This window comes from Triticum urartu, chromosome 3A (assembly GCF_056163025.1).
Source record: "Triticum urartu cultivar PI428250 chromosome 3A, HENAU_Tu73, whole genome shotgun sequence".
In the NCBI taxonomy this organism is placed as follows: domain Eukaryota; kingdom Viridiplantae; phylum Streptophyta; class Magnoliopsida; order Poales; family Poaceae; genus Triticum; species Triticum urartu.
The window spans coordinates 578457201-578601379 of NC_141875.1; the positions used below are offsets into that span (position 1 = coordinate 578457201).

Below are 144179 nucleotides of genomic sequence, written 5' to 3' on the forward strand. Positions count from 1 at the left end.
CGTGTGGGTGCCCCACAACACGAGACGATAATCGTCACACCGGATACAGTCAATCCGGCCGGGACGAACACAATAGACAAAGCTCATTTGAGCTACGTCGTGATATAGCCCAGTACAGAGGCGCCGCACACCCACTATGCTTCACAGATGAAGTAATGGATCATCAAATCCCCGAGGGTTTCAAACCCGTAAACATTGAGTCATACGATGGCACAACAGATCCTGCGGTATGGATCGAGGATTATCTCCTTCACATCCACATGGCCCGCGGCGATGATCTACACGCCATCAAATACCTCCCACTCAAACTTAAAGGACCAGCTCGACATTGGCTTAACAGCTTGCCAGCAGAATCAATTGGTTGTTGGGAGGACCTTGAAGCCGCATTCCTCGACAATTTCCAGAGCACCTATGTGCGACCACCAGACGCCGATGACCTAAGCCACATAATTCAGCAGCCAGAGGAATTGGACAGGCAATTCTGGACACGGTTCCTAAGCAAGAAAAATCAAATTGTCGACTGTCCGAACGCAGAGGCCCTAGCGGCCTTCAAGCATAATATCCGTGACGAATGGCTTGCCCGGCACCTTGGACAGGAAAAGCCGAAATCTATGGCAGCACTCACGACACTCATGACCCGCTTTTGCGCGGGAGAAGACAACTGGCTGGTTCGTAGCAATAACATGACCAAGAACCCTGGTAATTCGGATACCAAGGACAACAGTGGAAGGTCGCATCGCAACAAGCAAAAGCGCCGCATTAACAGCGACAACACTGAGGATACGGAAGTTAATGCCGGATTCAGAGGCTCTAAATCCAGTCAGCGGAAAAAGCCATTCAAAAGAAATACTCCGGGCCCGTCCAGTTTGGACCGAATACTCGATCGCTTGTGCCAGATACATGGCACCCCCGAAAAGCCAGCCAATCACACCAACAGGAGTTGGGTGTTGAAGCAGGCAGGCAAGTTAAATGCCGACAATAGAGACAAGGGGCTACATAGCGATGACGAGGAGGAGCCCCGGCCGCCGAACAACAGTGGACAGAAGGGTTTTCCCCCACAAGTGCGGACGGTGAACATGATATACGCAACCCACATCCCCAAGAGGGAGCGGAAGCGTGCGCTAAGGGACGTATACGCGATGGAGCCAGTCGCCCCAAAGTTTAACCCATGGTCCTCCTGCCCGATCACTTTTGATCGAAGGGACCACCCCACTAGCATCCGTCATGGCGGATTCGCCGCATTGGTCCTAGACCCAATTATTGACGGATTTCACCTCACTAGAGTCCTTATGGACGGCGGCAGCAGCCTGAACCTGCTTTACCAGGATACAGTGCGGAAAATGGGCATCGATCCCTCGAGGATTAAACCCACTAAAACAACCTTTAAAGGCGTCATACCAGGTGTAGAGGCCAACTTTACAGGCTCAGTCACACTTGAAGTGGTCTTCGGATCTCCGGATAATTTCTGAAGCGAGGAGTTAATCTTTGACATAGTCCCGTTCCGCAGTGGCTATCACGCACTGCTCGGGCAAACCACATTTGCCAAGTTCAATGCGGTACCGCACTACGCATACCTTAAGCTCAAGATGCCAGGCCCTCGAGGAGTCATTACGGTCAATGGAAACACCGAACGCTCTCTCCAAACGGAGGAACATACGGCGGCTCTCGCAACAGAAGTACAAAGTAGCCTCTCAAGGCAATTCTCCAGTCCGGCCATTAAACGTCCGGACACCGTCAAGCGCGCCTGGAGTAACCTACAACAAGACCGCCTGGCACGATCCGAGAAGGCGTAGCAATGCGGCCCCAACCCCGGCCCTCGCGAAATTGTGAAACCAGTGCTGCGCGTACATAACTACGCTCTGGAAATACCATGGGCACAGGGGGAGGGGCACCATCACGGCACGCCCAAAACACGACTTAAATCGCACTAGGGGCTACCGATTTCTTCATTTTCTCTTACTTTCAGGACTCCTTTCTTCGGAAGGCCTAACCGGCAGTACAATTGCCGCACAAACGATGCAAGAACCAGGGAAGCAGAAAGCTACGCCGCATTATGGAACTGCCAGGTGGTCTTTATAACGAGCAATATAAGTTCGCATACCATTCCGCTGCCTGCCCCTGGAAAGGACATGTTAAATAGTCTCGCCTTTTGCTTATTTCACTATTTGTATCGTTCTGCTTTGATCGCAGCTTTTTTAATAAACAATGCATAACTTTCATCTATTATTGCATTAATCTCTTTTATGAATATATGTTCATTAATGACATGTCGCACCCGTACACCTTGGTACGGCCAATACGCCAGGGGCTTATGTGCCCCATAATATGGTGTGAGAAGTCCGAACACTTTCACAAGTGCGGCACCCCGAACTTATAGCATTATATGCATCGGCTCCGAATCATGTCTTGGGTCAATAGTTGGGTTTGCCCGGCTCCTATGTTTTGGTGCCTTACGTTCCGCTATATCGGCTAAGGTAGCACTAGGAGAACTACTGCGATTGTGCCCCATTGAGCTGGGCTAAGCACCTCAGTAGAGAAAGCTAAAACTGTTTGTCATGATGAGGCGAGAGCTGGTCGCTGTTCGAGAGGTTTTCGAGTCCCTAAAGACTTATGCCGCTTAGAGCGAGGAGTCGGCTTTGTCCGGCCTAGGCGTGGATAGCGCCCCGAGCTCGGTCTTCCGAATACTAGGGGCTTCGCCGAAATTTAAAATTATAGAATTCTATGGCTGAGTGAGAGTGTTCAAGCATTATAGTCCGATTGCCTTGTTCGTTGTGCTGAGCGCCTCCCTCGAAGGACCCAAAAATGGGAAAAAGAGCGCTCAGGTTTATCCCTAACACCCCAGCACTAGTGGCTCGGGGGCAGAAGCCGACGACTCGCCATCTCTCAGATTTAATAAACGGCCGCACAAAAGGTAATATTTTAAATTCAAAAAGCGTTGCTTAGCGCACATGAACAAGTTTTCAGCGCACAGGACAAAATGAGCGAGTTTACTCAAAAATTACACCCCTGGAACATTCATCCGCCATAAGGCGGGAACCCTTCAGAACGCCCTCATAATACAACGCGGGCTTGCGACGCTCTTTGCCCGGCGGTGGCCCCTCCTTCAAAAGCTTCTCAGCATCCAGCTTGCCCCACTGCACTTTCGCCCGGGCAAGCGCCCTACGGGCACCCTCGATGCATACAGAGCGCTTGATGACTTCGAGCCTTGGACAGGCCTCCACCAGCCGCCTCACCAGCCCGAAGTAGCTCCCAGGCATGGCCTCCCCAGGCCACAGCTGGACTATGAGGCCCTTCATGGCCTGTTCGGCCACCTTGTGGAGCTCGACCAGCTGCTTCAGCTGGTCACTCAAGGGCACCGGGTGTCCGGCCTCAGCATACTGAGACCAGAACACCTTCTCCGTCGAGCTCCCCTCCTCGGCTTGGTAGAAGGCGGCGGCATCCGACACACTATGGGGCAAATCTGCGAATGCTCCTGGAGAGCTCCGGATCCGGGTAAGTAACAAGTAACTCACTTTCACATGTTTGCTTTGCATAAAGAATGCCTTACCCTCCGCTATTTTCTTCATCGCCTCCACCTCCTGGAGGGCCTTCTGGGCTTCGGCCTTGGCAGACTTGGCATTTTCAATGGCCGCCGCGAGCTCGGACTCTCGCGTCTTCGAGTCAAGCTCCAAACTCTCATGTTTTTTCATGAGAGCCTGGAGCTCTTGCCGCACCTCGCCAACCTGCGCCTCATACTTGTCCTGCTCGGTGCGCTTCGTGGCCGCCTTCTTCTCGGCCTCAGACATCGCTTGCTTAAGGGTCGCCACCTCAGATGTGGCCCCTACAATAGCCACGTTAATCCTGTCATTTTTTGCAATTGCACCTTTTATATATATTTAAAAATAAGGTATCTCTTACCTTCCTTCTCCTCGAGCTGCTGCTCGGCAAGGCCGAGCTCTCGTTCAGACCGCTCGAGGTTCTGCTTCAGCGTGCCCACCTTCGTAGTCAGTGCGACGGATGCTAGCAGCAAAGCCTGCATATGCATATTGACTTACTTTTGTTAGACTCCTACGAATATTATTAGATCCTCTATTCGACTTTTCTTTCCGAACGCCAAACAGAGCATCAGGGGCTACTGTCTATGCGGTAATATTTTTACATATTCTTTACTTACCTCAAAGCCTGTTAAAAGGCTGGCACAAGCTTCAGTCAGTCCGTTCTTGGTGGACTGAACCTTCTGGATCACCGTACTCATCACAATACGGTGCTCCTCGTCGATGGAGGCGCCGTTAAGCACCTCCAGCAGATTGTCCGGCGCCTCCGGTTGGACGGGGGCCACCGGCTCAGTAGGTTTGCTCCTCTTGGAAGGAGGTCGCCTGCCGCAGTTTGGAACCGTTGAAGATTCCGGCGCGGTGTCCGGCTCAAGGCTGGACTTGGATCCCTGGGGGGTTCTATCCCCTTTACTCCTGGAGTCCGGGAGGTCGCCTTGCGGCGCCTCCAGGACCACCTCCTCCTGGCTTGGAACCTGTTGGGACGCCACCTCGACGTCGTCCGTAGGGCGGGGGGAGGTAGCCGTCAGAAGCGAATTTACATCCGACGAGTCCAGGGAACCGCTCGACGACACATCGAGCCGGTCTTTGGGTGGACTGCATAATCATGTTCGACATAAGGAAAAGCTGTGCAATGAAGGAATACTATGAATCACTCTGGTGTTCGAATACTTACGATTTCGCCTGGGGCTTGACCCTGTGCGGCCACACCTCTTCGCCGTCGTCGGCGTTGGTGGAGTAGTCCGGAGGAAGGGTCTTCCCCTTCTTGGACCCTTCGGCCTTCCCAGTTGGGGCGGCCTTCCTTTTCTTCCCTCCCCCCGCTGGAGGGGGAGAGGTCTCTTCTTCCTCCTCCTCGTCTTCACAGGAGGAGTGCGTCTCGGAGTCGTCGGATGATGAATCCGACACCACCAGGCGCCGGGCACTCTTTCGAGTCCCCATGGTCTTCTTCTTGACCTTCTTCTCTGGCACCATATAGGGGGTCGGAGCCAGCAGCTTCGCCAAGCGAGCATCGGCTGGATCTTCGGGCAGAGGGGCCGGACAGTTAACCTGTTCGGCCTTCTTCAGCCAATCCTGTCAAAGGTAAGGGAGCTTAGATCCCGCATAGAGTCAAACTATGAAAAACTAATACCCTGTAAAAGGTAAACACAGCTTACCGCACTAGCGTGACGCTGCGTGCTGAATCCGCGATCCTCGGTAGCGGATGCGGGAGCCTCGGCGCCCTTGAAAAGCGCCTTCCAGGCATCTTCGTACATCGTGTCGAAGAGCCTGCTCAGAGTTCGGTGCTGCGCCGGGTCGAACTCCCACAGGTTGAAAGCCCGTTGTTGACACGGGAGGATCCGGCGGATGAGCATAACCTGGACTACGTTGACAAGTTTGAGCTTCTTGTCCACCAGGGTTTGGATGCATGTTTGCAGTCCGGTCACCTCTCCTTTTTCACCCCACGACAGGCCCGTCTCCTTCCAGGAGGTGAGCTGCGTAGGGGGTCCGGATCGGAACTCGGGGGTTGTGACCCATTCAGGGTCGCGCGGCTCGGTGATGTAAAACCACCCCGATTGCCACCCCTTTAGGGTCTCCACGAAGGAGCCCTCGAGCCATAGGACATTGGGCATTTTGCCCACCATGGCGCCTCCGCACTCCGCCTGGTTGCCGCGCACCACCTTTGGCTTGACATTAAAAGTCTTGAGCCATAGGCCGAAATGGGGACGGATGCAGAGGAAAGCCTCGCACACGACGATAAACGCCGAGATGTTGAGGACAAAGTTCAAAGCTAGATCGTGGAAATCCAGGCCATAGTAGAACATGAGCCCCCGGACAAATGGGTGGAGAGGGAAGCCCAGTCCGCGGAGGAAGTGGGGGAGGAACACCACCCTCTCATGGGGCCTGGGGGTGGGGATGAGCTGCCCCTCTTCGAGAAGCATGTGCGTGATGTCGTTGGACAAGTATCCGGCCTTCCTTAGCTTTTTGATGTGTCCCTCCGTAACGGAGGAGACCATCCACCTGCCTCCCGTTCCGGACATGGCTGGAGAAGGTCGAGGTGGGGAGTGCAGACTTGGGCGCTAGAGCTCGAGTGCGCGGAAATGGATGAGCAAAGGAGGAAGAAGGCGTGGATGAAAAAGGTGGATCCTTATCCCCTTATATGGGCGGACGCGACTATGCGTCCCCACCAGCCTGGTAAAACTCGCTTATCTCCCAAGCGCCGTAATCAATGGCGTGGTTGGGTTACCCACGCCCGTATTGATGAGAATCCCGGAATAAGGGGACACGATCTCTGCTTCGACAAGATGTGCCAAGGAAACCGCCTCGCGAAACACGCTGAGGTGGGGCAGTAAAAACGATTCGAATAAAGGCTTGGCCGTGGTGTGATGTCAAACTACGGAATACGTCAGCAGATTAGATTTGTGTAAATATTATTCTCTCTATGGCAATATGTGGAAACTTATTTTGCAGAGCCGGACACTATCCTTGTGTTCAAAATCTTCTATGAAGTACTTGGAGGAGGAACCAGCCTTGCAATGCCGAAGACAATCTGCGCGCCGGACTCGTCGTCATTGAAGCCTGGTTCAGGGGCTACTGAGGGAGTCCTGGATTAGGGGGTGTCCGGATAGCCGGACTATACCTTTGGCCGGACTCCTGGACTATGAAGATACAAGATTGAAGACTTCGTCCCGTGTCTGGAAGGGACTTTCCTTGGCGTGGAAGGCAAGCTTGGCGATACGGATATGTAGATCTCCTACCATTGTAACCGACTCTGTGTAACCCTAGCCCTCTCCGGTGTCTATATAAACCGGAGGGTTTTAGTTCGTAGGATGAACAACAATCATACCATAGGCTAGCTTCTAGGGTTTAGCCTCCTTGATCCCGTGGTAGATCTACTCTTGTACTACCCATATCATCAATATTAATCAAGCAGGAGTAGGGTTTTACCTCCATCGAGAGGGCTCGAACTTGGGTAAAAATATAGTGTCCCTTGTCTCCCGTTACCATCCGCCTAGACGCACAGTTCGGGACCCCCTACCCGAGATCCGCCGGTTTTGACACCGACATGTACCCAATATTTTCCTTAGGGTATCCTATGAAGACGCACTTCTCTGATTTAGGTTCGAGCTTATCAGGCTGAAGCCTTTTGACTTTAAGAAACGACAGCCTAAGTTTCTTGCCAAACCAAAGTTCATACGGTGTTATCCCAACGGATTTAGATGGTGCCCTATTTAACGTGAATGCGGCTGTCTCTAATGCATAACCCTAAAACGATAGTGGTAAATCGGTAAGAGACATCATAGATCGCACCGTATCTAATAAAGTACGGTTATGACGTCCGGACACACCATTACACTGTGGTGTTCTAGGTGGCGTGAGTTGTGAAACAATTCCACATTTTTTAAAATGAAGGCCAAACTCGTAACTCAAATATCCGCCTCCGCGATCAGATCGTAGAAACTTTATTTTCTTGTTACGATGATTCTCCACTTTGTCGGTGTCAAAACCGCCTGATCTCAGGTAGGGGGTCCCGATCTGTGCGTCTGAGGATGGAAGGTAACAGGAGGCAGGGGACACGATGTTTACCCAGGTTCGGGCCCTCTTAATGGAGGTAATACCCTATTTCCTGCTTGATTGACTTTGATGAATATAGGGGTCACAAGAGTTGATCCACCTCGAGATCGCAATGGCTAAACCCTAGATGTCTAGCCTGTATGATTATGTTAGCCTCGGACTAAACCCTCTAGTTTATATAGACATCGAAGGGTCCCAGGGTTGTATAAAGTTGGTTTATAAAGAAAGGAACTACACATCCGAACGCCAAGCTTGCCATCCACACAAAGGAGAGTCCCATCCGGACACGGGGAAAGGCCTTCCATCTTGTATCTTCACGGCCCACCAGTCCGGCCCATGTCACATAGCCCGGACGCCCGAGGACCCCATAAACCAGGACTCCCTCAGTAGCCCCTGAACCAGGCTTCAATGATGACGTGTTCGGCGTGCAGATTGTCTTGGACACTGCAAGGCGGGTTCCTCCTCCTAATACACCAAAGCAATTTTATGAACAAGTGAACTATATACGGCTCTGCATAACAGCTACAACCCCCCAAACACAAGGGAAAAGTATTTAAACAAAATAAGTCATGTCCACTGACAACTTTTTTGGCGAGACGTTATGTCTCGCCTTATTATTGTTTTGAACCGTTTTGTGGCCTCCCGCTTCGCGTTTCGAGGCGCGGCCTCTACTGACACATCTTGTCAAGGCAGAAATTGTGTCCCCTTATTGCGGGATTCTCATCAATACGAGTTTGGGTGCTCCAACCACGCCATCCGCACGACCCCTTGGGAATAGGCAACTTTTAAGGCTCGTGAGGGGGAGCTTGATATCCATTGCCTTTATAAGAGGATAAGGACCCATATTTTTACCCCACGCCTTCTTCTTCCTCAGCTCTTCCATCCTTGAGCTCCAGCGCCCAAGTCTCGATCTTTTCCATCCCCGCCAAACACTCCAGCCATGTCCGGATCCGGCTCACAGGGCAAGTGGATGGTTTCCTCTGTCACGGAGAGGAACGTCAAGGAACTCCGGGAAGCGGGATACTTGGCCGCGAACATCGCGCATCGGCTCCCTGCCAAAAAGCTGATCATCCCTACTCCGGAGCCCAATCAGAGGGTGGTGTTTATCCCCCACTTTCTCCATGGATTAGGGTTTCCTCTCCACCCTTTCGTCCACGGCCTCCTGTTCTATTATGGGCTAGATTTCCATGATCTAGCCTGAAATTCCTTTCTCCACATTTCGGCGTTCATCGTCGTGTGCGAGGTGTTCCTCCGCATCCCCCCCCACTTTGGCCTATGGCTTAAGGTCTTCAACGAGAAGCCGAAAGTGGTCGACGGGCAACATGCGGAATCCGGCGGTGCCATTGTGAGCAAGCTCCCCAACGTCAACTGGCCCAAGGGGGCCTTTGTGGAGACCGTGAAGGGATGGCAACAGGAGTGGTTCTACATCACGGAACCTCGTGATGCCACATGGGCCGCCACTCCTGAGTTTAAATCTAGATCCCCCATGAGGCTTGCATCGTGGATTAACAAGGGCCTGGATTGGTCCTCATCCGAGGAGGTGATGACGCTGCAGAAGTGCATCAAGGATATGATGGAGAAGAACACCAGCCTTGCTGATGTGATCCAGGTGATGCTTTTTCGCCAGATTCTCCCCTGCCAGCGCCGGTCTCTCCACATGTGGGAGTTCGATCCGGCTGGCCCTCGGACCCTGCAGTGATTCTTCGGCATGATGCATGAAGACATCTGGAAGCTTCTTTTCAAGGCCCAAAAGTCGTGGCCAGAGACGACTGAAGACATCGACCTCGACTGCGCTCATCCGACCACTCTAGTAAGTTTTCTGATTTCCGAACCTAACTTCCACTTGTAAATCCAAGGGGTATGCTGAGCTTTCCATTCTTCCCACAGGGCTCAACAAAGAAGGCGGAGCGGATCCGATGTCCGGCTCCATTACCCGAAGACCCAACCATTCCTCTACTGATGAGGATACTGGTCCTGGCGCCATACCAGGCGCCGGAGAAGAAGGCTAAGAAGAAGGGCAAGGAGGCCAAAAGTGGCCTCCGCCGTAAAGGTACTTCAGACGCAATGTCCGAAGAGATTGAGACTCACTCCTCCCACGAGGGAGATGAAGACGAGGAGGAGGAGGAAGAAAGCAATTCTCCCCCTAAGGGGAGGAAGAAGAAGAGGGCGGCCTCCGCAGATCTAGAGGTGGAGGCGTCCAAAATGGGGAAAATATCCCTTTCATATGGCCCGGATTCGGATACTGAGGCCATCCCCCAGTGGCATCCCAGGGCAAAGCCCCTGGCTGAGTCGTAAGTATTTAAAGATACAATACATATACCTGGCCTTTTACAAATTGCGGGATAACATATTGTTTATGTATTTCAGTCTGGCCCGTGATCTCCCCCAACAATCATCATCGGAGGGGAATTCTTTGGATCCAGGGATGATGGAGAGTGAGACGCCTCCGCAAGCTTCCCCACTAACCGCCACGGACAACACCGAAGTGTTGTCCCGAAGGGCCTCTCCAGGCCACAGAGAGGTGCGGGAGGCCGCCAAGATGGCGCTAGAGGGTAATACCTCAGCTGCCTAAAACATGGGGAGAGTAATCCCCATGGAGACTAACGGAGGGGGCCCTGACCAGTCCGGCTCCCAGCCGAATACCGCTCCTGAGACCCACATGGCTCCGGAACCGAGCGAGCAGCCCCCTTTGAAAGAGGAGGGGGGAGTGTCGACTCCACCGGCGACCTCCATCAATCCGGAGACGCCAGACACTTTGAGGGAAGCACTTCGCCGTGCTTCCATCGTGGATGAACACCGGACCCTGATGGGTATGGTGGTTGAAAAGGTTCAGTCTGCCAAAAGCAGACTGAAAGAAGCCTTCACCAGCCTGTTAACAGGCTTTGAGGTATGTGATGCAATATTCTTAGCAGTTTTGCATATGAAAAAATATGCCTGTATATAGATAGTAGCCCCTGAGACTGTGTTTGGTTCTTGAAAAAGGGCTGAATAGAGGATCAAATGTTCGCCAGAGATAACATATTTGTCTACTTTGATAAACAGGCTTCATTGCTAGCGGCGACCGCCCAAGCCGTCGAAGTATCCTAGCTAAAGCGGAAGCTGAAGCTGGCGGATGATGAGATAGACCGCGTTAATAAGCGGTCCGATGAGGCACAGGGTATGGTTTATTTTGAAAGTTCTAATACGAGCCTAAATTGACATGCAAACTCAGAGTTTAAGCTCATATGCTGCTATATGTATTATTGTAGGTAGTGCGACCGAGGTCGAGACCCTTAAGAGTGCCCTTGCCGAAGCCAAGGAGGAGGTGAGGACAAGAAAAGTGGCCGTAGACAAAGCGGCTGCAGATTTAAAATCCGAGCAAGTCACCCGCCGCCAGTATGAGGAGAGGGTGGCCGAAGTGGAGCAAGAGATCAAAGATGCCACCAGTTAGTGCAAGTCCTTGGAGGATCAGAATAAGGCCCAGGCAGCCGAACTTGCCAAAGCCCTCCAAGAGGCCAAAGAGGCATGGACCGAGTCCTGGGCGGCTCGTGAGGAGATCAAGCAAGCCGAACAAATAGCGGCTGGTAAGTCTTTTCTTTTACAGAGTATATTTGGCGGCCGAAGATATGTTTTACTGAATCGACTATGGAGTGTTCCAGACAATTTTGTGGATCTCCCAAGGAGTGCTGCTGACGCCGCACAACATTTCCGGGCCGAAGAAGGGAACACGACGGAGAAGCTCTTCTGGTCACAGTACCTGGCACCGGAGCGGCCGGCGCTGCTAAACAACCAGATGATGCAGCTGACCGAGCTGCACAGGATGTCTAGTTTGGCCATGATGGACATTGAGGGAGTCCTGGATTAGGGGGTCTCCGGACAGCCGGACTATATGCTTTGGCCGGACTGTTGGACTATGAAGATACAAGATTTAAGACTTTGTCTCGTGTCCGGATGGGACTCTCCTTGGCATGGAAGGCAAGCTTGGCAATACAGATATGTGGATCTACTCCCTTGTAACCGACTCTGTGTAACCCTAGCCCCCCTCCGGTGTCTATATAAACCGGAGGGTTTAGTCCGTAGGACAACAACAATCATACCATAGGCTAGCTTCTAGGGTTTAGCCTCTACGATCTCATGGTAGATCAACTCTTGTAATACTCATATCATCAAGATCAATCAAGCAGGAAGTAGGGTATTATCTCCACCGAGAGGGCCCGAACCTGGGTAAACATTGTGTCGCCCGCCTCCTGTTACCATCCGCCTTAGACGCATAGTTCGGGACCCCCTAACCGAGATCCACCGGTTTTGACACCGACATTGGTGCTTTCATTGAGAGTTCCACTGTGCCGTCACCGCAAGGCTTGATGGCTCCTTCGATCATCGGTAATTAACGATGCGGTCCAGGGTGAGGTTTTCCTTCCCGGACAGATCTTCGTATTCGGCGGCATTGCTCTGCAGGCTAACTCGCTTGGCCATCTGGAGCTGATCGAGAGCTACGCCCCTGGCCACCAGGTCAGGTTTGGGAACTTGAATTACACTCCCGATATCCGCGGAGACTTGATATTCGACGGATTCGAGCCCCTGCCATGTGTGCCGCATGATCATGACGAGCATGATATAGCTCTGCCGTCGGACAGTGTTCGGGAGATCACACCGGCAACTACTCCGGCCTTCAATCCGGAGCAAGTTGCGCCATGCAAGGACGGAGGGATAGACCCCTCCATGGAGGCCATACTCTCAGCGACGATAGAGCTAGATACTGACTTCACCCCTTGCTAGAGCCGTGTTGCCGAACTACTGGATTCTTCCCCGGCCACGGACTCCGAGCCGCCTGCGTCCGTGCCTATCGAACCCGATTGGGCGCCAATCATGGAGTTTACCTCCACGGATATCTTTCAGCACTCGCCTTTCGGCGATGTGATTAATTCATTAAGGTCTCTCTCCTTGTCAGGAGAACCTTGACCGAACTATGTCCGGCTAGAATGGGATGTGGACGACGAAGAAATTCGCTCCCCACCCACCACCCACTTAGTAGCCACCATCGACGATTTAACCGACATGCTTGACTTCGACTCCGAAGACATCGACGGTATGGACGACGATGTAGGAGACAAATTGGAACCACCGCCCACAGGGCGCTGGACCGCCACCTCATCATATGATATATACATGGTGGATACCCCCAAAGAAGGCAATGGTCATAAGAGGCGGAGGATGACCCCTCCAAGAAGCAACCCAAGCGCCAACGTCAGTGGCGCGGCTCTAAGTCCCGCCATATCAAAAGCGGTGATACCGGCACAAGAGACAATGACACTCCGGATAGTGCCGAAGACGATGAGAACCCCCTCCGGCAAGATTCAGAGCGGGAGGATGAACAAGCTATCCCTCCAGAATGGGCAGCAGATGAAGAAGCGGAGGAGGACAATTACACGCCTCTCTCCGAAGACGAGGTGAGCCTCGGCGACGAAGAATTTATCGTGCCTGAGGATCCCGTCGAGCAGGAGCGCTTCAAGCGCCGGCTTATAGCCACAACAAATAGCCTGAAGAAAAAGCAACAACACCTTCAAGCTGATCAAAATTTGCTAGCTGACAGATGGACTGAAGTCCTTGCGGCCGAGGAATACGAACTCGAACGCCCAACCAAAAGTTATCCAAGGCACATGTTGCTACCTCAACTAGAGGAGGAAGCATTGAAACCTACATCACCAGCACATGATGCGGCTGATCGGCCACCTCATGGTCAAGACAGAGAGGCATTTCAGCCCGAAGTCCAGCCCGCACCCCGCCGCCAATCAGACAAAAATACCAAGGCCCAGTGCAACACGTGGAACATGCGAGGTGTATTGGAAAACAAGGCAAAACATGCAAGATCGATCTATGGATCCCGGGGGCGCGCACCAACACATGACGACGATCGTCACGCCGGATACACTACAAGTAAATCCGGCCGAGCCAAACACGGCAGACAAGATTCGTATGAACTGCGTCGTGATATAGCCCGGCACAGAGGCGCCGCACACCCCCTATGCTTCACTGATGAAGTAATGGGTCACGAATTCCCAGAAGGGTTTAAACCCGTAAAAATTGAATCATATGATGGTACTACAGACCCCGCGGTATGGATAGAAGACTTCTTACTCCACATTCACATGGCCCGCGGGGATGACCTACATGCCATCAAGTATCTCCCAGTAAAACTCAAAGGGCCGGCTCGGCATTGGCTCAATAGCTTGCCAGCAAACTCCATCGGAAGCTGGGAGAGCCTGGCAGAGGCATTTCTGGACAATTTCCAGGGCACTTATGTGAGGCCGCCGGACGCTGACGATTTAAGTCATATAACTCAACAACCAGGGGAATCGGCTAGGAAATTCTGGACCCGGTTCCTAACCAAGAAGAACCAAATAGTCGATTGTCCGGATGCAGAGGCCTTAGCGGCATTTAAGCATAATATCCGTGACAAATGGCTCGCCCGACACCTTGGCCAAGAGAAGCCAAAATCCATGGCAGCCCTCACGACACTTATGACCCGCTTTTGTGCGGGCAAAGATAGCTGGTTGGCTCGTAGTACCAATACAGCAAGCAAACCGACATATCAGAAGCCAGGGATAGCAACGGTAAACCACAACATACACACCATTGCCTTAGCAACAGAAACAACGAGCAGCACCATGCAGCCGAACCTCGAGCAGACGTCCAGGCCTCCGGACACCGCCAGGGGACTCCGAACTACTTCGCGGAAGGATAGCCCGGCCCGTCCAGGGCTCAACTAAAACACTCTGGCGAAGGCCAGGACAGGCCGAACTCAGCGGCTCAACCGCCCTCTGGCACATAAATATTTCTTCCATTTCCTTCGCAGGCTCACCTTTGCGCCGACCAGGACGGGCTACACGAAGGCAGCTTGAAACGCGTAAGGGAATCCTTAGACATCCCCCACAGTGACTGTCCGGCTATATGATGGATCCGCACTCAGCCTCCTCCCCCTGGTCTCAGCAGGTTCCACAGTCATATTCCTTTTTTTACTTGTACCCATACGGATAGACGTATTATTCAAATACAACATGTGGATTTATATGACATTTACCTGCTTTTATTTATTATTGACATCATTCTGTCAAGTGGCATCAGTACATAGCAACATGCCTTAAAATATGCCAGGGGCTTCGTTTTACCCATAACACGGCAGTAAAAGTCCGAACACCTTCATGGAAGTTCGGCACCCCGAACTTATAGCATTATATGCGTTAGCTCCGAATCATGTCTTGGGTCAATAGTTGGGTTTGCCCGGCTACCATGTTTTGGTACCTTATGTTCCGCTATATCGGCTAAGGTAGCACTGGGAGAACTACTGCGATTGTGTCTCGGTTCTTCCGAACGAGCACCTCAGTAGAGAAAGCCAAAAACTGACTGTCATGATACGGCGAGAGTTGGTTAGCTGTTCGAGAGGTCATAAAATCTTTAAGGATTTCTCCCGCATAATGCCATAACCAATGCAGCATGCGAGGGATCGGTTCTTTCTCCGATCAGGTGCTTATAGAGCCCCTAGTATGGTCTTCCGAACACCAGGGGCTGCGCCGACCATACTAAAGCTCCTATGGCTAAGTGAGAGTGATAAAGCCCTATAGTCCGATTGGCATGTTCGTTGTGCCGAGCACCTCCTTCGAAGGACCCAAAACTAGGATAAAGAGTTCTCAGGTTTACCCCGAACACCCCCGTACTTCCTTCGTGGGGGTAGAAGCCGATGACTGGCCAACTCTCAGGCTTAACATATAAAACGGCTGCACAGGAGGGTAAACTTTTATATAACAGGCGACAAATAAACGACCATGTTCAAACATTACAAAGGACAACATGATTGGCACTCATGGAAATATAATGTCCTTGCTGCATAGCCCCGCTGCAAGTTAAGATCCCTTCCGGACACTCTCATAATATAATTTGGGCTTGCGGTGCTCCTTCCCCTCTGGCGGTCCTTCGGTCATCAGCTTTTCGGCATCCATCTTCCCCCAGTGCACCTTGGCACAGGCGAAGGCCATTCGTGCACCTTCTATGCAGACCGACCGCTTGATGACGTCAAGTCGAGGGCAAGCGCTCACGAGCCCGAAGTAGCTGCTTGGAATTGGCTCGGCAGGCCATAGCTGGATAACCAAATCTTTCATGGCTAGTCCCGCCACCTTATGCAGTTTGACCGGCTGCTTCAGCTGATCGGTAAAAGGCACCGGATAATTCAGTGCCAAATACTGCGCCTAGAAGAGCTTATCTGCAGTTTCCCTTTCTTCGGCTCGGTAGAATTGAGCGACATCTGATATGCTGCGAGGTAGCTCGGCAAATACCCCTAAGAAATCCGGATTCAAAATTAGAAACATAAGTTCCCCCCCAAATACTTACTCCACAGGGAAACGGCCTTACCGGCAGCGATCTTTCTCGCCTCCTAGATCTCCTGCAGGGTGCTTTCGGTTTCTTCCCGGGCATCGCTCATGGCCTGATGCGCCTTGGTGAGTTCGGCTTCCTCCTCCGTTAAACTCTGCTCCAAGGACTCGCATTTCCGCACGGCCTGTTGTAGCTCATGCTCAGCTTTAATAACCCTGGCCTCGTGCTTCTCACGAAGAGCCTGTTCAGTGGCTGCCTTTTTCTCGGCCTCGGCCACAGCCTTCTTAAGGGCTTCGACTTCGGTCACAATCCCTAGCGCAAGTCATAAAACTCATTTCATACTGAAAATTGATTCGCAATAAACACGAACAAAGACTTGTGCATACCTTGTTTATCCCTCAACTGCATTTTCTATTGGCCAAGTTCTTCTGTGGCCCGCTCCAGACTTTGATTAAGCTCGGAGATCTCCGCAGTATGAGAAGAAGCAGCCGTTACAGACACCTGCTTATAACAGAAGAAAAGATAGATGCCATTCAATGAGTCTTCCTGTGAAAATACAATTCGATCCTCTGTCCGGTTCTTTCTTTCACCGAACAGAGTATCAGGGGCTGCTATCTATACTATGACACTCTTCGATAACTCATAAAACGTACCTCAAAACCTTTTATAAGGCTGATACAGGCTTCACTCAGTCCATTCCCAGTTGACTGAATCTTCTCAATCACCGCACCCATAAGGGCATGGTGTTCATCAACGATGGAGGCATCTTTCAACGCCACCAACAAAGCATCTGACACTTCTGGATAGACAGAGGTCGCCGATGGAACAGGCATGCCCCCTCTCGAAGGAGGCTACCTGCTTGATTCTGGAGCCATATAGGTCTCTGGAATCACATCCGGCTGGGGGCCGAACTCAGGATCGCCCCCGCCGTCAGCTCCTATGGGAATCTTTTCCCCCATGTATCCGGCCCCTGAGGTTTGACCTCCAGGCGCCGCTTTGATGGTTTTCTCCTTTCCTCCTTGGCCGGGGTCCTTCTGGGACGAAGCCTCGGTGTTATGCACCTGTTTGGAGGAAGGGGCCTTTTGGGGCGTCCTGCTCTCCATAACATTTAAGTTCAGCAAGTCCTCAAATGAGGATTGTTTGGTACGAGACCGCGCCGGACTACAAAAAATATGGCTCAGGTTAAAATACTAAGCCACGATGAGTTCGGACGCCTAAAACATACTCAGATTTTATACACTTACGAATTCACCAGGGGCTGGGCCCTGGGTTCCCATGCCAGGCCGCTGTCGGCGGCGGCAGCGGACTCCTCCGAAAGAGGAACCTTTCCCCTTTTGGGCAGCTCGGCCTCCAAGTGTACGGAGGCCGTCCTCTTCTTTCTTCCGCCGCAGGGGATTCATCTTCCTCCCCCTCCTTGTCCTCTTCGGAGGCGGAATGGGCATTGGAGCCTTCAGATATTATGTCCGAAGCGCCGCGGCGATGAAGGCCGCCCCGGGTCTTTTTGGCCTCCTTATGGACCGTCTTCCTCGGCACCCTGTAAGGCGCTGGGACCAACATCTTCGTCATAAGTGGGATGGCCAGTTCTTCGGGCAGCGGGGCCGGACAATGGATCCGCTCTGCCTTCTTCGTCCAGCCCTGGGAGAGTCGTATAAAACACGTTAAGCACTTCCTTTGGGTTACGCGGATAGAAAAGTTTGATAACTCACCGAACTTGCCGGGCGGGACAGTTGGTACCCACGGTCTTCGGCGGAGTCCGGCCACGATTTGCTGGACTTGAAGAGCACCTTCCAGATGTCCTTATGCGAAGAGCCGAAAAGCTCTCGCAAGGTTTGGTGCCTGGCCGGATCAAATTCCCATAAATTACAAGTCCGGTGCTGACAAGGCAAGATCCGGCGAACTAACATCACCGGGACCACATTGACAAGCTCAATGTTCTTGTCTCCCATATCTTCAACGCGCGTTTGGAGCACCGACAGTTCGTCAGATGAAGACTAGTCAAGGCCTTTCTTGACCCAGGATGTAAGCCGCAGGGGGGCGCCGGATTGGAACTCGGGAGAGGCGGCCTACTCTGTGCCGCGCGGCTCAGTAATATAAAACCACTTCTGTTGCCACTCCTTTACAGAATCATTTAAGGTTCCCGTTGGCCATATTACATTGGGCATCTTGCTCACAATGGAGCCCCCACACGCAGCGTGCTCGCCGCCCACCACCTTGGGCTTCACATTAAAAATCTTTATCCATGAACCAAAGTGCGGTGAAATGCGGAGGAAGGCCTCGCACACGACAATGAATGTCGAGATGTTGAGGAAGGGATTAGGGGACATATCGTGAAGATCGATCCCATAATAATACATGATGCCGCGAACGAATGGGTGGAGGGGAAACCCCAGCCCGCGGACAAAGTGAGGAAGGAATACAACCCTCTCGTGGGGTCCCGGAGTAGGGAGGATCTGCCCTGCCGTCGGGAGACGGTGGCTGATTTTCTTGGCCAGGTACCTAGCCTTCCGAAGCTTTTTGATATCCTTCTCTTGGACGGTAGAGGCCATCCATTTGCCTCCTGCTCCAGATTTGGACATTTTCGGAGGACCTTTTGTGGTCAGGGAAGAGGAGCACTCGGGCGTTGGAGCTTGAGCAGAAGGGAATGAATCGGGAAGAAGGCGTGGGTGAAAATAGTAAATCCTTGCCCCTTTATAAGGGCGGAGGAGGCGATGTGCCTCCCCACTCCCCTGGTAAAACCTCTTATTTCCCAAGCGCCATAATTGATGGCGCGTCTGGGTTACCCACATCCGTATTGATGAGAATCCCGTGATAAGGGGACACGATCTCTGCTTCGACAATACGTGCCAAGGAAACCGCCTCGCAATATGCACCGAGGCTGGTTGAGAAAAACGGTTCGAATAATGACCGGGCCATGGTGTGATGTCATGTGTCAGCAGATTAGATTTGTGGAAATATTATTCTCTCTACAGTGGTGTGTGGAATTTGTTTTGCAGAGCCGGACACTATCCTTGTGTTCAAAATCTTCTATGGAGTATTCGGAGGAGGAACCCGCCTTGCAATGCCGAAGACAATCTGCGCGCCGGAGTCGTCGTCATTGAAGCCTGGTTCAGGGGCTACTAAGGGAGTCCGGGATTAGGGGGTCTCCGGACAGCCGGACTATATGCTTTGGCCGGATTGTTGGACTATGAAGATACAAGATTTAAGACTTCGTCCCGTGTCCGAATGGGACTCTCCTTGGCGTGGAAGGCAAGCTTGGCAGTATGGATATGTGGATCTCCTCCCTTGTAACCGACTCTGTGTAACCCTAGCCCCCTCCGGTGTCTTTATAAACCGGAGGGTTTAGTCCGTAGGACAACAACAAACATACCATAGGCTAGCTTCTAGGGTTTAGCCTCTACGATCTCGTGGTTGATCAACTCTTGTAATACTCAAATCATCAAGATCAATCAAGCAGGAAGTAGGGTATTACCTCCATCGAGAGGGCCCGAACCTGGGTAAACATTGTGTCCCCCGCCTCCTGTTACCATCCGCCTTAGACGCACAGTTCGGGACCCCCTACCCGAGATACACCGGTTTTGACACCAACAGGCATCATAGTCCAGCTGTGGCCTACCGAACCCATTCCTAGCAGCTACTTCGGCCTAGTCAAGCGGCTCGGCGATGCCTTGCCCCGAGTTGAGGCTGTGAAGCGCTCGGTGTGCATAGAAGGTGCGCGGATGACCTTTGCCTGTGTCAAGATGCACAGGGCGAAGATGAAGGCCGCCGACATAGCCGTTGAGGGTCCGCCCGAAGGCAAAGGATATCGCAAGCCAGAGCGATACTTCGAAGACGTCCTAGAGGGTGCCTGTTTAATAGAGGGTTAATGCTCGAAGGATATTATGTTTGAATGAATGTATCCGGGCTGCCCAGTGTTGGAGTAATGGGCCACGGGTAGGCTAACCCGAAGCCCAGACCTTTCAAGGCATCGGGGCTTACTGCGCCCCTCGAGACCCCAAGATGAGGAGCCGCCTTCTGGAAGCTGGCTAGAGGAACAACCGACTGCCCGCTTGCGGCCGAGTCCAGGAGGCGAAGTCAAGACCAGCCCACTCCTACCTGCTGGCTTCCAGAGAAGCCGGCCACCGGGAGTCGGCCCGCGGTACCCACAACACCCATGCCCTCATTAATGGGGATGTGACGAGGAGTGGCTACAGTGAAGCCCACTCCCCTCCCTTTCCCGAGGCTGGCGTGGCCACAGTGCGCTGCACCCACGGAGATCTCCGTCTGGCGCAGCACTGTTGCCATGCCATCCCTGACATCAGCACCAGCGGGCGGAGTCCTGCGCCCACGATGGCCTGTCTGTACGACCTAAGGCCGACGGGCCCCACCAGTCAGCGAGAGTCTAGAAGACGGCAAGAGGCGCCACCAGTCGGATCCTGGGAGTCGGCCTGCCCCTCCCACGGGTCCCACGCGCCATTAACCAGACGAGACGGGGAGTGGCTACAGTAATCGCCCGCCAGGCGGCGGGGCTATAGCCACGACCCCATGACCAAGCCTGCGTCATTAGAAGCACGGCTGTCTACAGTAATCAGCAGCCGGCAAGACCCACAAGTGGCGGACACGGCCTGTCGGCCCCGTACCGGAGCAGTCGACGGGACCCAACAGTCGGCGGAGAAGCCGGCGGCCGAAGAGACTGACGGCTGGGCCCTTCGCCCAGCCGGATTACCATTGTACCCCTGGGGGTAGGCCTATATAAACCCCCCAGGGCACTCATGCAAAGGGTTCGAATCCATTAGCACTAGACCAGTTCATATAGGGAGGAGAGAGCTAGCCTTGCCTTCTCCTATCTCCAGAAAACAGCTCAAGGAGCAACCTTGTACTCACTTTGCCTTAGTGATCATGCGGAGACACCGCAGAGCAGGACTAGGGGTGTTATCTCCTAGGAGAGCCCCAAACCTAGGTAAAGTACGCCGGCGTTCGTGTCTACGCCTCATCCCGCTTCCAGGCACCGGCGGCGTTCTACTCGCTCCCACCATGATAAGCCATCCTTTGGCATATGTCGCACCCAACCCCTGACATTTGGCGCCCACCGTGGGGCGAGGTGCACCGTCGTCCGGAGATCTGTTCTGGACGGGAACCCTTTTCACTACTAGAAAAAGGGCTATAGATGGGATTGACACTAATGGCGCACCAGACAAGCGGTGCGCCATTAGTATATACTAATGGCGCACCACCTTCTGATACGCCATTAGAGTTGAAACTACTAATGGCACACCTGGCCCAGGGTGCGCCATTAGTATCAATTTTTTTTTGAACTAGTGCGCCTGTCCAAACATACTAATGGCGCATCCAGACACAGTGCGCCATTACTAGTTGTAACTAGTAATGGCGCACCAGTCGGAAAGTGCGCCACTAATGTTGTTTTTTTATTATATTTTTTATTCCTTTTTTTGCAAAACTACTAATGGCGCACTGTTCCACCGTGCGCCATACTAGTTTAAACTAGTAATGGCGCACTGTTCGTATGTTTTTTTAATTATATTTTTTATTCCTTTTTTTGCAAAACTACTAATGGCGCACCACCAGAAGGTGCGCCATTAGTAACCTGGATTACTAATGGCGCATTTAGAGTTGGTGCGCCATTAGTAAGTGGGCAGCAACAAGATATTTTGGACAGCCTCTCCTACCCACACTCACTTTCTCCCCACTTCATTCTCTCCACCTCCTCCTTGTCTCGGGTGCCTCCTCTTTTTCACCTCATTTCCACCATAGATTCATTCAATTTAAGTGGTTAAATTACCTTGTTTTGATAGGCAAGTAAGGGGGGAAGCTATATTTATGTTGTTCTCCCTATAACAATGTGCACATGCACTTTTTATGGCCTAGCTAGATCTATGTATGTTCGTGGTGTTGCATATGTTTGTGGTGTTGCATATGTGTTTGTGTTTGGAGGTGTACCGGTATTTGAAATGCGATAGTTGCCAATATTTTGCCGGAATGTTGATTCATTTCCGTTTTGGCGAGAATTTTGGCATTAAGCATTCTTTTTGGTCCTATTTTTAGGGAAAGTCATGCCAAATTTTTTCTTGGTTCTAAAATATCGTTTTGCTCTACCCCGCAGGCGACCATGGTCCGCATGATGACCGAAGGCATTGTGAATAGGTTTTTGAGGTCCGCGAAGGCCGAGATGCTTCAAAAGAACGAGACGGAGATAAGATGTCCGTGTCGAAGATGCAAGCTGAAGAGCCTTATTGCGGACCTGGAATCCGGGAAGGTGCGGGACCACCTGCTCTTGCGTGGTTTCATGGATGGCTATCGGTGGCAAGGTGATGAAGATGACTACGAAGTCGTCCATGGGGGCCGGGCAAGAAATGAGGAAGGGCAGCAAGACAACCACCGTGGCTCGGGCGGGCGAGAAGACGAAGAATCCCCAGGAGATGATCACGACGGTGATGTTGTACACAGTCATCATGTAGAAGATGCAGGACATGATGATGAGGAAGATGCCGGAGCAGACGACGGGCATGATCATGAAGATGATGATGCCGACGTTGCAGACGACGCTGGACCATCGATGGGCTGGGTGCATGGCCCTCATATTCAAGAGCTGCTTCTCAAGCAGACGGATAACGCAAGAGCTGCCGCCCGAGAGAAAGCCAAGATGGATCAACTTGAGTTAGACGCGGTTACTCCATTGTATGAAGGATGCAGGCCCGAGGATACCCGCCTGAAAGTAACGCTCATGGCTCTGGAGATGAAGGTAAAACACAAAATGACCGACGCATGCTTCGACGAGAACATGTCATTCTGGCACGAACGTCTTCCCAAGGGGAACAAGTGCCCGGCCAGTTTGGAGGAGGCGAAGAAAATCGTGTGTCCTCTGGATTTACCGCACGTGAAATACCATGTGTGCATGAACAATTGCATCATTTATCGGGACGAGCACGCGGAGTCTACCATATGTCCGGTGTGCGGCGTCACTCAATACAAGAAGAGGAAGAAAGCTCCTCGAAAAGTGGTGTGGTACTTTCCGATCACTCCTCGTCTGCAGCGGTATTTCATGGACCCTAAGGTAGCAAAGCTCCTGCGTTGGCACGCGGATAGGGAGGAGAAGAAGCGAGAAGATGACGCAAATAATCCGGAGATAGATAAAAAAGACAAGATGCTGAGTCACCCTAAGGATGCGAGCCAGTGGCAAGCGTTGAACTTCGAAGACCCAGAATTTGGGAACGATCCAAGGAACATCGTGCTGGGCGCGAGCACCGATGGAGTCAATCCGTTTGGCAGCCAGAGAAGCACACATAGCACCTGGCCTGTGTTTGTGTGGATGTACAACCTTCCCCCCTGGTTGTGCATGAAGAGGAAGTACATTCACATGAGTATGCTAATTGAAGGACCGAAACAACCAGGGAACGACATCAATCTGTATCTGGGGCTGCTGAAAGAGGAGCTTGACATGCTGTGGAAAACGCCAGCCAGTACGTGGGACGCCGCTGAGAAAGAATATTTCCCTATGAGAGCCGTGCTGCTCACGACGGTGCACGACTATCTTGGTTACGGATATGTCGCGGGGCAGGTGGTCCATGGATTTTCTGGATGCGTCAGGTGCATGGATGACACAACGTATCGCCAGCTAGATAGAGATCCCGGGTCTTCGAAAACCGTGTTTATGGGACATCGAAGGTGGCTTCGCGACGATGACCCGTGGAGAAAACGCAAGGATCTGTTCGATGGTGAAACCGAACCCCGAGGACGCCCGCGTACGAGGAGCGGCAAGGAAATAGACGAGCTGTTGAAAAATTGGAAAGACTGCCCACTACCGGGAAAGAAGCAAAAGGCGCCAGAGCCAGGAAAGAAGCAAAAGGCGCCAGAGCCGCTGCTGAAGGTATGGAAAACGAGGTCTGTTTTCTGGGATTTGCCGTACTGGAAGATCCACCGTGTGCCTCACAGCCTTGATGTCATGCATATCACGAAGAACGTGTGCGAGAGTCTGCTTGGTACCCTGCTCAACATGCCAGAGAGGACCAAAGATGGGCCGAAAGCAAGGGCAGACTTGAAATCAATGGGCATCAGGCAGGAGCTTCACGCTATATATGATGATCATGATGATGATGATGATGATGAGGCGAAGCAGGACACGGAAAGTCGTCGCAAAGGAAAAAAGGCCAAGAAGACCGGAAATGACTACCCTCCTGCGTGCTTCACTCTAATTCAGGAGGAGATCGAGCAGTTTTTCACCTGCCTCGTAGGAGTAAAACTTCCTTACAGTTACGCGGGGAAGATAAGCAGATACCTAGACCCAGCGAAGCTGAAGTTCAGCGGGATGAAGTCTCACGACTGTCACGTGCTGATGACGCAGATACTTCCAGTTGCAATCCATGGGATCATGGACGCGCACGTCCGTGAAACCCTATTTGGCCTATGCAACTTTTTCAACGTCATCTCCCGGAAGTCTGTTGGCGTGAGGCAACTCAGAAGGCTACAGGAAGAGATCGTGGTGATACTATGCGAGCTTGAGATGTACTTCCCGCCCGCATTCTTCGACGTTATGGTGCATCTGCTGGTCCATATCGTGGACGATATCATCCAACTCGGGCCGACGTTCCTGCACAGCATGATGCCGTTCGAAAGGATGAATGGTGTCATCAAAGGATACGTTCGCAACATGTCACGTCCAGAGGGAAGCATAGCCAGGGGCTTTCTGACCGAAGAGTGCATCTCCTACTGCACGAATTATCTAGGCATCGAGAACCCCGTTGGTCTGCCCGTCAACAGGCACCTCGGCAGGCTCGCTGGATGGGGTCACCGTGAGGGTCGTCGCGAAATGCATGTCGACTTCGAGGGTCGACTCGCCGACTTTGAAAGAGCAAACCTAGTCGCGCTACAACACATAGACGTGGTCGATCCTTGGGTGGTACAGCACAAAACCTTTATTAAGAAGACGTACAATGACCGAGGCCAACAGAGGACGGACGGAGATATACTCAAAGAGCACAACTCATGTTTCACGCGTTGGTTCAAGCAAAAGCTTCTGTCGTACCCTTTACATGAGGATTCTTCCGTGGAAGAACAACTCATATTTGCCTTGTCATAGGGCGCCGAGCACAACCTGATGACCTATGAGGCGTACGATATCAACGGCTACACATTCTACACCGAGGCCAAGGACATGAAGAGCGATGGTTATCAGAACTCTGGGGTAACGATGGAATCCTACACCGGTAACGACAAGGACAGATACTACGGAAGGATCGAGGAGATCTGGGAGCTGAGCTACGCTGGAGAGAAGGTCCCGATGTTCCGTGTCAGATGGGCCAAGAGCGTCCTAAAAGAAGACCGGTATTTCACCACCATGGTTATACCCGAAGCCAAATCCAAGACCGCGGGCGCAAATGTCACCGCGAAAAATGAGCCATGGGTACTGGCTTCCCAAGTGGACTAATGCTTCTTCATTACCGACCCGTCAAAGCCCAGTCGTGTTGTCGTGAGGAGAGGCAAAACAAAGATCATCGGAATGGATGGAGTAGCCAATGAGCAAGACTTCGACAAGTACGGCGACCCGAGGATCGAACATGACGACGATGATGAAGTAGCAGCATACACCACAAGAAGAAGCAGGACCACCCTACCTAAAGGACGTCCGTTCCACAGAAGAACTCCATTTGCGAAAAAGAAGGGCAAGAAGATTGTGAACAGATAGCTAGCTAAGATCGATTGTATTTAAATCGTAGCCTTCATTTCTCGATTGTATTTCATGGGCACTTTTTGAACTATCATGAATATTTTTAAATTTCATGGACACTCGATCTCGATCCCCCTCCATCTCGATCGCTATCCCACCTCGCCAGATCCGGTCCCCCTCGCCGCCGAGCACCCCCCGGTCCACCGGCCGTCGCCGCCGACCCCTCGCACCCTCGATTCCCCTACTCAACCGCCGCCGCCGACCCCCCGCACCCCGCGCACCCTCCCCCGCTCCACCGGCATTACTGTTTGATGATATTAAAAAAAATATTACTGTCTTATAAAAAAATATTACTGTTACTGTCTTATAGAAAAATATTACTGTTATGATTTAAACAAGTTTAAAAAATTATTACTGCCTTATAAAAAAATACTAATGGAGCACCACGGTGAGGTGCGCCATTAGTATGGATGTACTTATGGCGCACCGAGGGGTGGTGCGCCATTAGTATTGTGCCATTGCTATAAGAAAAAAAAACTACTAATGGCGCACCACGGTGAGGTGCGCCATTAGTATGGATGTACTTATGGCGCACCGAGGGGTGGTGCGCCATTAGTATTGTGCCCGATCCCCCCTTCCCTCTCCCCCTTCGCCCGATCCCCCCTTCCCTCTCCCCCTCGCCAGTTCCCTCTCCCTCCCTCCACCGCGCCGCCGCCGCCGCTGCCCCGACCCACTGCGCCGCAGCCGCCCACGCGCCCCCGCCGCCTCCCTCTCCCCTTCCTCCCCCTCGTCGCCGGCGGCCCGGACGCCGCCCCGTCCACACCGCCCCGTCCACCTCGTCGGGCTCCTCCTCCCGCTCCCATGTACAAGGACACCATGGAGAAGTTAGGAATCAAGCAAAGACAGCTTCAGAACAGCCGGACTGTATTCCATGGCATAGTTCCTGGCCTTTCCTGCTCAGCGATCGGCAAGATCCCGATAGATGTCCTCTTCGGAGACAAAGATCATTTCCGCCGAGAGTCAGTGTGGTTTGAGGTGGTGGATCTCGAGAGCCCATACCATGCGTTACTTGGCCGACCTGCCCTGGCCAAGTTCATGGCCGTCCCCCACTATGCCTACCTCAAGATGAAGATGTCGAGTTCCAAGGGGATCCTGACCATAGCCGGCGACTACAGGAAGTCGTCCGCTTGTGTGGATGAGAGCAGTCGGCTAGCTGAGTCCCTTGTGATCGCAGCTGAGAAGCGGCTCCTTGACCGGGTTGTGGCGATGGCAGGAAAGAAGCCAGAAATGTCGCCTGATCCCAGGGAGTCGGAAGCTGAGGGCTCGTTCAAGCCGGCCAAAGAAACAAAGAAGATACCCTTGGACCCGGAGCACCCAGAGAGGTACGCTGTCGTAGGTACAAACCTCGACAGCAAATAGGAAGGAGAGCTCGTCGATTTCCTCCGTGAGAATCGGGACATCTTCGCATGGTCCCCCAAAGACATGCTAGGAGTTCCGACGGAATTCGCCGAGCACAAGTTACATGCCGTTCCGATGTCAAGCCAGTCAGGCAGGCCTTGCGCCGCCTATCAGAAGAGAAGAGAAGAGTTGTTGGAGAAGAGATAGCCCGGCTTCTAGTAGCCGGCTTCATCATGGAAGTGTTCTTTCCAGAGTGGCTAGCCAACCCAGTCCTGGTGCTGAAGAAGAACAAGCAATGGCGAATGTGTATTGACTACACTAACCTCAACAAAGCATGCCCCAAGGACCCGTTCGCTTTGCCAAGGATCAACCAAGTGATAGACTCCACAGCCGAATGCGAGCTGTTGAGTTTCTTAGATGCATATTCAGGATATGACCAGATCAAGTTGAACCCACTAGACAGACTGAAGACCACCTTCATCATGCTGTTTGGAGCCTTCTGCCACTTGACCATGATGTTCGGCTTAAGGAATGCCGACGCCACCTTTCAACGTTGCATGCAGAAGTGCCTCCTCAAGAAACTTGGTAGAAACGCCCACGTTTACATGGACGATGTGGTGGTGAAGATGGAGAAGCGTGGAACGCTGCTGGAAGACCTCAAGGAGACCTTTGAGAATCTGCACCGGATTCAGATCAAGCTCAACCCAGAGAAATGCATCTTCGGAATACCAACCGGCCAGCTTCTTGGCTTCCTGGTCTCCGAACGCGGCATAGAGTGCAACCTCGTGAAGATCAAGGCCATTGAAAGGATGGAAGTACCCAGCCGACTGTTGGACATGCAGAAGTTTACCGGCTGTTTGGCATCCATCAGCCGATTCATCAGTCGGCTGGGCGAGAAGGCTCTCCCCTTATACCAACTCATGAAGAAGACCACTTTTTTCGAGTGGAACCATAAGGCGGACGAAGCCTTTCTCTAGTTGAAGAAGATGTTGACTACTCCACCTGTTCTGGCGACTCCGACTCCCAAGGAGCCCATGCTCCTATACATCGCCACCACCAGCCGAGTAGTGAGCACAGTTATTGTGGTAGAGCACAAAGAGGAAGGCAAGGCACTACCGAGTGACCGGTGTATTACTTGAGCGAAGTAGTGTCGACCTCCAAGCAAAACTACCCCACTACCAGAAGATGTGCTACGGCGTACACTTTGCCACCAAGAAGTTGAAGCCTTACTTTCAAGAGCATCCAATCACTATGGTCTGCACAGCTCCACTAGCCGAGATCATTGTACGCCGAGATGCTTCAAGCCGAGTGGCCAAATGGGCCATAGAGTTGGCCCCCTACACCATCTACTACCAGCCTCGCACCGCCATCAAGTCGCAAGCATTAGCCGACTTCCTTGTCGACTGGGCCGAGACCCAGTACCTGCCGCCAGCGCCTGACTCCACCCATTGGCGAATGCATTTTGACGGCTCCAAGATGCGCACTGGTTTGGGAGCCGGCATCGTCCTCACCTTTCCCAAAGGCGACAAGCTCAAATATGTGCTGCAAATCCATTTTTCCGCCTCCAACAACGTCGCCGAATACGAGGCGCTCATTCACGGGCTCCGGCTTGCCAAAGAACTCGGCATTCGCCGGATCCTGTGTTATGGCGACTTCGACTTGGTGGTCCAGCAGTCGTCCGATGACTGGGAGTCAACCGGCTTCACGCCTTTCTTCCTCGTCTACAGTTTGACTCCCCACGAGTCACCATGTACACCGAGGAGGAAGCAGAAGAAGAACGCCAAGACGGCGTCAATCTGCTGGAAGAGGGCCGGCTGTTGGCACTCAGCGGTCTAGCATCTACCGGCAGAGCCTGCGCCGATACTACAACAGGAAGGTCAAGCCGAGATCTTTCCAAGAAGGAGACCTTGTGCTCCGGCTGATCCAGCGAACAACCGGCCAGCACAAGCTCTCAGCACCTTGGGAAGGCCCTTTCATCATCATTAAAGTGTTGGGCAACGACTCCTACTACCTGATCGACGCTCAGAAGCCCCAAGCAAGCAAGAGGGACGACTCCGGCAAAGAGATGGAGCGGCCATGGAATGCAAATCTCCTCCGAAGATTTTACAGTTGATGCAGTATGTACCACGCTACCTTTTGTATTAAAGTACCAAGATTTCGCCCCCCCCGAGAAGAACTCGGGGACTACCCTCTTTTATCTATATGATAAGAATTATGCCTACGAGTATGTTGATCTTTGTTGTGCCGCTTGGCACCGGGTTCGACTAGTCGGCCCGGGGACTTGCCGCCTTGCACTATGAAATGCTTCCTGCAGTCGGACAAGTAGTGTGTGGCACCTAAGCCATCTCCTGTCAGAAGCCGCAGCTCGTAGGGCGACTGTCTGGTGGGCAGGAGTAAGGTAGAATGGGCGTCCACATGAAAAATGACTAAGGACTCAAGGCATGAACATAGTTTAGGCTGGCTTCCAGCCTTTTTTACAACCGACTCCTGAGTAGCTGGCTCGCCATCTTCTACTCAACTTGCTAAAGAACTGTAAAACGGCTAAGTACTTGCCTTCCCAATGTAGCCAAGTACTTGATCCAGCAGCAGTCTGCAGAGCGGCTGTTCGGCTGGCAAGACGACAACTAAGGGAAGGCGGTAAAGGAAAAAGTCAAAGGAGCATTAAGCAAGAGGAGATAGAACTCGGATGAATATTTACATAGCAAAGGCGCTTGGCCGAATCTTCCAACAGAAGTTCAAAATACACCCCGCGGGTGGAATTGTGCGGATTAACAAGTTCTTCAAAGACTATTAAGGAGATAAAACCAAAGATAAAGTGGCGGCCTAGGAAGCGGCAGACGGGTTCGGAGGATCATAGGAGTCGGCGGTGCCAGTTGGTGGGGCGGCCGGCTGGTCGGTCTCGGCTTGATCCCCTCTAGTGGTAGCCGGCTCGGCCGGGCGCGGCTCGTTGCTGGAGGTCGAGCTGAGGCTGGCCGTCTGCTCCATCGACTGGCACCTCCCCTTCGCCTCCCTCCTCCCCCTCGCCTTCCTCCTTGCCACTGGAGCCGATCACCTCTGCCGAGTCCTCTCCATCGTCTGGATTCATCCCGAACCACTCCGGCGGTGCCTCTTCACCATTTTCAGCCCGCTCCGGGACGAAGACGCTGGTATCAGTGTACTCGGCGATCGACGCCGCGCGCTGGACGAGGGCGTCTTCCACGACCGCCAGCTCCGCCTGGGCCTCTAGCCGGAACGTGGCTAGCCGGTCCAGATCCAGCCCAGGATACCACACTTTCACAAAATCCAAGGTCCGGCATGCTCCGGCCCGGGCCGAGGAGCCCTTCTAGGCCTCAAGACGGCCAACCGCGACCTCCAGCCAGTCGACAGTCCGACTGGGAGTGCGTGGAGCCTGCATATCTGGCCACAGGGTGGCGATCACCTGGACGCTGACACGCTGAAGCCGGCGCAGCATCCGGTGGGCTGGCCGAAGGCGAGCCTCGATGCTCAGGATCTGCTCGTTAAGAGTTCGGGGGGCATCGGGGGCGATCTCTGCGCCTTCCGCCCTCCACCCTTCATGATCAGGCTCGATGGCCTGGTGGCGGCCTGCGAGTGGCCAGGGAAGAAGTCTGCCAAGACAGAAGAACGAAGAAAGAAGTCAAAAACCAGAAGTCGGCTCGACCAACAGCCGGCGACTCAAAAAAGGAAGACAAGGAGAAACTCACCGTCGACGAGATCCTCGATCTCATGGAAGCCGGAGGCCAGCATCACTTCCTTGTCAGTCCAGGGGGAGCGCTCGCTCGCGAACTCAAAAAGGAGGGCGGTATCTTTCTCTTCCGCCTCCTTCTGGGCCTTCTTGAGCAGCTCCTTCTGCTCTGCTAGTTGCGCGACCAACAGATCACGCTCTACGGCCAGCTTGTTGCACTCCTCCCCCTTGGCATGCAGCGCAGTGTTGGCCTCGCCCAGCTACTAATGTAGGGTGGCGCTGGCCTCTAAAGAAGAAAAAGAAGAAAGGTGTCAGCTGTCTAAAAGGAAGAAGGTCACTGGGAAGATCCGGCCCGACTGCCCAGCAGTCGGCCCGAATCTGGGGACTACAGCCCGCGGGTGCGCCAGTGCGCCCCCGCAGAGAAGGAAGAGAACTCACTCCGGCTGTCCGACAAGTCGGCGGCCAGCTTAGCCAGCTCTTCGACGTTGCGGTTGAAGGCGGTCGCATGAAGATTGTGGTAATCCTGTGACAGAGATTTCAGACAAATGTTAGTACTTGGAACTCGCCGATTGGAGTTCCGAGCCGCCTGCTCAGCAGCCGGCCCGAAACTCGGGGACTACACCCAGTGGGTGCGATGGCGTGCCCCCACAAAGAAAAACAAGAAACCGAAACAAATAAGGAGGAAACATACCCGGATGGTTGCTCGCGATGCCAGATGCACCTTGGTGCAGTTCTAGAGGGCGTCGCCTTCGGCTCGGATCTTGGCCTGGACGTCCAGACCAACCTAGTTTAACGGGCCTGTCCTGCCTACCCGCACCCACCTAGTGGGCGCGGCGCTCGTCGCCTCGGTGTCCGGGATCATGGAACTTGTGGCGCCGGCTTCCAAGGGGGGCGGCGCCGAGGCCACCTTCGCAAGACGGGGGCGCGTTGACACACCGACTTGAATAATCAGGCCCGCCACGACCTCGTCCTCATTCGGCGGCACCGGCGGGTCCGCCGGCTGCCCACCTCGCGCGCTTCCAGATGGCGGTGGTGGCGGCACAATCACGTCCGGCACAAAGGCATAGCCGCCATCCTCCTCCATGGCCGGGTTCTCGCCGCCGGCTTCCCCAGTCTGCCCCATGAACTCCGGAGGCGGTGGCACGGAGCTCAGCGGGGTGACAAAAACCGCCGATTGGCAGTGTGCGGCTTCTTCAGCCTGCTTCCTCACCGCGACGGCGGCTTCGGCGTCCGCCAGCTTCTTCTTGGCGGCAGCCTCCGCCTTCTCGGCCTCCGCCTTCTCCAGGCGGGCATTCTCTTCCTCTGCGCGCTTCTCTTGCGCGTTCCGCTCTGTCGCCTCCCGGAGGTCGGCGGCGGGGTCAATCCGCCGAGTGGTGGCGGACGTCTCCGCCGACCCAATGACGGAGGCGGCAGCGACCCTCTCTAGGGAGAGGGGAGTCCTAGACCAAGGGAAAACAAGTGAAGACTCAGACAAGTTCAACAAAGGAAAAATAAAGGCGAAGGGCTGGAGCACTTACGCGGAGACCAGCGGCGGCTTCTTCACTTCCTTGCAGAAGCTGTTGGCCTTCACGGCCGCCTCATCCCGTTTCGTCGCCGCGGCCGAGCTCTTGGACTTCTTCGGCCGACTGCCGAACATGCTCGACACGACCCTATGTTTCTTCCCGCCGCCTAGACCGTCCGGCGCGGCAGAAGAGCTCGCGCCGGGCTGGCCGGCTCTTGGCTGGTGGCGGGGGGCGACTGCCTCCTCATCATCAGGCCAGTCCTCTAGACTGGCCCCCGAGCCGCGGGCCGCCTGCTCCCTCGGCGTAGTCTTCCAAAGTCGCCGCCCCTAGATCGGGGTCGTCGACATCACTCTCCGCCCGGTCGCCGAGGAACTCACGGGCCGGCCCTGCGGTGCCTGCTGATGGATGGAGGAGGGGATTCTGACCAAAGCCGACTGGTCAGGTCGGACAAGACAAACTCGGAAAGAAAGAAGACAAGTTAAAGAAAGAAGAAAAGAGGCAACTCACTATAGGCGGGGGGTTGGCACGAGAATACGGCTCCTTGCCGAAATGCCAACCTTCCAAAAGCTTGCTGTCCGAGAGGTAGTTCACCATGTAGGCCACCTCCTCGTGAATCATGTCCTTGGTGCACATCCGACTCGGGTCTCGGTGCCCGCTCATCTGGCATATCATGTGGGGGCGACCTTGGAGCGGGAGAACTCGGCGCGCCACGAAGGCGGCCAGCAGATCCGGACCAGTCAGGCCTTCCGACTGCGTCAGCACTCGGAGTCGTGTGACGGCGCCGGCTCCCACGGGCGTCAGCTTCTTGGCCCGATAAGACCAGTTGGGAAGCCTCCTAGCCGGCGGGCCGGCTATGAAAGCCGGCAGATTGACCCAATCGCCCTCCGTGAAGATGCTCTTCACATAGAAGTACGATCGCTATCACATCTTCACTGACTTTATCAGCTTGATGGAGGGGAAAGGATTGTCTGCCCCCGACCTCCGTAGGGTGATGAACACGCCGCACTGAGCCGGCACGCCTGCGGCCTGGGTGCCGAGCTTGGAGAAGAAGAACTCCCCCCACAGCTTGATGGTGGGGAGGACTCCGAGGAAGCCTTCGCACAAGGTGACGAAGGCGGACAGCAGCACCACCGTGTTGGGCATGAGGTGGTGCGGCTGGAGGTCGTAGAACTCAAGAAAGGAACAGAAGAAGCCGCTCGCCGGCAGGCCTAGGCCGCACAGGAAGTGCGAGCGGAAGATGACCCGCTCGCCCTCCTGCGGTGCCGGCGAGATTTCCCCCCTTGGCGCAAAGCGGACCTGCACATAGTCCTTTCCAGGGAGCCGACGCATCTTGCGGAGGAACTTGATGTGATCGTCGTGGACCTCTGATCCATCCCAGGTGCCGGAGTGCACCGAGGGGGGCGCGACGGCGGAAGAAGAGAGCATCGTGAGCGGGTCACCGCAGCGGTCGGTGAAGTTTGGGGGCGGGGCGAAGCAAGGAAGAAGAAGAAGGAGGAGTAGCATGGAGGAAGGGCGCGCGCGCTCTGCCGCTCCCCCTCCTCCCCCTACTTATAGACCCACGGGCTGCGAAGCCGAGGGGGCAGTCATGGGATTAACTGCGCCCACGACCCCACAACCCCCATGATTTATCGCGCGGAGTTACTGCACGTAGTTACCCCGCGGGAACAGCAACCGTCCGCCACGGCCGTAGCGGATCCGCTCGCGTGCCGAGGGGCGGTGGTGGCGGGCCCCGCCTGTAGTCCTGTCCCGTCGCGCGCGTGGGTGGGAAAGTTGGCCCGACCGCGTGTTGCCACGTGACGGGCCCGAAACGGGCGGCGACCTGGAAGCTTAGCTAGCACACCATTTGGATCCCGCCGAGGCGTTCGAAAACTCTGGACAAGTCGAATTGGGCGAGACCGACTCCTAGCAGTCGGCCCGGAAGAAGTCAAAAGAGGTTTTCACCTCAGGCACTCGGAGAGAGAAACTATTGAGGCTTCACGGCTGATCATCCGCGACGCCTCACCAGCTTTGGGGACTACTGTCGGAGTAATGGGCCACGAGTAGGCTAACCCGAAGCCTAGAACCTTTCAAGGCATCGGGGCTGACTGCGCCCCTCGAGACCCCAAGATGAAGAGCCGCCTTCTGGAAGCCAGCTGGAGGAACAGCCGACTGCCTGCTCGCGGCTGAGTCCAGGAGGCGAAGTCAAGACCAGCCGACTCCTACCTACCGGCTTCCAGAGAAGCCAGCCACCGGGAGTCGGCCCGCGGCACCCACAACACCCATGCCCTCATTAAGGGGGACGGGACGGGGAGTGGCTACAGTGAAGCCCACACCCCTCCCTTTCCCGAGGCTGGCGTGGCCACAGTGCGCTGCACCCACGGAGATCTCCGTCTGGCGCAGCACTCTTGCCATGCCATCCCTGACATCAGCACCAGCAGGCGGAGTCCTGCGCCCACGATGGCCTGTCTATATGACCTAAGGCCGACGGGCCCCACCAGTTAGCGAGAGTCCAGAAGATGGCAAGAGGCGCCACCGGTCGGACCCTGTGGGAGTCAGCCCCTGGGAGTCGGCCTGCCCCTCCGACGGGTCCCACGCGCCATTAACCAGAAGAGATGGGGAGTGGCTACAGTAATCGCCTGCCAGGCGGCGGGGCTGTAGCCACGACCCCATGACCAAGCCTGCATCATTAGAAGCACGACTACAGTAATCAGCAGCCGGCAAGACCCACAAGCAGCAGACGCGGCCTATCGGCCCCGTACCGGACCAGTCGGCGGGACCCACCAGTCGTTGGGCCCCAGCAGTCGGCGGAGAAGCCGGCGGCCGAAGAGACTGACGGCTGGCCCTTCGCCCAGCCGGATTACCATTGTACCGCTAGGGGGTAGGCCTAATAAACCCCCCAGGGCACCCATGCAAAGGGTTTGAATCCATTAGCACTAGACCAGTTCATATAGGGAGGAGAGAGCTAGCCTTGCCTTCTCCTATCTCTAGAAACCAGCTCAAGGAGCAACCTTGTACTCACTTTGCCTTAGTGATCATGCAGAGACACCGCAGAGCAGGACTAGGGGTGTTATCTCCTAGGAGAGCCCCAGACCTGGGTAAAGTACACCGACGTTCGTGTCTATGCCTCATCCCGCTTCCAGGCACCGGCAACGTTCTACTTGCTCCCACCACGATAAGCCATCCTTTGGCATATGTCGCACCCAACCCCCGACACCCAGACTTTGTATTATGAAATAAGGCCTTATAATGTATTTGTGTCTTTATCCGAATTACTTTCCTCCTGTGCGGCCGTATTTTATTATTCTGAAACTTTGACAGTCGTCGGCTTCAGCCTGCACGTAGATGGTACGGGGGTGTTCGGAATAACGTGTAATCACTCTTGACCCAACGACTTGATCCATAAGGAGGTGACTTACTAGCGAACCAGGCAATCAGACTATGCGGCTTTAGCACTTTCACTTAGCCATAGGAGTTTGATGATGGGGCTAAGAACTAGCCCCTAGTGCGTGTGCGGCTATCCAAACTGGGGTGCCTTAGGCGCGTGACCGAACCAAAGTCAGTCCCTCGTATAATATAGAAAAAATCGCTAGAGATTTAGTAAGTCGCCAATTGCTGACCAGCTCTCGCCACATCATGACAGTCAGTTTTCGGTTTTCTCTACTGAGGTGTTTGACCGGGCAAACCAGAAACACAATCGCAGTAGTTCTCCCTTTACTACCTTAGCCAAGCAAACGGAACGTAAGATAGTAACCACAGGAGCCGGGCAACTCAACTATTGATTTGGAGTCGATGCATATAATGCAGTATTTGGGAAGCCGAAATCTACTCTGAGAGTCTTTGGACTTTCTATTTTCGAAAATATATTTTCGGCTGAACAAAGCTCCTGGCCATTAAATCATTTCGAGGTGTAAGTGCCCATCTGACGTAAATAGGGGAGACAGGGTAAGAAATAAGCCAATACCGAACTAGGTTGGGCGAGAATGTTTCCATTATAGTCTGATGGGTACGTCAAAACGTGTTTTTACAGAGGATGCCAGAAGCGTCAAGGCTATTTTACATTCCCAGAATTTAAGAACAAGGGAAAAGCTCCATACATGTCTTAAAAAAGGTGGTCTTGAAGGTCCTTTGGATACCCTGCCGCATGTCTGCATCGCTTTTCACCGTTGAGAGAGATTCCTTGAGAGGAACGGCCCACGGCTCCATACGAAACCGGGATCAAAGAGAGTCCTTGTATGTCCGTGGAGTAGCTAGGTTTTAATGCACCCGCGATATTGGAGAAGAAACAGAAAAAATGATCGAATAAAAAGATCAAGGTCACATAGGGTCAAACCGGACTATAGACCTATCCGTATTGTCCCTCTGTTGATGTCCAAGGTATTTTGAGCGCCAAGTGCCAGTTGTTGTTTTTCCATGTTTTTCTACATCGCAGGAAATCAGTATCAGACAGAGTCCAAATGCAACGAAACTTCATGATGATTTTTGATGGACCAAAAGGAAGAAGTTGGGCCCTGGTTGCACCCGGGGGGAGTCACGAGGAGGGGACAACCCACCAGGGCGCGCCAGGAGGACAAGGCGCACCCTGGTGGGTTGTGCCCACCTCGGGTGCCCCCCGGACCGCCTCTTTGCTCTATAAATACCCCCAAAATCCCAGAACCCTAGGGGAGTCGATGAAATATTCATCCAGCTGTCGCAGAGTCCAGAACCACCAGATCCAATCTAGACACCATCTCAGATGGGGTTCACCACCTCCATTGGTGCCTCTCCCATGATGCGTGAGTAGTTCTTTGTAGACCTTCGGGTCCGTAGTTAGTAGCTAGATGGCTTCCTCTCTCTCGCTGAATTCTCAATACAATGGTCTCTTGGGGATCCATATGATGTAACTCTTTTGCGGTGTGTTTGTTGGGATCTGATGAACTTCGAGTTTATGATCAGTTATATCTTTTTATATCCATGAAAGTTATTTGAGTTTCTTCGATCTCTTATTTGCATGATCTCTTATAGCCTCATATTTCTTCTCTGATATTTGGGTTTTGTTTGGCCAACTTGATCTATTTATCTTGCAATGGGAAGAGGTGCCCGGTAGTGGGTTCGATCTTACGGTGCTTGATCCCAGTGACAGAAAGGGAACCAACACGTATATATCGTTGCTACTAAGGATAATATGATGAGATCTATATCTACGCAATAGATAAACAGATCTTTTCTACATCATGTCATCGTTCTTATTGCGTTACTCCATTTTTCCATGAACTTAATACACTAGATGCATGCTGGATAGCGGTCGATGTGGGGAGTAATAGTAGTAGATGCAGGCAGGAGTTGGTCTACTAATCTTGGATGTGATGCCTATGTAATGATCATTGCTTGGGTATTGTCATAATTATTTGAAGTTCTACCAATTGCCCAATAGTAATTTTTTACCCATCGTTTGCTATTTTTCTTGAGAGAAGCCACTAGTGAAACCTACAGCCACCGGGTCTTCTTTCTCATATATTTGCTTCTGATCTACTTTTCCTTTGCATTTTTATTCAGATCTATTAAACAAAAAATACAAAAATTCTTTGTTGCACTTTATTTTATTTTGATCTATTATTTCAATCTACTACAATTTCTGGCATCGTTACCCGAAAGGGATTGACAACCCCTTTTACACATTGGGTTGCGAGGTGTTGTTATTTGTGTGCAAGTGTTGTTTACGTTGTGTTGCTTGGTTCTCCTACTGGTTCGATAACCTTGGTTTCTTCACTGAGGGAAATACCTATTGTCGCTATGCTGCATCATCCCTTCCTCTTTGGGGAAATACCGACGTAGTCCTAGCAGACATGAGTTTTGTGGCGCTATAGTCAGAGAGCGATCAAAAGGATTTTTTGGCACCGTTTCCGGGGAGGATCTTCAACATAACCAGGTTCCTAATCACAAATCTCATCTCCTCGCAATTTACATTATTTTCCATTTGCCTTTCGTTTTCCTCTCCCCGACTTCACAAAAATTTGCCGTTTTATTCGCCCTCTTTTTCGTTCGCCGTTTTCTCGTCAGATCTCATGTTTGCTTGTCTTGCCATGTGTCTTCTATTTGCTTGCATCTTGGCTTGCTAAAAATCAATTGATATGGATCCTGATCCACTTGCTAATCTTTTCAAGAGATCCAATTATGATGTACCCATTGCTAGTGAATTGAGTTCACTAGATTATCTTTATGAAGTTTTGCTTGAAATTCGTGAATCTAAAAATTGTGATGAAGAAATTTATGAAGTGATTCATGATAGCTCCTTGAATGAAAAGCATGATTGCAATAATTTTACTATAAATTCTATTAAGGTCAATTGTGCTAATAATATGCAAAAACCCAAGCTTGGGGATCTTTGTTTTGTTATGTCCGCTACTTATTTTAATGATCATGATTGGGGTGATAATGTTTCTTATGATCTTGAAAATTTATTTAAGCCTCATGATGAATATGTTTGCGATAATATTGAAAGTGGGTTTGGAAGAGTGTCAACTTTAGCTAAAAATAATCCCACATATTTTGAGAGTGTTCAATCTTATGAATTTTTTTGATGAAAGTGGGTTTGGAGAGGTCATGACTTTATTTGATGATCCCACTATTTTGGAAGAGCGTCAACTTTGCATGCATGTGGATCATAAAGAGAAAATTTTACATGATAGTTATATTATTGAATTTGATTATGATCCTACATATAATTATTCTGAGAGGGTAAAATATGGTTGTAGAAAATTTCATGTTATTAAATTTCCTCTCGTTGTGTTGAGATTGTCAATGTTTTATTCCTCTGCTTTGTATATGCTAGATATTTCTTGTCTTGATAATTTGTTTTCGTATAAAATTCCTATGGATAGGAGGTATGTTAGACTTAAATGTGTTTGTCACATGTTTCATGATGCTCTCTTTGTGTTTCAATTATTATCTTTTGTGTGAGCATCGTTGAAATTTTATGCCTAGCTAAGGGCATAAAACTATAGCGCTTATTGGGAGGAAACCCAATGAATAAAATTTATTTTTTCTTTTTTCTTTCTGTTCTTGAGTGTTTACACAATTATGCTACTGGTATGATTGTGTTTTTATGTTTTAATTAGTGTTTGTGCCAAGTAAAGCCTACATGATCTTCTTGGGTGGTAGTTGTTTAATCTTGCTGAAAAAGACAGGAACTTTGTGCTAACAAAAATAATTGTTAAAAATCACCAGAACGTGATAAAATGCCAATTATTTTTGCAGAAGATTAATATAAAAATTACCCAGGTTTTCCTATTTTGGTAGAATTTTTGGAGTTATATAAGTATTTGCTAAAGTTAGATTACTACAGACTGTTCTGTTTTGACAGATTTTGTTTTCTTTGTGTTGTGTGCTTATTTTGATGGCTCTATGGTTTTCGTTGATGAGTTTTTGCCATAGAAAAGTTGGAATATAGTAGATATAATACAAAAACAAAATATGAATTGGTTTGATACAACACTTATAGTAGTAGTTTGCTTTCTTATACTAACGGATCTCACAAAGGTTTTGTTGAGTTTTGTGTGATTGAAGTTTTCAAGTTTTGGGTTATCTTACGATGGATGAAAGAAGGATAGAAGAGACTAAGCTTGGGGATGCCCCGGCATCCCAAGATATTATCCAAGAATAAGCAACCAACTAAGCTTGGGGATGCCCCCGAGTGGCATCCCCTCTTTCTTCTAACAACCATCGGTATTTTACTCGAGGCTATATTTTTATTTCACATGATATGTGTTTGCTTGGAGCGTCTCGTATGCTATGTGTCTTTGCTTGTTTTATTTTGTGTTTTAAGTCATCTATCCTTTCTGGACACACCTATTTGTGAGAGCCAAAATTATATCATGACTTGTTAGAATTGCTCTCTGTGCTTCACTTAAATCTTTTACGAGCTAGGACTTGCTCTAGTGCTTCACTTATATCTTTTTGAGCATGGTGTGCTTTGTTATTTTTGAAGAAATGCTCTCTTGCTTCACTTAGATTTATTTGAGAGTTAGTAATTTTTTTAAGAAATCTCTCTTGCTTCACTTAAATTATTTTGAGAGAAAGAAAAAAATTGTTATGCTCATGATCTTCACTTATATTTGTTTGAGCTTATGAAAAGCATCACATGAAAATTAGTCCCAAAGTGATAGATATCCAAGAAGGATAAAAGGGAAAATGTCATGAAGATCATTGGACAAAATAAACTTGATTCTTAGTAATAGTTTTGAGATATGATGACGTGATATGTGAGTTATGTTGATGAGTAATTGTGCTCTAGTAAGAGTATTGGTGTTAAGGTTTGTGATTCCCTATGCATGCACGAAAGTCAATAATCATGCAAGGAAAATTATATCCTACTTGTGGTGCATTATTCAGTGTTAATTATGCTTAATGCTTGCTTATGAGATTATTCGTTTCTTGGTTGGTCGCTTCTCAATCTTTTTGCTAGCCTTCATTTTGCACTAAGTATGACCTCTACTTGTGCATCCAAAATCCTTTAAACCAGTTTTGCCACATGACTCCACTATATCTACCTATATGCGGTATTCTTTTGCCGTTCTAAGCAAATTTGCATGTGCCATCTCTAATTTTCAAAATAAACTTCTCTTTTGTGTGTTTGTTTCGCTCGCGGAACCGTAACGGGTGGCTAATATTTTCCATGCTGGATGTGTTATTCCCATGAGGAGTGTTTATTCACTTGTCATTGCACGAGAGTAAGGAAAATATTTTAGAGATGCCTAGTCCAGAAATGCAAAAATGAATTTACTTTATGTTGTCAAATAATAAATTTCTTGGAAAGTGTTGGTATGGAGGGCACTCGTGGATACTGCTAGCCATGGAAAGTGAAAGTATGGTGGAAAAAGGAATAAACTTTATTTTCTATGTGGGAACCGCCTATGGCATATCTAGCATGCAAAGTGTTCGTAGCTCTGAGTCATTTTCGTTGGTGGGATGGATACACCTCCCAAAATATGTTATCTCAATTTTTTCGCTTTGAGCTCTGGCACCTATAGAAATCCCTACTTCCCTCTGCGAAGGGTCTTTCTTTTACTTTATGCAATTTTTATTTTTGAATTTGAGTCTCCATCCTCTCTTACAAAATCACCAACTAGGAGGCAATATGATCGTTCTTAAGTATTGGGTGTAGTTAATATTCGAGTGTGTTTCATGACTGGATCAATGATTGAGCATGATGGGCTAGGGATAACTTATTTTAGCGTTGATATTTGGAAAGACATGGTTGCTTGTTGATATGGTTGAGTATCTAAATTATTATGTCAAAACTAGACTATTGCTTTGAATCACATAAAAAGTTCAAATGTCCATGCTATAAAGAACCGAATATGATATGACTTGATGAACAACACTCCACATCAAAAATTCTATTTTTATCACCTACCTACTCGAGGACGAGTAGGAGTTAAGCTTGGGGATGCTGATACGTCTCCAATGTATCTATAATTTTTCATTGTTCCATGCTATTCTGTTATCAATCTTGGATGTTCTATACTCATTTTATAGTCATTTTATATCATTTTTTGGTACTAACCTAGTGACATAGTGCCAAGTGCCAGTTGCTATTTTTCCATGTTTTTTTACATCGCAGGAAATCAATATCAGATGGAGTCCAAATGCAATGAACCTTCACGATGATTTTTTATGGACCAAAAGGAAGAAGTTGGGCCCTGGTTGCACCTCGGGGGAGTCCCGAGGAGGGGACAACCCACCAGGGCGCCGCAGGAGGCCCAGGCGTGCCCTGGTGGGTTGTGCCCACCTCGGGTGCCTCCGGACCGCCTCCTTGCTCTATAAATACCCAAAAAATCCCAGAACCCTAGAGGAGTCAACGAAATATTCATCCAGCCACCGCAGAGTCCAAAACCACCATATCCAATCTAGACACCATCTCGGATGGGGTTCACCACCTCCATTGGTGCCTCTCTGATGATGCGTGAGTAGTTCTTTGTAGACCTTCGGGTCCGTTGTTAGTAGCTGGATGGCTTCCACTCTCTCACTCAATTCTCAATACAATGGTCTCTTGGAGATACATATGATGTAACACATTTGCGGTGTGTTTGTTGGGATCTGATGAACTTCGAGTTTATGATCAGTTACATCTTTTTATATCCTTGAAAGTTATTTGAGTTTCTTTGATCTCTTATATGCATGATCTCTTATAGCCTCGTATTTCTTCTCCGATATTTAGGTTTTGTTTGGCCAACTCGATCTATTTATCTTGCAACGGGAAGAGGTGCCCGGTAGTGGGTTCGATTTTACGGTGCTTGATCCCAGTGACAGGAAGGGAACCGACAAGTATGTATCGTTGCTACTAAGGATAAAAAGACGAGATCTATATCTACGCAATAGATAAACGGATCTTGTCTACATCATGCCATCGCTCTTATTGCATTACTCCGTTTTTCATGAACTTAATACACTAGATGCATGCTGGATGGCGGTCGATGTGTGGAGTAATAGTAGTAGATGCAGGTAGGAGTCGGTCTACTAATCTTGGACGTGATGCCTATGTAATGGTCATTGCCTGGATATTGTCATAATTATTTGAAGTTCTATCAATTGCCCAATAGTAATTTGTTTACCCACCGTTTGCTACTTTTCTCGAGAGAAGCCACTAGTGAAACCTACAGCCCCCGGGTCTTCTTTCTCATATATTTGCTTTCGATCTACTTTTCCTATGCATTTTTATTCAGATCTATTGAACCAAAAATACAAAAATTCTTGGTTGCACTTTATTTTATTTCGATCTATTATTTCAATCTACTACACTTTTCTGGCATCGTTACCCGAAAGGGATTGACAACCCCTTTTACACGTCGTGTTGCGAGGTGTTATTATTTGTGTGCAGCTGTTGTTTACGTAGTGTTGCTTGGTTCTCCTACTGGTTCGATAACCTTGGTTTCTTCACTAAGGGAAATTCCTATCGTCGCTGTGCTGCATCATCCCTTCCTCTTTGGGAAAATACCAACATAGTCCTAGCAGACAGGAGCTTTTCTGGCGCTATAGTCAGAGAGCGATCATCTTCTCCCGCGCAAAAGCGGCTCATGAGTGCGGTAAGAGCTGCCATGGACTTCGATTTTTCTTGGCCGAGGTGTCGGGCGAGCCACTCATCCCGGACGCCATGTTTAAAGGCTGCTAGGGCTTTGGCGTCCGGACAGTCGACAATTCGGTTCTTTTTAATTAAGAACCTGGTCCAGAGCTTCCGAGCTGACTCTCCGGGCTGCTGGACTATGTGGCTAAGGTCATCGGTGTGTGGAGGCCGGACATATGTTCCTTGGAAGTTGTCTCTAAAGGCATCTTCCAAATCTTCCCAGCTACCAATAGAGTTTTTTGGGAGGCTATTTAACAAGTGCCGTGCTGGTCCCTTTAGTTTTAGTGGGAGGTACTAGATGGTGTGGAGATCGTCACCGCGAGCCATGTGGATGTGGAGAAGAAAATCTTCGATCCATACCATGGGATCTGTCGTTCCGTCGTATGATTCAATGTTCATGGGTTTAAACCCTTCTGGGAACTGGTGCTCCATTACCTCATTGGTGAAGCATAATGGGTGTGCGGCGCCGCTGTATCAGGCGATGTCATGACGCAATTCGGATGAAGTTTGTATGTGGTTTTCGGCCTGGGTGAGGTTGAGCTTATTGCGCCAGGCCTGATGGGCATCTTCTCGCGTGGGGGCACATCCCCGTGATCCATAGATTGATCTGGCTTGATGTGATCTATTGCCTAGGTCCTGTCATAAGTCGTAGGTGTATCCTGGAGCCCCTGTATCTTTTCCTCTAAGGCGGGGTGGTGCGGGCTGGTGTTTGGCCTGAGTAGCCGCTCTGTCCCGTCCACATGGTGGCTGGTCTGGTTCATCAGCGCGGTCGTGTCTTGACGGTATTGGCTCAAGGGCCTCGTCGTCAAATTGGGGTAGTAGCCGACGCTTCAGATAACTCTTTGGTGGGCGTTGAAGGCCATACTTGCTACCTCTTGAGCATGTTTTGGTTTTCCCTTGAAGAGGAAAGGGTGATGCAGCAAAGTAGCGTAAGTATTTCCCTCAGTTTTTGAGAACCTAGGTATCAATCCAGTAGGAGACTACACGCAAGTCACCTAGTACCTGCATAAACAATCAAGAACCTTGCAACCAATGCATAATTCTGAGAATATCTAGGCATGATCATGAATATAGGCATCACGTCCGCGTCAAGTAGACCAAAACGATTTTGCAACTACTACTATTACTCCACACATCGATTGCTATCCAGCATGCATCTAGAGTATTAAGTTGATAAGAACAGAGTAACGCATTAGGCAAGATGACATGATGTAGAGGGATAAACTCAAGCAATATGATATAAACCCCATCTTTTTATCCTCGATGGCAACAATACAATATGCGCCTTTCTGCCCCTGCTGTCACTTGGAAAGAACACCACAAGAATGAACCCAAAGCTAAGCACTTCTCCCATTGCAAGAAAGATCAATCTAGTAGGCCAAACTAAACCGATAATTTGAAGAGACTTGCAAAGATAACAAATCATGCATATAATAATTCAGAGAAGAACCAAATATTATTTATAGATAAACTTGATCATAAATCCACAATTCATCGGATCTCGGCAAACACACCGCAAAAGAGTATTACATCGAATATATCTCCAAGAACATCGAGGAGAACTTTGTATTGAGAACCAAAGAGAGAGAAGAAGCCGTCTAGCTAATAACAGTGGACCTGAAGGTCTGTGCTAAACTACTCACATATCATCGGAGAGGCTATGGTGTTGATGTAGAAGCCCTCCGTGATCGATTCCCCCTCCGACAGATCACCGGAAAAGGCCCGAAGATGGGATATCACGAGTACAGAAGGTTGCGGCGGTGGAAAAGTGGTTTCATGGTTCCCCCGGATGTTTTTAGGGTATAAGAGTATATATAGGTGAAAGAAGTACGTCGGTGGAGGTCCGTAGGGCCCATGAGGGTGGGGGGCGCGCCTACCCCCCCGGGCGCGCCCTCCTGCCTCATGGTCGCCTCGCGGAGTTCCAGACTTCAAGTACAAGTCTTCTGGATTGCGTTTGTTCCAAGAAAGATCATCTCGAAGGTTTCATTCCGTTTGGATTCCATTTGGTATTCCTTTTCTGCAAAACACTGAAATAGACAAAAATACAGAAACTGGCACTGGGCCTCCAGTTAATAGGTTAGTCCCAAAAATAATATAAAAGAGCATATTAAAGCCCATTAAACATCCAAAACATGTAATATAATAGCATGGAACAATAAAAAATTATAGATACGTTGGAGACGTATCAAGCATTCCCAAGCTTAATTCTTGCTTGTCCTCGAGTAGGTAAATGATAAAAACAGAATTTTTGATGTGGAATGCTACCTAACATATTTTTTCTCAATGTAATTTCTTTTATTGTGGCATGAATGTTCAGATCCGAAAGATTCAAGACAAAAGTTTAGTATTGACATAAAAATAATAATAGTTCAAGCATACTAACCAAGCAGTTATGTCTTCTCAAAATAACGTAGCCAAAGAAAGCTCATCCCTACAAAATCATATAGTTTGGCTATGCTTCATCTTCGTCACACAAAATGCTCTCATCATGCACAACCCCGATGACAAGCCAAGCAATTGTTTCATACTTTAGTATTCTCAAACTTTTTTAACTTTCATGCAGTATATGAGCGCGAGCCATGGACATAACACTATAGGTGGAATAGAATGGTGGTTGTGGAGAAGACAAAAAAAGGAGATGGTCTCACATCAACTAGGCGTATCAATGGGCTATGGAGATGCCCATCAATAGATATCAATGTGAGTGAGTAGGGATTGCCATGCAACGGATGCACTAGAGCTATAAGTGTATGAAAGCTCAACAAAAGAAACTAAGTGGGTGTGCATCCAACTCGCTTGCTCATGAAGACCTATGGCATTTTGAGGAAGCCCATCATTGGAATATACAAGCCAAGTTCTATAATGAAAAATTCCCACTAGTATATGAAAGTGACAACATAAGAGACTCTCTATCATGAAGATCATGGTGCTATTTTGAAGCACAAGTGTGGAAAAGGATAGTAACATTGTCCCTTCTCTCTTTTTCTCTCATTTTTTTGTGGCTTCTTTGGCCTCTTTTTTTATTTGGGCTTCTCTGGCCTCTTCTATTTTTTTCGCCCGGAGTCTCATCCTGACTTGTGGGGGAATCATAGTCTCCATCATCCTTTCCTCACATGGGACAATGCTCTAATAATGAAGATCATCACACTTTTATTTACGTACAACTCAAGAGTTACAACTCGATAGTTAGAACAAGATATGACTTTATGTGAATGCCTTCGGCGGTATACCGGGATATGCAATGAATCAAGAGTGACATGTATGAAAAATGAATGGTGGCCTTGCCACAAATACGATGTCAACTGCATGATCATACAAAGCAATATGACAATGATGGAGCGTGTCATAATAAACGAAACGGTGGAAAGTTGCATGGCAATATATCTCGGAATGGCTATGGAAATGCCATAATAGGTAGGTATGGTGGCTGTTTTGAGGAAGCTAAGCGATGGGTTCTGTGACGCCCCTGATTCAATCGTACACTAATCATGCATGCAAATGTGTACGATCAAGATCAGGGACACACGGGAAGATATCACAACACAACTCTAAAACATAAATAAGTCATACAAGCATCATAATACAAGCCAGGGGCCTCGAGGGCTCGAATACAAGTGCTCGATCATAGATGAGTCAGCGAAAGCAACAATATCTGAGTACAGACATAAGTTAAACAAGTTTCCCTAAGAAGGCTAGCACAAACGGGGATACAGATCGAACGAGGCGCAGGCCTCCTGCCTGGGATCCTCCTAACTACTCCTGGTCGTCGTCAGCGGGCTGCATGTAGTAGTAGGCACCTCTAGAGTAGTAGGAGTTGTCATCGAAGGTGGCGTCTGGCTCTTGGACTCCATCGTCTGGTCGCAGCAACCGGGTAAAGGAAAGGGGAAAAAGGGGGAACAAGGCAACCGTGAGTACTCATCCAAAGTACTCGCAAGCAAGGAGCTATACTACATATGCATGGGTATATGTGTAAAGGGCCATATTGGTGGACTGAACTGCAGAATGCCAGAATAAGAGGGGGATAGCTAATCCTGTCGAAGACTACGCTTCTGGCAGCCTCCGACTTGTAGCATGTAGAAGAGAGTAGACTGAAGTCCTCCAAGTAGCATCGCATAGCATAATCCTACCCGGCGATCCCCTCCTCGTCGCCCTGTTAGAGAACGATCACCGGGTTGTATCTGGCACTTGGAAGGTTGTGTTTTATTTAGTATCCGGTTCTAGTTGTCATAAGGTCAAGGTACAACTCCAAGTCATCCTGTTACCGAAGATCACGGCTATTCAAATATATTAACTTCCCTGCAGGGGTGCACCACATTACCCGACACGCTCGATCCTATTTGGCCAGACACACTTTCCTGGGTCATGCCCGGCCACAGAAGATCAACACGTCGTAGCCCCACCTAGGCACGACAGAGAGGTCAGCACGCTAGTCTAAACCTAAGCGCACAGGGGTCTAGGCCCATCGCCCATAGCACACCTGCACGTTGCGAACGCGGCCGGAAGCAGACCTAGCAACCTCCAGTATAACGGAAGTCATGTTACGCGGTCCAATCTGGCGCGCGCCGCTCAGTCGCTGATGTCACGAAGTGCTTCGGCTGATACCACGACGCCGGTTGCCCATATCTTGTCCCATGTGGCGGTTAGTGCGTATAAGGCCAACAACCCAGCTCAGATCAAATACCAAGATCTCGTTAAGCGTGTTAAGTATCCGCGAATGCCGAATAGGGCCAGGCCCACCTCTCTCCTAGGTGGTCTCAACCTGCCCTGCCGCTCCGCCACAAAGATCCACTCGCGCGTAATCCTACGAGCCGACCTGTCTTTAGTCACCGCATGTATCATGTATAAGTATATAGTATATACCCGTGATCACCTCCCGAGTGATCACGGCCCGATAGTATAGCATGGAAGATGGACAAGAATGTAGGGCCACAGATGGAATACTAGCATCCTATACTAAGCATGTAGGATAGGATAAAAGGAAAGCAGTAACATGCTATACTACTCTAATGCAAGCAGTGTAGAAGAGAATAGGCGATATCTGGTGATCAAGGGGGGGGGCTTGCCTGGTTGCTCTGGCAAGAGAGAGGGGTCATCAACTCCGTAGTCGTACTGGGTAGCAGCGGCGTCGGTCTCGGTGTCTAGCGAAAGAAGAGGGGGAGAAACAATAAATATTTAAGCAAACAGATGCATAGCGATGCATGACATGACATGTATCGGTGCTAGGGGTGCCCTAACGCGGTAAGAGGTGATACCGGGGAAGGGGGGAACATCCGGGAAAGTATCCCCTGTGTTTCGCGTTTTCGGGCAGAGGAGCCGGAGGGGGCAGTTGCGAGTTGGATATGTTAGGGATGCGCGTCGGATGAACGGGCTACGTACCCGGGTTCGTCTCGTCGTTCTGAGCAACTTTCATGTTGAAAATAATTTAATCCGAGTTACAGATTAAAAGATATGATTTTCTAAAGATTTTATTAATTTCTGGAATTTAATTAATTATTTAATTTAATTCAAAAATGGATTTATGACATCAGCATGAGGTCATGCTGACGTTAGCAGTCAACAGGGTTGACTGGTCAACCTGACCAGTGGGTCCCACTGTCATACTCTATCAGTAATTAACAATAGTTAATTAGGTTAATTAGTCATTAGATTAATTAATCTAAATTGTTAATTTAATCAGAATTAATTATGTTAATCAATTAGTTAATTAATTAATTATCTATTTATTTTTATTATTTATTTATTTATTTTTATTATTTTTGTTTCCTTTTTTTAAAACGTTCTGAGGGGGGCGTGGGCCCTGTTTGGGAGTGGCCCAGAGGGCTAGACGGGGGCGGATCGGGCGCAAGTTAGCGGGCGCGTGGGCATGCGTGTCTACGGGCACAGGCCCGGCTGGCCGGTCGGGGCTGCGAGGGCCGCAGCGGGGCTCCGTCGGCCACCGCAGCGAGTTGCAGCAGCCGCGGGGAAGGGAAACAGCGGCGAGTGCGCACGCCAGCCTGGTCGCGGGGTGGCGCGGCGAATCCACCGATGGACGGCGCCGATGCGGGCTACAGGGGCGACGGAAGCGAGGGAGCAGGGGCGCGACGGGGGCGAGGGCGCAGGGGGGTGACGGAGGCAAGGGCGCCGTCGACGGGGTGAGCGGCGAGCGGAACGGGGCGAGGGCGAGGGGCAGCAGAGCGGAGGGAGGCAGCCAAGCGGGGTCGGGGCGCGGCCACGCACCGGGCGTGGACGGAGGGGGCGCGGCGAATAGAGGAAGGCCCGGGGCGCGGGCGGGCGGCTTGCAGGGCACGCACGAGCGGCGATGGGCGCGCACGGCGCGGGTGTGGGCGCACAAGCACGCCCGCGCTGTGTTGCGGGCATGCGAGGTGAGCAAGCGAGGGAGAGGGAGGGAGCTCACGGTCGGGGAGTAGGGACGGGGCAGTGGGCTCGACGGAGGTCGGGGGGGGGGGGCGACGGGGACGACGGCGTAGAGGAGGCAGGCTGGTGGGGGAGCACTGGCGACGGGCGGCGGGGCGGCGACGAGGGCCTCCTCCCTCGATCCCGATCCAGTTGGGGGAGGGGGGGAGATATTTTTGGGGAGAGTGGGGGTGTGTCGGTGGCTAGTGGGGGGAGGTTATGGCGCGGGGTGGGCCGGCCAGCTGGGTCGGTTCGACCGGGCCGACAGAAGAGGCCAGCTGGGCCGGTTGGCCCAGTTGGGCTAGGGGCACTTTTCCTTTTTTTGTTTTTTCTTTTCTGTTTTCTGTTTTGCATTTTCTTTTCTTTTTATTTTCTATTTTATTTCATTTTAATTCATTTAGGCATTTTATAAAAATGCGTTTGCTTTATTATAATTACCCAAGCATTTAACTGCACACCCTGAACATTTTAGTTTAATATTTTGAAAACTTTTGCCGTTTGACATTAATTTGAATTTGAATTTTGACGCGGTTTCTAATTAACCCGAGATTAACTACAGTGACCGAGGTGACATGGCACCATTAACGTGAGATTACTGTAGCATGATTATCCGGGCGTTACAGGTTCATGGTGCTGGCGAAAGTTGTGCGGCACAAGAGAGGCTAGCAATGGTGGAAGGGTGAGAGTGCGTATAATCCATGGACTCAACATTAGTCATAAAGAACTCACATACTTATTGCAAAAATCTACAAGTCATCAAACCCAAAGCACTACACGCATGCTCCTAGGGGGATAGATTGGTAGGAAAAGACCATCGCTCGTCCCCGACCACAACTCATAAGGAAGGAAATCAAAGAAACACCTCATGCTTCAAATTTGTCACACAACGGTTACCATACGTGCATGCTACGGGACTTGCAAACCCCAACACAAGTATTTCTCAATTTCACAATTACTCAACTAGCATGACTCTAATATCACTATCTTGATATCTCAAAACAATTATCAAGTATCAAACTTCTCATAGTATTTAATGCACTCTATATGAAAGTTTTATTATAGCCATGTTGAATGCCCATCATATTAGGACTAATTTTATAACCAAAGCAAATTACCATGCTGTTCTAAAAGACTCTAAAAATGATATAAGTGAAGCATGAGAGATCAATAATTTCTATAAGATAGAACCACCACCGTGCTCTAAAAAGATATAACCGAAGCACTAGAGCAAAATTATCTAGCTCAAAAGATATAAGTGAAGCACATAGAGTATTCTAATAAATTCCGATTCATGTGTGTCTATCCCAAAAGGTGTGCCTTCTAGGGCATCCCCAAGGTTAGGATTTTGTTTGTCCTTTAATTTTACCTTGGGGTTCCTTGGGCATCCCCAAGCTTAGGCTTGCCACTCCTTATTCCAAAATCCATCAAATCTTTACCCAAAAACTTGAAAACTTCACAACACAAAACTTAAACAGAAAATCTCATGAGCTCCGTTAGTATAAGAAAACAAACCATCACTTTAAGGTACTGTAATGAACTCATTCTTTATTTATATTGGTGTTAAACTACTGTATTCCAACTTCTCTATGGTTCATACCCCCCGATACTAGCCATAGATTCGTTAAAATAAGCAAACAACACACAAAAACAGAATCTGTCAAAAACAGAACAGTCTGTAGTAATATGATTCATACTCATACTTCTGTAACTCTAAAAATTCTGAAATAAAGTGGTAGACGTGATTAATTTCTCTATAAATCATCTGAAAAAAGAATCAACCTAAAATCACTCTCCAATAAAAAAATGGCATCTATTCTCGTGAGCACAAAAGTTTCTGTTTTTTACAGCAAGATTGCAAAGACTTCACCCAAGTCTTCCCAAAGGTTCTACTTGGCACACACAATAATTAAAACATAAAAACACATCTAAAAATAGTCTAGATTATTTATTTATTATTAAACAGGAACAACAATAAAGGAACAAAAATAAAATTGGGTTGCCTCCCAACAAGCGCTATCGTTTAACGGCCCTAGCTAGGCATAAAAACAAGAATAGATCTAGGTATTATCATCTTTGGTATGCAATCCATAAGTGGCTCTCATAATTGATTCATAAGGTAATTTAATTTTGTTTCTAGGAAAGTGTTTCATGCCTTTCCTTAACGGAAGTTGGAATCTAATATTTCCTTCTTTCATGTCAATAAGTGCAGCAATCGTTCTAAGGAAAAGTCTACCAAGAATAATAGGACATGTAGGATTGCAATATATATCAAGAACGATGAAATCTACGGGCACATAATTCCTATTAGAAATAATAAGAACATCATTAATTCTTCACATAGGTTTCTTAATGGTGGAATCCCCAAGATGCAAATTTAAAGAACAATCATCAAATTCACAGAAACCTAACACAACACAAAGGTTCTGGGATTGTGGAAACACTAGCACCCAAGTCACACAAAGCATAGCATTCATAATCTTTAATCTTAATTTTAATAGTGGGTTCCCACTGATCATGAAGTTTTCTAGGAATAGAAACTCCTAGTTCAAGCTTTTCTTCACAAGATTGCATTAAAGCATCAACGATATGTTAAGTAAAGGCCTTATTTTGATCATAAGCATGAGCAGAATTTAACACAGATTGCAACAAGGAAATACAATATATGAAAGAGCAATTATCATAATTAAATTCCTTGAAATCCAAAATCGTGGTGTCGGTGTACTAGAGTAGGGGTACCCTTGTACCCCGAACTTGTGCACGGGCAGTCGCAGCGTCCCGCGGCAAGGCCTGACAGGTCACCGCCAAGATTCCTCGTGGTCCCTCTGAAGACCATTCAAGAACAAAGTACTCAAGACAAGACCCCGGCAAGAGGAGCTTGCCGGGAAGAAGGCAAGACCCCGGCAAGAGGAGCTTGCCGGGAAGGCCATCAGAAGCGTTCCAAGACCCCGGCAAGAGGCGCTTGCCAGGAAGGCCGTCCGAGGCATTCCAAGGAACTTGCCGAGGCGCGCTACACGCCCCGACAAGGCCCGGTGAGCAACAAGCTCCCGGAAGCGACAAGTCGACGGCCGCGGCAAGGCGCTTGCCGCGGCAAGCCCCCACTCCACGCTCGCGCTCCAGCACATCCACCCACGTGTCGCTCCGGGGCCCCTCCCGAGCGCACGTGGCAGGAGGCTGTGCAGCTAGGGGCGTGCGGTGGCACGCAGGCGCTGACAAGACAACCATCGTGGCAAGACGGTGGCGTCCCTAGCGGTCCCTTTCGGTGCTGTCTAGGCGACACAGACGGGCATTTAATGCCCTTGTCCCCTGCCGTCAGGGTTAGGTATGATAACACTGTAGCAGCTAGATGTGCCTACTTCAGCACCTAGCTGTGCCTACCCACGGCTCCCTTTCCATTTTTGCCCTTGGCCCCCGTTGCTCTATGTCGGTCACCCCTTGAGTATAAAAGGAGGCCCGTGTGCAACATAGAGGGGGTCGGCCATCTCGAGAGCCCTCGCGAGGTTCAGCAATTCCACACACTCACGCTCGCTCCCGAGCAAGAAATCAATACCAATCCACAAAGCAGGAGTAGGGTTTTACGCATCCGTGCAGCCCGAACCTGGGTAAATCGCTCGCGTTCTTCGCCTCGATTTACTCCTCGCACGACCAACTGCCCGCTTGCTTCACCTCGATCTGCTCTTTGCGCAACCTCCGCCCTCCGCCAAACCAAAAAGGGACCCGGTCCGCCGGTCCCATAGGTGCCCGTGGATCAGAAACCCCGGCATCTCTGGCGCCCCAGGTAGGGGCGCATCGAAGTTGTGTGAATCAGATCGGGCGTTCTTACGAGCTAGATCTTCATCTTCTTCATCAACATGCCACCGAAGAAGAAGGTTTCGGAAGCAGCTGCTCCGTCCGCGCCGAGCCACCCACCGCCGGAGCAAACGGATGATGGGGCAGGCGCCGGCGGAAGGGCACGCATCGACGAGGGAACTCTTGGTGCTGCCAGGTCCCAGGGCAAGGCTGCGCTGCCCATCGGCGGCGTGGCCGGCTCCCACAACGACCGGGCGCACTCCAAGACCTCGGCGTCCGTGCATGCACCGCGCCCATCTCAGGAGGCGCGGGACCGGCAGCGTCATGGTACTCACGGTACCATGCGCTCGCTGGATCAAGATCGAGCTGGTGGATCCCGGAACGCCCAGGACCACCATGCGCGTCAACAAGCCGGCGCGAGCGAGACGCGGTCGCCTGGACGGGATACTGCTCCTTCTAACGTGGTTAGGAGTCCGAGCGTATCCCGCTCCTCGCACCGTTCGCTACCGCCGCCCGCCACCGCAGCGGAAGCTCTGGCACGAGCTCAGCTGCTCCTAGACTACCCTCCAGCGGCGGACAAGATCGACGGCTGGAGGGCCACTATCTAGAGTCTCATCGGCTTCGCCAATGGCGACACTCCTCGGCAGCCGAGCACGTTGCAGCCGCAGCGAGTCAGCCAGGCGCAAACCGGTGGAGACAAGACTGGTGGGGGTGCAACTACTGTGCACTCCCCACCCCGAAGGCCAAGATCGCCGACCCGCCGGATCCGCCACGACAGCGACTCCACCGCGTCGTCTGATCCGCGAGCTCGTCGCGACCAACGACAAGTTCTTCAAGAACGGCAGCGAGAAGACGCTCGTACACGCATCGAGCGCCGGAGAGAAGCGCGACGTCAGTCAGACCAGCGCGCTGGGCCCTCTGTTTACATGCATGCGCCAGGGGAACCAGGTGACTTACCGTACCCGGTAGGTTGCCCTGCGTTCACTCGTGAGCTGCGGCATGTCCAGTGGCCCAGTACGAAGAACTTCAAGCCCGACGTACCAGACAAGTACGACGGCAAGTTGCATCCGTCCGAGTTCCTGAGGATCTACACCATCGCGGTGCAGGCTGCTGGGGGGCGGGACGACAAGATCCTTGCCAACTACTTCCCGTTGGTACTCAAGCCCAACGTCAGGTCCTGGCTCATGCACTTGCCGGACAACTCCATATCCTCTTGGGCTAAGCTGTGCCATCAGTTTGTTGGCGCCTTCACAGGCGGCCACAAACCTCATGGCCAAGAGAGCGATCTTCATCTGCTCGTCCAGAAGGAAGGAGAGCCCCTGCGCCAGTACATCTAGAGGTTCAGCCGTGTACACCACAACATCCCAAATATCCACCCCGCCGCGGTAATCAGCGCGTTCCATCAGAACGTGCGTAACCGCAGGATGCGGGAGGAGTTGGCGATGTGCAAGATTCGGGATGTCGGCGAGCTTTATGCCTTGGCCGACAGATGTGCACGCGCTGAGGAGGGGAGGAAATTCCCCGGAAAAAGCATTGGAGCAGGAGGATCTGACAGTGAGGATGCCGCCCCGGCAAAGAGAAGCCGGCGGCGCAACAACAGGAAGAAGCAGAACAACGAGGTGCTGGTCGTTGAGCAGTCCGGCAATGAAGGTGACGCCACGAAGGCTACAGCTGGTAGTTCCGGCAAGGAAGTTGCCGCATGCACCAACTGTCAGGCTGTGGCGGCCGCCGACAAGCGGGACGGCTCCGGCAAGCAATACTGTAAGATTCACCGCACCAAGGGCCATGACCTCCAGAGCTGCAAGAAGGTCGAGCAGCTCGTCCAGCAACAGAGGGCTGAGTACGAGCGGCGCGACAGGGAGAGAGCCCAAGGGGGTGCCGAGAAGCCTGGCCAGAAGCGCACCGGCCAGGAAGGACGCCGCGGCAAGGCCAAGCAGCGGCAAGGAGACAGACCTCCCCGCGGTTGCGACAACGACGAAGACGACGGGGAGGATGAAGACATGGATGACGTTGAGACCAGTGAGCAGGAGTTTCAGAAAGCCACAGAGGTCTTGTGCGTTGACGGGGGTGCTTCCCTGCATACCTCGCACCGCCAACTCAAACAGTGGGTGCGGGAAGTCAATGCAGCGGAACCACCCATCGAATCGTGCAAGCTTCTGAAGTGGTCCAGCACGCCTATCGTCTTTGACATTGAGGACCACCCTGATCTCACAACCGCGGTCGGGTGTCTGCCGATGTTGGTTTCACCAACTATCCGCAACCTCAAGGTCACCAAGATGCTAGTAGACGGCCGGGCCGGCTTGAACCTGATCTCCTCCGCTGTGCTCCGAAAACTCCAGATCCCTGACGGTGAGCTCGAAGAGACCGGCACATTCCAAGGAATCAATCCGGGAAGGAGCAAGCCGAAGGGGAAGGTCACGCTGCCGGTAACATTCGGCAGCGAGTTAAACTTCAGGACTGAGAAGGTCACGTTCGACGTTGCCGATATCCCGTTGCCCTACAATGGGATACTTGGCCGTCCAGCACTCGCCAAGTTCATGGCGGCCTCTCACTACGCGTATAACGTGCTGAAGATGCCGGGCCCGATAAGCGTCATCTCTGTCCCTGGCGACAAGAAGGACGCTCTTATCTGTGCCGATGAGATCTACCGGGAAGCGGCAGCCACGGCAGACCGCGATCCACTTGCCGCTGAAGCTCCCGGGACCAAGAAGGCCAAGTCCGGCAAGAGCTCTGGTGCCCACTCCGGCAAGCGCACCTCTTCGGAATGCTGCGCTGCCGTCGACGACGCACCATCGAGCTCCACCGGCAAGAAGACCAAGTCCGGCAAGAGTTCTGGTGCTCACTCCGGCAAGCGAATCTCTTCGGAGTGCTGCGCTGCCGTCGAGGACGCACCATCGAGCTCCACCGGCAAGAAGACCCAGTCCGGCAGAAGCTCTGATGCCCACTCCGGCAAGCGCACCTCCTCGGAGTGCTGCGCTACCGTCGAGGACGCACCATCGAGCTCCACCGGCAAGCACAAGAAGACGATGGCAGCTCCGCCAGAGACGAAGAAGGTGTCCGCCAAGGAGGATGGCACTGGTGGTACCTTCACCATCAGTGCCACGCTTGATCCTAAATAGGAAGGCGTGCTCGTTGCTTTCCTGCGGGCGAATGTCGACGTGTTTGCATGGCAACCGTCTGACATCCCCGGTGTTCCCAGGAAAGTGATTGAGCACCACCTTGCCGTTTGTCCTCACGCGCGGCCCGTCAAGCAGAAAGTCCGGAAGCAGGCGGTGGAGCGCCAAGAATTCATTGTGGAGGAAATCAAGAAACTGGAAGCAGCAGGCCTTGTCAGAGGAGTGCTCCATCCCATGTGGTTGGCCAATCCTGTAGTCGTGCGCAAGGCAAACGGGAAATGGAGGCTTTGCATCGATTTCACCGATGTTAACAAAGCTTGTCCCAAAGACCCATTTCCTTTGCCGCGCATTGACCAGATTGTTGACTCCACAGCGGGATGTGATTTGCTTTCATTTCTGGATGCGTACTTCGGGTATCATCAGATCTTCATGGCAGAGGAGGATGAAGAGAAGACCGCATTTATTACTCCATGTGGCACGTACTGTTTCATACGCATGCCTTTCGGATTAAAGAATGCTGGTTCAACATTTGCAAGAGTAGTCCATATTGCTCTTGAGCCACAAATACACAGAAATGTGGAAGCCTACATGGATGATATAGTGGTCAAGAGCAAGGACGGAGCAACCCTGATCCAAGACTTGGACGAGACTTTTGCAAATCTGCGCAAGATCAGCCTCAAGCTCAACCCAGAGAAGTGTGTGTTTGGAGTTCCCTCCAGCAAGCTTCTCGGGTTCTTCGTGTCTCAGCGAGGGATTGAATCCAATCCCAACAAGATCAAGGCCATTGAGCAGATTGAAGCACCGAAGCGCGTCAAGGATGTACAGAAACTTGCCGGTTGCGTGGCTGCTCTCAGCAGGTTCATCTCTCGGTCTGCTGAGCGCGCCCTGCCATTTTTCAAACTATTGAAAAAAGCAGGTCCAATGAAATGGACTCCGAAAGCGGAGGCTGCGCTGCAAGACCTGAAGAGATACCTGTCCTCCCCTCCAATACTTGTCGCGCCTAAACCACAAGAGAAGTTGCTGTTGTACATAGCGGCAACCAATCAAGTGGTTAGTGCTGCGTTAGTGGCAGAGAGGGAGGCGGATGACGAGCCAGCAACCGCGGCAAACGCATCCAGCGACAAGCAGGGGGCTTCCCCGACAAGCTCTGGTCCTGACAAAGATGAACCCGCGCTGATACACGAGGAGATACGGAAGAAAATGGTACAGCGCCCAGTTTACTTTGTCAGTTCCCTCTTGCAGGGGGCTAGGTCAAGGTACTCTGGTGTGCAGAAACTGCTTTTCGGCCTTCTCATGGCCTCGAGAAAGCTGCGCCATTACTTCCAAGCACATGAGATCACAGTGGTCACTCGCTTTCCGCTGAAGAGGATACTGCAGAATCCAAAAGCGACCGGCAGGATTGTTGAGTGGGCACTGGAACTGTCAAGCTTTGGTCTCAAGTTTGAAAGCACTTCAACTATTCAGAGCAGAGCATTGGTAGAATTCATAGCGGAGTGGACGCCAACTCCGGATGAAGAAATTCCGGAGACGAGCACCCCCGACAAAGAAGCTAACAAAGAGTGGCTGATGTACTTTGATGGTGCCTTCTCGCTGCAAGGCGCCGGCGCTGGTGTGCTGCTTATCGCGCCCATCGGAGAGCACCTCAAGTACATAGTCCAGATGCACTTTCCCAAGGAGCAAGCAACAAACAATACTGCAGAGTATGAGGGATTGCTTGCCGGTCTCCGAATCGCAACAGACCTTGGGATCAAGAAGCTCATTGTCAGGGGTGACTCACAGCTTGTCGTCCGCCAAGTAAACAAGAATTATCAGAGTCCATTAATGGAAGCTTACGTCGACGAAGTGAGAAAGCTAGAAGAGCGCTTTGACGGGCTACAAATGGAGCACGTTCCGAGATCTCAGAACACCATTGCAAATGGCCTGTCGAAGTGCGCCGCACTTAAGTTACCTGTGGAACCAGGGACCTTTGTGCTCAAGCTGACTCAACCGTCCGTAACACCATCAACTGGACGAAGCAAGAAGAGGAAGTTGATTCCTGGTGACTACCTGCCGGCAGAGCTTCCCGAAGCCGCCGCCAAGAAGGTCCCCAAGATCAACACCGAAGGAGCCGAGGAGCAAGATGCTCCGGCAAACCCCAGGGTTTGTTCCGTTGAAGCAGAAGCTCCCGGCGAGTTTGTCGCGGAATATCACGCTCCGGCAGAGACACAGCTTCCCGCCGTAGAAGCGGATATTCCCGCAGCAATCTCCAAGATCAACGCCAAGAGCGCCGGGGAGCCAGATGCTCCGGCAAGCCCTAGGGTTTGTTCCGTTGAAGCTGAAGCTCCCGGCAAGCTTGTCGCGGAACGTCAAGCTCCGGCAGAGACACAGCTTCTCGCCGTAGAAGCGGACGTTCCCGCGGCAGCAGAGTTGCCTTTAGTCCTTGTTGTCGAGCCACAGGCTCCAACATGGGCGCAGCAGATTGTCCGTTTCCTTCAGACAGGAGAACTTCCCGAAGAGCAAGAAGAAGCTGAAAGAGTAGCCCGGCAGTCAAGTATGTACCAGTTCGTCGACAAGACACTGTACAGAAGAAGACTCAACGGTGTGAAATTGAGGTGTATTCCTCGGGAAGATGGACAAAAGCTGTTGGCAGAGATACACGGAGGCATATGTGGCCACCACATTGGCGCGAGAGCACTTGTCGGCAAAGCATTCCGGCAAGGATTCTTCTGGCCAACAGCCCTCCAGGATGCAACTGCACAAGTAACCAAGTGTGAAGCGTGCCAGTTCCATTCCAAACAGATACACCAGCCAGCTAAGCTCTCCAGACGATCCCTTTATCCTGGCCATTTTCGGTCTGGGGGCTCGACATCCTCGGCCCCTTCCCCCGAGCTGTCGGGGGCTTTGAGTACTTGTACGCCGCAATCGACAAGTTCACAAAGTGGCCGGAAGTGGAACCAGTGAGGAAGGTGACCGCACAGTCAGCCGTCAAGTTCTTCAGGTCGATTGTTTGCCGCTTCGGGGTCCCTAACCGGATAATCACCGACAACGGCACACAATTTACGAGCCACACCTTCATGCAGTACGTCCAAGATCTCGGCACCAAGGTCCGCTTCGCTTCTGTTGCTCACCCAAGGAGCAACGGTCAAGCGGAGAGGGCAAACGCCGAGGTGCTGCGCAGGCTCAAGACCAGAAATTTCGACAGGCTGCACAAATGCGGAAGATACTGGATCGAGGAGCTACCGGTGGTTCTTTGGTCGATCAGAACGACGCCAAATCGAGCCACTGGACAGACACCCTTTGCTCTAGTCTATGGAGCAGAGGCAGTTACCCCCACGGAACTCGTATACGGGTCACCTCGAGTGCTCGCTTACGATGAGCTTGAGCAAGAGCGGCTGCGGCAAGATGACGCGCTGCTCCTTGAGGAAGATCGTCTCCTGGCTGCTGTGCAAGCTGCTCGCTACCAGCAAGCTCTGCGCCGCTACCATAGCCGCAGAGTCAGTGCCAGGAGTCTCGAGGAAGGCGACCTTGTTCTTCGGCGCGTTCAGTCGGCCAAGAATTCCAACAAGTTGACGCCGAAGTGGGAAGGCCCTTACCGGGTGAAACGAGTCACAAGGCCTGGCGCTGTCCGCCTTGAGACCGAAGATGGCATCCCAGTGAGCAACTCCTGGAACATCGAGCATCTTCGTAAGTTTTACCCGTAAGGCGCGGTTGTCGGACCCCGTCCGGCAACCACCTTTCTGTACGAGTCTTGCCGCTGTTGCATGTAATCCTCTGTACAGAGCCAGGCGCAGACCCTGAGCACCAGTAAATGAAGCGCTGCATACCCCGGGGGTTTTAGCATGCATGCTAGGTTGAGTCTCGTCCTTGGTTAGGGTCGATAGTCCCTAACAGCGTCTAACCCCTAGCTTAGAGGTCGAGTGTCCGTCCCTTTGCTTTTCCTTCGTTCGCAGGGCTCGCACGTCCTGGCCAGGCCACCTGGAGACGAAAAGGAGAAGAAGGGCGCGCCGGCATCTGGGCCCCGGCAAGAACGCCGGGGGCTGCGAATGCCAAGGTGTCACCACCGGCAAGCCATAGTTGCCGGGGGCTGCAATATCAGATAAGTCTTTTATCCCTCTTCATGCATCCTCCTATGGACTGGGGAATGTGAAACCACGTTCCTTCTCGGAAACTGCCGTGCTCCCCCAACTCTAGGCCCTGGAGTGCGTTCCCGGGGCCAAGTTTGGTCGTAGCCGCGACAGCTAAGGGATGAGACAAGGAGGCCACACCCACCTCGTTCCCGCCTCCGTCAAAGGTGTGAGGAAGGTTGAGCGACGTGGGAAGGCGGCAGGGCTTGTTGTCGGGGAATGGAATGCCTGTCCGAGAGATACCAAGGATTTGTTCCTTGGCGTGGGTTCAACCCGCGAGGCAAATAACCCGGCAAACATCCCCTTTTCATTAAAAAACATCCCATACAGGTACAGTCCATAGAGGATGAAAAACATGAGGAGAGGATTACAAGTTCTAGATACAACTAAGGCCCGAGGGCTTACAACTAAAAAGATAAGGTGCCCATAATCCCTTTCCTGTCCCTCTCTTCAGGAGGTAGATCAAGGAGGCGAAAAGGGGAAAGGGGCGCCAAGGCGAGCTACAGGTGCCAGAAGACACCAAGAGAACATCCCGGGGGCCGGACGGTGATGGCGATGCCGGGAGAAGGGTGCGAAGGAGGGGCGTCAGGACGTCAGCACGCTGTCGAGGGCACCACGCCCTCGTACTCCGACCTGACGGCCTTGTCGCCAGCCCTCTTCCCCTTCCGTGGCCTCCCTACGCCGGCCGCCCAAGGAGACACCCCCGGGGAGTTCAAGAAGCCGGCGGCGCGGATGGTGGGGTCGCCGGTGCCGCACAAGACGACGCCCGACACCTAGTCGGAGCCGCCATCCTGCCGCCCGCCACCCTCACCATCACTGCCGCTCTCCTCCTCGACACTCTCACTCGAGGAGGAGCCTTCGCTATCGGAGGAGCTGTCTACGCAGCACTTCGCCCGGGTGCCGAAGCACCCGAAGACCTTAACGGAGAGGAGATTGCCCTCCAGCAGCTTAAAATGGAGGGTGAGTCCCCCCATCAAGCTGTGGATGCGGGCGAACGTCTTCCACCCTCGATCGAGATACATCACACTAGGGGCTGGGAACACCACGCGGACTTGCGCGCCGCTGATCCCACAGCCCCTCATGTGCAATCTCAGAGTTTCGGGCGGGTCCGACTCCATCGCGTTCGCGAACGGAGCAGGAAGCCGGAGGCGACGACGAGGCGCCCGGTGCAGCTTGACGAACAACTCGCAAGGGTCGTCCCCTATATGGACCACCGCGGGGAGAGGATCCGCCGGCGGGGGCGAAGCTGGCGCGTCGCCCCGTCCGCCTCTTCCCCGAGCGCCTCGACCTCGTCCTCGACCTCATCCACGACCTCGCCCCCTCCCTCTTCCCCTTATGGCTGGCTCTGCCACCACGAGCGAGGAAGAGGGGAGGGTGCGCTGCCTGGCGGCGACCCTCGCCGCCACCGATGAAGGCCCAGGATTCCCTTTCTCCATGGCGAATGAGAGAAAGGGGAGCAGAAGCTGAAGAAAGGAAGAGATGAGCTCGTGCAGGCTTCGGTGCTCCCTTCCCGCTCCTTATAAAGGAGCGAAGTGGGAGCCCAGCCGCCCCGCTCAACGAATCAAGGCACAGGAAGAGCAGGGAGGCGGGCCGACCCGTCACCTCCACCCGCAACGGCCCGGATTCCCGCTTCCACCGTCCGCGATCCCAAGTGCATGGGAGCCGCGTGGCGGGGATGCAGAACTGAGGCGACGGATGGGGCGGCCTCGCCCTACCCCACAATCTCGGGGAGTGGGCGCTTCGAAAACCGTGCATCGGCCCCGTTCAGTAAATGCGCCACGCCCCCACGCCTACCTCCGTTTGGAGAAGAGGGCGTGGGCCGTTCCCCTTCATCATGGCTTGACGCATGCTCGCGGGGCTTAGCCCCACGCGCGCCGCCCACGTCACCCACGACGCCGCGTTTAACGCGTGCCGTTTCGGGCGTGCGCGGTGGATGCGGAGAAAGACTCGGCGTAACCTAGGCCGTGCGTGCCCGTGCACTGTTTTGGGCCTGGCCCAACAGCGCTCGGCACCGTGTCTGGCCCAGGCCCGGGGGCTCCTATCGGTGTACTAGAGTAGGGGTACCCTTGTACCCCGAACTTGTGCACGGGCAGTCGCAGTGTCCCGCGGCAAGGCCTGCCAGGTCACCGCCAAGATTCCTCGTGGTCCCTCTGAAGACCATTCAAGAACAAAGTACTCAAGACAAGACCCCGACAAGAGGAGCTTGCCGGGAAGAAGGAAAGACCCCGGCAAGAGGAGCTTGCCGGGAAGGCCATCAGAAGCGTTCCAAGACCCCGGCAAGAGGCGCTTGCCGGGAAGGCCGTCCGAGGCATTCCAAGGAACTTGCCGCGGCGCGCTACGCGCCCCGACAAGGCCCGGTGAGCAACATGCTCCCGGAAGCGACAAGTCGACGGCCGCGGCAAGGCGCTTGCCGCGGCAAGCCCCCACTCCACGCCCGCGCTCCAGCACATCCACCCACGTGTCGCTCCGGGGCCCCTCCCGAGAGCACGTGGCAGGAGGCTGTGCAGCTAGGGGCGTGCGGTGGCACGCAGGCGCTGACAAGACAACCATCGTGGCAAGACGGTGGCGTCCCTAGTGGTCCCTTTCGGTGCTGTCTAGGCGACACAGACGGGCATTTAATGCCCTTGTCCCCCGCCGTCAGGGTTAGGTATGATAACACTGTAGCAGCTAGTTGTGCCTACTGCAGCACCTAGCTGTGCCTACCCACGGCTCCCTTTCCATTTTTGCCCTTGGCCCTCGTTGCTCTATGTCGGTAACACCTAGAGTATAAAAGGAGGCCCATGTGCAACGTAGAGGGGGTCGGCCATCTCGAGAGCCCTCGCGAGGTTCAGCAATTCCACATACTCACGCTCGCTCCCGAGCAAGAAATCAATACCAATCCACAAAGCAGGAGTAGTGTTTTACGCATCCGTGCGGCCCGAACCTGGGTAAATCGCTCGCGTGCTTCGCCTCGATTTACTCCTCGCACGACCAACCGCCCGCTTGCTTCGCCTCGATCTGCTCTTTGCGCAACCTCCGCCCCCCGCCGAACCAAAAAGGGACATGGTCCGCCGGTCCCATAGGTGCCCGTGGATCAGAAACCCCGGCACGTGGGTTCAATACTAAGTAAAGTTTTGACCTCTTCAATCCCACTTTTATTAATTTTAGCATCAAGATATAAAAACTCCGAATCATTGGGACGCCTTTTAACTAAAGTTGACTCATATATAGTACCATATTTATAAAGATTCATATTGGAAAACAAAGATTTAATAGGAGACACATCAATCAATTTTAGATCTTCATCTTTATTATCATGAAAACCAGAAGAACACGCTTTCACAAAGCACTCTTTTTTATCATGCATCCTAGCGGTTCTTTCTTTACACTCATCAATGGAAATTCTCATGGCTTTGAGAGACTCATTGATATCATGCTTAGGTGGAATAGATCTAAGTTTCAAAGAATCAACATCAAAAGAAATTCTATCCACATTCCTAGCCAACTCATCAATCTTAAGCAATTTTTCCTCAATCAAAGCATTGTAATTATTTTGAGAATTCATAAATTCTTTAACACTAGTCTCAAAATTAGAGGGCATCTTATTAAAATTTCCATAAGAGTTGTTGTAGGAATTACCATAATTATTAGAGGAATTATTAGGAAACGGCCTAGAATTAAAGTTTCCTCTATACGCTTTGTTACCAAAATTGTTCCTACCAACAAAATTCACATCCACAGATTCATTACTATTCTCAATCAAAGTGGACAAAGGCATATCATTAGGATCAGAAGAAACACTCTTATTAGCAAAAAAATTCATAAGTTCATCCATCTTTCCACTCAAAACATTAATCTCTTCCATCGCATGAACTTTTTTACTAGTGGATCTTTCGGTGTGCCATTGAGAAGAATTAACCATAATATTATCTAGGAGTTTAGTAGCTTCTCCTAAAGTGATTTCCATAAAAGTGCCTCGCGTGGCCGAATCTAAAAGGTTTCTAGAAGCAAAATTCAATCCGGCATTTTTTTGTATAATCATCCATAAATTCAAACCATGTGTAGGGCAATTACATATTATTAATTTCATCATCTCCCAAGCTTGTGCAACATGCTCATGATAAAGTTGCTTAAAATTCATAATATCGTTCCTAAGAGAGATGATCTTAGCGGGAGGAAAATACTTAGAGATGAAAGCATCTTTGCATTTATTCCATGAATCAATACTATTCTTAGGCAAAGGAGAGAACCATGTTTTAGCACGATCTCTAAGAGAAAACGAAAATAGCTTTAATTTAACAATATCATTATCCACATCTTTCTTCTTTTGCATATCACACAAATCAACAAAGTTGTTTAGATGGGTTGCGGCATCTTCACTAAGAAGGCCAGAAAATTGATCTCTCATGACAAGATTCAACAAAGCAACATTAATTTCACAAGATTCAACATCGGTAATAGGAGAAATCGGAGTGCTAATAAAATCATTATTGTTGGTATTGGAAAACTCACACAACTTAGTATTATATTGAGCCATCGTGACAAACAATCCGACACACAAGCACACAAGAAGCAAGCGAAAAGAAACGGACGGGAAAGAGGCGAAGAAAAGGCAAAGGTTTTTGAAAATCATTTTAGAAGTGGGGGAGAGGAAAATGAGAGGCGAATGGAAAATAATGTAATGCGAGGGAGAAGCATTTGTGATGGGTACTTAGTATGTCTTGACTTGAGCGTAGATCTCCCCGGCAACAGCGCCAGAAATCCTTCTTGCTACCTCTTGAGCATGCGTTGGTTTTCCCTTGAAGAGGAAAGGGTGATGCAGCAAAGTAGCTTAAGTATTTCCCTCAGTTTTTGAGAACCAAGGTATCAATCCAGTAGGAGACTACATGCAAGTCACCTAGTACCTGCACAGACAACCAAGAACCATGCAACCAACGCGATAAAGGGGTTGTCAATCCCTTCACAGCCAATCACAAAAGTGAGATCTGATAAAGATAGTAAGATAAATATTTTTGGTATTTTCTTGTATAGATTGGAAAATAAAGATTGCAAAAATAAATAAATAGTAAACTAGAATTGTAGATCGGAAACTTATATGATGGAAAATAGACCCGGGGGACATATGTTTCACTAGTGGCTTATCTCATGATAGCATATATTACGGTGGGTGAACAAATTACTGATGAGAAATTGATAGAAAAGCGCATAATTATGAGAATATCTAGGCATGATCATGAATATAGGCATCACATCCGCGTCAAGTAGACCGAAACGGTTCTGCATCTACTACTATTACTCCGCACATCAACCGCTATCCAGCATGCATCTAGAGTATTAAGTTGATAAGAACAGAGTAACACATTAGGCAAGATGACATGATGTAGAGGGATAAACTCAAGAAATATGATATAAACCCCATCTTTTTATCCTTGAGGGCAACAATACAATACGCGCCTTGCTGCACCTGCTGTCACTGGGAAAGGACACCGCAACATTGAACCCAAAGCTAAGCACTTCTCCCATTGCAAGAAAGATCAATCTAGTAGGCCAAACTAAACCGATAATTCGAAGAGACTTGCAAAGATAACAAATCATGCATATAAGAATTCAGAGAAGAACCAAATATTATTCATAGATAAACTTGATCATAAATCCACAGTTCGTCAGATCTCGGCAAACACACTGCAAAAGAGTATTACATCGAATAAAGCTCCAAGAACATCGAGGAGAGCTTTGTATTGAGAACCAAAGAGAGAGAAGAAACCATCTAGCTAATAACTATGGACTCAAAGGTCTGTGGTAAACTACTCACACATCATCGGAGAGGCTATGGTGTTGATGTAGAAGCCCTCCGTGATCGATTCCCCCTCTGGCAGATCGTTGGAAAAGGCCCCAAGATGGGATCTCACGAGTACAGAAGGTTGCGGCGGTGGAAAAGTGGTTTCATGGCTCCCCCTAATGTTTTTAGGGTATAAGAGTATATATAGGCGAAAGAAGTACGTCGGTGGAGCTCCGTGGGCCCCACGAGGGTGGGGGCGCGCCTACCCCCCTGGGCACGCCCTCCTGCCCCGTGGCCGCCTCGCGGAGTTCCCGACTTCAACTTCAAGTCTTCTAGATTACGTTTGTTCCAAGAAAGATCATCGCGAAGGTTTCATTCCGTTTGGATTCCGTTTGGTATTCCTTTTCTTGAAAACATTGAAATAGGCAAAAAAACAGAAACTGGCACTGGGCCTCCGGTTAATAGGTTAGTCCCAAAAAATAACATAAAAGAGCATATGAAAGCCCATTAAACATCAAAAACAGATAATATAATAGCATGGAACAATCCAAAGTTATAGATACGTTGGAGACGTATCAATACTCTTCGGCAACTAGGACCTGGGTCCATCTGTCGTTGAGTGTATCCTGTTCATCTTGGAGCTGTTGCTTCTTCTTTTTCATGCTTCTCGCAGTAGAGATTAGCTGGCACTTAAAGTACTCCTGCTCAGGTGGTTCCTCTGGCACGATGAAGTCTTTTTCGCCGAGGCTCACATCATCCTCGGAGAGTGGTAGATAGTTACTATCCTCTGAGTCATCGTTCCCGACCAGATCGTCAAGGTTTACTTCCCCCTCTTCCCAATCATCCTGTTTGGATGTTGGTTCGATGGGGGCTTCAGGGTCTTCGGCATTCTCCAGAGTGTTAATGTCTCCGGTGCTGGTATTACTGTCTTTTTCGCGACGCGATTTTGAATGGCACTGCGGATGTTGACAATTTCGTCCTCGACCAGATCCTTCCTGCCATCGCCGTCATCTTCTTTGGGTGTGTCCACCACATACACGTCATATGTGGAGGTGGCCGTCCAACGTCCGGTAAACGACGGGTCTTAGCCTTGTTCGTCTCCGGCATCGTCGTTCATGCCGGCGATGTCTTCGGAGGCGTAGTCCAGCATGACAGTTAAGTCCTCGACAGTGGCTATGAAGTGGGTGGTGGGTGGGACGCAAAATTCCCCGCTCTGAGCCCCTAGACCGGGCTGGGCATAGTTTAGAAGTGATTCCTCTTTGATAGCGAGGGATCACATTAAGTCCAAAGCCTCGTTTAAGAGTGAGGTTGGGATGGGGGAACGAGAGTCCGTGGAGCTAGGCCGGACAGGAGTCTCCTTGCCATGCTCGCGTGACGTGGACCCGGGAGTTCGGAGCTGGTATCTGGGGATGAGTCCGACTTTCCAATGGTGAGGGGAATCCGGTTCGACTCCGGGCTTGCCGATGACACAGTCCCCTCTGGATATGCGGTAGTAAGCTCCATAATTGTAGAGAGTCCGATGGGCTCGAAACTCCCATCTTCGGACCTGGTAGTCTGCTCTGGATCTAAGTCCAGAGCGGTGGTCGAGGTCATGAACCCTTCAAAGATCAAGTCTCCTCGGATATCAATGACATAATTCAGGCTCCCGAATCTGATCTGATGATCGGGGCCGTAGCTATCAAACTGCTCGAGGCGACCAACTGAGTCGGCATGCAAAGTGAAGCCGTCAACTACAAAAAGTTGACTAGGGAGGAAGGTCGCCTTGGAAATAGCATCATTATTGACGATCAAACGAGCCATCAATCCTTCTGCTGACGGCACAGTGGAACTCAATGAAAGCACCAATGTCGGTGTCAAAACCGGCCGATCTCAGGTAGGGGGTCCCGATCTATGCGTCTGAGGATCGAAGGTAATAGGAGGCAGGGGACAAGATGTTTACCCAGGTTCGGGCCCTCTTAATGGAGGTAATACCCTACTTCCTGCTTGATTGACTTTGATGAATATAGGGGTTACAAGATTTGATCAAGCAGATATACCCATACCTACTCAAATCATTTGTGAAGGTCAGAAAATTCTTTGAAATTCTTTGAACTTTTCAAATGTTTCAGACTTGTGTTTCATCAAGCAGATATACCCATACCTACTCAAATCATCTGTGAAGGTCAGAAAATAACGATACCCACCGCATGCTTGAACACTCATTGAACCGCATACATCGGTATGTATTATTTTCAATAATTCATTAGCCTTCTCCATTGTTCCGGTGAGCAGAGTTTTAGTCATCTTGCCCATGAGGAATGGCTCGCAAGTATCAAATGATTCATAATCAAGTGACTCCAAAAGTCCATTCGCATGGAGTTTCTTCATGCGCTTTACACCAATATGCCGAAACGTCAGTGCCACAAGTATGTTGCACTATCACTATCAACTTGTATCTTTTGGCATCAATATTATGAATATGTGTATCACTACGATCAAGATTCAATAAACCATTTACATTGGGTGTATGACCATAGAAGATTTTATTCATGTAAACAGAACAACAATGATTATCTGACTTAAATGAATAACCGTATTGCAATAAACATGATCTAATCTTGTTCAACGTCAACGCGAACACCAAATAACATTTATTTAGGCTCAACACTAATCCCGAAGATAAAGGGAGTGTGTGATGGTGATCGTATCAACCTTGGAACCACTTCCAACACACATCGTCACCTCGCCCTTAACTAGTCTCTGTTTATTCTGCAACTCCTATTTCGAGTTACTAATATTAGCAACTGAACCAGTATGAAATACCCAGGGGCTACTACGAATACTTCTAAGGTACGCATCAATAACATGTATACCAAATATACCTTTCTTCACTTTGCCATACTTCTTATCTGCCAAGTATTTGGGGTAGTTCCGCTTCTAGTGACCATTCCCTTTGTAGTAGAAGCACTCAGTTTCACGCTTAGGTCTAGATTTGGGCTTCTTCACGGGAGTGGCAACTTGCTTGCCATTCTTCTTGAAGTTCCCTTTCTTCCCTTGCCCTTTTCTTGAAACTAGTGGTCTTGTTATGCTCTTTCTTGATTTCTACCTTCGCCGATTTCAGCATCACGAAGAGCTCGAGAATCATTTTCGTCATCCCTTGCATATTCTAGTTCATCATGAAGTTCTAGTAGCTTGGTGATAGTGGCTACAGAACTCTGTCAATCACTATCTTTTCTGGAAGATTAACTCCCATTTGATTGAAGCGATTGTAGTACAAAGACATTCTGAGCACATGCTCACTGGCTGAGCTATTCTCCTCCATCTTGTAGGCAAATTAATTGTCAGAGAACTCATACCTCTCAACATGGGCATGAGTCTGAAATACCAATTTCAGCTTTTTGAGCATCTCATATGCTCTGTGGCGTTCAAAACATTTTTGAAGTCCCGGTTCTAAGCCGTAAAGCATGGCACACTAAACTATTAAGTAGTCATCATATCGAGCTTGCCAAACATTCATAACATCTGCATCTGCTCCTGCAATAGGTCTATCACCTAGCAGTGCATCAAGGACATAATTCTTCTATGCATCAATGAGGATAATCCTCAGATCACAGACCAATTCCGCATCATTGCTACTATCATCTTTCAACTTAGTTTTCTCTAGGAACATATCAAAATAGGGGACCTACATCGCGAGCTATTGATCCACAACATAGATATGCAAATACTATCAGGACTAAGTTCATGATAAATTAAGTTCAAATAATCAAATTACTAATGAACTCCCACTTAAATCAACTTCACTCCAGTTTTCTAAGTGACACATGATCCATCTCAACTAAACCATGTTCGATCATCGTGTGAGATGGAGTAGTCTTCAATGGTGAACATCTTCATGTTGATCATATCTACTATATGACTCATGTTCGACCTTTTGGTCTCCAGTGTTCCGAGACCATGTTTGTACATGCTAGGCTCGTCAAGTTTAACCCAAGTATTCCGTGTGTGTAAATCTGGCTTACACCCGTTGTATGTGAACGTAGAGTCTATCACACCCGATCATCATGTGGTGCTTCGAAACGATGAACTTTGGCCACGGTGCATACTCGGGGAGAACACTTTTATCTTGAAATTTAGTGAAGGAATCGTCTTATAATGCTACTATCGTTCTAAGCAAAACAAGATGCATAAAAGATAAACATCACATGCAATCAAAATATGTGACATGATATGGCCATCATCATCTTGTGCTTTTGATCTCCATCTCCAAAGCATCATCATGATCTCCATCATCACCAGCTCGACACCTTGATCTCCATCGTAGTGTCGGGGTCGTCTCGCCAACTATTGCTTCTACAACTATTGCTAACACATAGCGATAAAGTAAAGCAATTACATGGCGTTTGCACTTCATACAATAAAGAGACAACCATAAGGCTCCTGCTGGTTGCTGATAAATTACAAAACATGATCATCTCATACAATAACGTATATCACATCATGTCTTGATCATATCACATCATAGCATGCCCTGCAAAAACAAGTTAGACGTCTTCTACTTTGTTGTTGTTGTAAGTTTTAGGTGGCTGCTACGGGCTTCTAGTAAGAACCGTTCTTACCTACACAAAAACCACAATTTTGATTCATCAAGTTTGTTGTTTTAGCCTTGTTCAAGGATTGGCCGCAGTCAAATTTGATTCAACTAAAGTAGGAGAAACACACACCCGCCATCCACCTTCATGCAAAACTAGTTACATGTCAATCGGTGGAACCGGTGTCATGTGCGTGGACATGTAAGGTTGTTCCGGGCCGCTTCATCCCACAATACCGCCGAATCAAAATAAGACGTTGGTGGTAAGCAGTATGACTATCACCGCCCACAACTCTTTGTGTTCTACTCGTGCATATCATCTACGCATAGACCTGGCTCGGTTGCAACTGTTGGGAAACGGTGCATGGAAAACAAAAAATTTCTACGCCCACGCAAGATATATCAAGGTGCATAGCAACGAGAGGGGAGAGTGTGTCTATGTACCCTCATAGACCGTAAGCGGAATCGTTTGATAACGTAGTTGATGTGGTCGAACTTTCTTCGCGATCCAACCGATCAAGTACCGAACGTATGGCACCTCCGTGTTCAGCACACATTCAGCTCGGTGACATCCGCGCCTTCTTGATCCAGCAAGACAGCGATGTAGTGGATGAGTTCCGGCAACACGACGACGCGGTGACTGATGTCTACTACACAACCTTCTTCTTGTAGACTCATGTTGGGCCTCCAAGCGCAGAGTTTTGTAGGACAGTAGCAAATTTTCCCTCAAGTGGATGACCTAAGGTTTATCAATCCGTGGGAGGCGTAGGATGAAGATGGTCTCTCTCAAACAACCCTGCAACCAAATAACAAAGAGTCTCTTGTGTCCCCAACACACCCAATACAATGGTAAATTGTATAGGTGCACTAGTTCGGCAAAGAGATGGTGATACAAGTGTAGTATGGATAGTAGATATAGGTTTTTGTAATCTGAAAATATAAAAAACAAGGTAGGAAGTGACAAAAGTGAGCAAAAACAGTATTGCAATGCTTGGAAACAAGGCCCATGGTTCATACTTTCACTACTACAAATTCTCTATCAATGATAACATAGTTTGATCAAATAACAACCCTTCAACGTACAACAAAGAGTCACTCCAAAGTTTCTATCAGAGAATGTAGGATGAAAACATGCATCAACCCTTATGCGTAGATTACCCCAATCTCACCTCGGGAATCCGTGAGTTGAGTGCCAAAACATACATCAAGTGAACCAATAGAACATCTGATAACCCACAAGTATAGGGGATCGCATCAGTTTTCGAGGGTAGAGTATTCAACCCAAATTTATGGATTCGACACAAGGGGAGCCAAAGGATATTTGAAGGTATTAGCAGCTGGGTTGTCAATTCAACCACACCTGGACATTAATTATCTGCAGCAAGTAATCAGTAGCACGGTAATATGATAGTTTTGATAATAGTGATAGCAGCAATGGTAACGCTAATAGTGATAGCAGTATTTTGTAGCAAGTGTAACAGTGATGATAGCAATAGTAACTTAGTAGAAACAATATAGGATAAATTCATAGGCATTGGATCGGTGACTTGTTGGATGATATTCATCATGTAACAGTTATAACCTAGGGCGATACGGCACTAGCTCTAGTTCATCGATATAATGTAGGCATGTATTCCGTAAATAGTCATACATGAGAACTTGCATGACATCTTTTGTCCTACCCTCCCGTGGCATCGGGGTCCATATTGGAAACTAAGGGATATTAAGGCCTCCTTTTAATAGAGAACCAGAGCAAAGCATTAACAAATAGTGAATACATGAACTCCTCAAACTACAGTCTTCATTGAGAGTGGGCCCGGTTGTTGTCACTCCAGGGTTGTCAGATCATAACACGTAGTAGGTGACTATAACTTGCAAGATCGGATCTAAAACATGGATATAATGATGAATTCATAAACGGTTTAGATCTGAGTTCATGGCACCCGGGCCCAAAGTGACAAGCATTAAGCATAGCGAAGTCATAGCAACATCAATCTAAGAACATAGTGGATACTAGGGATCAAGCCTAGCAAAACTAACTCGATTACATGATGCATCTCATCCAACTCCTCACCAACCAGCGAGCCAACAAAGGAATTACTCACTCCCAATGAGGAGCATCATGGAATTGGCGATGGAGAAGGGTTGGTGATGACGAAGAAGGAAGATCCCCCTCTCCGGAGCCCCAAACGGACTCCAGATCTGCCCTCCCGAGGAAGAACAGGGCTTGGCGGCGGCTCCGTCTCGTGGAACACGATAATTCTTTCTCCCTGATTACTTTCTGGAATAATGTGATTTTATAGTATCAGGGGGATCGTCTGCGGGCCCACCAGGTGGGTACAACCCACCTGGGCACGCCAGGAGAGGGGGGCGTGCCCTGGTGGGTTGTGCCCACCCAGGGGCCCCTCTCTGGTGGGTCTTGGCTCCAGTATTTCTCTTTTATTCCATAAAAATTCCTCGCAAAGTTTCGTTTCATTCAGAGAACTTTTATTTCTACACAAAACAACACCATGTTAGTTCTGCTGAAAGCACCGTCAGTCCAGGGTTAGTTTCATTCAAATCATGCAAATTATAGTCCAAAACAAGAGGAAAAGCGTGAGAAAAAGTAGATACATTGGAGACGTATCAACTCCCCCAAGCTTAAAGCTTTGTTTGTCCTCAAGAAATTCAGTTGATAAACTGAAAGTGAGAAATAAAAACTTTTACGAACTCTTTTGCTCTTGTTTGCATAAACAGGCTTAAACAACACCCAGGTTTTCAGCCAACATTATAACTAACCATGTCAACAATAACATTTAAAGATTATATTAACTCATATCAATGACATAATCAGCTAGCGAGCAATAATAAGATATCTCAAACGGCAACACGTTGTCAAAACAACCATGATATCATATGACAATAGTGGTATCTCACTAGCCCTTTTTGATACCGCCAAAACATAAATGCATAGCACCTCCAAAGTTCAAGCAGAGAATAAACATTGAAATTCATGGTAGAAAAGATCCAGTCATGATGCACCCAACATTAGCTATACACAATGCATAAATCATGACAACTATGCTCTCTCAGTTTCTGGCGCTTGTTTAAGAAGTTGATGACACAACATAAAAGTAAATAGAAAGTACCTTCGCAGAGGGAAGTAGTGATTTGCAGAGGTGCCACAACTCAATTTTTAAAATAGAGATAAATGATATTTTGAGACATGCACCCTTCTTATTCACTTCACGACTACCAGTTATCAACATCTTCCATGCTAAGCACGCTAGTGGTGGTTCCCCAGCGATAAAAGTAAAGGTTTACTCCCCCTCCACCATCAATCACACTCCACGGCTTGTTCGAAACAACGGGTGCTGTCCATACTAACATCAATCCCAGGGGAGTTTTGTTTAATTATTTGCATTTTTGAGTTCGGGACTGGGAATCCCTATTACCGCCCTTTTCTCGTGCGATGGCGAGTAAATAAACACTCGACCTAAGAATAACCCGCTTAGCATGGAAGATACCGACCACCTCCTGTCGTTCCATGAACGATCCAGGCACACAAAAAGGATAATTTTTAGAAGTTTTTAGAGGTGGCACATGCAAATTTACTTAGGACGGCAGGGTAATACTGTATATAGGTAGGTACGGTGGACTCATCTGGAATTGGGTTCAAGGTTTTTGATGTACAAGCAGAGTTTCCACTTAGTACAGGCGAAGGCTAGCAATTAGATTAAGAAGCCGCCAGCTACAGAGCAACAATGATCATAACCATGCATTATGCATAAGTAACATTGGAAACTAGCATGAGTAGGATATGAACACCAAGAACATAAATATCACAGAGGCTATGTTGGTTTTGATTCAACTACATGCATGAACATGTGCCAAGTCAAGCCACTCGAACATTCACAGGAGGATATCATATCATCATACTACATCACAATCATTTTACGCTATGTTGATATCTAAGATAAATCATTATCCACTCCTAGCTACTAATGCATGGCATGAGAAACTATAATCTCTAATTGCCATTGCAAACATGTTTAATCATAACGTGCTGAAGCCTGGATACTAGGTTAAACATATTTACACAAACAGAACAAGTCGAGTTCATACCAGTTTCTCCCTGCCACTACTAATTCATCAAATATCATCATTATTGCCTTTCACTTGCACGACCGAATGATATGAAAATATAATAGTGCAAGAGTGCCATGGACTAATTAAGCTGGAATCTGCAAAACATTTTATTCAACAGGAGAAGACAAGGTAAAATGTGCTCTTATTAGTTCAACAATTATTCATATGAGAGCCACTCAACATTTTCATCGTGGTCTTCTCCTCTGTAAGACTCGAATAAAAAGAAAAGAAACTCAGAGAAACACACCGAAATATTTTTGGAGTTTTTGGTTTTCTTGAACAAGAAAATACAAGGAGAAAGCAAAAACAAGAAAAACTATTTACATGGGAAAGATTCCAACAAGCAAAAAAAGAACAAGGAAATCTTTTTGGGTTTTCTTTTTAGTGCTACTACTAAGCATGCATGGAAAGTAAATTACTACACCTAATTTTTTTGGTTTTTCTAAAGTTTTTCAAACACACAAGAAGAAAGCAAGCAAATAAATCTAAGCATGGATGATACAATGAAAAAGTGTGAACACCGATAGATGGAATGGTATATGTGGACATGAATATAATGTCGGTGAGAAACGTGTACTCCCCCAAGCTTAGGATTTTGACCTAGCTTGGTAGTCAGTCAGTACCTTGGATGGCAGTAGGGATCCTGAGGAGCAGGCATTCGCTCATCCCACTGCTGAGGTTCCTGTGCTACTTCCGCTGCAGCCTGGGCGTTCCGGTACGCGATGATGTCCTCCGACATAATCCTATATCCGCCCCTGGCAACAGAATCAAACAAAGCAGGAGCAGGCAATGGATTAACATCATGAGTCCTCACACTAAAAACCAGGTTATATGGAATAGGGATGTTAGGAGATTCGATATCAGTAAAATGGTGGTGATCCATGGTGGTGCGGTCTAGGTAAACCTTGGTCAGAGGATAATCATGAGGGCATATCTCAACATTGAATTGAGCTGCCAAATGAGTGGCAAAAATCCCACCATGTATTTTACCTTGGGATTTACTATGATGTAGGTGACGAGCCATGATAGCTCCCAAGCTATGTGTGTTGTCGCCCTCAAGTGCATGACGTAAAATAGCAAGGTCTGGTGAACTAAGTGCACCCACCTTCTCCCTAGCAAGAAAGCATTTGGTAATAAAAAGTGCAAAGTAACGAACAACAGGAAAATGTAAGCCAGCGACAGTGATGGCTGACACTCCTCTCTCACCGCCCACTGTCAAAGTGCGATAAAAGGCCTCAAACTCGGCCGGCCTAGGCTCAGCCAAGCTCCCATCAGACGAGATCATGCATATGTCACAAAATTCAGTAAGTGGTATCTGATGGTTTTCAACTTATAAGTCAAAGCTCACTTCAGAAGGATTATTCCTAGGCAGGAAAGTAACACTTTGAACAAAGATGTTTGTGAGGATTTGGTGTTGGTCACACTCATCTGCGATGAAGTCGGTGAGGCCGGCATTAGCAATATATTGCATGAACTCTGGAAGAATCACAGCCTCTTGCAAGAACGGGGTGTGCGGCCATTCACACGGCCGTACCTCCGCCAACCTTCGAGGGTGGAGATCACTATTAGAAGACTCCCCAATAACACTCTTGGAGTTCTTCTTAGAGCCAAACTTCCTGAAGATATTTACGTCCACGTACAATTTTTCCTATGAACAAAAATCTGAATTTTTAGTTCACAAAATTTTCTCAATTAAACTTCACAAAATTGATAGCAACTACTCATAGGGATACATAGAGGCCATAACAAGCATTCAAACTACTTAGAACACTAAGAATTCAACATGCAAGTACATCTACAGCAGCACCAAGAGTAGCTAATTATTCAAAGTATAAACCACTAACTAATTGGACAAACGGTGGAGTCACATACCAAGCAACAATCCCCTGAAACTATTTCAGAAACGGAGCTTCGAGCAAAGAGATCGAAATCTGCGGGTTTGAGCTCAAGAACACGGGAGAGAGAGCAATGAGGATTTTTTCCGGAGGTATGTGATGATGCGGGCTAAAGAGATAAGTGAGAGGGACCACGTGGGGACCACAACCCACTAGGGCGCGCCTGGGGGTCCTGGCGCGCCCAAGTGGGTTGTGCCCACCTGGTGCACCTCCCTCTGGTATTATTTGCACCAAAAATTCAGAAATATTCAGAAAAAAATCGTGTAAATTTTTCAGAAAACAGGCAAAACAGGCGAAACATGGCATTTTAATTTATTTAACTAATAAAAACAGGCAAAACAAGGCATTTTAATTTATTTAACTAATAAAAACAGGCAAAACATGGCATTTTAATTTATTTAACTAATAAAAACAGAATACAAAAAGTAAGGACAGAAGGTAGTGCTTACTAAGTTCATCAACTTCATACGGCTAAAAAATGATTCATTAATAAGGTTGATCGGGTCTTATTAACAACCACTTTCGGTGAGCATGAAACTGAAGAATTTTCGTAAATCACTAAGTTACCTCAATGGGGATATGCATGTCCCCAACAATAAGCATTTCATATTTCTTTTTGACTATAGGTAGAGGTATTTGAAAACTTCCAATAGTGATCATCGGAGATTTTTCAATAACATTAATACCATTCACTTGGAATTGTTTCTTCGGAAAGTGCACCGTATGCTCATTACCATTAATATGAAAAGTGACCTTGCTTTTATTGCAATCAATAACAGCCCCTACAGTAATTAAGAAGGGTCTACCAAGGATAATTGACATGTTGTCGTCCTCGGGCATCTCAAGTATAACAAAGTCAGTCAAAATAGTAACATTAACAACAACAACGGGCACATCCTCACAGATACCGATAGGTATGGCAGTTGACTTGTCAGCCATATGCAAAGATATTTTAGTAGGTGTGAGTTTATTCAAGTCAAGTCTTTTATATAAAGAGAAAGGCATAACACTAACACCAGCTCCTAAATCACACAAAGCAGTTTTCACATAATTCTTTTTGATGGAGCAAGTTATAGTTGGTATACTCGGATCTCCAAGTTTTTTAGGTACTCCATCTTTGAAAGTATAATTAGCAAGCATAGTGGAGATTTCAGCTTCTGGTATTTTTATCTTATTAGTGATGATGTCTTTCATATACTTTGCATAAGGAGGCATTTTCAAGATATCAATCGAGTGAGTACGCAAAAAGACTAGCCTCAGCATTTCAGCAAAGCGTTCAAATTCTTCATCGTCATTCTTTTTAGTTGACTTGGGTGCAAAAGGCATAGGTTTTTGAACCCACTATTCTCTTTCTTTACCGTGTTTTCTGGCAATGAAGTCTCTTTTATCATACCTTTTATTTTTAGGTTGTGGGTTATCAAGATCAACACGTGGTTCTATCTCAACATCATTATCTGATTCTTTTCCATTATTTGGTTGAGCATCTTCATGAACATCTGCATTATCTTTTTCATTATCACTGGGTGGATGTTCATTACCAGATTGAGTTTCAGCATCAAAGATAGAAATTTCATTTTCATTATCAGGAGGTTTCTCTATTTCAGGTTCACTGGAAGCATGCAAAGTCCTATCATTTTTATTCTTCTTTTTATTTTTAGAAGGACTAGGTGCACTAGTGTTATTTCTTTGTGAGTCTTGTTTAATTATTTTTGGGTGTCCCTCAGGATAAAGTGGTTCCTGAGTCATTTTACCTCCTCTAGTTGCAACTCTAACAACAAAGTCATGCATATTGTTATTCATTTCATCAAGTAATTCTCTTTGTGATTTAGCAACTAGTTCTAACTGAATTTGAACCACAGAAGCATGTTTTCCAACACCTCTAACATCATTTGAAATTCTAAATAACAAGTCACTCAATCGAGCAATCATATCAGAATTGTATTTCAATTGTTTCATAACATTTGCATTGAAGTGGTCTTGCTTTCTAATGTAGTTTTCAAACTCATAAAGGCATTGACTAGGAAGCATATTGTGAGGATTATCATTTTCGTTGAATTTCATAAGAGAATTTACCTCTACCACCTTAGGCAGTGGTGGTGTATTAAGCCCATGTATTTCTTCAATAGGAGGTAAATTTTTAACGTCCTCAGCTTTAATACCTTTTTCCTTCATAGATTTATTTGCTTCTTGCATATCTTTAGGACAGAGATATAATATACCCCTCTTCTTCGGAGTGGGTTTAGCCGGTGGTTCAGGAAGAGTCCAATCATCATAATTTTTCAATATGTTATTCAATAATTCTTCAGCTTGAGCAATAGTTTGTTCCCTGAAAACACAACCAGCACAACTATCTAGGAAGTCCCTAGAAGCATCGGTTAGTCCATTATAGAAGATACACTATAAAAAATACACTTCCATGATGATACGTTTTTGTCACAGTAGGTGACGTTTTCTTCATGCATGTACATCCATGGCGATTTTATGACAGAATCAAGATAGTCATACTTGTGCTGTCGTAGAAGTGTTCCATGACATTACCAAAATTATCATCACTGAAGTGTCCACTTCCATGACGATAAATGGCGCGTCATGGAAGTGCTTTCGTCAAGGGTGACACTACAGGAATCAGCTACTTTGCCGTCTGCCACGGCGGACGGCAAAGGCATGAACGGCGGAGGGTAAAGGCCTTTGCCGTCAGCCGCAGATGGCAAAAGGCTCCGGCAAAGTAGGCTTCGGTAAACAGCTACTTTGCCGTCTGCTACTGATGGCAAAGTCTTTGCCGTCCGCCGCAGACGGCAAAGAGAGCGCGGTAGACAGCAAAGAAGGCGGACGGCAATAATTGCGCTGTCAGTCTGTTAAGTGGCTAACGGCAGGCCTTTGCCGTCCGCCGCTGACGGCAAACTTTCTAGTGTCTTTGCCGTCCGTCGTATGATGTCATCTACACATCACTACATGGCAGGTTCTTTGCCGTCTGCCACTGATGGCAAAGTCTTTGCCGTCTGCCACTGTAGGCAAACTGACCAAACGGGTCAGCTCCCAGGAAGCACAGCTGGATGCCACGTGCCTTCTTTGCCGTCTGCAGCAGACGGCAAAGAGCCCGTTGCCGTCGGTGGCAGACGGCAAAGAACCTGCATATTGACTCTTTTATCTGTTTTTTATTAAATCCAACAATTTTCATCACAAATATAGATGACATATATAGATATATTTCAAAAGGCCATTACAGAGCAAACATATAAGATATCCAACACATAACTTCATCATCCAACCATATATATTACATGCATAGTTCCATCATACATAACAAGTTCAACATAGAGGCATCCAACCATATATATTACAATAGTTTCATCCAACGATACATGCATAGTTCAACGATACAAAAGAAACAGAGAAAGGGATAAGGAGCACTCCATCTATGCAAGCTTTCGTCAAGTGAATGAACTCTGCAAAATGAAAAATAAGAAAGTTAGAACAAGAAGAGTAGAACAAGAAGAAGAGTAGAACAAGAAGAAGACTAGAACAAGAAGAGTAGAACAAGAAGAAGACTAGAACAAGAAGAGTAGAACAAGAAGAAGACTAGAACAAGAAGAGTATGTCATTTATGAGCTAACTTACGTGAAATGGATCATATATGAGCTAACTAAGTTGAAATGGGTCGTTTATGAGCTAGCTAAGGTGAAATGGATCATTTATGAGCTAACTTAGTTGAAATGGGTCGTTTATGAGCTAACTAAGGTCAAATGGATCGTTTTTCAGGTAACTAAGGTGAAATGGATCTTTTTTAGCTAACTTAGATGAAATGGATCATTTATGAGCTAACTTAGTTGAAATGGATCGTTTTTGAGCTAACTTAGGTGAAATGGATCATTTATGAGCTAATTTAGTTGAAATGGATCTTTTTGAGCTAACTTAGGTGAAATGGCTCATTTAAGAGCTAATTTAGGTGAAATGGATCGTTTTTTAGGTAACCTAGGTGAAATGGATCGTTTATGAGCTAAATTAGTTGAAATGGATCGTTTATGAGATAACCTAGGTAAGATTGGTCATTTTGGAGTTAACCTAGGTGAAATGGGTCATTTTAAAGCTAACGTAGGTAAAATGGATCATTTAGGAGCTAATGTAGGTAAAATGGGTCATTTTTGAGCTAACTTGGATGAACTGGATCATTTATAAGCTAACCTAGGTAAAATGGGTCATTTTAGAGCTAACTTAGGTAAAATGGATCGTCTATAAGCTAACTAAGCTAATTATGCAATTTTTGACATAAGTAAGCTAAGTACAGATCGTTTTAGAGCTAAGTTAGGTAAAATGGATGGTTTTCGAGGTCAGTAAGCTTATTAAGTCATTTTGGAGGTGAAGAAGCTAAGTCTAGGTCATTATGGTAAGCATTGGAGGAAATAAAGCTAAGTCTAGGTCTTTATGCATGTGTTAAGCAAAACACTAGATAAACTTACCAAGATGTAGGAGGTGTAGGAGCGGGGTGGCTCATGTCGGTAGATGGAGAAGGATCGTGCGATGCTTGTCTGGAGTTACGCTGCACCCAAGATCATTTCCAATGTCTTGTTAGCATGATGACACTCAAATGTTAAGACTAGCAAGTAATGTCCATTCAAATAAAACTCACCGTGGTCCCAGGAGCAATCACTGGCATCGGCGGAGCGGTCTGACCTGTCTTCTCGCACACAGACTGCACATTTGGTTTTGACGACTCAGTCATACTAGTTAGTAATGAGACAAAGACTACATGAATGTTTTGGCTAATCTGCAGAAGAAACTTACCACAAGGAGCTCGTACATGGCCCTTGCCTGCATGTCATTCCGTGCCCTCTCCTCCTCCATCATCTTTGTCGTCCTCTCCTCCAACTCCCGCTGCCTCTCCGCCGCCTCCGCTAGAAGTTTCTCTGTTCTATCTCTCTCACTCTGTATAGCAGCCTGCAACACCACTCACATGACCATTTGTAATCATTGATGGAAACACACACAATGTAATGGAGAAAGATAACTGAGTACGTATCACTAACCTTGATGGCGAGTTGCACTGGCCGTTCACGAGGCCTTATCTCAGGAGCGGAGCTCGACTGGCGCGCCTTGATCTCCGGGAGAGTGCTAGGACAACGGATAAGTCCATCTCCAATGGCTATGGAGCCATGGGACCTCCCGCCACCAGATATCATCAACAGCTCTGGATCAATGGGACCCTGGCTCGGGTTAAAGTCCTCCCCTTTCCTCGCCTTCCCCTCATCTCTATATCTCACGAGCTTGTTGTGGGAGGAGATGTTGGTGAAGTTGTTTGCATCATCGAGGTCAGACTGAGAGAAAGCCTTGACTTTCTTGAAAGAGGCAGTGTGGGCCATGGCATACAGGTCGTACACCTCTGGCACCTTATCCGCCTTGTTGTAGCGTGCCTGAAAGAGAGAAACAATGAAAATTAGTAATTAAAGGGCTCAAGCTAGCATGATGAATGAATTGCATGAATCATGAAGCAAACCACATACCTAGTTGCGCCCGAACTGATATAAGTTGGAGCTGCCTTGATGGTGTGGCACACCTTCCATTTGGGCACGTTTGTCCTTGGCCTCGTTGTGGAGGGCTAGCCATCGTTGTGAGCACCACTCATCGACCAACACCTCCCAACAATCCATCCGATCCGCACACCATCTCGGAGGCGCCTAAGTTAGCAAATAGAAACTTGAGCGCTACGGCTAAGAATTACTAAATGAAGGAACTTAAGTATAGAAGGCCTTAAGATTACCTTCATGTACTGCTCCTTACTCAGGAACTTATCGCGGCACGCCGGCTTGGTCTTCTTGATACCACGCAAGGCGTAGTAGTCTCGAACAGCCTGCACCCGAGCCTCGTGCCGTAAGTTCTGGAGTAGGCGCTTGCAGACGTTCTCGATAACATGTGCCGTGTCCTCCTCGTATCCCTCCTCACACCTGTAGAATGTCTGCAATCAAATGAGACAATATTGATTAGTACAATTAATAACTAGCTAGTTGAATATTTTTAAATGTGTAAAGGAGAAATTACCCAGAACTTTCTGATCACCATGTCTGCCCTCGTGTTGCACACGACACCGTCGATAATCTCATCGGGCGGGGCCGGGGCAGCCATGTAGTGCTCCCAGCTCAATCCAAGCTCTGGAAGCCGACCCTCACCAGGCAACGTGACAAACCCCGGGAAGTTTTGCCAGCAAAGAACTCCAAGGACGGAGTTGGGCCGGCGGACATTATGATGGTGGTCCCAACCCCTGCAGCATGACAAGGCCAACGCATTAGTTATTTGAAAAAACGTGAATGCACAAGGTACAAAAATATTAAATGCACTTACGTACCTCTCCCCATCAGGGAAAATCAACCACCTCTGCTCGCGGGTCACCGGCACGGACGGGAGCCGTGTAGCACCACGCTGGTAGACGGTGCCCCCCTCCTCCTCAAGATCAGTCGGCTCCCCGCCATCATCAGCATGGCCACTCGGCTCCTCGGGCTGATCCGGCCAGGTACCCCATCCGGACGTGTGCTCCTCCGGGGTCACGTGGGCCGAACTCTCGTGGCTCACGTGCTCATGGGCCCAAGACCCGTGGACCAGAGGCTCGTGGACCGGAGTCCGTGTAGCCTCCTCCTCGGACGAGTCCACCCTAGCAGTCACGTGCTCGGGTGAAATGGCTGGGGGTGGCGGCGAGGAAGGCGCCGTAGCAGTCACCCTACCTCCTCTCCCACGACCACGTGCCCCACCTCCTCTCTTCCTACCTCGTCCCCTGCTGGGCACCGCGATCGACGAAGAAGGGCCCGGCGGTGTGGCCATACTGTCCAGCAACGCTCGGCGGAGAGGTGCGTCTGGAATGGAAGACCTCAGACCACGCTCCCGACCAGCGCCCACCATCTTTCAACACCTGCCATGACAAACAGTAAATGAAATTAGTACAATATAAAAAAAGACCGACATGAATAATAATATGTGTATCACTTAAGTGTATCATCATCAAGTACAACATAAAAAAATGTAATACCTGACACTACTAATAATCTCGATCAGTATCATCAATAAATGCATAATCATCATCATCACTATAATCAATGACGGGCTCACAGGGTTCATTGGCATCAACATGTGCAAGGCCACCTTGACGTAATCGGTCAAGCATTGACAGGTCATCCGCAGCAGTAACCTCTTCTTGTTCCGGCTCTTCTTGTTCCTCCTCTTGGGTGATGTCGGATTCATTGTCGCTGTCTACTTCAATGTTTTGGGGTGAAGTATAGCGGTTCTTGAAACGCTTTTTGGAAAGACGTGTCTCTTGGAAGAATTCTCCTTCATATGTGTCTGGGTTAATGTGAGGTTCATAATCCTCTTCCTTTGGGGGAGAAAGTCTAGCACGTGGCGGCACTTCATAAACGACATCCCAACCTTTCAGATTTGGATTAGTTTGGCAGGCCCACGGTAGATAGAATACTTGGGTCGCCTGTTGAGCCATAATATAGACATCAGGAACATCTAAATGAGTGCTTTGGTTGATTTCAACTAGCCCTACATGTTCATGAGTCCTTCTAGTCTCCTTCGGCTGAAACCAATAACATTTGAAGACTACGACATTCGGTGGATTTTCACCATAGAACAGAAGTTCATAAATTGCTTCAACTCTCCCATAATACTCGGTACCTCCTTCGCCGATAGCAGATACACAACAATTTGTTGACTTTCGGTCGGCCATAGATAGCTCTTTGCCATAGGTACGAAAGCGATACCCGTTGATGTCGTACTTGTCAAATGAACGGACCTTATAGTCAAAACCATTAGCGACTTGTCTCAATTCGGCGTCCATAGACTCTGAATTAGCCTACAAGTTTAAGATGAAAGGATTGTTGCATTATGCACAAATTAGCGAATGATATGAAATTGTCTAATAGAAATTACCGTTTGTTTGAACCAAGAGATGAAACCGGGATAGCCACCTGCTTGCTTTGCGAGAAGCTCATACTCTTCGACGAAATCCTTTTGGATCTCCGCTCCATACGAGAATATGGTGACGTATCGACTGTATGACATATCCAGGAATAAGAGTAGTTCAAAGGAAATAGAAGTTGCGAAACAATGTACCGAGAACTTACTCGATGTACGGCCGCACTTCTATCAGGTTGTTGAAGATATACAACGAAATGGTCCGCCATTCTTCGTTATCCAAAGATACTGGATGTGAAACACTAGCTGGTGCGAGATTCCCTTTGAATAGGCTGAGGTTGGATCCACCCTTTTTAGGCTCGTCAGCATTGTACCGAGGCTTCGGATTATGCAAATGACGATTTTTTGCTTCGTAGTGCGCTGTTACGAAGTTTGCCGCCTCCTCTATGATGAATGCCTCAGCCATCGATGCTTCAATTCTACATTTATTTTTACATTTTTCTCGAAGCGTCTTCTGCATCCTCTCAGTTGGGTAGCACCAACGATTTTGCACGGGCCCCCCCAATCTTGCCTCGGTCGGGATATGCAAAATCAAATGCTGCATTGGATTAAAGAAGCCCGGTGGAAAGATCTTCTCTAACTTGCAGATCAACTCCGGTGCCAACTCTTCCATTTCTTCTAGCACGCCAGGCGATAGTTCTTTCGCACAAAGAACACGGAAGAAATAGCTGAGTTCTGCCAGTACTAGCCATTCATCCTCAGGGATGAAGCCACGCAACATCACCGGCATTACCCGCTCAATCCATATGTGCCAATCATGACTCTTGAGACCAAATATCTTCAGTTTATCAAGATTCGCTCCCCTCTTTAGATTCGCTGCATACCCATCGGGGAACATCAACTGTTGTTGCACCCACAAGAGAATTTCCCTCATAGCTGGCCTTCCAAGATTGAACCATGCCTTTGGCTTCGTCCAGTTCTGCTTTCCTTTTGGTTCTTTCATGTTTTGTAACGGCCTATCACATAGCGCCTCCAGATCGACTCTAGCCTTAGTATTATCGTTTGACTTCCCATCTATGCTGACAATGTACCAAAAAGTGCCTCGGCGATATTCTTCTCAGTGTGCATCACGTCGATGTTGTGTGGGCAAAGGAGGTCTTTGAAGTAAGGCAGATCCCATAAGCATGTTTTGTGAGTCCACGCGTGCTTAGTATTATACCCCTTGAAGTACCCTGGACGTTGTGGATCTGGCTCGAGAGCGTTTAACTGATCCAGGGTCTGTTGGCCTGTCAATGCAGGTGGTGCAGAGTTTTTGACAACTCTACCCCTGATGAAGTTCTTCTTGTCTTTCCTGAACTTATGGCGAGGATCCAGGAACTGTCTATGCATGTCGAAGCAAGAAAACTTGCGACCGGCCTGAAGCCAACGAAACTCAAGAGCTCCCTTGCATGTGGGGCACGGGAACCTTCCATGCACACACCAGCCAACGAATAGCGCATACGCCGGCAAGTCATGCGTCGATTACATGTACCAGACACGCATTATGAAGTTCCGTTTGCTAAAGGCGTCGTATGTCTTGAACCCATTATCCCAGGCTTCTTGCAATTCGTCCTTAAGCGGCTGCATGTACACATTCATATTTTTGCCCGGATAGTTAGGTCCTGGAATTATCAACGTCAGGAAAATGTTCTTTCTTTGCATAATCTGTCCGGGGGGGGGAGATTGAGTGGAAAGACAAATACGGGCCAACAACTGTATTGGGCTGCCGTCATACCAAACACACTGAACCCATCCATGCTGATGCCGACTCGAGGATGCCTCGGATCTGCCGCTTTGTCAGCATGTAATTCATCAAACTTTTTCCACGCAACACCATCCGATGTGTGTACCATCATCAGATTCCCATCTGCATCTAGTTCGGTTCTTTTGCCTGTTTTGTGCCATGTCATCTGTCTGGCCGTCTCTTCGACCATGAAAAGACGTTGAAGTCTTGGTACGATTGGCATATACCGAAGAACACTAACGGGAATTTTGGTCTGTGTCTTCTCACCCATACCGTTGTCTACCACAATATACCTGGAAGACTTGCAAATGGGACAATAGTTCAAGTCCGCATAGTCAAGCCTAAATAAGGCACATCCTTTCTCACAGGCATGTATCTTCTCATAGGGCATCTTCAGTGCACGGAGGATTTTGTCCGACTGGTACAGGTTTGTAGGCATTACATGGCCTTTGGGTAGAAAGCGTCCAAATACTGTCATAATTGCGTCATAGCATTCTCTGTCCAAGTTGAACTGAGCCTTCAGAGCCATTACTTGTGAGATGGCATCCAACTAACAAAGCTCAGTGTGCTCGTGGAGCGGACGTTTCGAAGACTGCAACATTTCATTGAAGGCCTTTGCAGATTCCTCCATCTCCTCGTCCGAATCCCGAGCATCATCATAGCCTTGCACCATGTTTTCCATCCCGGTACCATGCTCGTCGGTGCGACGACGATCCACCTCAGCTCGGTCACGTTGGGCAGACACACCATGAAATGTCCACACCGTATAATCGGGCGTAAAACCACTCTTCTGCAGGTGTTTGCCCATTTCAGCCTCTGTCTTCTTTTCCCAATTGCCGCACCGGAAACAGGGGCACCAGGTTTTCTTTTGGCCATTTGCAAATGCGGCTTGCACAAACCCCTTGGTTTTTGTGAACCATTCAGCGCTCCATTTGTTCTGACCAGTGTGACGTATACATCCAAGCACGGTCACTCATCTTGACTTTCAGAGCTATTGGACACACAACAATTATATATGTAATTCACCATGTATATATATTCATTAGTTCATCTACTTTGTCAATTTTATTACGTCCATGCAACCTACACTCTAATAGGTAATGATAGGTCCTAATCCCACCCGTGTATGTGTAGATTGGGTTCATTTTCCCATGCTATGCTCCGGATCCAACGCAAAATTTCGGCAGCACCTCCCCGCTGTTCTCCTGATACACGTCTCTGCAATAAACAGAGAGGATGTGTACCCGGAGAACAATAGGGGAGGCACTGACAAAATATATGCGTCGGATCCGGAGCAAAGCATATGGGAAAATGAACCCAATCTACACATACTCGGGCTGTCCATGGATAGCGTTGGACAATTCGAAAGAATCAAGGTTATAAATATGCAAATGCATGCATATTTATAACTATGACGCTTTCGAACGGGAGACACATATTGGTTACGCATACTGATGATTCAAGACACATATCTAGCTAGCTATCAAGTTTCATCGGAATAGATCAAATAATTAATGGGGGAGGAGGACTTGTCATTTGTGCTCACCCACGAACGAAGGGGCAGAGCTCGTCAAACGCACGGCGAGGTCGTCGAACACCAAACCTCGCAGCGATGAAACAACTGCACATTTAAAACTACACGATCAACACAATTATATATGATGTTTTTCATAACAAAATCGAAAAATATATGACCTAACTAATAATTCACAAATATGTGACCCCGTCGGCCTCTGGAAGGCCAAAAAACACCTTTTCGGGAGGTGTCGGTGGTCGGGGTGTCCTGTCGGTGTCGGGGTGCCGTGTCGGGGTCGGGGTGCTGTTTCGGGGTCGGGGGGTCGGGGTGTCGTCTCGATGTCGGGGTAGTGCCGTGTCGGTGTCGGGGTGTTGTTTCGGGGTCGGGTTGTGGTGTCGGGGTCAGGGTGTCGGGTCAGGCTCGGGGTCGGGGTGTCGGGTCAGGCTCGGGGTGTCGGGGTCGGGGTTGGGGTGTCGGGGTCGGGGTGTCGGGGTCAGGGTCGGGCTCGGGGTGTCGGGGTCGGGGTCTCGGGGTCGGGGTGTCGTGTCGGGGTGCCGGGTCGGGGTCGGGGTGTCGGGTCAGGCTCGGGGTCGGGGTGTCGGGTCAGCCTCGGGGTGTCGGGGTCGGGGTCGGGGTGTCGGAGTCGGGGTGTCGGGGTCAGGGTCGGGCTCGGGGTGTCGCGGTCGGGGTCTCGGGGTCGGGGTGTCGTGCCGGGGTGCCGGGTCGGGGTCGGGGTGTCGGGTCAGGCTCGGGGGGTCGGGGTCGGGGTGTCGGGGTCGGGTTGTCGGGGTCGGGGTCGGGCTCGGGGTGTCGGGGTCGGGGTCTCGGGGTCGGGGTGCCGGGTCGGGGTCTTTTTTCCTTTTCTTCTTCTTCCTCTTCTTCCTTTTCTTCCTCTTTTCCTTTTCCTTCTTCTTCTTCTTCTTCTTCTTCTTCTTCTTCTTCTTCTTCTTCTTCTTCTTCCTCCTTTCCTTTTTCCTCTTCTTCTTCTCCTCTCCTGTTTTTTTCTTCTTCTTCTTCCTCTTCTTCTTTTTTCTTCTCCTCCTCCTCCTCTTCTTCTCCTCCTCTACTGTTTTTTTTCTTTTTCTTCTTCTTCCTCTTCTTCTTTTTTCTCCTCCTCCTCCTCTTCTTCTTCCTCCTTTCCTTTTTCCTCTTCTTCTTCTCCTCCTCTCCTGTTTTTTTTTCTTCTTCTTCTTTTTCTTTCCTAAAACTGAACTAAACCTAAAACTAAACCTAAATCTAATCTAAACATAAACCTAAAACTAAAAAAACAGAAAAAAGGAAAAAACTAAATCTAAACCTAAAACTAAACTAAGACTAAACCTAAACCTAAAACTAAACCTAAAACTAAAACTGAAACTAAATCTAAACTAAACATAAACCTAAAACTAAAAAAACAGAAAAAGAAGGAAAAATAGAGGAGAGGTAGAGCTCACCTGGGCCGGTGGAGGAGGTGGCCGGTGGAGGAGGGGGGCGGGGCGGCCTGGGGCGGCGGCGCCGGGCCCAGGGCGGTGGGGCGCGGGGGGGCGGGGGGCCGGGGCGCGGCGGCGCTGAGACGGGGGGCCGGTGGAGGAGGGGGGGCGGGGCGGCGGCAGTGCCGACGAGGCGGGGGGCCGGTGGAGGAGGGGGGGCAGGGCGGCGGCGCCGGGCCCGGGGCGGTGGGGCGCGGGGGGGCCGGGGCGCGGCGGCGGCGAGTGGTGGTGGTGGCGGCGCGCGTATGGGAGGAGAGAAACACAGAGAGAGGGCGCGGGGTGGGGGGCGGGCCGTTAGATATGTTAAATCTTTGCCGTCCGCCCCCCTTTGCCGTCCGCTTATTTGCTCTTTGCCGTATGCTAGCGGACGACAAAGAGGGGGGCCCGTTAAGTTTTTTTAACCAGCTCCTCAGTGGGGCCCCCTCCCTCTTTGCCGTCAGCTAGCGGACGACAAAGAACTGGCTGATGGCAAAGGCTTTCTTTGCCATCAGCCAGTTCTTTGCCGTCTGCTTTCGGGTAGCTGATGGCAAAGGGCTTCTTTGCCGTCTGCTAGCAGACGGCAAAGAGCTGGCAGATGGCAAAGTAGCTGATTCCAGTAGTGTGACCGACACGCGTCATCCACCATAACGGGTCGCCGTTAAGCTATCGGGTCTGGTTTTGGATCCGATAACCCGCTAACAGCCCGGACCAATGAGGATTTTCCATGTGTAAAATTCTCATTGGCCGGAGGAAACATGTGTCAGCTCACCATGGGGACAGATGTCATCCATTTATAGGACAGGAGGCACCTATGATACGTCGACACGTGGCACGACCCAACAGAGGCCCATATAGGTTAAATGGGCCGACTCAACAAAAGGCCCACAAGATTTTGTGGACTATAATGGGCCAGCCGAGCTAAAGGCCTACAAGATTTCGCCGACCATAAGGGGCCGGCCCAGCTAAAGGCCCACAAGATTTGAGGACACGACTAGGCCGGCCCAGCTAAAGGCCCACAAGATTTTGAGGACACTAGTGGGCTGGCCCGTTAACGACCTGCCATGGTTTGGGCCAAATGTTGGCCCATATTTGATATGGTCCATTAACAGTCTACCATGTTCTGGGCCTAATAAAGGCCCATATTAGATCTAGCCCGTTAAAAGCCTATCATGTTCTGGACCAAATTACGTCCCAGATCAGATTCGGCCCTTTAAGAGGCTTTGGGCTAAATTATGGCCCATATCAGATTCGGCCCGTCAACTAGACGCTATGCTTTTGGGCCCACTTGCTAAAGGCCCAATTAGTAATTCGACCTGATATAAGTTTCGGCCTGTTAAAGGACCGTTTAACATTTCAGCCCTCTATTTATTTCTGCCTGTTAAAAGCCCGTCATATAGTTGGGCCTACCTACGGCCCAGTTTGCATCTGGCCTGCTCACAGGCGATAATCTTATTGGGCCAAACAAAGACTGAGAGAATTTTGGCCTGTTAATGGCCCGTGATGTGATTGGCACAATCATGGGCCGGGGTCTATTTCGGCCTGCTGCCGGCCCATGAGCTATTCGGCACGTTTCAGGCCCAACCTACTTTTCAGCCTCCTAAAAGCCCATTGAGTTTTCTTGCAAAAATAGGGCCGGTGGTTTACTCAGCCTATTAAAGGCCCAAATCTACTAGTGGGCGAGTTTACATTTAGGCATGTTAACAGACCAAGTTGACTGGGCCCATGATGCGGATCATACATAGTGATTTGCATGACGACCCGATTATGTATCGTAATTTTACGGTTTGGCTAGTTTACTGCGAAGACAGGATATATATACAGTAAAATAACTGATGCATCGTGAATAAGGAAAAACCTAGACTATACAATAAAGAAATTACGGCATATTACATCCACTGGCATCAAAGTTCGCCACTATGATAATAAAGCACAAGCAGATAGCAGATTACATACACCGGGCATCAAAGATCGCCACCAGTGCAAATAAACACGCCGACAAAATTGTCGGACCACGAGTTCCGGAAAAACCCTCAAGGTTTGAACACTGGGGTGCGCACGAAGATCTCCTCCTACCGATCCACATCCTAGCTTTGCTAAGATCTCAAAGGCAAACTCGATGAGCTTGAAACACAAGGGACACAAGATTTATACTGGTTTGGGCCACCGTTATGGTGTAATACCCTACTCCAGTGTGGTGGTGGTGGATTGCCTCTTGGGCTGATGATGAACAGTACAAGGGGAAGAACAGCCTCCTGAGGATGAGGTGTTCTTGTGCTTGTGAACTTGTGTGGGTGAGGATTACTCAAGATGAGATGCCCCCTACGGTGGTGGCTAGTCCTACTTATACAGGCCCTGGTCCTCTCCCCAAATATTGAGCAGGAAGGGAGCTAACAACGGCCAATTTGAAAGGGGACAGCTAGTACGCTTATCCTGACAAAAGTTGTCTTCGCCTGCAAAAGGCTCTGGTGGTGACGCTGCCTTGGGCTCCATGGTGACCTCCGTCTTGCCGTCCCGCTGGTCTTGGTCTTGTCGCACTGATATGGAAACATTTCCTTGACGCCTCGGTACTTTGCGCCTGCGCTTGCCTCCTTAGCACCAAAGGGGAAACAAGGACACTACGTGCGCTGGCGCCTGCCTGGCGCCTGCCTAGTCTCGATCGTCATGGCTCATGTCACGAGAACCTTGCGAGGTTTGCCTTGCCTTGATCTCTCCGCCCCTCGCGGGCCAGCCTAGTGAGGCCGCCACTAGGAGGTTTTGCGTCGTCCGCCTCGCGAGGCTCGGCCCCTCGCGAGGGTCTTGAATGCCTTGTTGACGAAGATGGCCGCACGGTCCAGCTCGCAGAGCCACACCGTGGGTCACAGGGCCCAAGGGGCGCTCGGTCTTGGCCCCGAGGCGAAGCCAAAGGTCAAGTGCGGAGCGCCGCAGGCCCCAATAGCCCGCGACCTTGGTCGACGCGTGGCGGTTGATTGGACGTGGGCGTCTCTGCTTCCACATGCTGCCTTGGAATCCGCCTGGCTATGCGGCCCCCGCTACCTACACGGTTATTCTTCCATCGCCCGCACCATACTTCCCCAATTCCTCTGCTTCCCCGAGACTCTGCTCCTCATCTCCAATCTAACCTGAGCTCTGCCCGCTTCATCGCCATGGCGCCAAAACAAGCGGATAAGGGGAAGAAACCTCTGTCTTCTGCCAGTGCGCCTCCCGCCATAGAGCCCGCGGTTGGCCGATCGCTGGTGCTCAACGATGAGGCCATGGGCAAGGTGCGCCCCATGCTCGCTTCCAGTTTCAATGAGTGGGTAAAGACGGTGGCTTGGCCTGCGTCTCGTGCTCGTATTAACCGGGCAGCCACCGAGGTCCCAATCTTCATCGATGCCCTTTGGGCTGGCCTGATTCCCCCTTTCCCCGCCTTCTTCAACGCGGTGCTTGAACATTACCAGATTCACATGCTGCATCTCGACCCCCAATCCATGACTTTTCTCGCCGTCTTCGCCTTTGTTTGTGAGGCCATGATGGGCATTGCCCCTTCCGTGGCCCTTCTTCGTCATTTCTTCTCATTGCATCTGATGGATCCCCGGCAAAGCTCGGGGTGCGTGAGCTTCCAGGCTGTGGCTGTGACGGCAGGCGCAGGGATCGACTTCGAGCTTCCTCCATCCACGAGCGAGTTTCGGACACGATGGGTATTTGTCGATGCCGGGGTGCTCCGCCGTCTGCTCCATTCTCCATCAGCGCCTGCTGTTCCCAACTCCGGTTGGGGTCACGAGAAGCTCGCGAGCCCCTGTCTTGTCCCTGTCTTGCTCAGGCTAAGGAGGTTGAAGGATTGTGGCATGACTGTGCCTATGGTGGTGAAGGAGTTCGTTAGGCGCTGATTCGCTCCGCTTCAGCGCCATTCTCGCCCGATGTGGGCTTTGCTCAACAGTCAGGACCATATGAGACATCAGGAGTCTAGGCTCCCTCTCGTGCCATGGCAAACAGTGCTCGAGGTCCTGACGGGTGTCCCTTCGCCGGACGACATGCCTGGGAAGAGCTGTCTACTGTACCGCTGCACGAACAAGGCAGAATTTGTGGAGCACATGCCTTCCTTTGTTGAGTGGGGGCTGCGCCGACGGCCTGGTGGGGCCCTCCGAGAACCCCGTCGATGTGGTTCCCTTCGTCACCGCTGGCGCCGATCTCGTCCCGAGTGTGGATGCAGGGGGACGAGCTCCGCCGGAGACTGGTGGCCTGAGTGCTGAGGTGTAGATGCCACCTGGGGATCCCGGGGCATCGTCCTCTGGAGCTCATGATTCCTCCCCTGGGGCGTCGGTTGCGGAGGCGATGCAGCACGCGGCTGATACGTCTCCAATGTATCTATAATTTTTGATTGCTCCATGCTATATTATCTTCTATTTTGGACATTATTGGGCTTTCTTATCCACTTTTATATTATTTTTGGGACTAACCTATTAACCGAAGGCCCAGCCCAGAATTGCTGTCTTTTGCCTATTTCAGAGTTTCGCAGAAAAAGAATATCAAACGGAGTCCAAACGGAATGAAACCTTCGGGAACGTGATTTTTGGAACGAACAAGATCCAGGAGACTTGGACCCTACGTAAGAGAATCTTCCAGGAGGCCACGAGGTAGGGGCGCGCCTACCCCCCAGGGCGCGCCCTCCACCCTCGTGGGCCCCCTGTTGCTCCACCGATGTACTTCTTCCTCCTATATATACCTACGTACCCCCAAACGATCATATACGGAGCCAAAAACCTAATTCCACCGCCGCAACCTTCTGTACCCATGAGATCCCATCTTGGGGCCTGTTCCGGAGCTCCGACGGAGGGGGCACCCATCACGGAGGGCTTCTACATCAACACCATAGCCTCTCCGATGAAGTGTGAGTAGTTTACCTTAGACCTTCGGGTCCATAGTTATTAGCTAGATGGCTTCTTCTCTCTTATTGGATCTCATTACAATGTTCCCCCCCTCTCTCGTGGAGATCTATTCGATGTAATCTTCTTTTTGCGGTGTGTTTGTTGAGACCGATGAATTGTGGGTTTATGATCAAGTTTATCTATGAACAATATTTGAATCTTCTCTGAATCCTTTTATGTATGATTGGTTACCTTTGCAAGTCTCTTCGAATTATCAGTTTGGTTTGTCCTACTAGATTGATCTTTCTTGCAATGGGAGAAGTGCCTAGCTTTGGGTTCAATCTCGCGGTATCCTTTCCCAGTGACAGTAGGGGCAGCAAGGCACGTATTGTATTGTTGCCATCGAGGATAACAAGATGGGGTTTTTATCATATTGCATGAATTTATCCCTCTACATCATGTCATCTTGCTTAAGGCGTTACTCTGTTTTTATGAACTAAATACTCTAGATGAATGCTGGATAGCGGTCGATAAGTGGAGTAATAGTAGTAGATGCAGGCAGGAGTCGGTCTAATTGTCTCGGACGTGATGCCTATATACATGATCATACCTAGATATTCTCATAACTATGCTCAATTCTGTCAATTGCTCAACAGTAATTTGTTCACCCACCGTAAAATACTTATGCTCTTGAGAGAAGCCACTAGTGAAACCTATGGCCCCGGGTCTTTCTTCATCATATTAATCTTCCAACACTTGGTTATTTCCTTTGCTTTTATTTTACTTTGCATCTTTATCACAAAAATACCAAAAATATTATCCTATCAGATCTCACTCTCGTAAGTGACCGTGAAGGGATTGACAACCCCTTATCGCGTTGGTTGCGATGATTTATTTGTTTTGTGTATGTGCGAGGGACTCGCGCGTAGCCTCCTACTGGTTTTATACCTTGGTTCTCAAAAACCGAGGGAAATACTTACGCTACTTTGCTGCATCACCCTTTCCTCTTCAAGGGAAAACCAATGCAGTGCTCAAGAGGTAGCAAGAAGGATTTCTGGCGCCGTTGCCGGGGAGGTCTACGCAAAAGTCAACATACCAAGTACCGATCACAAACCCTTATCTCCCGCATTACATTAGTTGCCATTTGCCTCTCGTTTTCCTCTCCCCCACTTCACCCTTGCCGTTTTATTCGCCCTCTCTCTTTCGTTCTCCTCTTTTTCGCTTGCTTTTTGTTTGCTCGTGTGTTGGATTGTTTGTTTGTCACGATGGCTCAATATAATACCAAATTATCACTACAAAAAAAAGACACATCCGTGACATTTTGGGCCGAACTAATTTTTTTCTGTCATACATATGACACTTCTATGATGATAATTGTGACAAAACCCGGTATCATCATAGATGTGGTGGGCTCCTACTTCTATGACAAAAAATCATGACAGAAAATGGGCTTTTTGTCCTAGGCGGGCCAGAGATGTAGCTGCATGACATTCTTTGGGCCGTCCATGACAAAAAAACCATGGTAGAAGCGAGGGCGAGGAAAATTTCAGGGAGTTCCCGGTTATGGTGGGAGGTCGGGGGCCGAGCGATGCGCGTTTCTCTCGTACACGAACGCGCGTGTGTGCGAGGCGTTGGCTCTAACTGAACCTGAGCGAGGTGTTGGGCTCTAACTGAACCCGAGCGATTGCACTGCAGGCTACGCATTACCGAACCCGAGTGATCGATCGATGGCTGTTAACTGAACCCGATCGAGCGATTCCTTCGCTACTGCTGCTAACTGAAGCCGATCGATGGGATGAACAGTGAGTGTTGCGGGGGGGGGGGGGTGGGTTTGGATGAACAGTGAGCGGTGGTGTTGCCTCTGGATGAACAGGACCCCGTGGTGTGGTGGAGGGCTGGATGAACAGTAGATGGTGGAGGGGTGCCCGTGGAGGGGTGAATGAACAGGACCCCGTGGTGTGGAGGGCAGGATGAACAGTAGACGGTGGAGGGGTGCCCGTGGAGGGGTGGTTGAATAGGACCCCATGGTGTGGAGGGCTGGATGAACAGTAGACGGTGGAGGGTGGTTGAACAGTAGCCGGAGGAGTAGCGTGCGGTGGAGGCTGGATGAACAGGAGCCCGTGGAGGCTGGAGGAGGTCGACAGTGGATGAACAGTAGCTCGTGGAGGCTGGAGGGGGTGGACGGTGGAGATGAACAGTATCCCGTGGAGTACCGTTTTGCGGTACGCCACACCCCTCCCGATGAACAGGTGTAACATCCCAAATTTGCAATTTGGAATGTTATACACTAGATCATCATGCATATCATATTTTTCTTGCATTTTGGTTGATCCTAGAAATTTCACGCAACTCAAGGACCTTCGGAGAGAGTTGGAGATCTCTTTATTTTCATATTTGAGAGTTTTCTCGAATTTGAAAAGAGGATCACTTGATTTATTTATTTCATCTTCAATAATTTTTCCGATAGCAAAAATATAAGAGAGGGAATAATATGACTTCCCCAAAATTGAGGAAAAATGAAGATTTAATAAATAGATCAAATTTTGTTTTCCGGAGTTTTGTTTGCTTTTATTTGGATAGGGAAAAATGCGTGTTTTCAAAAATTGCATTCTAGGTCCGGAGTAAAGTTCATTTTGTTCGGCTCATTTTTAGGAGTCGGGGAAAATTTACTTTAGAATTTTGGAGCTCGTTTAGATTTTCTTTCTTTTGTTTTCTGCGCGCGTAACCGATTTAAAAAAAGGGAGCAGCGCCCCGCCTGGGCCAAGGGCCAAGCCGGCCGGCCCAGCCGCCAGCCGCCAGCCTCGCCCGAGTCCTGGAAGGACTCCAGGCCGCCGCCGCCCTTGCCCCTTGCCCCTTCCCCAAGTCTCTAGCCCCCCCTCCTATATAAATACCAACACCCCCCCTCTCCTCACATCAAAACCCTAAGCCCCTCTCCTCCTAAGCCGCAGCAAGCAGCAGCGCGCAGCCCAAGCCGTCGCCTTAGCCGCGCCGCCCCGCGCCTAAGCCGCTGCCGCCACCCTTAGCCGCCGCCACCCGGAGCCCGCCTCCCGAGGTAGCCGCGCCTCTCTTTTTCTTCCCCGGTCCGGTTTTTCCTAAAAGAACCGTTCCGTTTTCTCTCCGATTCTTTTCTTTTTTCTTCCGGTTTTTGTTCGGTTTTCTTCCAAAACCCTAGATCGGTTTTCGTTCTTCTTTCGGACCGTTCGTCTCAATGAACGTGATAACCGATTTTTCCTGGTTAACGACGCCCGTTTGTTTAACCGTTCGTCTCCTTCTTTTCGTCGGATTTATTCCGCGATCGTGATCTCAGATCTGATCTTCGTTCTAGTCTTTCTTCTCGCTCGTTTATCGGAATCAGGTGATTCAAGCGCCTGGATTTTCGTGTCGAAACCGCCGTTCCGACTAATCAACTTAAACAAGTTTTTGCTACAGTAAAATTTGACCTAGTTTCAACTTGCTAGAACCGAGTTGTTTTCTTCCGTCGTTTGTTTTCCGTTTCTTTGTTCGGTTCGTTCTTTCTTTGCAACCGGAGTTCTTAAGTTGAACTTTCTGGTTCGTTCTCTCGTTCGAGTTTTACCTGTGCATTAGATGAGTACTTATTGTGTGCTTGTTGTTTGTCTGCGATAGATTACCCGGATTGCACCGCTTGTTACTTTGAAACCCTAGGTCTCACGGATCATCAGCAAGGCAAGTAACACTTTGATCATACCTTTTCTACAACCCATGTTTTATTGCATTAGATCAATCCTCTGACATTGCATGATTAGGATCTAATTAAATTGAGGGATGGGAAGTAGATGAGGTAGTACCTATTACCTGTATTATTATGAAACCTTTGGGAGCTACTTCTACGCTTGCTATTTATGCCATGCTATGCTAGTAGACGTGGATTGGGTGAGTGATATCCATGACAGATGTGAGATTGATAATTTAATGGTTTATCTAAGGTGGCAACTTAAACACACATCTGAGTGGATTTAGGCACCTGATGTCTATTAGGACTTGCCTGTTTTTATTTTGGACCGCCACCCAGGCTCAAAGGGATCATAAGATCTTTCATGCTAGAAACTTCCGTGCGCAGCCATAGGCCATTATGGGCTCTGGCATACTTGACTAAGTCGTGCGAACTCTTACGGGTAGACTAGCAGATGTAGGGGAAAGTAGGTGCACCGGTCTACCCACATGTAAGGTGCTAGCGCTTCTGAAAGACTGTGTCTCGATCATCCGTCTTCTCAAACACCCTGTAGTGCGAGAAACCAAACGGAGGCGATCGAGTCTTGTGGGGAAAAGTGCGCAAACCTCTGCAGAGTGTACAAACTAATCATGATTAGCTGTGTCCCCGGTTATGGACAACTTGAGTATCTAGTACTTGAATATCATGTGAATCTCATCATGTTACTTCTAATTAATGTTGTTGGGTTTTAATTAATTAATTGGGATTGGAATGCTGTCAACCATTCTCGATGTTTAACAACTACCTTGATAGTTAAATAAATTTATTCCTTTGTAGTAGGAAAAAACTGGCTTTACGCAAAACTGTAACCATAGAGCTTTCCACCAGCCATATATGCATATAGTATAGCTGTTTCATTCCATTACTCTCTATGTGTTATATTGCCAGCATATTCCATGTGTTGACCCGTTTTCGGGCTGCAACTTTCATGTTGCAGACTTTTTAGAAGATGAGTAAGGTGCTTTTAGGTCGTGGTTCTATACTCAGTGATGCCGTTGGAGTTGATGGACCCATTTCTCTTCCGAGTCTTCTGCTGTTATCGACACTAGATGGCCTTAAGCCATATTTATTGTAATAAGTTCTCTTTGAGACAACGATGTAATAAGTGTGTGATTGCCACTCTACTATAAATCCTTCGATGTACTGTGTGGTGTCAGCATTACTGATCTAGGGATGACACCTGAGCACAGAGCGCTTGATCCATTCAGGTCGGGTCGCGACAGAGATGGTATCAGAGCACACGCTGACTGTAGGACACGACCACTAAGATAAAGCCATAGAACACCATTCTCTTCTCATTTTCTAACTCCTCATCTTTTCTACTCTATTAGGATGACGAACGCGAAGATTAAGTACACTCAACCGGATGAAGGCACACCTTTTGGATTTCACCTGAAGGAAGTCACCAAGTACCTGAACATTGGATTACCAAGCTTCACGGGAACCTTCAACGCCACTCTGCCTGAAGAGGAGCGCTGGAAGATTCAAGCTCACATTCCGGGAAGGACATTCGCGCCAATCATGAAGCCCATAGATAGTGTTTTCAATGCACCAACCTGGAGTCTGGGAAGGAGCATGGCAGCTCATATCACCATAGGACGCATTGGAGAAGTTTATCAAGAAGACCTCAAGGACACTATTAACCAGATTTGCGGACGCCGAGATGAACAATGGGAGTTAGTCAGCACCAAGAAGGATAGATCCATTGCATCATTCATCCAGGAGTTAAACCAGCACATTCGACGCCACGAGAACCAGATGTGCAATGATATGATAGAGTTGAAGAATGCAAAGGCAAGGATCATCAATCTAGAAGGAGAGCTGAAGTCTACACACAAGGACTACATGGAAAAGATCGTACCTCTAGCAAGACACAATGGCGATCTTAAGCAGGAGATTGAAGAACTCAAGAGGAAGTTAGCATCCAAAGAGGAAGACGAGTACGTCGCATGTCCGGACAACTACATCATCATCGACGACACCGATTCGGATCCAAGTGAACCCGACTTTGAAGACGAAGCTGGAGCAGATATCATGGAGTCTTCCACCGGTTCAAATTTCTAGATGACCACCAAATAGTAGTAGCATTCCCCCCTATAAACATTATAGTCGAGCACTTTTGCGATAGTTTTAGACCGATTGTAAGCCCTTGTTTGATTGAATGAAGTGATTTTGGGTGTTTTTGCTCATGTGCATTGGGGTAGTGTTTTCCCTTTAGACCTCACTCTATTCTTGTATCTCATCCTTTCTAAACCCTCAGATGCCTCCGAGACGTGACAATGGATTCCCACTGGAGCTCACTCAGTTGATCCAGCAACAGAATCAATTGATGCAGATGTTAGTTCAGAACCATCAGAACAACAACAACAACCCACCACCACCACCACCACCACCTGTTGACCACTTAGCCCGTTTCCTTAGGCTGAATCCGCCGGTATTTTCCAGTAGCACCGAGCCAATAGTAGCAGACGATTGGCTCCGCAAGATAGGAAGGGAGTTGACCACTACAGGATGCACGGATGGTGAGAAAGTGAAGTTTGCCGCTCACCAGCTTGACGGACCCGCGGCAGCATGGTGGGAGAATTTCACAGCCACTTACCCAGTTGACACTGTCACATGGGATCAGTTTCAGCAAGCTTTCCGCACTGCCCATGTTTCAGCAGGAGCTATGGCCATGAAGAAGCGTGAGTTTCGCAACTTACGCCAAGGAGGAAGGCTAGTTGGCCAGTACGTTGACGATTTCAGCAAGTTAGCACGTTATGCCCCAGATGACGTTGCTACGGATGCTGCTAAGCAGGAGAAGTTTCTGGAAGGACTGAATGATGAACTAAGCATGAAATTGATGGTAGCGAGTTTCCACAACTACCAGGAGTTGGTAGATCGTGCCATCATGATTGAAGGAAAGCAGTAGCAGATTGAGAACCGTAAGAGGAAGTATGGACAGGGGAAGTATAACTCTGGAGCCCAGCAGAAGCCCCGTTTTACCCCTAAACCGGGATTTTAGTTTCAGCACACCCATGGAGGAGGTAGCTTGCACAACCATAATGGCCACAAGAATGGTAATGGGAATGGAGGAAGCAACGGCCAGAACCGGACCACCCCATCGACCCCAACCAAGAGAGATCTGAGTCAAGTCACTTGTTTCAAGTGTTCCAAGACCGGATATTATGCCAATGAATGTCCCGAAGGCCAGAATGGAAATGGCAATGGAAGCTCTGGGAAGAAGCCGAACCCTTTCAATAGGGGACAGGTGAACCATGTTAATGTGGAGGAGGTTGAAGATCAGCCCGATGCAGTAATCGGTAAGTTTTTGGTTAATTCATTTACCGCACTCGTTCTTTTCGATACTGGTGTATCGCATTCATACATATCAAGGGGATTTGTGGAAAAGTATAGCCTGCCCACTAGGATTCTTAAAACGCCTATGCTAGTAAGCTCGCCAGGAGCAGAGTACATGGCCAGACAAGGATGTTTCCAAGTGCCATTAAGTATAGGAAGGCATGTTTTCCGAACGGATTTAATTATTCTGGAGTCCCAAGGTCTGGATGTGATTCTTGGTATGGATTGGCTGTCGATGTATGGAGGAAACATCGATTGCGCCAGTAAGACAATTTTGCTTATCACACCAGAAGGAAGAAGGATTAAGTATGTATCCCGGCATGTGCCAAACAGGACACAAGTAAATTCTTTAACAGGAGTTGTGCAGGAAGAAGTACCAGTGGTAAAGGATTTTCTTGATGTATTTCCTGAGGAATTACCAGGCATGCCACTGGATAGAGACATTGAGTTTTTGATTGAGTTATTGCCAGGTACAGGCCCAATATCGAAGCAACCGTACCGGATGCCAGCAAAGGATTTGGTAGAAATTAAGAATCAGATTAAGGAGTTATTGGATAAAGGTTACATTCGCCCAAGTTCTTCGCCTTGGGGATCACCCGTACTTCTAGTGGAAAAGAAGGATGGATCATTAAGGATGGTTGTAGATTATCGGGGATTGAATGAAGTAACCATCAAGAATAAGTACCCACTGCCAATGATTAATGATCTGTTTGACCGGTTGCAAGGAGCTAAAGTGTTTTCCAAGATCGATTTGCGATCAGGGTACCATCAATTGAAGATTCGGGAGCAGGACATACCTAAGACAACATTCACCACAAGATATGGACTGTATGAGTATACCGTTATGTCATTTGGATTGACTAACGCACCTGCCTATTTTATGAACTTGATGAACAAAGTGTTTATGGAGTTTTTGGATAAGTTCGTCGTAGTGTTCATAGATGACATCCCGGTTTATTCAAAGAATGAAGAGGAGCATAAGGAACATTTGCGTTTGGTTTTGGAGAAACTAAGGGAACATCAGTTATACGCCAAATTCAGCAAATGTGAGTTTTGGTTGAAGGAAGTTGGATTCCTCGGACACGTTATATCTGGAGAAGGTATAGCAGTTGACCCCACTAAGGTTGAGACCGTAACCGAATGGGAAGCACTAACGACAGTTGGAGAGATCCGGAGTTTTCTTGGACTCGCAGGATACTACCGGAGATTCATTGAGAACTTTTCAAAGATTGCAAAGCCTATGACTGAATTGTTGAAGAAGGATACTAAGTTCAATTGGACTGAGGAATGTGAGGCTAGTTTTCAGGAGTTGAAGAAACGCTTGGTTACCTCACCAGTATTGAATTTGCCAGATCAGACCAAGGATTATGAGGTGTATTGCGACGCTTCACGTCGAGGACTTGGAGCAGTGCTTATGCAGGAAGGAAGAGTTGTTTCGTATGCTTCACGACAACTGAAGCCTCATGAGTTGAATTATGCCACGCATGATTTGGAGTTAGCAGCCGTAGTGCATGCATTGAAAACGTGGAGATATTTCCTCATTGGAAATCATTGTGAGGTGTGCACGGATCACAAGAGTTTGAAGTACATTTTCACGCAGAAGGAGTTGAACCTCAGACAAAGGAGATGGTTGGAGCTCATCAAGGATTATGACATGAGATTGCATTACCATCCCGGAAAAGCTAATGTAGTAGCTCACGCATTGAGCCATAAGAGCCATGTCAATATGGTAATGACAGGAGAAGTACCAAAGGAGTTAGCAGAAAACCTTCATGAGCTATGTTTGGAAATAGTTTCGAGAGGCTATGTAGCAGCATTGGAGATTCAGTCAACATTGATGGATAAGATTAGAGAAGCTCAGAAATCTGACAAGGAGATTGCTGCTATAAAAGAGAAATTGAGCAAAGGAAAAGCAAAGGGATTTCGTGAGGATGAGCACGATACCCTATGGTATGAGGACCGTGTTTATGTGCCAATGACCCGGAGATCAGGAAGTTGATTTTGCACGAGGCACATGATTCACCGTATTCGATTCACCCAGGGAATACCAAGATGTATTTGGATTTGAAGGAAACATTCTGGTGGACCGGAATGAAGAAGGATATTGCAGCATATGTAGCAGCTTGTGACGTATGTCAGAGAGTAAAGGCAGAACATCAGAAGCCAGCAGGATTGTTACAACCATTGCCGATACCCGAATGGAAGTGGGATAAGATAGGTATGGTTTTATCACAGGACTACCCAGGACGAAAGCAGGCTATGACTCGATATGGGTAGTAGTTGATCGTTTGACGAAGGTAGCACATTTTATTCCAGTTAAGACCACTTATACCAGTGCTAAGTTGGCAAAGATATACATGACTAGGATCATTTGTTTGCATGGAGTTCCGAGGAGTATCGTATCAGATAGAGGAACCCAATTTACCTCAAAATTTTGGAATCAGTTGCATGAAACTTTAGGAACCAGACTAGAGTTCAGCACAGCTTTTCATCCGCAGACAGATGGACCCATTTATCTTCCGAGTCTTCCGCTGTTATCACTATTAGATGGCCTTAAGCCATATTTATTGTAATAAGTTCTCTTTGAGACAACGATGTAATAAGTGTGTGATTGCCACTCTGCTATAAATCCATCGATGTACTGTGTGGTGTCAGCATTACTGATCCAGGGATGATACCTGAGCACAGAGCGCTTGATCCAATCGGGTCGGGTCGCGACAGAGAGACCTAGAGAGTCAATCAGATTTTGGAAGATATGCTGAGAGCTTGTGCACTAGATTATGGATCTAGCTGGGACGATAACTTGCCGTATGCGGAGTTTTCTTATAACAACAGTTACCAAACCAGTTTGAAGATGGCACCTTTCGAAGCTTTATATGGAAGGACGTGCAGGACACCGTTGTCATGGGACGAAGTTGGAGACCGTCAATTCTTTGGACCAGATTTGATTAAGGAGTCTGAACGGAAGGTTAAGTTGATTCGCGATAGGCTCAAGGTAGCCCAGTCCAGGCAGAAGAGCTACGCAGATTCTAAACGCAAGGAGATAGTTTACGAAACCGGAGATAGAGTTTATCTTCGAGTATCCCCACTTCGAGGAGTTAAGCGCTTTGGAGTTAAGGGAAAATTAGCACCGCGTTTCGTTGGACCGTATAAGATCTTGCAACGTATGGGAGAAGTCGCTTATAAGTTGGAATTACCAGAGGAGCTATCAGGAGTTCATGATGTATTCCATGTTTCTCAGCTGAAGAAATGTCATGCCGAGATGGCGGAGGTACCGCTAAGAGATACCATGCCACTCGAAGCGATTCAGTTGAAGGACGACTTAACGTATGAGGAAAAGCCAGTCAAGATTCTCGATTATGCCAGCAGAGTTACCCGCAGCAAGGTCATCAAGTTTTGCAAAGTTCAGTGGAACCATCACTCAGAGGATGAAGCCACCTGGGAAAGAGAAGAAGATTTGCTCAGGGACCACCCTCACCTATTTTCTAGCCAACCCGAATCTCGAGGGCGAGATTCATCTTAAGGGGGTTAGGTTTGTAACATCCCAAATTTGCAATTTGGAATGTTATACACTAGATCATCATGCATATCATATTTTTCTTGCATTTTGGTTGATCCTAGAAATTTCACGCAACTCAAGGACCTTCGGAGAGAGTTGGAGATCTCTTTATTTTCATATTTGAGAGTTTTCTCAAATTTGAAAAGAGGATCACTTGATTTGTTTATTTCATCTTCAATAATTTTTCCGATATCAAAAATATAAGAGAGGGAATAATATGACTTTCCCAAAATTGAGGAAAAATGAAGATTTAATAAATAGATCAAATTTTGTTTTCCGGAGTTTTGTTTGCTTTTATTTGGATAGGGAAAAATGCGTGTTTTCAAAAATTGCATTCTAGGTCCGGAGTAAAGTTCATTTTGTTCGGCTCATTTTTAGGAGTCGGGGAAAATTTACTTTAGGAATTTTGGAGCTCGTTTAGATTTTCTTTCTTTTGTTTTCTACGCGCGTAACCGATTTAAAAAAAAAGGGAGCAGCGCCCCGCCTGGGCCAAGGGCCAAGCCGGCCGGCCCAGCCGCCAGCCGCCCTGCGCGCCAGCGCCAGCCACCATCCTCGCCCGAGTCCTGGAAGGACTCCAGGCCGCCGCCGCCGCCGCCCTTGCCCCTTTCCCCTTCCCCAAGTCTCTAGCCCCCCCTCCTATATAAATACCAACACCCCCCCTCTCCTCACATCAAAACCCCAAGCCCCTCTCCTCCTAAAACGCAGCAAGCAGCAGCGCGCAGCCCAAGCCGCCGCCTTAGCCACGCCGCCCCGTGCCTAAGCTGCCGCCGCCGCCCTTAGCCGCCGTCGCCCAGAGCCCGCCTCCCGAGGTCTCCGCGCCTCTCTTTTTCTTCCCCGGTCCGGTTTTTCCTAAAAGAACCGTTCTGTTTTCTCTCTGATTCTTTTCTTTTTTCTTCCGGTTTTTGTTCGGTTTTCTTCCGAAACCCTATATCGGTTTTCGTTCTTCTTTCGGACCGTTCGTCTCAACGAACATGATCACCGATTTTTCGCAGTTAACGACGCCCGTTCGTTTAACCGTTCGTCTCTTTCTTTTCGTAGGATTTATTCCGCGATCGTGATCTCAGATCCGATCTTCGTTCTAGTCTTGCTTCTCGCTCGTTTATCGGAATCAGGTGATTCAAGCGCCTGGAGTTTCGTTTCGAAACCGCCGTTCCGACTAATCAACTTAAACAAGTTTTTGCTACGGTAAAATTTGACCTAGTTTCAACTTGCTAGAACCGAGTTGTTTTCTTCCACCGTTTGTTTTCCGTTTCTTTGTTCGGTTCTTTCTTTCTTTGCAACCGGAGTTCTTAAGTTGAACTTTCTGGTTCGTTCTCTCGTTCGAGTTTTACCTGTGCATTAGATGAGTACTTATTGTGTGCTTGTTGTTTGTCTGCGATAGATTACCCGGATTGTGCCGCTTGTTACTTCGAAACCCTAGGTCTCGCAGATCATCAACAAGGCAAGTAACACTTTGATCATACCTTTTCTACAACCCATGTTTTATTGCATTAGATCAATCCTCTCACATTGCATGATTAGGATCTAATTAAATTGAGGGATGGGAAGTAGATGAGGTAGTACCTATTACCTGTATTATTATGAAACCTTTGGGAGCTACTTCAACGCTTGCTATTTATGCCATGCTATGCTAGTAGACGTGGATTGGGTGAGTGATATCCATGACAGATGTGAGATTGATAATTTAATGGTTCATCTAAGGTGGCAACTTAAACACACATCTGGGTGGATTGAGGCACCTGATGTCTATCAGGACTTGCCTGTTTTTATTTTGGACCGCCACCCAGGCTCAAAGGGATCATAAGATCTTTCATGCTAGAAACTTCCGTGTGCAGCCACAAGCCATTATGGGCTCTGGCATAGTTGAAAAAGTCATGCGAACTCTTACGGGTAGACTAGCAGATGTAGGGGAAAGTAGGTGTACCGGTCTACCCACATGTAATGTGCTAGCGCTTCTGAAAGACTGTGTCTCGGTCATCCGTCTTCTCAAACACCCTGTAGTGCGAGAAACCAAACGGAGGCGATCGAGTCTTGTGGGGAAAAGTGCGCAAACCTCTGCAGAGTGTACAAACTAATCATGATTAGCCGTGTCCCCGGTTATGGACAACTTGAGTATCTAGTACTTGAATATCATGTGAATCTCATCATGTTACTTCTAATTAATGTTGTTGGGTTTTAATTACTTAATTGGGATCGGAATGCTGTCAACCATTCTCGATGTTTAACAACTACCTTGATAGTTAAATAAATTTATTCCTTTGCAGTAGGAAAAAAACTGGCTTTACGCAAAACTGTAACCATAGAGCTTTCCACCAGCCATATATGCATATAGTATAGCTGTTTCATTCCATTACTCTCTATGTGTTACATTGCCAGCATATTCCATGTGTTGACCCGTTTTCGGGCTGCAACTTTCATGTTGCAGACTTTTCAGACGACGAGTAAGGTGCTTTTAGGTCGTGGTTCTATACTGAGTGAAGCCGTTGGAGTTGATGGACCCATTTATCTTCCGAGTCTTCCGCTGTTATCGACACTAGATGGCCTTAAGCCATATTTATTGTAATAAGTTCTCTTTGAGACAACGATGTAATAAGTGTGTGATTGCCACTCTTCTATAAATCCTTCGATGTACTGTGTGGTGTCAGCATTACTGATCAAGGGATGACACCTGAGCACAGAGCGCTTGATCCATTCGGGTCGGGTCGCGACAACAGGACCCCCGTTTCGACCGTAGCGCTCCAACACAAGTCTGTTTCCTCCGTTTTGCGGTACGCCACACCCCTCCCGATGAACATGACCCCGTTTCGACCGTAGGAAGTCTGTTTCCTCCGTTTTGCGGTACGCGACACCCCTCCCGATCAACAGGACCCCCGTTTCGACTGTAGGAGGTCCGTTTCCTCCGTTTTGCGGTACGCCACACCCCTCCCGATCAACAGGACCCCCGTTTCGACTGTAGGAGGTCCATTTCCTCCGTTGTGCGGTACGTTAGGCCTCGTTTCCATCGCCTCTTCTGTCCAAGCCCTCCCGATGAACACGACCACGCATTCCGTTCCGACCCATGAACACAATGACGACGCTATTTCTCCATTCCGACCCAGCCATGTACACGAGCCCTCGCCGTACGTATGCGCGAGTAGGCGTTCGAGACCCCACCCGTATGTACACATACGTGGCTGTATTTTCTTTCTTGCACCCTGGCTGCTGTATGTATGTGTACATGCTACGTGCGCGCCTCTACTATGACACGTGCGCGCCTCTACTATGACACATGCGCGCCTCTACATCGACCAGTATGTATGTACACGTTCGCGACCAGAATGACAACGCTACGTACGCTTCGACCAGGTGGGTCCCGACTGTCAGGCACTTCCTTTCCTGCGAAGATGTAGCTGGTGGGTCCCAGCAGTTAGGGGGGCAAATCATTTTGTTTTTTTCTTGCCGTACGCACTTCCTTGCATGCGAAGGTGTAGCTGGTGGGTCCCAGCAGTCGGGGGGCTGGTGGGTCCCAGCAGTCAGGGGGCGAATCAATTTTTTTTCGGACGCACTTCCTTGCGTGCGAAGATGTAGCTCGTGGGTCCCAGCAGTCAGGGGGCGAATCATTTTTTTCGCGAAATACGGTGGCCCATCCGGTGGGTCCCCGCTGTCAGGTGGAGGAATAATTATTTTGCACATAATAAGGAGGCACTTCCTTGCTGCGGCCGTGGACCCAGCTATCAGCCTCTCCACGTACAGTCCATGTCCGATGGGTGAGTAGAGGGATGGCCTGGCCAGCGGTGGGAGTAGTAGGGGGCGGTCAGGCCTCCGCCGCATCGCACCCGGCCACGGGAGGCAGGAGCACGAGGCACGATCGGCGCTGGTTTGGGCGGCTGGAGCAAGAAGACAAGAGGTTGAAGAAGCACTACGGCCGTTGGATGGACATCGTACGGTCACTGGAGCTAGAATCGTGCATATTGACTAAGTTGACAAAGCCCTCCGTCCCCATTAACTTAGTAGGCCCACAAGTCAGCCTCCCACCAAGGTGGGTCCCAGCTAGCAAGGGGTATTCATTTTTTTGTGCGTAATAAGGAGGCACTTCCGGTGGGTTCGAGCTGACAGCAGGGGGAACGTTTTTTTCACGAAATACGGTGGCCCATCAGGTGGGTCCCAGCAGTCAGGGGCAAATGTTTTTTTCACGATATACTGGTGGGCGTCTGGTGGGTCCCTACTGTCAGGTGGAGGAATAATTATTTACCGCATAATAAGGAGGCACTTCCTTGCGGCTTCCGTGGACCCAGCTGTCAGCCTCTCCACGTACAGTATTCTTCCGATGGAATTCGGTCGTTGACCACATTGACCACGGTGCGCCGACAGCACCACGGTGGTGGACGACGGCGAGGCCTAGGAAGGGGACGATGCGGAGCCGGGGAAGACGCGGCAGTGGTTGCCCACGCGGAGAGGAGTATGAGGGTTCACTGGTTCGGCTGCGCTGCCGTCGCCGTAGAATAACAGCGGGTGTGGTTGAGTGGAGTGGAGGGATGGCCTGGCCAGCGGTGCGAGTAGTATGGGGGCGGTGAGGCCTCCGCGGCAGCACAGCCGGCCACGGGAGGCAGGAGCAAGCGGCACGACCGGCGCTGGTTTGGGCGGCTGGAGCAAGAAGACTAGAGGTTGAAGAAGCACTACGGCCGTTGGATGGACATCGTACGGTCAGTCGAGCTAGAATCGTGCATATTGACTAAGTTGACAAAGCCCTTCGTCCCCGTCAACTTAGTAGGCCCACTATACTGGGTCCCAGCTAGCAAGGGGAGTATTCATTTTTTTGTGCGTAATAAGGAGGCACTTCCTTGCGTGCGAAGATATAGCTGGTGGGTCTGAGCTGTTAGCGGCGGTAACATTTTTTCGCGAAATACAGAGGCCGTTTCGGTGGGTCCCAGATGGCAGGTGGAGGAAATCATTATTTTGCGTGTAATTAGGAGGCATTTCCTTGCGTGCGGTCATGGACCTAGCTGTCAGCCTCTCCACGTACATTCCACTTCAGATGCATGTCGGTCGTTGACCATGCTGACCACGCCACGCCGAGAGCACCAGGGCGGTGGACAACGGCGAGGCCTAGGAAGGGAACGACACGGAGGCAGGGAAGACTCGTTCGTTGTTTTTGTTTCCCACGCAGAGGGGAGTACGACTGTACGAGGGTTTACTGGTTCGTCTGCCGTCGCCGGAGAATAACAGCAGGTGTGGGTGAGTAGAGGGATGGATAGGCCAGCGATGGGAATACGGTGGGGCGGTGAGGCCTGCACAGCAGCACAGCCGGCCGCAGGGAGGAGGGAGTAGGCAGTCTCGCAGGCGCTTGTTTGAGCGGCTAGAGTAGGAAGAGCAGAGATTGAAGAAGCACGACGGCCGTTGGATGGACATCTAACAGTATACAGGCCATCTGTGGAAAGCCTCAAATCTGTGGAAAACAGCATACATCCCATCTGCCATTATTTCAAATAATTTACAGCCCATTTGCTAATTCTTACGGGGTTTTTTGGAGCCCATATTCTTTATGTTAGCATTACAGCCCATATTGTGGCCACGGTTAAAAAATTATACGAAATTTTGCATATGTCGGTGCGGTCTGAACTGTTTTTAATCCCGAAATTTCGAGTCACATTCAGACTGATTTAAAAATAAATGTATATCAATATAAAATCCAATATATTGTCCACGCATAAAAATCGATGCAATTTAAAATCTCGAAATGAAAAAAAGATGTTTGAAAATAATTGCCGGTTTGATGTGTTTTAAAAATGTACAGCCGATTTCTCATTATTGATAGGCCACTCTCCTCGTCTTGAAAGATTTGCAACCCAACAGGCCTGATAAAGTGACTTACTTGACAAATCACAAAAAAACTGGGCTAGCCATTTTTAGAAAGAAAAAAAAACTACTGGGCTGGTCTTTGGTAAACATAAAAGAAAAGGCTGTCTAGACATGGTAGAGTGTCCCGCACAGCCCAGTTGACACCCTGCTTCCGTCTCCAAAACAAATTAGATAAATTCCACTCCAATTATGGCGATTCATAAAAATGCCACTGCAATTTCCAAACTTTGAAAAATGCCACTGCAATTTTTGCAAACTTTGAAAAATGCAACTGCAGTTTGTAAACTTTGAAAAACGCCACTCCAGACTTCGAAAAATGCCACTAGAAATGGCATGAAATGGCATTTTCAAAGTTTGGAAATTGCAGTGGTATTTCTCGGATACACCAGATTTGGAGTGGCATTTATGAAATTAAGCAAAACAAAAATAACTGGGCGAGCTGCTGGGTCCCTGGTGTCAGCCGCTCGTTGTGCAATTCTCTCGTTTATTGACTACGTCGACAATGGCATGGGACCCAGATGTCAGAAATCCACTAGGAGGAGCCATTTTTTTATTGGCTTGAAATAAGGAGGCACTTGCTTGCGTACTGCCATGACCATGGCGGGTCCCTGCTGTCATCCTCTCCACGTACAATCATCTCCTGATTGTGTACGCGTCAACTTGCTAGGCCCACAAGTCAGCCTATAAACCGTTGAGGACAAATACAACCCATTTAAAAAAACAGCCCATTCAATACGTTCAAACGGAAAGTTCAACATTCAGAGCAAAGTAACAGGTCTGATCCACATATAGAGTACTGAACTTCCACGTTGACAACCATCATAGCCAAGTGAACTATCTACTCCCACTAACACTCTAGTAGCGTACAAGTACTAACTTACTCTTAGCAAACTAGACGATGCCAGTCGCCATCTGCTGTCCATGCTAAACGCCGGCACCGGCGTCCTCCGCCTCGCCTCAGACTTGCTAGAGGTGCGATAGGGCGCGTTGCTCGCGCGCGTTGGCCCTTTCCATGCCGGCGTGGTCCACTGAAGCTTCGGCTTCCAAGCGGGAAACCCACTTGATGAGCTGGTAGTAAAAATCAGCGTCGCGAACGCGTGTGTGCCCGACAGCCTCCAGGGCTATTTGCCTGGCGCCGGCCTCCACGTAGTCGGCCCAGTTGCGGGCGCTCTGCTCGCGACTCAGAGCATCGGTACGCTGCTGCTCCATGTCCCGCTGGCGGCGCAAATCTGCGATACGCTGCTCCTCCGCCAGGTGGTAGCGCTCCAACAACTCCTGCTCCTCCGCCATGCGGTCGCGCTCCAACAACTCCTCAATCTCCGCATTTCCATCTAAAGACAGATAGAATGTCTCCTCCCTCCGTCTGCCTTCCGGTGAAAACTTGAACACTAGTTCCGGTGGTGACCGCCTCCAGCGTCGCCTACCGCGGACGGGCGGGGCCATGGCGGACGTGGTGAGCGACGTCGGGCCGGTGGGGGCTTATGAGGATATGGCGAGTTGGGTCACGGTGGCACCTGAGAAGGCCGGGAAACAGTACTTATAGGCGGAAGGTAGCGCGAGGGTCATCGAAATTCAATGCATAATGGCTTAGTGCGCCAGCTTGCCGTGGAAAACTAGAGAAACTGAAATTATGACTGTGCCGTCTCGTCCCGTCTGGGTCGCACGCCGGCATGGCGGTCAAACGAGTGCACTCGAATCATGTTCCTCCTTGTCAATAATGATTCCACGGATTTAAAGTGTATCTTTTTTCGCATCAGTTAGCTGCCTTAATTACGGCCGGCTACATGCAGGCACTCAGAATCGCTCGCAGGCAGTACGCGAAGCAGCATGCAGCCACTTAAATCACTGGAATTAATTAGGCTTAAACTTCTGCATGCCGAGGGCACGCATGCAGCCACTTAAATCGCTGGAATTTATTAGGCTTAAACTTCTACATGCCATTAATTATTGCCATGCCTTGGTCTTGCTGCTTTGCTCACGGGACTAATAAACTCGGACGGAGGGAGTACCTTGGTTGGTGAGAGGTTTGAATTAAGCCCTGCAAACCGGAAAGGAGGTACTAGTACGTGCGTGATCCACTATTTATTCATGTAGGATCGAGTAGGTCATTTCTTGAATTGAGCCCGGCAAACCGGAAAGGAGGTAGTACGTGCGTGATCCACTATTTATTCGTGTAGGATCGATAGTGTAGCTTGTCAGTTTCTTCAGAGGTAGGCATTTTTATCCGTGTTGGATCGATAGTGTAGCTTGTCAGTTTCTTCAGAGGTAGGAATTTTTATTCAAAAAACTGCCACTTCGCATGTTGCGTCGCAAATAAAACTGCGCGGAGCGCATTTGTAGGCTAGCTAGTGATCGATCAGTAACTTGTAAACACTGAGCGAACAGAAATAAGTAACTGTTAATGCATCTCAATGATTCACAGATCATATACAAATATGTAGATCCAAAAGCAAAGATCAGCCACTTTGGATCTTGCGTCGCAACTAAAACTAACTAGTACGATTCCCATACATAAGATCAACATGTTAATGCATCTCAATGACTCACAGATCATATACAAATATGTAGCTCCAAAAGCAAAGATCTAGAAAAAACATCTGTTCTTCCTACTAACATGGATGCTTCTCTTGGCCAACATTCAGTACAGACTGAAATACAAATTTGTTTGTGAAGTCTACAATTCCTCTTGCAAACGTAAGTGGTTTCACCAACAGCTGGAACCCTGAGAATGAACCACACATGATGGAGGAACATCCACTGCAATATGATTTGGTCTTCTCTCGATCACACGGTGAGACTATTTTCGGAATACAAACTTTAACTTAGGCAAAATGATGCCCATTGTATAATCAGACCAAAGCAATGAAGCACCTAGTGTTGGCCAATAAATAGTACAATACTACTTTTCTGCAGTCCATGAAGTGAATATCCAATCTTTCTGTGTCTATTTTCAAATGGCACTGCAGGCAGTGACTATACTATTCTCTTGTGCAGTTCAACCAAAATTGCAGGCACTTTGTTGGTTTGCCAAATAGCAACGGGCAGACATCTCTGTCTGCACAAATATCAAGCAGCTAGTAAACATATACCACACCTTGTATTTTCGGTTTAAACATGTCTCTTCCACTTAGCATCTGTCATGTTCTGCACTGGACAATCTGATACAGTTATGTTTTGCCCTGGACAATTTCATACTCAATTGATTTGCCGGTTCAGAGCAGAAATATAGCGCCTATTGTTCATCAGACCAAGGATATCCATGTTCGCAGCGATGGAAGAGGTGAAATCGATACAACTATAATTGAGCATCGACTCATTGAATCCTGTCCTGCACCTCCAATATAGGTCCACCCTGCCAATAAATTCACATGCAAACCACTAGTATTACTATCTAATGACAGTACAAAAAGAGTAGCAAGATAGTAGCAAACCATGTACCTTCGTAATGAACAGCTCATAGTTCCACCAATTGGATATAAAGGTTGGGAAAAAAACATGCTCCTAATGTTGAACCAGTTGGACTTTTTGTGCAGTTCCACTAAAATCGAGCATCCCTGTTTGCATAGATATTGAAAGTGTGATTACTCTAAAAGTGGCACTAGTTGAAGCATAGACTCACAAATATAAGCATTCCAATTTCTTAATGGGAAAAGGTAGCAAGACTGTTTCTAACCACCTATTTGAAGGAATAAATAAAGCAACAACGGCTAATGTGAGGAAGGCATACATAGTTTTTTCTAGAAAAGTGAGCCATTCCTGACCTTTCCTCTTCTTTTAAGCAAATTTTGTGCAGTTCTACTAAAATAAAATGCCACCACCGCCTTGATAATTCAGTGACACTGTACAAAAGGAAATGACTTAACATTACATCATGATGTCAGGTATGTAGTCGACAGGCATTAGAGACAAACATACAGACCTCCTCAAGAGAACAGTCAGAGGAGAAGGTGCCCACTCTTGACCTTTCCTCTTGTCTTCATAATTGCCTGCACAGTTTAACCAAAATAAAATGACATCAGCGCCTTGGCATTTTGGTGACACTGTACAAAAAAATTAACTTATCTCATGAAAGTGAGGTATGTAATCTATAAGAATTAACAGTGCAAAAATCTGACGGGAGTAACAAGTTTCATCATTGGTATACTGGCTGTGCAACAGCATTAGAATGCCTTAGCTGAAAAATCTTTAATACATCCACAATCAACAGCTAACCCTGAAATAATCCAGTGACATTAAATGGCATTGCTTAAATTTATGGGTGGCATTAGACTGAGAGCGGCATTAGTTAAATGTGGCATCACTTTAGCAGTAGCATTGCTTGACTCGACTGCTGGCGTTATACTAACAGCCAAAAAAGTGGCAATAAGAGCATGGGAGGCCCATTCGGACAGTGGGCGCACCAGTACAATGTACCTTCACAGACGCAGAGTGGTGAGGGAGGTATGGTTGCCCAGAGCAACAAATATCCACGCAGCATATGTGGATTACGGTCCCATTTTTTTTTTCTCTTTAGCCACCTTTTTCCTATGCGAGGACAACAAACCGATCGACCTGGTCATTGTCTATTGCGTTGTCATGCCTTTCTACCCTTCTTCAACCAAGAGACACGAGACTCGTTCCTTAGCTACTGATTTTCCCCTTTTCAACCTAGATGCGGGTTCGATGCCTACTCTCTTGGACAGTGCAGTCTCCCTTCCTTTCCTTATTCAACCCAGACATGGATTAGTCTGCATGAAGTAGGGTTTCCTTTAATAGTGCAAATTATGGTTTTCGTCTGTGTGGCCAGCAGAGTAGAGGATAGCAAATTGGGAAGATGGTGGAGTGGAAAAAGATCCACATGCAACGACGTACCAGATGGGGCAATAGAACAAGGATATGGCTCGAAAAGAGGTAGCATACCTGAGGGTCGGCGGGAAGTGGCTTCGCTCGTGGTGGTCGTCCTCCGCACACACTACGGCAGCGAGCTTGGGGACGGAGGCCATCCCGCGCGGGCACTAGGTCTGAGAGGACGTCCTTGTCGTCAGTGCGTGACCTTGCTCGCCGACGACGAGTGCGTCAACGCTGCACATCCTTCTCTTCCCCGGCGGATCTGTGACCACCGGTGAGGAGGGAGAGAGGGGCGTCTTTTTTAGATCTAGAGAGAGGGTGGTAGTGTGAGAAGCAAGTGGACAGCCCTTAGCAAGAAAGTGCTGAAGCTCCAGCCTATATATCTTTTTTATACTACTAGTACTAGAGGTGGGGTAGTGGTAGAGTAGTTTATATTTTCTCTGCATATAGTACCAGTTAGTCGTGCTTCAAAACTGATTGGCACACCATTAAAAAAATAAAGGTCGATAACTAATGCGGCACCTCAGGCCAACGCGGCCAGATCGCATTTTGCACGAGAAATTACACACCATGTTTCGTTGACATGTGGTCCCGTTCCAACATATCAGTGAGACAACGGCGAGTAGTAGGAGTATTTCCGAATGGACATGTAGGCCGGGGTGCCTCTTCGTGAACCGTGGCAAACTCGCATCCATCCACCGACTCTTCGCCTTTCCCTCTCGATTTGGAACTGCTATCGCACGCTCTTCCTCTCCCTCCTCCATTTTCCTTCAGCCCTTCACCCTTTCTTCTGCCATTGTTCGATCGTCTTCTCCATGGAGGGAACAGGCTGGAAACGACCCCGTTATTCTTGCCCTGATCTGAAAGATGATGTGGTGGAGGAACTCATTGATCGGTGTGACGTCATCACCTCGGCTAGCATGGAAGGTTCGTTCAAGCCCATTCTCGACTCAACTAATAACATCATTGCAAGGAACCCAAGGGTCAAGGAGCAGTTTGATCCCTATCTTCTTCGCCATGACCCTGCTCGCTGGCGAGCGGACGACGGAGACCTTGCCTTGTGCAAGTTGATGCCGCTTGATAATGATACGTGTGATATCAAGATGCCATCGCTTAAGGGTATGTTCTGGGCTGGCGCAAATGGAGATTGGGTTGTTTATATTGGGTACAATTGCGAGTGGGAACTTGTGAATGTGTACACTCGTCAGCGGATTCCACTTCCAAAAATCTCCGAGTGCCCTGAGGTTGAGCACACAGATGATCTATGTATGTTCAAATACGATCATGGTGACTGTCGTCTATGGAAGATAGCAATTTGTCGAGTTCCCAATCGCTCTTGGAATTAGAAAAACTATGATGTTGTTGCTATCTTCGACAAGATTGTTGCCATCCTTGATGGTTTCACTCGATGGATATTGCTCAAAAATCAGTTTCTGTACACGGATGAGTACTGTGATGCAATTCAATACGAGGGCCTTGTGTTTGCTGCCACCACTCATGGCACTGTTTTTGCATGGCATCCTCGTTGTTTCAGTACGTTTGTCTTCCACCGTAATTATAATTGTTTCATCCACATGCATGCGTGTTAGCAAGTTTCCCTTTACGCATTAACCTTCTTCTTGTGTTTCCAAGGTCCTGTGAACATCCCACCACCTATACTTGAAGATTTTTATAACCAAGGGGGAGATGACGATGGTGATGATCACGATCATGAGGACGAGAAGCGCCGATATACTCTGTGGCGCCTGGCAACTAATTCCGATGGATCACCTGTTCTTGTGTGTATATAGCCCACTGATGATGTTACTGCTATGGAAGTAGGTGTAGTCTCCCATGGTCGCACTCTCCGGACCTATTCCAACACCCGTTGCCTGGTATTCGGGATGGATACTAGTGTGCTAGCGCCAACTCCTTCTCCCTGGCACAGAATTGATAGTCTTGGAGAAAACTCGCTCTTCCTTGGACAAAACTATCCGATGATGGTGAAAGGCGATCCAACCGCTGCTGACACATTTATGAGAAGCAACTATGTCTATACCTCGGACATTTGCGTGGTTCCCTACCCTGGTACTGATATAGTAGGCTGCTTCAGCCTGGATGATCAGTCCTGCGTTGGTTTCCAGATCGACAATGCATGGCCCGTCCCAGAGAATCACTTGTGGTTCAAAACAAGCGTTTCCAACACCGAGGAATGGTTGAGTTGAAGTTCATTTCATTGCTTGTTATTTGTTGTGTGCTGAAAACTTTAGTATTTATAATGTATCCTCGTTGTCGATGTGGGTTGATGACCTGTTGTTCTATGTAATAAAATGATATGCATGTGATAAACTTACTAAATTTATGAATGGCTTTCGAGTCGCTTCTCTGAGTGAGTGGTGCGATGAGGCAAAAATATTTTCTGAATACATAATTGTACGTGCATTGCAACAGGTTTTTTGATGAGGCTAATCAACAATAGTAGTACACTATTTGTACTAGCTTCACATGCTTCGCACGTCGGGCGGGTGTTTTTACTGTAGCCATATGTTAATGTGTTCGTTGTACGTAACGAGCACCTTGAATCCTCGATATGCTAGTAGTATAGTATATAGTAGGAGTAAGTAGTAGGAGTAGTAGGGTGGCATGGGCCAGAACAAGCATTCACGTCCAGGAGTACGGCACACCTCACCACCACGACATCCATCTGACACCATATTATTTCTTGGAGTCAGTGCGAGAGCAATCTCTTCAACCTCGTCGTTTCTCTAACTTCAGCCATCGCGCGGTGGGCGAGGTGGGGGTTTGCCGATAGTCGATTTCCTTAACTGCGGTCCCACTTGTAAGGCCAACTCCAACGCATGACCCCAAACGGACCTCCGTTTTGCACGAACTCCAACGATAATTTTCACTATAAAAGCAAGACCAAAGAAAACAAGAACCACAAGAATACATTTTACTACTCCTGTAAGTTGGATTAGTGCCTTCTCGATGCATTCATTGTTGATCTGCGGAGGCTCGATCTAGCGTGCTTCTTTCTTCTTCGAGTGTAAAGAAGTAGACGTTGCTTCCTCGCATCTAGTCTCATGTCTAGTCTCTATTCTATACTAGCTAAAAGTGATAGAACATCTACTAAATTGCGCTCTATCAATATATGGATGTAATCTTCTTCCCACTACAAAAACTTGCATCCATTCTACTCCCTCCGTTGCACAATACTACATGCCTTCTATTTGTCAAAATATATATGTATCTAGACATGTCTTAGTATATAGGTACATCCATTCTGCTCCCTCCGTTGCACAATACATGCCTTCTATTTGTCAAAATATATATGTATCTAGACATGTCTTAGTATATAGGTACATCCATTTTTGGACAAATGGAAGTCAAGTATTTTGGAACGGAGGGAGACACAATTAAAAATTTAAGTTAGCACAACTAGTCTAATCCGAGAGCAGAACTGAGGATTTAGTCGGGTTCTTCCTCCTTTTGCCGACACGTGGGACATCCAACATCCAAGTCGTGTCATGAAAGAAAATAGAGTGGTATTTGAAGCCACGAGATGTGCATCTTGGGTTAAACTGTAAATAGAATCTTACTACTCTTGAGTAACTCCAAAAGTGGCCACCAAAGATCTTTATTGGATTTTTTTTCATCACCAGCACGTCGAGGTGAAAGATGTGCAGGTTTAGTGGGTCCTCTTGTGTTTTCACTGACATGTGGGGCCGCATGTGAGCAAACAGACGATGGGCTCCGCGCGTCCGCTGGCTGGCTGAGAAGAGATATAGAGGAGGGCTGAGCACAGACTGCAGGAAATTTGTTCTACGTACCTTGATATAGGCTCGATATAGTGGGGTGGCATGGGCCATAACTAGCATTCACGTCTAGCAGTACGGCACACGCCACCCACATGAGTCCCATCCGACACCAATTTTCTTGGAGTCCATGCTACAGCCATCTCTTCTCCCTCCTGTCCTCTTTTCTCAGCCATCGCGCGGTGGGCGGGGTGGGGGTTTGCCGATAGTCGGTTTTCTCAACTGCGGTCCCACTTGTAACTGAAAATGCAACACCGCACGCATTCCCGCTTGAGCGGCATGCCGGACCAACCGTGTGGGGGTGCGACGCGAACACGACAGGCTTTTCCTTTTGAACTCGTAACTTGTAAAATTTGGTTCTGCTCCATGGCACGACCGATAGATAGAAAATAACGATTTTGCCTAGAGTAATGCGAAGTTTGGTTCTGGCGCCGTTCATGCATGGAGTACGTATGAAAATTATGAAGTTGACGCGAAAGGTAAGATAATTAATGTAGTATCATTGTATAGAGTAATGACAAGTTTAGTTCATTGCATGTAATCCTATTACAGTACTCTAGTTAGCAAAAAAAACATTAAGTTCTCTCGCCGATAGGAATAAAACACCATGTATTTATTTACAGAGGGAGTAGTACATTTTTGCTGACATGCATTACTAGATATTGCTAGTCAAATACTAAAATCCAGATGGACGTGGTAGTACTCCTAAATCCAGACGGTGGTGCTACTAGTACTAGTAGTAGTACTACCTATGTAGTAATACTACCTTTGTAGTAGTAGGAGTACTACCACTGTACTACCCGTTGGTCAAATTATTACGTGTTGCTCCTCACAGTGAAGTGACAAGACCCTGCACCGGAGATGACACCTGAGTATAGGCGCCGTGTTCGGCATACCATAGTCAGCCTCACCGTCTGCAGTCACTATCATCATGGCTGTAGAGCTAGCCTGCATACAACTAGCCCTGTTCGGCATAATTTCCCGTGCGTAGATGCCCGTGCATTGCACGGAACACCAAGATTGGGGGTGGACGGCTCCGGCAGAGGGCATCGCGCAAGTTTTTCCACGGCCTTCTACTCCTAGATGTGATGGGGAGGAGATGAGGCTGATTGTGAGAGACAAGGAGTTGTTTGTAAATAGGGAAAAAGTGCGGGCATCTTTTTGCAAAAATGGAGAAGCTTGGTTTGTATGCGTCAGATCTAGATCCGACGGCTATTGGTGAAAGATGGGAGGCACAACATCATCACCAACTCAGGACCCGTTTGATTCGCAGGATTTTGAAAACGCAGGAATAGGACACGGCAATATTACAAGTTTCAAACTGATATTACAAATGTTAGGAGTAATGTTGCACCTACGAAGAGGGAATTACTAGGAAGTTTACGTAAGAACTTTCGTTACTTTAGGTGGATGCAGCATTATCGTACAAACTAAAATCCACCGCCCTGACAAGTCACTAATGGGAAAATAAGTTTTTGAGTCTATGGCCACTTGATGTTTCAAAAACAAATTCAGCTTCTGCGGAGACTTTGTCATTTAGTCTTAGACGCTTGCGGTGATCATCACGCCATTCATTGTTGCGCTAGAGAACGCCAAACCTCATTACTTTGAGCACACTTGCCTCCAGAACAAAGAACCTGGCCAATTTAATCTCAGATGTGCTGCCTCGGTAGTCGATCAAATCAATTTCTGTAAGATGGATATCAAGGCATTCGATGAGATTGTTATAGTGCAGCACATTTTTCACTTTCGGGTCTTTTTTATCTGCAAAGGAAGAGAACATATTAGAGCAGCTGGCTGCATAAGATTGCCGTGTCATCAAGAGGTACCAATATCATTCGCTCATACGATAGGGTTGGCTGGCTGGTGATATTTTTTCACTCTCTCTCTCTCTCCCTCTGTTTCCTCTCATTTAACTAGGAGCACGTGAAGAGCTTGGGCATTTGTTGCCTTCCACTATGTGGCCTATGCCATATTTCGCAAAAGTATGCCACATAATACGCATCGATGTCAAATCAAAAGATTTTGGCACCGCTCTCGCGATGTGAGAGAGTTGGCACCGCTGTGCACACAGACCCACATGTATAAACAAATCAATCAAACCAACTACACCAGCCTCTCACTCTCCCAAACAAGTGTTTTTTTAATGCCTCAGTCCTCTCTCTCTCCCACGCAGTGTTTTTTCATTGCGTGAGTTAATTTGGCACCGGAGCAAAGTAGATGATCCAGATTGGGACACCAGGTGAGCAATGGAGGGGCATCGATGCCAAATGCATCACAAGTGAATTTGGCACATGTTTTAGCCTACATAGCCCACTTTTGTAATACTACCTCATATTTAGTATAAAATGTTGACCATAGATTTACCTAAGAAAATGCCAATGCATGTCACTAAAAATTACACCATTTGAAATTGTGTTCAAATACGAATCCAACGATATAGTTCTTAGTGACATGCATTAACATTTTGTTAGTTAAATCTATGGTCAAATTTTGATACTACAAAATTGGAAGAGTAAACCAGGACGGAGGTAGTACTTGCTCTTAGGGTAACCATAAGTTACTTTCCACTATGACTAGCCTAGGCTACTATAGTAGTACAGCATAAAAACGATGCAGGTGATCATGTGAGAAAAAATACTAAAAACATTTCTTTCGGTGCAGTGCGTAGATGCAGTTTTGAACACTACACTTGTCATCGTAATTTGGGAAAATTACGAAAAAAATTGAGCTACTTTGTGATTACCGTTTACTTATAGGAAAGAAGTTTCACCTCGATGAGTAGCTTCTCCGTGCACGGAAAGCATGTAAGGAATCCAACAACTTGATCCAGATTGGGGCCGATCGATTTTAGTGCTAAGATCTTCACTGTGCGCATGGACTGCGTCAAGCTTGTGGGAATCATTTTCTGGAAGACGGTCGTAAATACATCAAGAAGAAATTTAAAAATGTGAATTTCAAGAAGACGGAGAAAAAGATGAGTGTTGTACCTGAACGATTACGGATCCAATAAAGAGTTCGGAGAATTTGGCAGACGAGTACACCAATGCTGTCAATTTCGGCACGTCAATGACCCTGATTTTTGTTGGACCTTCTAGATCCGATACAAGCAATCTCTCAAGGAAAGGCGCATTCTCAATGAACGTAATGTGGAACAGCTGGAGTGATCTCTTCCCAATTGATGTCTTCTTGCGGGGCCAGCAAGACACATAAATCCATCGGAGATTCGTCGAGGCGATGTGGAAGCTAATGAACCCGTGGATCTACTCAAGACGAAGGTACTCAAGCGCAGTACAGCTGCAGAGCAGGTGCTCCATAGCCTTCTTCGAGATGACAACGACTCGAGCTGCTTGAGTTGAGGGAGAAGAATAGCGGGCGCGGCATTAATCTGGGGAAGATAGCAGGAGCTGAAGCTGGCGTAGCACAGCATTGGCGTGAGGCGGTAGCGCGGACGGTGGCAGAGAGCGACATCGTCCAGGTTCAAAGCTGAGCTCCTCGAGCTGATCTAGGGCGGGGGATAAGAACCACTCGTCGAACTTGGGTTGGGCCTTGCAGTTGGTACTGAACATGCGTATGTCAAGGCGTTTGGCTGGCCCAGGGTGCGATGAAAGGATCTTGGAGAATGTGGCCATGCATTTGCAATCCCCGTCACAGAGGCAGCTGTCGACGGTGAGGTTGAGGGGGACGCAGCGCCAGAGGGGGTGCCACCGTCGGGAGACCAGGGCGGTCCGCACGGCAGATTTGGTGGGGAGGAGGCCGATGATGACGAGCAACGTGTCGTCGGGGAGGCTGTTGATGAAGTCCAGGCTCGCCAGATGCGGTTTTGGCTCGAGCCGCATCCGCTTGTGGGCTGCCTCGCCGTCCATCTCAACCGGCAGCGACGCTGGTGTACACGTGTGCTAGTGTGTGTTGTGTGCTGGGTGTGCGCGAGTGCGTCCTTCTGTGCATGCCGCCGCGCAGTGGTGAATTGTGCGCGAGTGCGTCCTTCCCACTCAAGAAGTTTGTCCTCAATGTGCCCTCAATTTACTAGCGTGCGGGGTGCTACCCCGAGTGGTTTCAACTTTGTTTACTTCACCGCGTGTCAGATGGGCCTCTAGTTTACTTATTTTCACCCACTGCCACATGGGCCAGCACACGAAGATACAGAATACGAGCTGACAAGGCAGCATATGGATTGGTTGACCGGTCAACTAAACAATATACGGAGCTATACGCTGACACAGTGAGCGTATAATCCGTCCGTATAGAGAGTTCGAGTGAGAGGGGAGGCCCGTGAGAGATAGAAAAGAGAGAGAAAGAGCTACTCCCTCCGTTCGATAATGTAGTTCCAACATTTTTTTAAGTCAAACTTTTGAAACTTTGACCAAGTTTATAAAGAAATTACTTATATCTACAATACCAAAGATAAATGATAGTATGAAGTAAGTACATGTTGTGATGAATCTAATGATCGTTCCAGATGTAAATGTTTTTCTCCACATATACCTGGTCAAACTTTTTTGAGGTTTGACTTTTCAAAACATCCATATGCTTATGGACGTGATAGAGTCCCTAACAAGAGAGAGAGAGAGAGAGTGAAAAAAGTGTGTGTGTCTGTGTGTGTGAAAGAGACATGGACAACAGACGATACAAGTAGAGAAAAAGCGTGCGTGTCTTATGCAAACATATCACACATGCATCTTCGACAACGGAGGCAAGGTGAGGAGATAGTGTGTGGTTGTTTGGAATCAAGAGAGCAAGACCCCTAGCACGTAGCCAAGAGGGGTCTGACAAACAAGGGAGAGAGGTCGAGAGAGACGTATGGAGAAAATGCAGACATGGGGAGGAGAGAGTGTATGTTTGTCATAGAGAGATCCCCTGGAGATCGTGATGGGACTACATGGGTGGGAGATCGAGTGACAAGGTGTGTGCGCGATAGAAGATGCCCCGAGAGATATCGAGATAGACGTATGGATGGAAGGAGACAATACGTGTGTTCCTGATGGCTAGTAAGAGATAATCATACTTAGGATCGAGGGGGGGGAGTGCTTGCGCCTATGATGGATTGAGGGATTATGGTACTTAGGGGGGTGCGTGTCACATGGACAGAGAACAAGGGCGGAGAGTGTTGGATGGGTCTATATGTATAGCGCGAGCGAGACATGTGTATGTGTGAACCAGGGAGATATAAGGCCAGTTTGGCTTGCGTCCTGAGCATCTTTTGCCTGGCCTGGGGTTGTGGCTGGATTTCATGCACGCTTGTTTGGTTGCTACCCTGTGAAAAACAAAGCCCGCCTGGCCTGGGTTCCCTTGCACTTTAATTAGCATGGCTGAACTCCAGACACTGCAAGTAGCCTGGCCCAGGCGACCGATTTCAAACGCCTGGCCGTGCCTGGTCGTGTGGCCACGAGGCTAACAGCAACATGGATGGATATTGGCATTAAATAATTGATGCATGGATTGATTGATGGGACGTTGATGCTTTGCCTGGCCCAGGCATGAACCAAACGCTTCAGCTCTACACAAGCCTGGCCATGCAGAAATATTTTACATCTCACGTCCGCACCAGGCAGTACCGGCCATCGAGGCATGAGGGTTAGGTCACGAACCAAACTGACCAATAAAGTTTGAGAGAGATTGAGGAGCCCCGATAAGGTTGAGTGGTGCGTCAGATAGATGAGAGGGGGAAAGAGATATTCCATTCGCTCGATCATGCAGTGCATTTAAATTTTTTACAAGTCAAACTTTGGAAACTTTGATCAGGTTTACGCAAATGTTATTTATATCTACAATATCAAAGATACATCATACAAAACTACATCTCATGGTGAATCTAATGGTATAGGTTTGTCGTACTAGATGTAATTCTTTTTCTCCACGTACATGGTCAAAGTTTGTGATGTTTGACTTTTCAATAAATCTGTATGCTATGGACCAAGGAGAGTGCCTCAGTCGAGACAGATCAAGTGCGTGTGAAGGAGAATGAGTAAGTGTGCAAAAAGAGTATGTGTGTGAAAGAGAAAGTGACAATAAACGATAAATTAGAGAGAGAGTATGTTTTTTCGTTTCTTATGCAAACATGTCACGCATGCATCTCCGAGATGGAAAAGCGAGGCGAGGAGATAAACGAAGATAGTTAGTGTGTGATTGTTTGAAACGGAGAGAGACACCCCTGTAGCACATGTCCAGTAGAGGTGTGGCCAACAAGGAACAAAGGTCGAGAGGGACACATGGATGGCATGGACGCATGGGGAGGGAGAGAGGGTGTGTTTGTGATAGAGAGATCCCGTCGAGATTGTGAGGGGACTATATGGGTGGGAGATCGAGGGAGTGCGTGTGCGATAGAAAGATGCCCCGAGAGAAATCGAGATAGACCATGCACATGCTTGTGGTGGAGACTAAGATTAGGAAGTCATATACATATAGGGGGGACTGCGTGTGCCTACAATTGAGTGAGAGACCATCATACTTGGCTAGCTGGGCATGAGATTGTGTGTGTGCGCATTTGAGATGGAGAGAGAACGAGGGGGAGAGATAGAGTTTTAGATGGGCCTATCGAGTGCGAGTGAGATATGCATGTGTATGTGTGACCCAGGTGGATGGAGAGTTTGAGAGAGGGGGGGGGGAAGAGCTCCGAGACGACATAGTGGTGCGTGAGAGAGTTACAGGCAAAGAGCCAAGGAATCTGTGTGCGTACGATGAGTGCACCCAAGATATCTAGCTTGGACTAGCTAGAGTATCATACATAGTGTGCGAGAGAGACCTATAGATGGTGTATATATGCATGCGAACTAGAAAGACCCCCCCCCAACACACACACAAAGAGAGAGAGAGAGAGAGAGAGAGAGAGATGGAGAGAAAGGGAGAGGGACCAACAAGGTTTTTGTGTCGGATGCGTGCGACAGAATTGAAGATTGTCGGCGAGAGAGAGAGAGAGAGAACAGGAGTCTGGGAGAGGGGGAGGTCGCGTTTTATGCATCAAAGACTGATATAAACCATGTTTCGATATAAACTTGCATTCAAATATTTAAATTGGAGAACATGTTGTCTGCAATCCACACATGAACGGATATATGCGTATATCAAACAAGTTCATTAATTTGACTTTCAACATGTTCATGGAGTACTATAATACTGTACAACATGCTACTCGATTGAGGTGTTCAATTTTGGATTTAGTTCACTATTTGACCTACTGAACGAGCTATTTCATTGAATCGAGATATTTCATTTTGGGTTTGGTTCGCATTTTTGAGTGGGTCAACTATTTGTCATATAGTAAATCGCTAGCAACAAGCATGTAAAAACACATTACTCCCGAGCATCATTTCTCCATCTAAAAAAGAAGTGGCAAGCTAATATTTCAAAATTTGATCCGAATCGACTTGGTAAGGTAGAGGTGGATGCTCGTTCTCCCAAAATTTGAACGAACCGTTAAACATCCTCTCTGCTCGGTGGAATTCGCCCGAGCAAATAAATGGGAGATGCGAAATTACCGTCCTATGTGGGACACGCATCAATTGGCCCGTTGTACATCGAGGGTAGGTTCGTAACTTCACCCAACTGCGCCTTCTCCTTGGCCGAAATGACATGTGCCGAATAATTCATAAACCATGGTTGGCAAAACACGCTCTCCTCGCCCAAATAGCTCGCGCCCACTATTTCAAAACACGCTCTCCTCGGCCGAAATCGCTCGCGCCCACTGTAGTTCAAAACACGCCCTCCTCGCCCGAAATCGCTCTGGCCCACTATTTGGGGAGAAGCAAAGTTACTCTACTATCCCCGACCCTTAGTACACAGACCCAAGCCGAGAAGCCTATAGGCAAGGGTAGAACTGTAACTCCACCTCACATTTCAGACAAATGCGACCGTAAGATATGGTTCCACTCCCCTCCCTATTCCCCCTCGCCCGGCCCCATTCATACCTCGTGGGCGCCAAATCACCTTCTCCCCGGGAAGCTCCCATCTCCCGAGCCGCGAAACCTCAGCCCCACCTCCATGGCGCCCCCACCGCACCAATTTCACAGCCGCCCTCCTCCCTAATGCCGGAGACACTATCCATTTGCCATCATGCACTGGGCCGTGTGCCTCTTACTCCGTGCTGCTGGTGTTGCCTCGACGACGGCCGCGTGAACAGTACCGGAGCCGAATCACCCCCACCGTTGTTCATGGTGCTGGAGCGGCTCCAACTTTGGATCCATCCAGAGTCCTGGCGCTGCTTCGGCATAGCCGTCGACCGTCGCGACATCGCTCTTTCCCTGCCGCCGGTCGCCACCGCAACCGCGCCGGCCTCACCGACTTGGCAGCTGGACCTGCCTACTTCACCATGCCGCAAGATAGGTCGCACCCTCATCTCAAATCACTTTATTTAGGCGTCAGTTGTCTGAATTTTTATTCTGGGCCAATCGATTTGCAATGGGAAGCAGCACCCCTCGAGGCGGCGGAGCTCCTAGGCTACCGGTTGGCTGGTGTCTAACCTAAGGGTGCGGGGCCGCAAGTTCGCCGCGGAAGAAGCGCTTAGATGGCTATCTTTTAGAGTTGCGTGGGTTGAAGGTATTGCCGCCACCGGATCTGGATGACGGGGAGTCTTTGTGGATTGGCCCGGGGGCGGCACAACCTCGGCAGTGCGGTGGGGCGGGGAGCGGGGTTTTGGCCGGGGCCACGGACGGCGGAGGCAGGCTGCTCTGCCATTGGTCGCTGGCTCTTCGGGGAAGATTCCGAACAGTGTCAGTCGGGAGGCACAAGACGGCCAGCCATCCGGTGTAGATCGGACAGTATCAAAATAAAATAAAATTGTGTGACCCCAATTTAGTCTTCAGTCAACAGACGTGTGACCACTCTCGTACCTTGCTGTTGATCTCGTAGTGTATTTCTTCAGATCAAAGAGATATGTCGTTCTTAACATTATGCGTTATCTGCATCTTCTGACACACCGTCTTCCGACTCACCGCAGCTGCTCCAACAAGGGAAGCATACACCAGAAGGGAGCTATAGTCCCCACTCAAGAGTTCCCTGCATCGAATGCGCGTGCCCGACATGCACAGCCACAACAACTGTAGGGCCATCGACAAGTCAGCACATGATGCTCACTCCTATGGATGGCAGCCCGATAGGTTGTACCCTCATCTTACTTGTGTGCAACATTTATGGCTTTGTTATTCATCTAAGCATGGAAAATAGATCATCACATTTCACTGTATATTCATGCTGATCTCTTACGGGTCTTTTTCAGGAGTTAACGATGTTCCATAGTTCAGCTAAGATACTTGTTCTTTAGGTAACACTATTCCATAGTTATCATCCATCAGCCAATGCTATCCCACAGGCTGGTGATTATAGTATTATACCACTTCTAGTATTTCCTATGTTGTTCTTTAATACTTTTCTGTGCCATCTAGTTAATCTCGAGTACAAACGATACATATTCTGTAGCTTTCATCTATGTTCTCCCTTTAGTTTACGAGACCTGTTGCTGCTAGTTAACCCCGGTCCTACTATTTATGTCGTCTCCTACAGGCACTCATTACATAAATCTAACTACTAGTTGTCTTCCATGCATGTCAGATATAATTGCACACACTGATATATCCACAAGAACCTCACGGAGCAATGTAAAGGCCAATAAACTTGATGTCAATGATACCCAATATGATGGAACATGTAAAGGCAGTTCTTCAGAAGACTTGCAGAAAGATGATGAATCCTCTTCACCCCACAAGGTCCTTGCTCTAACTTGGCCTGTGATATGGGTACAACATGCATATAATGTCCTGGAGTGTATCTACTCTGTTGCAATGCCATGTGCTTAGCATGCTGATCATGCATGTAAATATGTCATGCCTTCCTGTTTTTCAGTACCTATTCCATTCATGATAACATGTTTTCAAATTCAAGTACTGTCATTCTACTCTATCGCAATGCCATCTGCTTAATTTGGACATCATGCTTCTGAACATCTTATGCATTGTTATTCATCAGTATGTACTTCATCTGTCTACCATACCATGTTTTTTTACATTGAAGTGCTGTTCTAGTGCTTTGTTGCAATGCCATCTTATTTTCCCAATCATACACGTGTATGTTGCCTTAGTTATTTCTGTACGTATTCCGCTAGCATACAATTTTACATTCAACTAGTTTTTTTGCTGTGTTGTCCTGTCGTATCCCTAGCTCTTACACCATACTCCCTCCGTCCGGATTACATGTTTCCGAAATGGATAAAAATGGATGTATCTAGAACTAAAATACGCCTAGACCCATCCATTTTTTCCGGATGGAGGGAATACATGTCAATATGTCATGCCTTTCTATTCTTCAGTACCTATTCCATCTCTCTGTTGCCGCATGTTTTATAATTAAAGCACCATTCTTCTATACAAGGCATGCAAGGGGAAGACGACTATGTTAGAATCTGAAGGGTTACAAACAAGGCCTTTGCAAAAGATCCAAATGCCAGGAGATAATAAACCAACTCCAGTTTTTATAGATACTGCTCCAGCACAGAGAAACCCAACTCCTACTTATAATAAGCAGATTCCAGGGGCCAAAAAACTAGTTCGCTCCAGTCTAGCAAAAATATGTCAACTCAATTCTAAGAAGCGTGTGCGTTTCCTTGCATCATGAAATTTTATAGCATGCTGATCATATTTTCTACATGTTTCTTACCCATCTCTCTTTTAGAAAATAAGCTTAACAGATAGAAGATTTTCTGCAATGGTATCGTTTATGAGGAAAGATTCTTGCAGGAATTCTCTGTGCTCCAATGTAGATGTAAGTACCTGTTGTATATCACTATATTTTTACATCAGCATGTATTTTGTTAATCAGCGTGAATCCAACCTTTATCTGATCTAAATATAGTTGTAGCAAAATATATGATTAAAGGCCACAATGTTGATTTTTGCAAGGAAAACTGCCTGGTAGTTTTGCATCCTGAGCTGCATGAGTGTACTATCTCATATCAGTGGGTTTGAATACTTTGCTTCTGCAGTGGGTTTTTCAGTGTTTTTTACTGTGTTGTCCCGTTGTATCCCTAGCTCTTACATCATACTCCCTCCGTCCGGATTAAATGTCGCAGAAATGGATAAAACTGGATGTATCTAGAACTGAAATACGCCTAGACCCATCCATTTATTTCCGGATGGAGTGAATACATGTCAATATGTCATGCCTTTCTATTCTTCAGTACCTATTCCATCTCTGTTGTAGCATGTTTTACAACTGAATCACCATTCTTCTATATAAGGCATGCAAGGGGAAGACGGCTATGTTAGAATCTGAAGGGTTACAAACCAGGTCTTTGCAAAAGATCCAAGCGCCAGGAGATAATAAACCAACTCCATTTTTCATAGATACTGCTCCAGCACAGAGAAACCCAACTCCCACTGATAATAAGCAGATTCCAGTGGCCAAAGAACTAGTCCGCTCCGGTCCAGCAAAAGAATGTCAACTCCATTCTTAGAAGCGTGTGCGTATCCTCGCATCATGAAATTTTATAGCATTCTGATCATATTTTCTACATGTTTCTTACCCGTCTCTGTTTTAGAAAATAAGGTTAAACGATACAAGACATCCTCCATTGGGATCGCCTTCGAGGAAAATATCTTGCGGGAATTCTCTGTGCTGCAGTGCTGATGTAAGTACCTGTTGTATATCACTATATTTTTACATCAGCATGTATTTTGTTAATCGGCGTGAATCTAACCTTTATCTGATCTAAAATTAGTTGTAGCAAAATGTTAAAGGTGCCAATGTTGATTTTTGTAAGGAAAACTGCCTGGTAGTTTTGCGTACTGAGCTGCATGAATGTGCTATCTCATATCACGCACATTACTGAATTGTAGTGCTTCTCTGGTTGCCCATTCATTCATTGTGTCAATGTTGCTTTCGTATTACCTTACCTGGCTGATGATAGCTGTGCCATATTGTGTTAATTTGGTGTAGGGTAGTTGCCAAAACGTTCGTTGTGTCAATGTTGCTTTCCTATTATCTGACTTGGCCAATGATAGCAATGCTAGTGTGTTAATTTTGTGCAGGCTGCTGAAGATAAGAAGACAAACTCTAAAAATAGCAAGGCAACCCCATTGTTTCTTTCCAGTAAATCTAGGCCAGGTAATATGGCAATAACTCATGACTAATCTGTTTGGTTCCCGTCCTAATTTACGTTATGATGCAGTGGTCAAGACACTCTCCACTTCCATAATACAAGCCTGCCAAAATCGCCATCTGAATCTGTTCAGTATCCTCTGTCTCGAATGCAACAGAATAAATGTATGTTTGTGAATCAATTAATGGCCGAAGCAATGATGGAAATGGTGGATGAATCAGAGGTGCAGAGTCGTGCGACACAACAACTGATCAATGTTTTCAGAGACAGTGTGGCAAAGCAGTAAGAACTTGCCCACATGCTTATGGGCGTCATCTGTGCTGATATTGCAGATTGTGACGTTGTAGATGGTTAGGTTCTGCTCATTTATTTGCACTGGCATCAATCTTTGTATGCCCAGTGGATGTAATTTCCTGTAATATATTCTGGATGTGCAACGTTATTCCCTGTATGTCGTACCTTTGCTCGTCGTAATGGGCTCAAATTATCTAATTTGGCCTAAAGACATGAACGAACTTTAGTGGTCCCATTGAGTTAATGGGCCGTTACTAGGCCGAAAGTTAATGGTCGGCCCTCTTACCTCTTGGGTCGTTAATAGGCCGACATCGAAGCGGGCAACAGGTGGCCCCAATTTATTTCATGGGCCGTTAACAGTCCGTTACTAAGTTTGGGCTACATATGGGCCAACTATACTGTAGGCCTTTAGCAGGCCGAAAGAGACAGCGGGCTTGTATTGGACCATGAAGAGCATGGGCTGCTAAGAGGCCGAAAGTCAGGTCGCATTGTAAACGGCCTAACTGTGTTGTGGGCCTTTAGCAGGCCGAAAGAGAAACCGGGCTGGTATTGGACCATGAAGGGCATGGGCCGTTAAGAGGCCAAAACTAAGGTCCGACTACAAACGGCCCAACTCATTTATGGTCCGTTAACAGGCCGAAAGGCACACAGGAACGGTAATTGTCCCAACACTTGAATGGGTCGCTAAAAGTCCAAAACTCAGGTCCGACTACAATTGGCCCAACTGATTTATGGGCCGTCAACAGGCTAAAAGTGACACCGGGCCAGAAATTGGCCCAACACTTAAATGGGCCACTAAAAGGCCGAAACTCAGGTCCGACTACAAATGGCCCATCAGATTTATGGGCCGTCAATAGGCTGAAAGACACACCGGGCCAGAAATGAGCCCAACATTTAAATGGGTTGCTAAAAGGCCGAAAGATGTACATCCTGAAAATTGGCCCATCCATTAAATGGGCCGTTAACAGGCCGAAATCTCATCAGGCCGATATTGAGCCTACGTATGTAGCGGGCTGTTAACGGGCTCAAACTGACGATGGGCTGCAATGGTGTCAAATCTTTAACGGGCCGAATTGGCACATCTCGTATGGGCCATGGGCTTAAATGGACCTGACACAAGTAGGCCTTATATGGGCCGGCCTGCTAATTTTTACTGGGCCGGCCTTTTTCACCGGAATGGGCCACTGTTGGGCCGTGCCACGTGTCGACATATCATAGGCGCCTATCTGACCCACTAACGAGCGGACACGTGTTTCGTCCGGCCAATAAGAATTTTACACGTGGAAATTTCCCATTGGTCGGGGCTGTTAACGGGTTATCGGATCCAAAACCCGACCCGATAGCTTAACGGCATTCCGTTACGGTGGATGACACGTGTTGTCGGTCACCCTTGACGAAAGCTCTTCTGTGACGCGCGATTTATCGTCATGGAAGTGGACACTTCCGTGATGATAATTTTGGTAATGTCATGGAACACTTCTACAGCAGCACAGGTATGACTATCTTGATTCTGTCATAAATTTGTCATGAATGTACATGCATGACAAAAAAAGCGACCTATTGTGAGAACACGTATCATCACGGAAGTGTATTTTTTTGTAGTGTATATGACTTTACCAATACCAACAATAATTATTTCCTTAGCACTTCGATTGCTCCTCTTACCGATACTGAATCTTGTGAAATCAATGCTGCTTTGTTGAATCTTGTCATGAAAGATCAATTTTCCGGCCTTCCTAGTGAAGATGCCGCTACTCATCTAAATAGCTTCGTTGATTTGTGTGATATGCAAAATAAGAAAGATGTCGATAATGATATTGTTAAATTGAAGCTATTTCCTTTTTCGCTTAGAGATCGTGCTAAAGCTTGGTTTCATCTTTGCCTAAAAATAGTATTGATTCTTGGAATAAGTGCAAAGATGCTTTTATCTCTAAGTATTTTCCTCCTGCTAAGATCATCTCTCTTAGAAACGATATTATGAATTTTAAGCAACTTGAGCATGAACATGTTGCACAAGCTTGGGAGAGGATGAAATTAATGATATGGAATTGCCCTACTCATGGTTTGAATTTGTGGATGATTATACAAAAATTTTATGCCGGATTGAATTTTGCTTCTAGAAATCTTTTAGATTCGGCCGCGGGAGGCACTTTTATGGAAATCACTTTAGGAGAAGCTACTAAACTCCTAGATAATATTATGGTTAATTATTCTCAATGGCACACTGAAAGATCTACTAATAAAAAAGTGCATACGATAGAAGAAATTAATGTTTTGAATGGAAAGATGGATGAACTTATGAAATTATTTGCTACTAAGAGTGTTTCTTCTGATCCTAATGATATGCCTTTGTCTACTTTGATTGAGAATAATAATGAATCTATGGATGTGAATTTTGTTGGTAGGAATAATTTTGGTGACAACGCGTATAGAGGAAACTTTAATCCTAGGCCTTATCCTAGTAATTTCTCTAATAATTATGGTAATTCCTACAAAAACTCTTATGGAAATTTTAATAAGATGCCCTCTGAATTTGAGACTAGTTTTAAAGAGTTTATGAATTCACAAAAGAATTTCAATGCTTTGCTTGAAGAGAAAATGCTTAAAGTTGATGAATTGTCTAGGAACGTTGATAGAATTTCTCTTGATGTTGATTCCTTAAAACTTAGATCTATTCCTCCTAAACCTGATATCAGTGAGTCTCTCAAAGCCATGAGAATTTCCATTGATGAGTGAAAATAAAGAACCGCTAGGATGCGTGCTAAGAAAGATTGCTTTATAAAAGCGTGTTCATAAAATTTCTATGAAAATAAAGATGAAGATCTAAAAGTTGTTGATGTGTCCCCTATTAAATCTTTGTTTTGTAATATCAATCTTGATAATGATGGGACTGAATATCATCCACCTTTACCTAGAAGGCGTTCCAAAAATTCAAAGTTTTTAGATCTTGATGCTAAAAGTGATAAAAGTGGGATTGAAGAAATCAAAACCCTAGATGTTGATAAACCCACTATTTTGGATTTCAAGGAATTTAATTATGAAAATTGCTCTTTGATAGATTGTATTTCCTTGTTGCAATCCGTGCTAAATTCTCCTCATGCTTATAGTCAAAATAAATCCTTTACCAAACATATCGTTGATGCCTTGATGCAATCTTATGAAGAAAAGCTTGAGTTGGAAGTTTCTATCCCTAGAAAACTTTATGAAGAGTGGGAACCTACTATTAAAATTAAGATTAAGGATCATGAGTTCTATACTTTGTGTGATTTGGGTGCTGGTGTTTCCACTATTCCCAAAACTTTGTGCGATTTGTTAGGTTTCCATGATTTTGATGATTTTTCTTTAAACTTGCACCTTGCGGATTCCACTACTAAGAAACCAATGGGAAGAATTGATGATGTTCTTATTGTTGCAAATAGGAACTATGTGCCCGTAGATTTTATCGTTCTTGATATAGATTGCAATCCTTTATGTCCTATTATTCTTCGTAGACCTTTCCTTAGAACGATTGGTGCAATTATTGATATCAAGGAAGGGAATATTAGATTCCAATTTCCTTTAAAGAAGGGAATGGAACACTTCCCTAGGAAGAAAATAAAATTACCATATGAATCTATCATGAGAGCCACTTATGGATTGCCTACCAAAGATGGCAATACCTAGATCTATCCTTGCTATTATGCCTAGCTAGGGGCGTTAAACGATAGCGCTTGTTGGGAGGCAACCCAATTTTATTTTTAGTTTTTTGCTTTTTTCTTCTGTTTAGGAATAAATCTTTGTTCTAGCCTCTAGTTAGATGTGTTTTTATGTTTTAATTAGTGTTTGTGCCAAGTTAAACCTATAGGATCTTCTTGGATGATAGTTATTTGATCTTGCAGAAATTTCCAGAAACTTTCTGTTCACGAAAATAATTGTTAAAAATCACCAGAACGTGATAAAATATTGATTCCAATTGCTGCTGATCAATAATTTTTTTCTAGGTCGTACTATTTTGTCTGATGTTTTGGAGTTCCAGAAGTTTGCGTTAGTTATAGATTACTACAGACTGTTCTGTTTTTGACAGATTCTGTTTTTTCGTGTGTTGTTTGCTTATTTTGATGAATCTATGGCTAGTAAAATAGTTTATAAACCATAGGAAAGTTGGAATACAGTAGGTTTAACACCAATATAAATAAAGAATGAGTTCATTACAGTACCTTGAAGTGGTCTTTTGTTTTCTTTCGCTAACGGAGCTAACGAGATTTTCTGTTAAGTTTTGTGTTGTGAAGTTTTCAAGTTTTGGGTGAAAGATTTGATGGATTATGGAACAAGGAGTGGCAAGAGCCTAAGCTTGGGGATTCCCATGGAACCCCCAAGATAATCTAAGTACACCATAAAGCCAAAGCTTGGGGATGCCCGGGAAGGCATCCCCTCTTTCCTCTACTTCCATCGGTAACTTTAATTGGAGCTATATTTTTATTCACCACATGATATGTGTTTTGCTTGGAGTGTCTTGTATGATTTGAGTCTTTGATTTTTATTTTACCATAATCATCCTTGCTGTACATACCTTTTGAGAGAGACACACATGATTCGGAAATTATTAGAATACTCTATGTGCTTCACTTATATCTTTTGAGTTATATAGTTTTGCTCTAGTACTTCACTTATATCTTTTAGAGCACGATGGTGGATTTGTTTTATAGAAACTATTGATCTCTCATGCTTCACTTAGATTATTTTGATAGTCTTAAATAGCATGGTAATTTTCTTAAATAATCCTAATATGGTAGGTATTCAAGATTAGTAAAAACTTTATTATGAGTGTTTTGAATATTAAGGGAAGTTTGATGCTTGATGATTGTTTTGAGACATGGAGGTAATAATATCAAAGTCGTGCTAGTTGAGTAGTTGGGAATTTGAGAAATGCTTGTGTTGAAGTTTGCAAGTCCCGTAGCATGCACGTATGGTAAACATTGTGTAACAAATTTGAAACATGAGGTGTTCTTCGATTGTCTTCCTTATGAGTGGCGGTCGGGGACGAGCGATGGTCTTTTCCTACCACTCTACCCCCCTAGGAGCATGCGCATAGTGCTTGGTTTTTGATGAATTGCAGATTTTTTTTCAATAAGAATATGAGTTCTTTATGACTAATGTTGAGTCCATGGATTATACGCACTCTCACCCTTCCATCATTGCTAGCCTCTTCGGTACCGTACATTGCCCTTTCTCACATTGAGAGTTGGTGCAAACTTCGCCGGTGCATCCAAACCCCGTGATACGATACGCACTTTCACACATGAACCTCGTTATATCTTCCTCAAAACAGCCACCATACCTACCTATTATGGCATTTCCATAGCCATTCCGAGATATATTGCCATGCAACTTTCCACCATTCTGTTTATCATGACACGTTCATCATTGTCATATTGCTTAGCATGATCATGTAGTTGACATAGTATTTGAGGCAAAGCCACCATTCATAATTCTTTCATACATGTCACTCTTGGTTCATTGCATATCCCGGTACACCGCCGGAGGCATTCATATAGAGTCATACTTTGTTCTAGTATCGAGTTGTAATCATTGAGTTGTAAATAAATAGAAGTGTGATGATCATCATTTTCTAGAGCATTGTCCCAAGTGAGTAATAAAAAAAGAAAAGAAAGGCCATAAAAAAAGAGAAGGCCCAAAAAAATGAGAGAAAAAGAGAGAAGGGACAATGCTACTATCCTTTACCGCACTTGTGCTTCAAAGTAGCACCATAATCTTCATGATAGAGAGTCTCTTGTTTTGTCACTTTCATATACTCGTGGGAATTTTTCATTATAGAACTTGGCTTTTATATTCCAACAATGGGCCTCCTAAAGTGCCCTAGGTCTTCGTGAGCAAGCAAGTCGGATGCACACCCACTTAGTTTCTTTTGTTGAGCTTTCATACATTTATAGCTCTAGTGCATCCGTTGCATGGCAATCCCTACTCCTTGCATTAACATCAATCGATGGGCATCTCCATAGCTCATTGATTAGCCTCATGGATGTGAGACTTTCTCCTTTTTTGTCTTCTCCACATAACCCCCATCATCATATTCTATTCCACCCATAGTGCTATGTCCATGGCTCGCGCTCATGTATTGCATGAAAGTTTATAGGTTTGAGATTACTAAAGTATGAAACAATTGCTTGGCTTGTCATCGGGGTTGTCCATGATTGGAGCATTCTTGCGTGACGAAAATGGAGCATGAGTAAAGTATATGATTTTGTAGGGATGAACTTTCTTTGGCCATGTTATTTTGAGAGGACATAATTTCTTAGTTAGTATGCTTGAAGTATTATCATTTTTATGTCAATATGAACTTTTATCTTGAAGCTTTCGAATCTGAATATTCATACCACAATTAAGAAGAATTACATTGAAATTATGCCAAGTAGCAGTCTGCATCAAAATTTTTGTTTTTATCATTTACCTACTCGAGGACGAGCAGGAATTAAGCTTGGGGATGCATGATACGTCTCCAACGTATCTATAATTTTTGATTGCTCCATGCTATATTATCTTCTGTTTTGGACATTATTGGGCTTTATTATCCACTTTTATATTATTTTTGGGACTAACCTATTAACCGGAGGCCCAACCCAGAATTGTTGTTTTTTGCCTATTTTAGAGTTTCGCAGAAAAAGAATATCAAATGGAGTCCAAACGGAATGAAACCTTCGGGAAAGTGATTTTTGGAACGAACAAGATCCAGGAGACTTTGACCCTACATAAGAGAAGCTTCCAGGAGGCCACGAGGTAGGGGGCGCGCCTACCCCCTAGGGCGCGCCCTCCACCCTCGTGGGCCCCCTGTTGCTCCACCGACGTACTTCTTCCTCCTATATATACCTACGTACCCCCAAACGACCAGATACAGAGCCAAAAACCTAATTCCACCGCCGCAACCTTCTATACCCATGAGATCCCATCTTGGGGCCAGTTCCGGAGCTCCGCCGGAAGGGGAATCGATCACGGAGGGCTTCTACATCAACACCATAGCCTCTCCGATGAAGTGTGAGTAGTTTACCTCAGACCTTCGGGTCCATATTTGTTAGCTAGATGGCTTCTTCTCTCTTTTTGGATCTCAATACAATGTTCTCCCCCTCTTTCATGGAGATCTATTCGATGTAATCTTCTTTTTGCGGTGTGTTTGTTGAGACCGATGAATTGTGGGTTTATGATCAAGTTTATCTATGAACAATATTTGAATCTTCTCTGAATTCTTTTATGTATGATTGGTTATCTTTGCAAGTCTCTTCGAATTATCAGTTTGGTTTGGCCTACTAGATTGATCTTTCTTGCACTGGGAGAAGTGCTTAGCTTTGGGTTCAATCTTGCGGTGTCCTTTCCTAGTGACATTAGGGGCGGCAAAGCACGTATTGTATTGTTGCCATCGAGGATAACAAGATGGGGTTTTTGTCATATTGCATGAATTTATCCCTCTACATCATGTCATCTTGCTTAAGGCGTAACTCTGTTTTTATGAACTTAATACTCTAGATGCATGCCAGATAGCGGTCGATGAGTGGAGTAATAGTAGTAGATGCAGGCAGGAGTCGGTCTACTTGTCTCGGACGTGATGCCTATATACATGATCATACCTAGATATTCTCATAACTATGCTTAATTCTGTCAATTGCTCAACAGTAATTTGTTCACCCACCGTAAAATACTTATGCTCTTGAGAGAAGCCACTAGTGGAACCTATGGCTCCCGGGTCTATCTTCATCATATTAATCTTCCAACACTTAGTTATTTCCTTTGCTTTTTTACTTTGCTTTTATTTTACTTTGCATCTTTATCACAAAAATACCAAAAATATTATCCTATCATATCTATCAGATCTCACTCTTGTAAGTGACCGTGAAGGGATTGACAACCCCTTATCGCGTTGGTTGCGAGGATTTATTTGTTTTGTGTAGGTGCGAGGGACTCGCACGTAGCCTCCTACTGGATTGATACCTTGGTTCTCAAAAACTGAGGGAAATACTTACGCTACTTTGCTACATCACCCTTTCCTCTTCAAGGGAAAACTAACGCAGTGCTCAAGAGGTAGCAGCGGCTCCCGAGGCCAAAGCTCCGGAGGCCTCGGGGGGTCGCGGTCAGACGGTGCCTGATTGCTCTCCTCATCTCGGTGCCCCTGAAGCTGTCCCTTCGAGCGCTTCCCCGGCTGCGCCCCGTGCCGGCTGCCACGTCCAGCGATTCAGTTGGCTTTGCATGGACTTCGAGGAGCTCCGCAAGAGGAAAGGATCCCCGAGCAGCAGTGGTATCTTCGGGCTGTTGAAGCGGAGGAAGTACATCACCATCAACGAGTAAGTACTATATCTTTGTCGTTTCTTGAGTGCTGCTTCCCTTCCTCACGTTAGCTCTTCAGGGTCCCTTCCGCCAAGGCCGATGTGTCTCCCGAGAAGCGACCTCCTCTTTCCTCGACTCCCCCGCTGGCCTTGAGCGCCCCGAGCCTGCATGCCATCCCTGGAGCAGGGTCGGTTGGAGAGGCACGCTCGCCTCCATGGCGCTTTGAGTCCGCACCCTCGTTGTCCCTCCTTCGCGGCCTTGCTTGGGGCTCAGCAAGCATGTCGAGGGCCCCTCCTTTAGACATGGATGGTAACTGGGCGGCTCCGGCCTTTGGCTCCTCCTCGAGCAGCGGGCCTCGACTCATTCGGGCCCCTCGCGAGGCCTGGCTGGCGTCTGGGGCAATGCCAGCCCCCAGCCCCCTGCCGAGAGGGGGTGCGCCACCTCGGGCCTTAGCCGCAGCCCCCGTGGTGGAGGACAAGATGGGCCGTGCGCTTGAGTTTGAGCACGAACAGAGCGTCGTTCACCATGAGCTATTCCAGGAGGCGATGGGCGCGATGAACCAGCTTGGTGGGGAACTCGCGGACGTCGACGTGCGCCTCAGGGCTGAGGGTCTTCTGCTGGTGGAGGAATGGCATAAGCTGGAGGTGGATATCAACTTTGGTCACCATCAGGATGATCTCGACAATGCAAAGGCGGAGGCGTCCCTTGAGGTTTCTCGTGAAGCTTGCTCCCGAGCTTTGGAGGAGGCTCGCGAGGCTGACCGTCGCCACGAGACTACGAAGAAGCGTGCATGGGAGCTCCAGGCCTGGAGTGCGTCCATGGAGCAGCAGGTGGAGGCGCGCAAAGCCGCCCTTGCATCGATGAGGGGGGCACCCGCCGAGGAGGAAGAGATCTAGAAGCTCGAGGAAGCGCTGGCGCTGGAAGCCGTGGAACGCAGCCTCGAGCTTGAGCGATTGGAGACGAGGGAGAGCCAAGTCGCCCAAGTGGAGGACACCGTCGATGCGCGCGAGGCCAGGGCCCAGGAGGAGGTTGATCGCCGGGTAGCCGAGGCTCGCGCAGATCTTGAGGGTACGCATGACGTGAAGTTGAAGCTTGTAGAGACGGAGTCTGTGGGTAGGGGTAGGGTTGCTACCCTTAGGCCCAGGCTAGCTGAGGCGGAGAGGTGCGAGGAGGCCACGACAGCAGCCCTGGTCACGGCGCAGGCAGAACTGGCCTCTGCCCGCACCGAGCTGCTCTCTCTTCAGAAGCGGGTTGCCAACGCTAAGTCTGTTGCGCGGCAAAACAGGGAGGAAGTGCTGCAGCGGCGGACATTGGAGCGCGTACATGCTCCCATGCTTCAGGACCTTCGGAACAGGGCCAATACTGCCCTGGGCCATATCTGTGACGAGAACGCCCCTCACCCCCAAGTGAACGACTACGCCAGCCACCTTCACTTCTTCACCGATGTGGTGAGGTGCTTGGAGACTCGATCCGATAGAGCCCGCCAGCTTGTGGAGGTGAGGAGCCATGGCCTGCTTGAGCACCAGTTCTCCCGCGTGTTCAGCTATCTCCTGAACACCTATCCCAACTTCGACTTCGATGCCGCCATCGCCTCCGTACCCCAGGCCATCCGAGGCAACCTGGCGCGGTGGGTGGAGGACAACGTGGAGGCGTTGGTCCAGGCCTTCGCTTCTGAGGATGACGGGGTGGTAGTCGCGATGGACGAAGGCAACGTGGTTGACGATGGTGATGGTGGCGCCGGAGAAGGTGATGGCGACGCTAGCGACAGCGACGCCAGTGGTGCATCTGAAGATGACCCGGGGACATGGCGAGCGATATATCCGGCTGATCCCATGTTTCCTTGTTGTTTACACTGTATGCAAGAACTTGGGTGTGGCCCTAAAAAACTGTAAGAGCCCCTCATGTAAGCAAATCGCAGTCTTTATTCTCCTATTCCTAAATTGAGTATGCGTCTGCGCAAAACCATAAGTTCGGAGGCGAGTTTTCCATCGTGGCTTACCTTAGTCACTGCAAGTCCCGAGCTGGGTCGTGAGGTGGCGAGCTTCTGGGATTCCTTAGGAGCCTGCCGACACATCCGAGGGGGCCTCGTGAGAGGCAAGCACCAGTTGCAGCGTTGGTGCGCATGCGGCGCGCGTGTGGCACGCCCAGCCCAGCTTGCGAGGGGCTCCTGAGGAGGGGGCAACGAGCATGAGCTCCAAATAAGGCGAGAACCGGATAGCAAGAAATCGCTCGAACGAGAAAAGGCACCCCCCGCACGCGTCAATGAAAATTCAACATCAACTTAAATGCAAATCCAGAAGGCAAGGCTACAGAAAAGGGATTCAAAGCAAATGGCCTCGTCCGGAACCTAGTCTAGTCTTCTTGTCTTCAAGGCTTCTCACCAGCGTGGAGCTAAGTGCTGCCAGTAGGATGTGGGAGGGAGCCCCCGAGGCCCGAGGGCGGCACTCCTGAGACTCCGGGCATGTACAGCCCCACTTGTTATTACGTGAGAGTGTCATGGGCGGCTAGCTTCACATGCGTGAGCCTTACTTCATATCGCCAGATGAGGGACCCACCTTGCGCCACCCTCGACCACCATTGGGAGCGACCGGTAACCAGGACAACACCAAGGGGCAAAGGGGACGCCAGCGGCGCCCTTGGTGACCACGAGTCCTCTTCCAGGGGTAGCCTTTTCAGCACCTCCCCGGCAGAGGGCCTACCTCCTGGGGACACCATGCTCCGTGCGGCACGGGGAGGGATCTGGCTCCTGACCCATATCTTGCAGCCCCTAGTGCGCTCCCCCTAGCGGAAGGGAGGCCGCAAAGCTGGGGCCGCTAGCCGCTGTGGTGACCTGATCCCCCTGTGACTCATGGTTAGCATAAGCTTGCTCCTGAGGGATTAGTGGTACCCTGTAACTGTCGTGGCTTGTGTGGACTCCGCGGTCCCCAGGTGGCTCCTGGACGTCCTCAGCTTCTAGCGCTTCCTCCTCCCACCCTAGCCTGGAGAACGAGCTAGGGTCGTCCTCTGGCGCGTACTCATGGTCCATCATGCGGGGCACATAGGCTTCCGGGGTCGCCACCCCGAAAACCTCGCCGTAATGCCCCACGCTCCATGTTGCCCGGCCCAGCGCGCCGCCCTGGGGATGATAGGGCGGCACCCACCGGGGCCGTGAGCGTGGCTCGTACTCGCGCTTGTTAGAGGTGGTGTAGGTGCGATTGAGTGCCTTGCACCGCCGCTTGCGCCTGTGTCGATGAAGCCTCCCGGTGCACTCGGGGGGGGGGGGGCACGGGCGTGACGTGGCCCGCCGTGCGACCCGGCGTGGGGCAGAAGCATGGAGCAAAAGGGGGGCGCCCCGGTGACCGTGGCGTCTAGCAGCGCATCCCTGCCGCTCTCCATCAGTCGGCATCATAGCAGCTCCCGTGCCACCGTGAGCGCGGCCCTCATGTTGGCTTGCCCCCGTCGGGTGTGCGGCGCCACGGCCACGGCCTTGGCTTGAGGCCCTTACGGCCGCCCGTACTTGTCGTGGGGTAAGGGCGGTCAGAGCATGGATGCGTCGCCCACGCCCCGCAGTGTTTGGCGGTGCGCGAGCTGCCTGAGGCGCAGGGTTGAGGTCTTCTTGGGCAGGCGGCGCTGCCCATGCCGGCCAAGATGCCCAATGGTCGGCGCTGGTCCTTGGGTCGCCGGATATCGGAGTGGCCGAGTTATTGGAGGGCCAACAAGCGGATCGGCTGGTGGAAGAAGAGCTCCGGCGCACCCCTACCTTGAGCGCCAAATGTCGGAATTCGGGTTTCGGCAAAACCCTCAAGGTTCGAACACTGGGGTGCGCACGAAGATCTCGTCCTACCGATCCACGTCCTAACTTTGCTAAGATCTCAAAGGCAAACTCGATGAGCTCACAACACAAGGGACACAAGATTTATACTGGTTCTAACCACCGTTGTG

General features: G+C 48.4%; 1 long non-coding RNA gene across 1 annotated transcript; it reads right to left on the reverse strand.

The window, feature by feature from the left end:
- Positions 1 to 81461: 81461 nt before the first annotated feature.
- LOC147980605 (uncharacterized) lies at positions 81462 to 81897 on the reverse strand. The gene is made up of 3 exons (XR_015599805.1): positions 81775 to 81897; positions 81620 to 81682; positions 81462 to 81529 (listed from the first exon to the last, which is right to left on the reverse strand). It is a non-coding gene; the product is annotated as an uncharacterized LOC147980605 (long non-coding RNA).
- Positions 81898 to 144179: the final 62282 nt, after the last annotated feature.